This window comes from Haliotis cracherodii, unplaced genomic scaffold, assembly GCF_022045235.1.
Source record: "Haliotis cracherodii isolate W230 unplaced genomic scaffold, xgHalCrac1.p SCAF_10, whole genome shotgun sequence".
Lineage (NCBI taxonomy): Eukaryota > Metazoa > Mollusca > Gastropoda > Lepetellida > Haliotidae > Haliotis > Haliotis cracherodii.
In genome coordinates, this window is record NW_027266265.1 from 8,831,603 (window position 1) to 8,975,781 (window position 144,179).

At 40.8% G+C, this 144,179-nt stretch overlaps 5 protein-coding genes across 8 annotated transcripts in view; 3 read left to right on the forward strand and 2 right to left on the reverse strand.

Annotated features, from left to right (window-relative positions):
- Positions 1 to 1,751: 1,751 nt before the first annotated feature.
- On the reverse strand, positions 1,752 to 41,197 carry LOC139447455 (ubinuclein-2-like). Its single transcript, XM_071228820.1, has 2 exons — positions 41,034 to 41,197; positions 1,752 to 3,021 (listed from the first exon to the last, which is right to left on the reverse strand). The coding sequence occupies exons 1-2, from the start codon at positions 41,195 to 41,197 to the stop codon at positions 1,752 to 1,754; spliced, it is 1,434 nt and encodes a 477-aa protein (XP_071084921.1).
- LOC139454042 (atrial natriuretic peptide receptor 2-like) lies at positions 6,838 to 52,446 on the forward strand. Of its 2 annotated transcripts, none has more exons than XM_071235528.1 (4): positions 6,838 to 6,895; positions 44,401 to 45,207; positions 46,421 to 49,010; positions 50,303 to 52,446. In XM_071235528.1, the coding sequence occupies exons 2-4, from the start codon at positions 44,885 to 44,887 to the stop codon at positions 50,618 to 50,620; spliced, it is 3,231 nt and encodes a 1,076-aa protein (XP_071091629.1). In that variant the 5' UTR covers positions 6,838 to 6,895; positions 44,401 to 44,884; the 3' UTR covers positions 50,621 to 52,446. The 2 variants fall into 2 exon arrangements, with proteins under 2 accessions (XP_071091629.1, XP_071091630.1); XM_071235529.1 differs by lacking the exon at positions 6,838 to 6,895 and adding an exon at positions 15,832 to 15,879.
- A 15,917-nt stretch (positions 52,447 to 68,363) lies between these two features.
- LOC139446160 (centrosomal protein of 290 kDa-like) lies at positions 68,364 to 86,375 on the forward strand. 3 transcript variants are annotated; one of them, XM_071227463.1, is made up of 7 exons: positions 68,364 to 68,516; positions 71,064 to 71,203; positions 74,153 to 74,254; positions 80,427 to 80,517; positions 83,963 to 84,071; positions 84,583 to 84,671; positions 85,648 to 86,375. In XM_071227463.1, exons 1-7 carry the CDS (start codon positions 68,469 to 68,471, stop codon positions 85,801 to 85,803), a joined length of 735 nt encoding a protein of 244 aa, XP_071083564.1. In that variant the 5' UTR covers positions 68,364 to 68,468; the 3' UTR covers positions 85,804 to 86,375. The 3 variants fall into 3 exon arrangements, with proteins under 3 accessions (XP_071083564.1, XP_071083571.1, XP_071083579.1); XM_071227470.1 differs by lacking the exon at positions 68,364 to 68,516 and adding an exon at positions 68,925 to 69,150; XM_071227478.1 differs by lacking the exon at positions 68,364 to 68,516 and having other exon boundaries at positions 71,067 to 71,219.
- Positions 86,376 to 94,524: 8,149 nt separating this feature from the next.
- The window catches only part of LOC139446180 (adenylate cyclase type 2-like), a 102,423-nt gene continuing 52,768 nt past the window's right edge, over positions 94,525 to 144,179 (reverse strand). Inside the window, exons 3-26 of the mRNA XM_071227490.1 lie at positions 141,720 to 141,976; positions 126,536 to 126,685; positions 123,805 to 124,152; positions 123,015 to 123,164; positions 122,446 to 122,582; positions 118,604 to 118,715; positions 116,706 to 116,833; positions 116,010 to 116,168; positions 114,483 to 114,621; positions 111,862 to 112,011; positions 110,561 to 110,616; positions 110,104 to 110,187; positions 109,456 to 109,623; positions 106,593 to 106,677; positions 104,462 to 104,590; positions 103,106 to 103,198; positions 102,748 to 102,923; positions 101,600 to 101,687; positions 100,020 to 100,172; positions 98,908 to 99,054; positions 98,237 to 98,338; positions 96,244 to 96,358; positions 95,536 to 95,660; positions 94,525 to 94,750 (exon numbers count right to left, since the gene is read on the reverse strand). Of these exons, the coding sequence (XP_071083591.1) occupies positions 94,616 to 94,750; positions 95,536 to 95,660; positions 96,244 to 96,358; positions 98,237 to 98,338; positions 98,908 to 99,054; positions 100,020 to 100,172; positions 101,600 to 101,687; positions 102,748 to 102,923; positions 103,106 to 103,198; positions 104,462 to 104,590; positions 106,593 to 106,677; positions 109,456 to 109,623; positions 110,104 to 110,187; positions 110,561 to 110,616; positions 111,862 to 112,011; positions 114,483 to 114,621; positions 116,010 to 116,168; positions 116,706 to 116,833; positions 118,604 to 118,715; positions 122,446 to 122,582; positions 123,015 to 123,164; positions 123,805 to 124,152; positions 126,536 to 126,685; positions 141,720 to 141,866 (3,276 nt within the window). The 5' untranslated portion in view covers positions 141,867 to 141,976 and the 3' untranslated portion in view covers positions 94,525 to 94,615. The remainder of the gene's footprint in view (positions 94,751 to 95,535; positions 95,661 to 96,243; positions 96,359 to 98,236; positions 98,339 to 98,907; positions 99,055 to 100,019; positions 100,173 to 101,599; positions 101,688 to 102,747; positions 102,924 to 103,105; positions 103,199 to 104,461; positions 104,591 to 106,592; positions 106,678 to 109,455; positions 109,624 to 110,103; positions 110,188 to 110,560; positions 110,617 to 111,861; positions 112,012 to 114,482; positions 114,622 to 116,009; positions 116,169 to 116,705; positions 116,834 to 118,603; positions 118,716 to 122,445; positions 122,583 to 123,014; positions 123,165 to 123,804; positions 124,153 to 126,535; positions 126,686 to 141,719; positions 141,977 to 144,179) is intronic.
- Positions 143,729 to 144,179, forward strand: part of LOC139447535 (dynein heavy chain-like) — an 852-nt gene continuing 401 nt past the window's right edge. The window contains exon 1 of the mRNA XM_071228942.1: positions 143,729 to 144,179. This exon is cut by the window's right edge and continues 401 nt beyond it. Within this exon, the coding sequence (XP_071085043.1) occupies positions 143,729 to 144,179 (451 nt within the window).

Consider the following 144,179-nt stretch of genomic DNA (forward strand, 5'->3'; position numbering starts at 1 on the left):
GCTCAATCTCCGACAGATAGATCAATTACATGCTCAATCTCCGACTGATAGATCTATTACCTGGTTATTCTCCGACAGATAGATCTATTACCTACTCAATCTCCGACAAATAGATCTATTACCTGCTCAATCTCCGACAGATAGATCTATTACCTGCTCAATCTCCGACAGATAGATCTATTACATGCTCAATCTCCGACAGATAGATCTATTACATGCTCAATCTCCGACAGATAGATCTATTACCTGCTCAATCTCCGACAGATAGATCTATTACCTGCTCAATCTCCGACAGATAGATCTATTACATGCTCAATCTCCGACAGATATATCTATTACCTGCTTAATCTCCGACAGATGGATCTATTACCTGCTCAATCTCCGACAGTTAGATCTATTACCTGCTCAATCTCCGACAGATAGATCTATTACCTGCTCAATCTCCGACAGATAGATCCATTACCTGCTTATTCTCCGAAAGATATATCTATCCCCTAATCTTTATCCGACAGACAGATCTCTCACCTAGTCGATCTCTCACAGATAGATCTCTTATAGGGTCGTTTTCCGACACATAAATCTCAAACAGGTCGTTCTCCGACAGATAGACCTAACACTGGGTCGTTCTTCGACAGATACACCTAAATACTGGGTCGCTCTCGGGCAGATAAATATCTTAAAGGGTCGTTCTCCGACAGATATATCTCTTACCTCCTTATTCTCCGATTGATACGGTCAAATATCGCATTCACAAGGTTTCCAATCTTTAACCTACGTATTTCGAAAACGTTGTAATGGTATTTGGCGTTTACTCTGCGCCTATAACCTTCCATTTAAAGAGACAAGGGTGAAGTAATAAAAAAACCCAGCGAATGTTGTCATGCACTTTCTACCAATGTCGGCGAAACAGTCATGTAGCACAGCAACGACCACACTGATGTCCAAGACGTCGTGTCAAATTCCGGCAAATATTGACCCATGGATCCTTGGAAGCAGAAAATGGTGAACGATGTGAACGATGGTGAACCCAAAACCACACCTTCCCAACAAACGTTCACATAATGGTAATCAATTCCCGATAGATAAAATACATGTATAAATATATATTGTCCGTATAAAATCGATACGCTGCGTAATAAGATATAAATCATAGAATATCTCTTACTGATGTCCGAACGACGAGCCAGTGAGAAACGGGAGTGTGTTTAGATAGACGAGATGGAAAACATATAAGCATACTGTTTTCGTAGGGATATCTATTACCTGAAAGGAGTCCCTTGCTGTTTGGATGTGCGAGCGCGACAGCTGAAGCTTGTAATCTATTGCTTGTTAATTGCATCGTGATCACGTGAATTGCAATAGAGTGCTATCAACAGGCCAGCATGAGTGATGTTACCGATTACAGATTATATCATCTGTCATTATATGCTGCTCTTGGTTCTGTTGTACGTCTTCGAGCTCGACGAGGGTGTCCTGTCCCTTAAGGTCTTTGATATTACGTTTCTGATTATACAACTAACCCCCTTATTTAGACCCATAAGTGAACAAAAATGGTGATGGTAGTGATAATATGGATTATCGCTTTGTTTGTCTATATTCCGGTCGACAATTCCATTTTCACCAAGCTCATTTAAAGATAATAATTGATATTCTGCATAAGGGAGTAATTCACATTTGTTTAATTAGAAATATGCGTGTTTCATGAATGCAATGCGGTTTGTTTAACTGTTAAAATATTAAAAAGAACACGACTAATTTTGTTTGAACTTAGGGCTGTTAAATGAATCCATTGTCATGGCTGTGGTTGCGTCTTCGATGGTGAGAGAGTGGAGTTTGAAGCGGGCGAGAGTTGGGTCCTCGATGGTGGGAGAGAGGAGTTTGGAGCGGGAGCGAGTTGGGTTCTCGATGGTGGGAGAGTGAAGTTTGGAGCGGGGGAGAGTTGAGTTCTCGATGTTGGGAGAGTGGAGTTTGGAGCGGGGGAGAGTTGAGTCCTCGATGTTGGGAGAGTGGAGTTTGGAGCGGGCGAGAGTTGGGTCCTCGATGGTGTGAGAGTTGAGTTTGGAGCGGGAGAGAGTTTGGTTCTCGATGGTGGGAGAGTGGAGTTTGGAGCAGGAGAGAGTTGGGTTCTCGATGGTGGGAGAGTGGAGTTTGGAGCGGGCGAGAGGTGGGTTCTCGATGGTGGGAGAGTTGAGTTTGGAGCAGGAGAGAGTTGGGTCCTCGATAGTGGGAGAGTGGAGTTTGTAGCGGGCGAGAGTTGGGTCCTCGATGGTGTGAGAGTGGAGTTTGGAGCAGGAGAGAGTTGGGTCCTCGATGGTGTGAGAGTGGAGTTTGGAGCAGGAGAGAGTTGGGTCTTCGATGGTGTGAGAGTGGAGTTTGTAGCGGGCGAGAGTTGGGTTCTCGATGGTGGGAGAGTGGAGTTTGTAGCGGGCGAGAGTTGGGTCCTCGATGGTGGGAGAGTGGAGTTTGGAGCAGGAGAGAGTTGGGTCCTCGATGGTGGGAGAGTGGAGTTTGTAGCGGGCGAGAGTTGGGTTCTCGATGGTGGGAGAGTGTAGTTTGGAGCAGGAGAGAGTTGGGTCTTCGATGGTGTGAGAGTGGAGTTTGGAGCAGGAGAGAGTTGGGTTCTCGATGGTGTGAGAGTGGAGTTTGGAGCAGGAGAGAGTTGGATTCTCGGTGGTGGGAGAGCGGAGTTTGGAGCAGGAGAGAGTTGGGTCCTCGATGGTGTGAGAGTGGAGTTTGGAGCAGGAGAGAGTTGGGTCCTCGGTGGTGGGAGAGTGGAGTTTGGAGCACGAGAGAGTTGGGTCCTCGATGTTGTGAGAGTGGAGTTTGGCGCGGAGGAGAGTTGGGTTCTCGATGGTGTGAGAGTGGAGTTTGGAGCAGGAGAGAGTGTGGTTCTCGATGGTGGGAGAGTGGAGTTTGGAGCGGGCGACAGTCTGTTCTCGATGATGGGAGAGTGGAGTTTGGAGCGGGGGAGTGTAGGGTCCTCGATGGTGGGAGAGTGGAGTTTGAAGCGTTTGGTATTTCCTGGATATTCTCACAATTTTCACGTCGTTTGTCTGTACCTTTTCTCTCGAAACCAATTGTCATATCTCTCCAACTTTTGAAAGATATTGTTCGGCCATTGCGTTCGTCTGCGTTGCTGAGCTACATCTAGGGGGAACTTACTAAACACTTCCCTCTCAAAAATAACGTAGTTCAAGTTGCGAGCCCACGTTCGAAACTCCCGAAATGACGTCATGTTAGAACAATGTTTTATCGTTATATACACTACGCTTCTTTCTTCATTGTTCTTTGCGATTTATCGCGTAGGTATCTTATATGGCGATAAACCATTTGGGAAAGTTTCTGATCACACCGTAGTTGTAGCGATATTACGCCAGAATTAAGTAACTAGTTTTGAGATATGTACATGTAGGTGGAGAGGTTCCTTGCCCAATTCCCCATAAACCATATAATTTGGAGTCAATGCTCTTAATCCTGTGGCAATTTTATGAAATTTTACAGATGCACGGTCAATAATTTGTAGATTTTTGTATCCCCGTATTTCTGATCCATTTTCCAAGTCATGTAGCACCATAGAATCAAAAGCCGAGATTAGGCAATCAAGAGGTAAATTAATATTATTGTTTCTTGGCATCAGAGACAATCTATATAATTGCGTGTATCAACGTTCGATTTAAGTGGTGCTAGGGATCGTTATGACAGGGTAGAAGGATCGTTAGGTTGGTGTTACGTACATCTCGGAGCTGCAGACATGAAGATGAACACATTGGTCAGGAAATGACTTGTCAATCGTGAAAATCGATGGTGTGATATCCAATTCAAGCATACATGGCCCACAACTCCCACTTAGACTGACGTTTGCAATTCTTCTTGGCCCAATTGCATGTTCAAGTATGCAGAGGTCTCTGACCTTAATTTAATTAATGTCATTTGATGTGCAGTTTTCTCCGTTCAATGTTCGTTAAAGTTGTCATAGCGACTGATTTATGACTACCATTGTCTGCAGTACATTTGACTCCAAAGGCAAATTACCCTGTAGCCATGTCTCCATAACTTAATTGTCATTACGTTTTAGGCTCTAATCCCCGTTGTTAATCCTCACCAACATTTCATTGTATATTGACTGACAGCCAAACTGGGCTACTTTATCACTTCCCGTTAATTACTTTTATTTATAGTAGGACATTTATTGTCTTGATTGTTCATCCCCTGAGTTGTGTCGGTACGTCACCCCCGGAAGTCCCATGTCCAGAGCAACGTCATTGTATTTCCATTGTTGTTCAGTACTATATATGTGCTACCATTACACAGTTACTAGGGTGTTAGTCAGGCTTGGTATTCCGAGTGCTGGCATAGGGACGACCTCGAGCAGGATGTGCCGTTCGTAGGAAACGCCCTGAGGTGAGCTGGAGCTCCGCTCACCTATAGTACGCCTGAGCTGGAAGGTCCGCTCATTGCTGTGTTTGTGTTGTCAGAACAGGTATTCCGCTCATTGTGCAATTGTTGTTTATTGTTTACATGTTGTGCATAAAGTGTTCCGCGACAGTGATGTCGAATTTGTTCTTATTCCCCCAAGAGCTAATTCCCCGTCAACATGCGCGTTGACAAAGTCACTGCGTCGTTAAGCTTAATTTGACGTGTCAGGTCAACAACACGAGTCCTGCAAATGAAAAGCGAAACATAATGCAGGTCTTTACCACTTTAATAAAACCCACGAACACGGGTAGGGTGCTTAAAGCAAGAACCATTACCAGGGCTGATCTGGGATTCGAACCCACGATCATCGATATTTGGCACTCCGAAGGGACGCAACTCTCTATAGCATGTTTGAGAGCAATAGACGACAGGCCTAACTAGTGTCTCCCTGTATGGAAGGAAGGATAAAGTATTGTTGCGTTAATGTTTTCATAAACCGAAATAGGCCATCCCCACGAACGAATTACGGTTTCCTGAATGGACTCATAATAGAATGGACGGTGCTTGATTTGAATGCTTTTTGAATGTGCTTGAATGATGTCACCGACTTCCTACTGTCGTCATCAGTTGTTTTAATGACTTTTTAAGAATATTAGCTGACTCTATCCCGTGTCGTTAATATTATATATAAGGAATACAAATTGCACCGTGCCTAATATTGAAATTGCAAGTCTCATGAGTATACATGGATAGATCGTGACACGTTAGTGCAAATATCGTATTCCAATCATTGAAAGGGCATGTAAATATGACTTATTTACACTTTAGTCTTGTTTATCGTTTTCAAAAGCTGAAACGAATATACAGTGGAAGCGGTGCCATAAAAACCGAGGCTTCATACATATAGTCTTGTTGAAGGAAATGGCCTCCTAAATTATACGCTTGATCTCACAAACCCGACCCTCCGTTTGCACCCCAGCAAGCGAGCCTTCTACCCTTGGACATTCTCCTATCCACAATTAAACAATGATCGTTTGTGCACTGTACTTTCCTTGGTATGACTTGGGTTAAAGGAGTAAAATATATTCCTCTTTCTGTTAATAAGGAAAATGTGACAAAGGACATTTAATTCACAAATTAATTCACTATTTGGTGACAAAACGATCTGCGAAACATGCTTTTTCCGAGGAAGAGGTAAATTAAATGTTTACGAAAACCTAATGATTGAAATACCAGTAACGAGAAATTTCGAATCAAAATTATGCTTCCAAAGTGGCACCATCAGGCTTGGATACAAGTCAACCCCAATGGAAGCATGCATCACACATGATTGCAAAGCGAGGGTTTAGTTGATATCTTTTATGTGTTCTTATGATTTAATATATCACTGCTGATAATGTAGAAACACCGATGTGAAAATTGTTTTCATACTAAACGAGAGAATATCATATTTTTTCCGATAATGAGATCATGTGTTGACTGAAGATGCGTCATTAAGACATAACAGCCATTGGCTTGACTCTAGTAATAGGTTCCCAAGTACTTAATGTACCTTGATGTCGTGATACATTAAACCTTGTTAAGTTATTTATGTGGCTATTAAAGCCCAAGAAACACAATGAAACTCTCTTCATTTATATATTATAAATCTTAATTTCCTCATGAGGTTTCTGAACAGCTGGCCGAAGGCTCTTCGTTAAAAAGATAGTGATTGAGTGATTGAGTGAGTGAGTGTGGCTTTGCGCCGCTTTTAGCAATATTCCAGCAATATCGCGGCGGGGGACACCAGAAATGGGCTTCACACATTGTACCCATGTCGGGAATCGAACCCGGGTCTTCGGCGTGACGAGCGAACGCTTTAACCACTAGGCTATCCGACCGCCCCTCGTTCAAAAGATAGAACACGGACAGGTCGGTTCGGAGTCAGTATTCTGTGTCTGAGTCGGGTATTCATGTTAAACTGCGACATGGTATCTCAGGGGGCTTGCACTATAAAACCGGCATTTTGTCCGACAAGTACAAGCAGACATACACATACACACACGCGCGCGCACGCACACACACACACACACACACACACACACACACACACGCCCACATTAACTTGATTCTTTGACTGAAGCAAATTTGCAATAACACGTGATGAGATAGAAAGCACATTATTAATACATGGTTTGTAGAACTAACAAATCGAGACATTACAAACGACCGTTCTAGTGCACAGGGAATTAATAAAGCACTGTGAATGAGTTGTAATATGCGGGTCACGTTCATAAGAGACACGCTAAAGAATATTCTATATCACTACATACCTGATTGGTGATTGGACAGAAAAGTACAAACACTTCAGGTCGGGATATCGATCTCCAACAGCCGTTGACAGTTAGCAGGTTACTGTTAGATAGAACTGAACAGTTATCATAACGGGAAGCCCACGCCAACACTGGATAATACGTGCAGCGCTTAACCGACGGCACTGGTAAGTTCGCCAGCTTTTCACGTTACCGTTAATCTGTTCTCTCGTCATACGGTAACATTGACGGAGGCAAGCATTAGACTGATCATTGGACTCAATCTGATCAGACTTTTATGTGTGTTCAGAATTCAATTTATATTGATGTGAACATTTTGGAAAACAATCCGGGGATTATTTCACATCGTTTTCTTTGTTTTGTAGATATACAGATGACATTGTTATTTTGGTGGGAGGTGGACTGGGTATTTCAAACAACAGCTCCATCCGCTATATCTTACAACTTGTCAGGTTCAATAGAACATGCTCTTTCGGCGAAGATTTTATAGAGAGGCATACGACTCTTTCTCGAAAGTGTTTTTATCAGGGTTACAACATTAGAGACCTCGTTGAGCTTTCAAAGATTACTTTGGTAAACATTTAAAATTTGACGCAGCAGTGACCAAAAATATACCTGATTTGATTTTGGACCATATGGTCCCGTGTGTTTTTTTCAGGTGAACAACGACTTTGAATTGACAAGTGAAAATATATACGGAATGTCCTTTAGTAGAAATTTCTTATGATTATGGAAACTTAGTGTTTTGTCGCTTTTATTTACAAGGTTTTGGGTGTTAATGATTATCATGAAGCTTTTGCGAATGACGGACAAGCCTTACTCCATACAACTGTTCCCAAAGTCACGGGATTGTCTGGTCCAGACTCGATTATTTACAGACCGCTGTCATATAGCTAGAATACTGCTGTGTACGGCGTTAAACAACAAACAAGTGAACAAAGGTTTGATATAAAACACGGTTTGCATGTTGTTACATAAATTATTACAATCTCTCGAACCTTGCACAGTAAACCACGGTTTTAACGAACCCGAAGGGACCACTAATTTTAGTTCGGAATAAGCATAATTATATACGACATTTATGCAACAAACGGTCGGGACTGAAAAATGAGTTCGTTATAACCGTAGTTTACTGTATTTTGAGTCGACTACATAGCATAGTATGTGTCAAGACACACGAATGCAATGAGAGGTCATCATAATATCAACCACTGGTTTGTCTCATTTGGTGACTGCCGCGTTCCCTGAAGTACAACTGTACTAACGCCAGTATATTTGGTGTTCTGAAATAACTCTCAAATGAAGTGAAATCTCTGTCTTATCTTTTTTTAGTTTGACATATGTATTCGCATTCGTTTGATCCTGTTCATTGAGGTAAGGAGAAGTGTCCTCGCGTGATAATGTAATTCATAGGTCTTACAACGGCTCATCTTCGGCGCGGTCGGCATTGTTGGACGCCTGACCGATTCTGAACAAAAGGTCTACAACTTTACATTGGTGTTGATTAATATTTTACCAATGACGTCACTGCGTCGCCATTGACCTGACAGAGGAAAACAATACAATCACTTTTACAACCTTTAACTCGGATTAATCATCCCTGATCTCCTGGACTTACGTTAATCAACCGTGTTGAAATACATCCCCATATGGCTGAATCTACAAAATGGAAATCGAACCCGGGTCTTTAGCGTGACGACGGAACGCTTTAACCACTAGGCTACCCCACCGCCCCTCCCGTGGGTAGAAGATTAGAAGTCTATTTTTATTTTAGTGTCACGCGTTAAACAGCATAAGAATTACAAAATAATTTGGATGGGTATGTACAATGGATGGGGGATGTGACCAATGAGACACTGAAGTATTTCAGTAAGCGGATAACATACAGATAAAAAGGAAAGAGGCGAAGGCCTCGCTCCACAAACCGATCTTACAACTAAGACTCCTACGTAGAGTTACGGCAGTCGTTGCGCTAAGATCCCTTTGTCAACGCGCTTGCTTACGTACTGCGGTAAATAATGAAAACTCCCATCATCGCTCGGCTTATTCAACGGCATTGCGTGTAGAGATGATAGTTCACTGAGAAGAGCTTATGCACACGTGATGACCCTAGCAACCATGTTGCTAGACCAACTTCACATGGCCGACGGATCTTGCAACAAAATAACACAAATTACGTCATAGGGTATTTTGGTATTTTGACTTGATTGTTAACTTTGTGGTGGAGATGCCTGGTCGTAGCACGACAGTCCTATTAAAGTCTATGAGTGACGATAACCTTAGTGCTGCGATAGATTTGTGGAACGGACTCCTGAAGTCTAAAGGTAGGGCATTGAATGGTATTAAATTAATACGTGTAAACTTTTGCCGTGTTTGAAGTATGATTCCGTTAAACTCCATAGCATCATGCTGTAGATCGCGTAGATGTCTGCGACTCACAAACGACACTGAATTTTGTTAAAAAATATAAGCGGAAAGTAATGAATGAAATTCTTTGTTTGTTTATTTATTTATTGTTTAGTGCCGCACTCAGCAAAATTACAGCTATATGACGGCAGTCTGTAAATCATCGAGTCTGGACAAAAACAAAACAGTGATTGACATCATGAGCATCGATCAACGCAAATCCACGCTTTCGCTCGACAGATACCAGAACTAATCAATCGTTTCATAAAATTGGTATTACACGGAGCTAGTTTAGTATTCTTTATTTTTCTTACACACCTGTGGGTGAGAAAACCTTTTAAGAGAACTGGTATCAAACATATGCGTGAGATCGAATTCCAGGCCAGTGATTGGCTACTCTATGGTGATGACCGGAGGTCAGATGATGACGGACTACTTTTCTGATTGCAAGTCATTGATAAGTTGCTCGTGCTTCAGTCGAATGTTCACCTACGTCTGTGTTGAACCACAGGACCGTGTAATTATTATTGATAATAATAAACAAACTCGTCCTCTTCTGCGAGTTTGTTCGTTATTATTATCCAGTTACGCTATCTGTTGTTATGTCAATTTTAACGTTTTTTTCATAATTTAGTATGAACCCCTTGAATGCCACAACGACACATATGTCCCTCCTCTTCAACCCTCACTTCGAAATCGAATAAAATTCAACATACATCACACAAACTAATACACATCACAGTTCTAAATTCCCCCTTCTGTCTATCATTTACTGTAATTTTAGGCAAAGCAATATTAATTAAAATGACTTCTGAAAACTAGGTACATCGTAAATCTCACCAAATCACAATTCACGGCGTTATTTACTGAATGTTTTGAAACCTAAATATCGGATATTTACTTGAATAATTAAAGTATAAAAAAATGCATTTTAGTGATCACGGGTATCAAATCACTATTGATAATTCTGAAACGTCGCTGATAAGCCCAGAGCCCTTTTGGAATGTTTTGGCAAATACGCATTCACGAACGCCAAAGTGTACGTTCCGCCATATTGGATTATATTTACAATGATGTGGTGTATTCAACAGAAACCGTAAAAGTTTCCGTCCTGTGTGACGCCATGACTGACGCTAAATCACGCACAACGACGACGGTAGTTATCTGCATTTCTGACTAATTCTCTTTGTTGCATTGAAAAGCATGGTAAACAAATAACAGTACACAGATTGTCAGAAGTTTCCGATTACTTATGTATATACGATCCCTCAAGTAACGAAAATCCTCCGCTGGAAATCCCGCGTACTGTTGTCAGTGAACACGCCATTTTGTAAAAGTCGGTCACCGGTAGTGATGTCATACGGAAGTAAACATTGTTGTACATATTTGGTAATTTCTTTAAAGTGTAAACTTTTAACTCGGCATTCAGCGTGTTCTTTCTTTTCATCTAGTTTGCATTATCATCATCGCCTTGATAATCCTCAGATATGGCGGAAACCTTTTTGTGTAGGGTCACATTATTTATAAGTAGTAAGCAGTACATAGGATGACGTCACTTATGACAGTGGTGTTATGTATTAATGCGCTACTGCGATCATCAGAATAGACAAAATGCATTGATTCGATGCTAAAAAGGTGCGATTTTAGGGTGTGTAAGAAACAGATTACTACACTCGTGCCTGTCAGATACCATTGATCTTACAACTCGTTGCTACAAAGCGTATCTAACTCGCTTTCGCTCGTTAGATACTTTTTGAAACAACTCTTAAGATCAATGGTATCTGACAGAGACTCGTGTAGTAATCTCTATATCTCACACGGAGCAAATGCACCGATATCACACGTTTGTCCAAGTAATTCTTTCTGGATCGGACAACCAGTGGTTGATGGCATGAGCACACTATCGTAACGGTCTTTTCAGGACATTTGATGTCCAGTATCCCTGTTTCCAAAAGGATCTTCATTCGTTAGAACAATTAGTTTTCCATTTATACAAACTATGTTAATATTATAAACGTTTAATTGTTTGAGAAAAAAACAATATTTATGTTGACCCATTTTTGCAATGTGTTTCGTACCAGCGTGTTTCACATTAACAAGAGAATATGTTACTGAAATTCATTATTCTTGAGTGATGCGTTTAAAAATAAAGCGCAGCTGTTACCGAGGATATTGCTGACAATTTTTAGTAGTTATAAAAACTAACTTTACATATCGCTTCCGTTCTTTTTCCAAGTGTAGTTTGATGCAGTGTTAATCGGCATAACCTACATATACGCATGATAAAAGGAAAATCTGATTTAATACAAATAATAATAATAATAATAATAATAATAATAATGATAATAATAATACTCCGTAAATTTCACAAACAAAATTTAAAAGGGAAATGTAGATTATGCAATGAATTTAATGAGACTGTCCAACACATTGTCAATGGATGTCCACCTCTGTCACAAACTTTATCCTTTTTACCGTCTTCGCCATGTTTGTGTTTTTTTGCTCATTCACGATACGACCAAGAATATGTAGAGGGCGTCATGGGTATAATTAAAAAGAATCCTTGGAATAGGCTCGTATACATGTACAGCCTCAGACGTACTGAGGCAAACAAATTTGACCTCCATTTTATGAATCCAATGAAATAATTTATATCATCGAATTCTCTGCCCTTTTGACACTAATGTGATTGAAAAGATTCAGGAAAAACATGGCAAATATGCAGACCTCACTTACGAAATGCCAAGCTTGCATCCCAAGTACAAAGTTGTTAAGACTACCCATCGTTCTCGGTGTCTTAGGTTTGGTAATCTAATCTGTTGGCTGACATTGGGAGAAGTCCCATTCGCTGTCTGGGGTCGGACCCTGGGCCGATGTTGAACTTAACCACATAGCCTGGGTTAAAACAGTACTGTATTTTGATATCCTAGTTTAGTTTCTGGTGGTGACTGCAGCCTATCTTCAAAATACACTGCCGGGCAAAGTTTCTTGTTTTTTTAATTTTTACCCACCATCAAACATGGGGGTATACTTTCTTTTGCCCGGCACTTTACATGGCTGTGCAGGAACGTCCCGGAAGTGTTTTCCGGGAGACTAGGCCATGAATAATGACAGTACAGGTACCAGCTGTTACTGCATACATATTCACGCTTCTAGTTATGTGGCAGCACACCTGCGTAATGAAAAAACTGCATAAAAGGGAACCTCAGTATTCCGGTCCAGTCTCTGTGTGTTCTGACAATCTTCAGAGAAATTAGGTAAGGTGTGTGTGTGTGTGTGTGTGTGTGTGTGTGTGTGTGTGTGTGTGTTTGTGTGCCTGCTTGTACTAGTCGGGACTGATGCAGATTTATAGTGCTAGCCCACTGAGATACCATGCCAGGTTTAACATGAATACACCACGCAGACACAGTATACTGACTCCGAGACTTGCCCTTGTTTTAGCCCCTTAAAGCCGAGCCCCAGGCATATTTAAAGGGGCATTCACACGTTACAACTTGTTGTACCGTGTAAATGCCCCTTTAGCCTCTTTAGTATGACGAAACAAGGGGATCGAACTACAGACAAATAAGAATTCAATATCTTGAGGGTGGGGTTGTTCAAAACGGAACTTTGTCGGTAACTGTTTCAACAGTAGCTGTAGTTCCAACCAGTCCATGTAAACATCACCATTCATTTCCTTATCACCAGTTTTCGTTTTTGCCTCGAAAACCAGCTCACATCCATCAAAAAGCCCCAGAGCACGGTTTCATGATTACCTTCACCTGATGGTACGTACCATGGTGCAGTTCTGCCCGTCTGGCGGTAGCCACATGTTGTCAGTGGAATGATTCTTATTCACCCCGGTTTCATCGAGGTAAATTACCAGGAAGCCTTGACTGCGATAGTTACGAATGGTATGGAGATAATGTGACCTCATAGACAGGATGAAATATTTTCCCTTGAAACCCACTCGGTCATCGCAACGTGCAGTGCATCGAAATCCTATCTCGTAAAGGGCAATAATTAATGTAGTCCGGGAAACATTAATTATGTCTTTAATAGTGCTAGCCCCCTTGAGATACCATGCCGCAGTTTAACATGAATACCCCACTCAGACACATCGAAATCCTATCTCGTGAAGGGCAATAATTAATGTAGTCCGGGAAACATTAATTATGTCTTTAATAGTGCTAGCCCCCTTGGGATACCATGCCGCAGTTTAACATGAATACCCCACTCAGACACAGCATACTGACAGAACCGACCAGTTCTTGTTTGGCCGCCTTTAATCCAGCGCCAGGCAGGCGCGACGTGCATGTACGTGTGTGTGGCTGCTTGTACTAGTCCGGGCTGATGCCGATTTATAGTGCTAGCCCACTGAGATACCATGCCGCAGTTTAACATGAATACCCCACTCAGACACAGTATACTGACTCCGAGCCGACCAGTCCTTGTTTTAGCCCCTTAATGCCGAGCGCCAGACAGGGTAACAACAAGTACCATCTTTTTACGTCTTGTCGGGAAAGGACAAATTCAAGAAGAGCTGGGTTGTCACTGATAACGAATGTCTTGTACCAACATATTATTCATTTAAACCTTCACAACAAAGCCACTATCGATTGTAACTATATCAATAATGCAGTAGATATGTACAGGTGGGCTTTATCAATACGGCATTATTGTGATATATATGAACAATTTTATATGAACAGTAAATTTGACAACATGAAACACGAACATCCTGGACGCGATATATCCTCAAAATACCTAATGAGTATACAATATTACACCGGCACTCGGCTGTTACTATCTTGTGCATATGGAACTATGCATTATCGTTGCTTAAGGGAGGTTAGCGACATATGGCGCCATACACAGTGTATCATATGGTTGACTTGACAACAATTCATTATCATAAAATGTAATTAACCCTTTAACTGACGACATGAAAACACACTTCAGTTAGTTACGGAAGGGTGAGCGTTGGCAGGAACATTTCAGCTTTGTCACGGCGTTCTGTAAAAATCAAGGTCCACGCCATTGGGGCATGGTGACACTCAATCAATCACAGGGTTTGACAACCCTGCTTAGTGGATTTTAAGCGACATATGGCAATGACAACCTGTTCTGTCCCGTATTCTTCCCCTTTATTCAAGTGTTATATTGTAATGTAGTACCTATACAGTATGGGGGCGGTCGGGTAGCTTAGTGGTTAAAGCGTTCGCTCGTCACGCCGAAGACCCGGATTCGATTCCCGACATGGGTACAATGTTTGAAGCCCATTTCTGGTGTCCCCCGCCGTGTTATTTGCTGGAATATTGCTTAAAGCGGCGTAAAACCATACTCACTCACTACATAGTATGTCCCTGATAATTTGTTTCGTTTGTTTTGTTGTTTAAGGCCGCGCTCAGCAATAGTCCAGCTATATGACGGCGGTCTGTAAATAATCGAGTCCGGACCGGATAATCCGGTGATAAACATCATAAGTCTCGATCCACGCAATGATACGATGACATGCATCTATCAAGTCAGCGAGCCTGACCACCCGATCCAGTTAGTCGCCTCTTACGACATGCATGGCATGCTGAAGACCTATTCCCTACCCTGTTCTTCACGGGGCCTAATATCTTGTAGACATATAATATACACAAAGAAAAAAGTTAAGCACACCCTAATATATTTCATTATTGTTTGGTCCCAATATTTGTAACAGTTACGGGAAAAGTTATGTTTTCTCGAGATGATGTAATTAGTCATGAGTGACGAAAGCTCACGTGCAATGCATGGTATGCCCGTGCAGCATGCTGCCCTCGAGTATCTCTAAAAGCAGTATATCCAAACGTTAAAATTGCTTACTTAAGCTTGGTTTTAAACAGTTATTCCATGACATTGTGTGACCATGGCACGAAGGCGATTATCAAACGTCATAAGATGGCAAATAATCGACATGCATAACGCAGGATAACTGGTCGGAATTTGGGGAATCGTCACACTGTCGTAAGCCGTTTAGACGAGAAACATGCTCAGGCCAATGATGTATAGGACCGTCCCAGATCCGGCAGACCTCCTGTGACGACACATCGCGAAGACAGGGACCTTCTTGGTCTCATTCGCCGAGAACTCTTTTTAACAAGTACTCGTCTGAAACAGCTGTGGCAAAATAGCCGTCGAAATAATATGAATGGATGACTGAAATTAAATCAGTGATGACACCAGGTGTTCGCGAATAGGGTAAGCATGTCCTGCACTGTTGGTAGCATGCGCCTCACAAAATTAGCTTGAAAAGGTAAGGGGTTTTATGTTGCCTTGGCAACCAATCCTGGTCGCAAGAAGCAACTCATTGGAGTGGGCAGTCAGGCTCGCTGACTTGGTTGATGCATGTCATCGTATCCCTGTTGCGTGGATCGATGGTCATCATGTCAATCAATGGATTGTCTGGTCCAGACTCGATGATTAACAGACCACCGTCATATTGATGAAACATTGCTAAGTGCGGCGTAAAACAACAAACAAACAAAACAAACAACGTCACCCCTGGGGCCAATGTACCTGGATTGTTTTGAAGGTGGCCTCATCCTAGTGGTATTATTCTATGCAGCAGACAGTCAGTCAACAGATGTTTGCAGAATAATCAATAAATTCTTCCAACCTATGCTGACGTTCCTCCACGCATGACGCCATATGTGCAATTTTATAACCAAACTTAGGACGGCGTCTGGAACGAATTATATACGAATGATGTTTCATGGATACCTGTTCGCACATCGTGAGTAGAATTAGTTACTGCGCTAGATATTCCTTAAGAGCAATAGGCGACACGACAACGAATTACCTGCTCGCTGCAGTTGTATCTTTGATGTGGGAAAGGTGTTTCAGAATTGACGCATACCTGTTCATATTGTTTGTGTCTAGTTAGTCTTTGAAACCTTCTCACTGTGAAGATTATATATGCTATGAAAGGCGTATTGTCCCTCATTTGCGCTTAAGTATTCTCAAACGTGTCTCTTCCCCTTTAACAGGAAAGGTGAATGGGGATAGAAGTGGGTAGGGCGTGGCCTGGCGTGTGTAATTCTTTTGGTGATGCAACGTTGCTATCAGGATAAGATTGCTTGCTGGAGACCCAATCCACCGGCTAATTCACAGTGATTCGAGATTCATGAAGGAATTATGTTTGAAGGAGATATTTGGATTTGAGATTTCCGCATTATTTTTTTTTAATGGTTAGGGCTCAATTATTATTACCAACGTAAACAGGTTCTTCATCTTTTTATTGAATAAATATATAGAAGTGTATTCTTAGGGTACTTTAACTTGTTCTGCAAGGAATGGACTTATTTGTTTCTACAACGCGAGCTCATATGTAATATATTTTAATAAAACAGGTGCTTGGTTATTGTTTTAGAAAATATCCCGGCCCGGCCCACTGAAAATCACATGGATGCTCCCTTAAATCTTAAAATGTTCCCCCATCTTGCATGGGTTCGATTTCAACATGGTTATGCCACTATTTGCTAAGGATAAAGGAGTAGCTGGAATATTGGTACAAGCGTCGTAAAATTATACTCACTCACTCACGAACAATGCGTGTTGTCTACCCCTCAAATATGCTCTCAGCAAAAGAGGCCGTAAGTATATCCTGTCAAATATGATATGTATTTATGACCATGCATTTTTAGATAATTATGCAATGTGAATTTATAATATGTAAATGATAATTATTCATATATAATTCTTATTGTTGGTGTTTATTATCTCTTTGTAAGTAGCAGGGTTTAAGTTATTCTATAATGGTATCTTTTATTAAGTTTCATTAATTTGGTAAAGGATAAACATTTTGATAAATTTGTCGAAATAGTATTGATATGCGTTAAGTAACAAACAAACATTATTTGTATTGCGACGGTAAAAAATACATGAACCACAGGGCTTTCTCGTTTTCATGTCATTTCACAGGTACTAAACTATAGAATACGGTTGACAATTATAAGGAGATTTAACCAACACTACCATCGGTCCCGAATGCGATACCTTCCAAACAATATACCTCAAATCATCTTCCCGAGTCAAGGGAGTTAACTGACTATAAAAGTTCAGTTTCAACCCTTGCCTCGGGAAGATGACCTTAAATATGTATTAATATATTGAATAACATCTTTATTGTGTCTTGTCTTATACTTATATTATTATCATGCAATGCCTAAGCATTTATGGTTTTAAACCTCCAAACACAATTCTATGTGAAAGCCTACATCTCATGTTTGTTTGTAGTTTAAAGCCGCACTGACCAATAATCTAGTTATATGACGGCGGTCTATAAATAATCGAGTCTGGACCAGACAATCCAGTGATGAGCACCATGAGCATTGATCCACGTAACAGTCATACGATGACATGCATCAGCCAAGTCAGCGAGCCTGACCGCCCACTCCAATGAGTTGCTTCTTGCGACCAGGATTGGTTGCCAAGCAGGTGCAGGACGTCAGGCAACAAAAAAACCCTTACTTTTTCAAGCTAATTGTGTGATGCGCATGCTATCAATGGTGCTTACCCTATTCGCGAACACCTGGTGTCATCACTGATTTAATTTCAGTCATCCATTCATATAATTTCGACGACTATTTTGCCTTTTACGCCTTATGAACCTTTTTCTGCGGATAATCGAAACTGGTTATTCTCTGGTGTTGATTCTCTATATCCAGCATGCAGGAGATATAGGACCCGTGAAGATCAGGGGTAGAATAGGTCTTCAGCAACCCATGCTTGTCTCCCCCGTGGAGATCCGGGGTAGAATAGGTGTTCAGCAACCCATGCTTGTCTCCCCCGTGAAGATCCAGGGTAGAATAGGTCCTCAGCAACCCATGCTTGTCGTACCCTTGAAGATCCGGGGTAGAATAGGTCATCAGCAACCCATGCTTGTCGTACCCGTGAAGTTCAGGGGTAGGATAGGTCTTCAGCAACCTTTGCTTGTCGTACCCGTGAAGATCCGGGGTAGAATAGGTCATCAGCAACCTATGCTTGTCGTACCCGTGAAGATTAGGGTTAGAATAGGTCTTCAGCTGATGAAGGATTTTCCATCTTTGTCTAAGGGGGCCAGAAGCCTCCCGTTTGCACTGTGTCTTACTTACTTACTTACTTTGGAGATTTAACGTGCGCTTTCCGACTGATGCGTATTTCGCACACGGGCCCGGCCAGGCCATTTAATGTGTTTCCGAAAGGGGCGAAAGTGGTCTGTGCAACCCAAGAGCGGGGTTTAGGGGTTGCTTATATAGAATTTGGGAATTTTGAGATTTGGAATAGATGCCGATGGGGTTGGGGAGGAGAACTAAGGAAGCTGGGTATGGTGGATGTTTGTTTGTTTATGTGATTTTGATTTGGTAGGTTATTTTGTTTTTAGATGGGTTTTATTAGTTCCGTTTTTATTAAGAATACGCCTAAGGCCTTTAAGTTTTCTAGTATATTTTGTGGGTTTAGTATTGCTTCTAGAGTGAGAGCCTTGTTTAGATTGAGGGTGGTTTGTAATGCGGTTCGATGTGTTAGGTAGTGTGTGCAGGGGATGAGTGCGTGTTCTGGGTTTCTGGTTGTTTGCAGCGTGGGCAGTTACCTGCAGTGTGTTTTTTTATTTTTTTTAGGTGGTTATTTAGGTTGGTGTGTCCGGTTTGGAGTTTAGTGATTACTGATTTGTTTTGATGGATGGAGAATTTTTGGTTTGGTTAGTGGTTTGCTGAGCACTTTTTTGATTTGGCTATTTGAGTTTAGATATAGGTTGTGCCATTTTTGTGATTTTTTGCTTGTTTACACTTTTAATTTCTGATTTTGAGATGGGTAAGTTTAAGCTTATTTCTGGGATTTTGAGGGATATTTTAGCTGCTTTATCGGCGTTTTCATTACCGTATATTCCTACGTGGGCGGGTATCCACAAGAAGGTTATTTGTTTGCCTGCCTTAGTTAGGTCGTTGGAGCTTTTAAGTATTTGATTTAATAATTTAGGTCGGTTTTTGGTATTTTTGTTTTGGAGGGCTTGCAGTCCACTTAGGGAGTCGGTAAGTATTAGGATTTTTTTGTGGTTTTTGGATTCTTGATTATGGAGGGCTGAGGCCATGCCCATTAGTTCTGCCGTGAATATTGATTGGTTGTTTGGGAGTCGGAAGGATTGTGTGGTTTTAGTTGGTTGTGTGGTATAGACTCCGAAACCTGTGTGTTTGGAGGTCTGATTTGAGGATCTGTCCGTGTAAATGTGACACCAATTTGGCCAATTTTCGTGTTTGTATGCTAGTGTGGTAGTTTTGGCTATGTTTGGGTCGGTTTGTTTATTTATTTGGCTTGCTAGTATTGTGTCTATTTTGGGTATTTTAAGTTTAGGGGTGAAAATATTTGATTGTTTGCAGTTTTGATTTTGATTTTTAATTTGGTGTTCATTTAGGTAGTTTGTAATTCTTTGGGATATTGGGGTAAGTAATTGGTGTTTACGAGCTAGAGCTTGGTTTTTGGGGCTGATGTTTCGGTTGATTAAGTTTTGGATGAGAGGGTTTGATTGGGATTTTGAGGGAAATTTAAGCTTAGCTGTTCCCTGCGTAGACTTAGTGGCATTTCTCCTGTTAAGGCCTGAAGTGAAGTGTAGGAGGTGCCATGTTGGGTGCGTGTAATAAGTTTGAGAGCCTGATATTGTATTGAGTCAAGTTTTTTAGTTAGAGAGTTGTTTAGGGTGTTTTATATGGCGCAGCCGTAGTCTAGTTTTGATTTAATTAGTGATATGTAGAGAGAGAGGAGGGTATCTTCGGAGGCTCCCCAGTTAGAGCCAGTTAGGCATCTTAGGGTGTTTAGGTCTTTACTGCATTTAGTTGTTAGGTTTTGGATGTGAGCATCCCAGGTGAGATGTTCATCGAAAATAAGTCCTAAGAATTTGGTTTGTTTTTGAAATTTGATTGTTTGATTGTTTAGCTAGAGGATTGGGGAGGCGGGTTTCATGTTTTTATGTTTGAATACTATTCCTGTTGTTTTTTCTGAGTTAAGGGAGAAGCCCCATTTGTCAGCCCATTGTTGTATTTTATTAAGAGATTTTTGGAGTAAAGTTTGGACCATTTTCATGCTTTTAGTGCGGATCCAGATGGCTCCATCATCCGCGAATTTTGATGTGTTTACTTTAGGGGATAGGCCCTCGAATAGATCGTTTATCATTATATTGAAGAGGGTGGGGCTGAGGATACTGCCCTGGGGAGTGCCATTTTCTAGGGGACATTGGTCCGATAGAGTTTGGTCTATACCCACGGTTATTTTACGATTGTTTAGGAAGTCCTGGATGTAGTTTATTATCTGACCTTTGAGTCCTATTTTTTTAAGGTTTTGTATTAGCCCGTCGTGCCATACCATGTCGAAAGCTTTAGAGAAGTCTAAGAAGATGCCTGTGGTATATTGTTTATTTAGTTGTCCTGTCTTAATATCTTGCTCTGGTCGGGCGAGGTTATCTAGGGTTGAGCGGCCAGGAGTGAAACCGCTTTGATCTGGGTTTATGATGTTATTTTGGGTTAAGTAATGTTGTAATCTATTTTTAGCCATTGATTCCATTACTTTACATAAGTTTGAAGTTAGGGATATTGGTCTATATGAGTTAGCTTGATTAGCTGGTTTATTAGGTTTAGGGATTGGTATGACTAGGGCCTGTTTCCAGGGAAACCTGTCCGTTTAGGTAGATGAGATTGTATAGTTTGAGTAGTGCCTGGAGTAGTTTTAGGGGGAGTTTTTTAATTATTTGGTAAGAAGTTAGGTCTAATCCTGGGGCTGTGCCCTTTTTCCTGTTTTGGATTACGTAGAGGAGCTCCTCCATTGTGTAGGGTTGATTTATTTCTAGATTGTTATTGTTTGGTTCTTTTGTGGGTTTGTTTTCTGTTTTAAGTTTATCTTGGAATTTTTGACTGAAGTTGGTGTTACTGCTGAAGGCCGAAAAGTGGTTGGCGAGATTATTTGCTTTTTGGGCGGGGTTGGTTGAGTTGTCAATGTTAGGTTTTTTTTATGTCGTTTAAAGCCTCTGATGGCGTGGAATTTGCGCCAGACCATTCTGGCATCATACCCAGCTCCCTTAGTTCTCCTCCCCAACCCCATCGGCATCTATTCCAAATCTCAAAATTCCCAAATTCTATATAAGCAACCCCTAAAACCCCCTCTTGGGTTGCACAGACCACTTTCGCCCCTTTCGGAAACACATTAAATGGCCTGGCCGGGCCCGTGTGCGAAATACGCATCAGTCGGAAAGCGCACGTTAAATCTCCAAAGTAAGTAAGTAAGTAAGTAAGTAAGTAAGTAAGTAAGTAAGTAAGTAAGTAAGTAAGTAAGTAAGTAAGTAAGTAAGTAAGTAAGTAAGTAAGTAAGTAAGTAAGTAAGTAAGTAAGTAAGTAAGGCATTCATTCGCCTGATGAAGGAGCATACACTCCGAAACGTTGTGTTCCTCAACAAAGTATTCCAACACAAACAATCAACACTCATTGGCCTCGCTAATCTGTTGCCTTCCGGAAAGAAGACCCCAGCCACACTGTTTTTGTTGAACTTATAAGACAAAAAAACATCTATGGTGAAAATCAGTTGTATTAATTCCATTTAGAACTTGGCCGAGGGTGGTTAAATATGTGACATTGTGTACATTGTCCTCTGTCATAGTATCGATGAACATTAAGAAGCAGAGTGACTTAGTATATCTAATTAGATACAGTACGACTGACATGTGCTTCACGTAGAATACGCCATGTTCTTATTCAATTGTTATGTACCAAGGTTTGTTAAAAAGATGAAACACGCCGAGGGGCATGAGTTGTCCCTCGCATATATATCTACAGAAACTTGGTAAAATCAATGATGTTCAGTGGGCTATTGACTAGTTCATAACGACGCCAAGTGATGCTTAACGTTAAGCGACATGGATATGATTGGAACAGAAATTGATATCCTTGCTCGATGCATCTCGTTAATGACCCCCAAAATGAAAAACAACTTATTAGTAATTAATATTGCTGAGTGCGGCGTTAGGCAACAAACAGACAAACAAGCTATTACTAATTAACCTGTCTGAACCTTAGAAGTTCGTGTCTGTTCAATCCGTGCAAGAGTTCAATTCAATTATCTTTTTTCAATAACACAACAAAACATTAGGATCGGAGATGCCGCAAGTGTAATTAACTACAAAAACCACTTACACTTCCAATGTTATAGCGCCATTAAGAATAACAACAATAACACATTATAAATTACTTACAGGTAATGTCGACAGTTATTGCACATTACGTTACAAAACCGTTTCAAGAATCGTCAGAAATATCTGCTAAAAGCCGAATCCATTGAACTATTCCGATTACATCATGAGCATGTGTTTGTGTTTCACAATCAAATAGCATGTGTTTGCCAAAAAGGTGTGCGTATCCTGTCCCATCGGCGGCACTCGTCACAAATCCATTCAAAGGCAAGTCAATTGTTCACCTGAAAAACATAAATAGAGAATTGCAAGTACAGGCTTCATTTAGGTCACTGGTGCCTCAAATTTAGAAATGTCCCCCACATGTCCACCAGAACAATAACTCTTCGAAACTTATGATTTGCTCCTGGTATAGGTTGGGTGCAGCTTCAATAGATTCATTGGCGATAAGTCGTTCAGAAAATATGATGTATTTATACACGTAGGTAATGTATTTAACTAAAAAACACTTCAATTTGCAAGTTTAAAGCGCCATTAATGATAACAACAATGGCGCATTACAAATTATTTACAGAACGTTGGCAACAGTTGTTACATATTATGTCCTGTATATTGCGCTGTTTGTTTGTTTGTTTGTTTGTTGTTTAACGCCGTTTATTCCAGCTATATGACGGCGGTCTGTAAATAATCGAGTCTGGACCAAACAATCCAGTGATTGACATCATATGCATCGATCGACGCAATTGGGATACGATGACATGCATCAACCAAGTCAGCGAGCCTGACCTCCCGATCCCGTTAGTCGCCTCTCACGGCAAGCATGGGTTGCTGAAGACCTATTCTACCCCGGATCTTCACGGGTCCAGTAATGGGTTGAATAAGGGCGGTTGCCTGGTTTGGAACCTGCATCTCTACCTTGAAAATTGTGTTTGCCTCCATCCCCTCATGGCGAACTAACAGCAAACTCTTTGACGTTATAATACATAAACATTATTGTCAAATGGGTTCTATCCAATGGTTTGGGTAAGGTGCTAATTTTCTTTGGTTGGTTGGTTTCTTGTTTAACGCCGCAGCAATGTTCCAGCTATATGACGGCGATCTGTAAATAATCGAGTCTGGACCAGACAATCAAGTGATTAATATCATGAGCATCAATCCACGCAATTGGGATTGATGACATGGTCAGCGAGCCTGACCACCCGATCCCGTTAGTTTCCTAGGCTTCTTACGACAAGCATAGTCACCTTTCAGAGCAAGTATGGGTTCCTGAAGATCTGTTCTACCCCGGATCTTCACGGGTCTGCTAATTTGAATAAGGAATATTCGATAATCGTTATAACAAATATATATTTCTGTAAATCGCTTTTACTCAAAATAATACATAACAGTCACTGAAAGAGTGTATCAGAGAGCTAAGTATAGCTTGTAAAAACATTTACGTGGACATGCCTGAAGAAAATGAAACAACCCTTGGTAGACATAATTCCAAAAACGAATGAAACTAGAATATAGGCACCTTGGCTTGTATACTCCCAAGGAAGTTGAGAAGGATCGACTTTACGGATCCACTGTTCGGGGAAGAAATAAGCCGCATATGAGCAGATACCAGTGTCTGGATAAGTATGGTACTAGATGATAATAATAATAATAATAATAATGGTAATAATAATAATAATAATAATAATAATAATAATAATAATGATAATAATAATGATGATGCTGATGATGGTGGTAATAATAATGATGATGATGATGATGATGATGATGATGATGATGAAAACAAGGCATTCCACTGTTTTCGTAAACGAGCCAAGGATGTGGGACATAATCTCAATGTCAGTGTTGATTTTGTTGATGGTTCTGTACTGCTGGATGGTACAGAAATGAGTGTCAACCAAGCGAAGTGCCATATCAAGTCGGCCCAGACTCAGCTTTCCAAGGAGAGGCTATCTGAACGACCACTGCATCGTGTTAATGTGCAGTGTGTTGAGAGGGTCGGCAACCCTGTAGAGTCCTTCGTTTGGATGAGTTCGCCTGGCCTGAAAAGTGAAACAGAAGGCTTTCTGTTTTCTGCTCAGGACCAGTCACTTCCCACTCGTGAGATCTATGGTGAGTTGATCAGCGACCTGAAGGGATGCAGGGCGAGTTGATCAGCGACCTAGTGAGATGCAGGGCGAGTTGATCAGCGACCTAGTGAGATGCAGGGCGTTGCTTTTTTTAAGCAATGGGGGCACGGGTCTTATGTTATTGTTTTGTATAGAGCGGTATATCTATTATACCTGGATATACCGCTCGATACAAAACAATAGCATGAGACCCGTGTATATCTATTATACGTGCATATACAATGTCAAAATGATTGTATTCTATCATTAGCTCGTATAACTCGCATTGTAATCGCATGCATTCAACCTGGACAAATAAAATTGATTCTTGTTCCATAGCCGTTCCCTTGACTGTTCTAATTGTTTGTGAGATTAAATGCTATTTTTCTGCAGGAGATTATGGAAGCTCTGCTAGTGCTTCCTTTTCCTTCAGAAGCAATGCAATATGTTGTAACCATGGCAACTGTTGTGTCATCGCTAAGATGCAGACGTTTCTAATTAAGTCAGGAATGAAGCTGTGGTAAAACGATAGCCAAATGTCAAATTCTATTTTCTTAGAGGATATCTTTTCCAACTTAATCATGTCATTGTCACATCGTACATGGTTCTAGTGTTCGTTGTGTGATAGTCATGCGGACTCGGTGCTTGTCGTGTGATAGTCGACATGGACTCGGTGCTTGTGGTGTGATAGTTGACATGAACTCGGTGCTCGTGACGTGATAGTCGACATGGACTCGGTGCTTGTGGTGTGATAGTCGACATGGACTCGGTGCTTGTGGTGTGATAGTCGACATGGACTCGGTGCTTGTGGTGTGATAGTCGACATGGACTCGGTGCTTGTGGTGTGATAGTCGACATGGACTCGGCGCTCGTTGCGTGAAAATCGCTGTGGGCTAGGTGCTCGTGGTGTGATGTTCGACATGGACTCGGTTCTCGTGGTGTGATAGTCGAGACGAACTCGGAGCTCGTGGTGTGAAAGTCGACATGGGCTCCTAGCTCGTGGTGTGAAAGTCGACATGGACTCGGTGCTCGTGGCGTGATAGTCGACATGGACTCGGTTCTCGTGGTGTGATAGTCGAGAGGAACTCGGAGCTCGTGGTGTGAAAGTCGACATGGGCTCCTAGCTCGTGGTGTGAAAGTCGACATGGACTCGGTGCTCGTGGCGTGATAGTCGACATGGACTCGGTTCTCGTGGTGTGATAGTCGAGAGGAACTCGGAGCTCGTGGTGTGAAAGTCGACATGGGCTCCTAGCTCGTGGTGTGAAAGTCGACATGGACTCGGTGCTCGTGGTGTGATAGTCGACATGGACTCAGTTCTCGTGGTGTGATAGTCGAGAGGAACTCGGTGCTCGTGGTGTGATAGTTGACATTAACTCGGTGCTTGTGGTGTGATAGTCGACATGGACTCGGTGCTTGTGGTGTGATAGTCGACATGGACTCGGTGCTTGTGGTGTGATAGTTGACATGAACTCGGTGCTCGTGACGTGATAGTCGACATGGACTCGGTGCTTGTGGTGTGATAGTCGACATGGACTCGGTGCTTGTGGTGTGATAGTCGACATGGACTCGGTGCTTGTGGTGTGATAGTCGACATGGACTCGGCGCTCGTTGCGTGAAAGTCGACGTGGGCTCTGTGCTCGGAGTGTGATAGTCGACATGGACTCGGTGCTCGTGGCACGATAATCGACATGGACTCGGTGCTCGTGGTGTGAAAGTCGACATGGACTCGATGCTCGTGGTGTGATAGTCGACATAGATTCGGTGCTCATGGTGTGAAAGTCGACACGGACTCGGCGCTTGTTGCGTGAAAGTCGACGTGGGATCGGTGCACGTGGTGTGATTGTCCACATGGGCTCGGCGCCCGTAGGGTGATAGTCGACATGAGCTAGGTGCTCGTGGTATGATAGTCGACATGAGCTTCCGCTGTATATGACGTCAGTCTAATATGTTGAAATCTCAAGTTCTGCGTAAGGAGTGCTATTATTTAAGAATTGACCTTCATTGGAATATGAACCTCCATAGAGTGAGGGCCAAACTGTATGAACGTCGAAGCTTATATCATATCATATCATATCATATCATATGGGGCGGTCGGGTTGCCTAGTGGTTAAAGCGTAAGACCCGGGTTCGATTCCCGACATGGGTAAAATGTGTGAAGCCCATTTCTGGTGTCCCCTGCCGTGATATTGCTGGAATATTGCTAAAAGCGGCGTTAAACCATACTCACTCACTAATATATTCTATTCTATTCTATTCTATTAAAGTGAGTGAGTTACCTTTTACGACGGTTTTAGCAATATTTCAGCACAGGACGCAAGACATGGACTTCACATATTGTACCAATCTCAATAAAATCAGATCTTAGTTCTCGCTGCTGCTAAACAAAGATCTGAGGACACCCTCATACAGGTCACGTCATACCGACCTTTCGCGAACTTTGACCGACCAATGGAATGACTGACAGGAAGTCGACATTAGCCAATTAGAAGGCAGCTGTCTCGTGCTTTACGGCACTAATGTCAAATTTGCGACAACGCTTCGAAAGATATTTTGACAAATTCTCGATTAAAGATTTGAAAACTGAACAAAAGAACATTCTGAAATGGTAAAAAATGTATGGATTCAGTCGTTAAGCCCGTAACTATCGTTCGAAATAGCCCTGTGTTAAAGTTTTCGAGGTTGCATGATTAAGAATCACATTCCGACTGTCACTGACAGTCGGACGCTCTGATTGGTCGGATGAAAGGCCCTAATGGGATGTCTTTAGATCTTTGTTTAGCGGTTGCGAGAACTAAAATCTGAATTTAATGAGATTGCATATGTACACATGTAGGGAATCGAACCAGGGTCTTGAGCAAACACTTTAACCTCTAGACTTAACCATCGTCTCTATTATTATTTAAATACGTGACCATGTACTGTAGACAACGCACCACTTAGGGCCATGGGCGACCAATAGGGCATTTGACATGAAGGCTCACCTTTGTATTTTATTGACGTTTATTAACATTTCTGACTCTCTATCCTCAAACTGCACCTACCATAGGCTGATCTGTTTACAGGAAGAATTTCATTGTCAATATACAGCAATATCAACCAACAATAAACACCATATCAAATAAATAATCAATAAAAAATCTACTTTATTTTAAAAAAAAATAAACAGCAATAATAAAAAACAATAAATTTTATGTCATTAACGATAGACAGTTATGTCAATGAACAATAAATACAAAGCATGACAATAAAAAATAAACAGCAATAGCAATAAATAATGAAAATATGAATAAACAACATGCATTATACCATATCAATAAACAAATAACAGTAAAGCAAAAAAATAAACACTATAAAGGATATTCATAAAAAAAATAACAGCAATATCAATAAAAAATAAACAGAAATATCAATAAACAGTAAACAGCAATATCAATAAAGAATAAAGAGCTTATGAATAAACAATATTCATTACACCATATCAATGAACAATAAACAGCAGTATCAACTGAGCAATAAACAACATAAACAAACATAAAGCATTTCAATCAGTAAGTAACAGCAATAACAATAAATAATAAACGACAATATCAATAAACAGCAATATCACCAAACAATAAATAGAGGTCATCACGCGGTTGTGTTCTGAGATGGCAAATATCCTGTATTGGAACTAAACACTGTATTTAGTGAGCCTTTTCAATAGACATCATGTCACATTAACAAACACGGGACTCGTGAATATCCAGGTTAGAATAGGTCTTCAGCAACCCATGCTTGCAGTAAAAAGCGACGATGCTTGTCGTAACAGGCGACTAACGGGATCGGGTGGTCAGGCTCGCTGACTTGGTTGATGCATGTCATCGTATCAGTGCGTGGATCGATGCTCATGATGTCATCCACTGGATTATCTGGTCCAGACTCGTTTATTTACAGCTGGAATATTGCTGAGAGCTGCGTTAAACAACAAACAAACAAACAAACACAGCATATCAATTAATAATACATTGCATGCCAATAAACAGCTTTTCAATGAACAACATATAAATAAACACCATATAATAAACAATAAACATCACATCATATCAATGAACAAAAACCAGCTTGACACCTGTAGTATTTGCTAGCGGCAGAATGTTAAGATCACTGCTACCCTTTCTTCCTTTAAGAAGGAACCAAACATTTTTTTTGGACATCCTATCTGTCTTTTTTAATACCGGGAGACTAGCATTGATCAATGGCGGGGCTTATAAACATAGTTCACTCAGCACAGATAATCCGCAATTCCTGTAGGTTATTCAGTACGTTCATTTGGTCCCGACCCTCGACAACACCCACCTAACTCCACATTGTTAAGCACTGATAGGCTGTCCTAGCATTATCTTCTCCAGTGTCTTCACTATCCAGTAGCTGCATCATGACACAATGATTTGTTTTCTTTGATGGAGTTTCCACAATTGTCATCGCCGTACTGTTATTTCTATCAAATCTCGGTGAGAATTATTCACGGGAGTTGAACCATAATGAAAATCAATATGATTGGACGTTTCTAGAGTTTGACAACAAATCAGAATCGATCCGCATAATGTCAGTTCGTAATGTAAACAATAATGCAATGAATCCGTTATTGTACGCCCTATTTCTTTATTTCCCATTTTGAACCCAACTGCAAAATTGGTTAATGGACGATTGTTCAGATTTATTTCTAATTGATAATGTTGCTAAATATTCATAGAAACAGTATTCCTTTACGATATTCAGTGAACTGGTTGGTAAAGAATATTCAACGGCTTGTAGTCAATGAGAAAGGGCGTGTTTTCCGCTTTTAGCAATATCACTACTGGGGACACATGAAATGAAATTGTTGGCCATGTCGGGAATCGAATCCGAAACCTGGCGTGACGAACGAAAACTTTATCCAGTAAGCTATCCCACCACCTTTCAATTGCTTGTGGAATCTATGATTATGAAGTGATAGGTATATATGATTGAGGAAATCACACTGAAGCTCAACATGATGGCGCGGTACCAAACAAAACACTTGAAAATTGGATTCGACCAAAATATAACAAACGTTATCAAAGCGTTACTAAGCTGAGAACAGTCCGACCCAGGACTCCCCAAAACACTGCCAACTTAAGGTTCGAAATATAACTATGATACCCGTATCAAATTACATGTACATCACCTCCGAAAGGCCATTTCTTGTTTGTTTCGTTCTAGCCACCATCAAATCAAGTGAGTGAGTGAGTTTGGTTATACGCCGCTTTGAACAGTATTCCAGTTATATCAAGGCGTGTCAGCTTAATGTGGGAGGAAAGCCCGAAGTGATGCAGGTCTCAGTCGTTTACCACTTCGGTGAAACCCACGAATACGGGTATGGTGCTGACAAACCTAGAAACATAATCGGGGCGAACCGGAATTCGAACCCACAATCATAGGTTTCTGGCGTGCCGAAGGGATCCGTTGTGATGTCACTGAAATACGGTTCAAAGCCTTTTCACTCACTCACTTCACATTTCATAGTATGATTATCGAGAAATATGTTACATAACTTATATTTTCACTCTCAGTTATGTTCTAAATTCTGAAACAATCATAATCGTTCGTTAGTTTATGCATTTTCCTATACGTAATAATAGATTCTAAAATATTATCAGCAATTGATGTGCCTTGGGGTAGACGTGTGATGTGTGGACTCCTTGAAAGGGATGCTTGATGACGGGTATTGATGTTCCTCCATTAGTTTGATGATATTTATAGGCCCGCTGTTTCAGATATTATTGATACAGCAACAATGCATCAGAACTGACCCTTTCAACTGACAATACCGTAATCAGATCATTGCGGATGCTATTTAGTCAATGCAACGTTTACTTCTAAAGGGTATTTGTTCAGATTTATTATTAAAAAAGCATATTTTACCGACAGCGTCAACATAATGATCCACGTTACTTATCATCATTACTGAAGCATTATGAAGATATCCTTAGATGCGAGTTATGGTTAACAACAACAACAACAACAACAACAACAACAACAACAACAACAACAACAACAATAATAATAATAATAATAATAATAATAATCATCATCATCATCATCATAATAATCATAATAATCATAATGATCACAATAATCATAATGATCACAATAATCATAATAATCATAATAACCATAGGCCATTTATATTGCGGATATTTCCATACCACATGGGCATGCTCAAAGCGTTATTATTACCACGGTGACTGGAACAGTGTGCACTCAACAATCATTCTCAGCTCCCTGGGGAGTATACAACCCAAGCTTCCTGTTAGGCGCTAAAACGTTAACCATCCTCATCCTATGGGTGCCCATTCACTGCTGGGTGAACAGAAGTATTGTCGCTATTCACCCTGAGTATGTTCCTAGGCCTTTCAGTACTATGCCCGTGATCATGGGTTCAGCAAAGTTGTAATGTCTAAGAGCTGCATCACTTCGGGCCCCACTTCAACACGGCGTCATGTGACTGAAATACTGTTCAAGGCGGCTACCAAGCTAATTGACTCACTCTGATGTCCCAAAACAATCAATGATGGTTGCCAAGAACGCCCGCCTCATTAAATGGCTTCCCTTCAATCCTCGCGAAACAGGACCCTCCAGAGAATAGGGTTTGTCGCAGGGTATGTTTAATTCACAGATAAATTTACCAACCACCTCCCAGAGACGTGCTCCTCTGGTTGTTGGGTCACTGGATTTGTACTCCCATGGCCTCTGTAAAGAATTTCAAAATGTTTTAAGGTACACGTATGTAGGATATTTCCAAATTTGATTATGTCTCATATAAGTACCTATTTTGACTTGTACAAATGTATTTTTCAGGTAAAATATTGGCTTGCCTTTTTGTGAGGGCAGTGGGGTAGCCTAGTGGTTTAAACGTTCACTCGACAGCCAAAGACCCTTGTTCAGGTCCCCACGTGGGCACAGTGCGTGAGGCCGTTTTCTGTTTTTTCCCGCCATAGCTTGTCACGCTGAAGACCCGGGTAGGATCGCCAACATGGTATGATGTGTGAAGCCCCGCCGTGATATTCCTGGAATATTGCTAAAAGAAGCGTAAAACCATACACACCCACTCACAATTTGTGACGGGTGCCACCTTTTCGCGAACACCCAGTATCCTCACTATTTGATGGAAGTTTATAAACACAGCCGACCTTTCTAACGATTATGGAAATTCTTTTGTCTCTTATATATATGGTATACAGGGGAATCTGTTGAAACCGAACTATGTATAATCCGGATGTCTGTCAAAGCGGGCCACTTTTACTATCCGGAATATACTTTAATAAATAGAGGTCTTCATAGAGTTTGTTTCGGGATGGGAAATATCCTGTATAAGGATTGGTCATTGTATTTAGCGAGCCTTTGGACATTTTTTAATTCTCTCATATCTAACAAATGAGCTCAAACTTTACCTAAACATTGCAAGTTTTCCTTGAATGTGCGCATTAATATAGTACGTCACGTGACACTGTGAATGGTCAGTCGGATGGGTGAATAGTCAATATAGTTCCTACTAAAATCTATATTTAACTACACAGAGACAAATGACAATCAGTAGAGGTTCTTGTAATTATGAATATGGATTTTGCTCTCGTATTTCTTAAGCTCGAGGTCAGCTTTTGTAGTTGTCAATATCATGAGTGTCTTTTTAGTACGCTGTTATAATATTCACTCACTTCTTGTGCTATTACTCTTCTTCTGAAACTGTGTTAAGGTTACTTCGTTCTGTACCTACAGTTTAGCGGATATAGGGGGTGCTGCACACAAAGACTGTACACGGTAGTTAGGACAGTGTGCCTCGAGACATATAGATCCGCATCATTATCTTGTTTGGACACTATAATCCTAGATGTGCCCTAGTTTCTCGGTTTGCAAGGGTGATATTATTGACAAGTGGAAACGGCTAGGACTTGCATCACTTTGGACTTTCCTTCCACATGAAGCTGACTCGCCGTGATATAATTGAAATACTTTTGAAAGCGACACTAAATCCACCAACCAACAAGTGACACTGCACGAAAAGGGGTGATTCCTGTTTACGGGATACCACCGGACACTTACCCGGAATCTTTCCGGGTATCTGGATGCTAAAATGCTTGGTATCCGCATATATGTTAAGTGACGAATACCACGGATAGGGTATCCACTAACGGATATCCGATGCATTTTGAGTAAGTACCCTATGGTATCCGGCGGATGGAAAACCACCCCTTTTCGCGCTGTGTAGTAAACGTCTAAACCCTGCATGAATTCGGGCTTTCCTCCTCGCCTCAAGTGGACACGCCGTGACATAACTGAAACACTGACCAAAGAGGCGTTATACCTACATTCATTTACTCAGTATTTTGGGTTTAACGCCGCTTTTAACAGTATTCCTGTTATGTCAGGGCATGTCAGCCTAGTGTGGGAGAAAAGCCCGAAGAGATGCAGGTCTCAGACGTTTACCATTACAGTGAAACCCACGAGCACGGGTATGGTGCTGACAAACCTAGAAACATAATCAGGGGAACCGGGATTCGAACCCACAATCATAGGTTTCAACTCACTCACTCAACATTATTGTCGACATATTTATTCATATGTAAGAATTTACTTCAATATGTTTGTGTCTTTATGGAGGTTTAAACGGATGATAACTCTGCGTTCACAGTTAAAGTAAATTCGCGTACGAATATTGCACAAATTCTTCAATAGCTACCATAGGCTTCGATCATCAGTAGTTCTTGTATTTCAAGAAACTTGTCATGAATATTCTATAGATAATTGGAAAACTTATGAAGCAGATGAATTATTAATTTTGATCAGGGTCGCGACTCAAGTTCTGTTTGGTTTTGACGACACCAGCTGGTCAATACTGTCTAAATTGATATCTGGTGTTTGTAATCGTGTTGTCTCAGGCAACGGTCTCTTCTGTAAGAAAATCACTATGTTTGTCATGGTGCTCATTCCGCGCCTTCAGCAGTTTTGCTTTTAAGTCACAGACATCGATCTTCTATCCCTGTGAGAAGTAGGACACTCACGGCAGGGTTGGGTCGTAAATATTTGTCCCTCAGAACGGCTGTGATGAAAACATTGATGTTATAGAGATAGGGAGACGAGCCTTGTTTGTTCACTGCTGATTACGCATGTTATGTTATCACTGTCATAGTTACGCAACCAGAATATCACCAGATCTACGATATCAGTTGCACCACTGCGGCAAGGCTACGCGTTCTGTCACCAGGGCCTCGTTCAACAAAGCGACCATAGCGATAAGACGACCATAACTCCCATACAGATTTAAGCTGACCGTAGCGCTAAGATGGCTTTGTGGAATTGTGCCCTGTTCTACCCAGCCATTCGGCTGCACCACTGCGGTAAGGCTACGCGTTCTTTCACTAGGGCCATCGTTCAACAAAGCGATCATAGCGATAAGACGATCATAACTCCCATACAGATTTAAGCTGACCCGAGCGCTAAGATGGCTTTGTGGAACCGTGCCCTGTTCTATCCATCGATCTCAGTCGCACCACTGCCGCAAAGCTACATTAAAATAAAATATGGAATTTATTGATGCCAGCTTCTTTATTATATAGAACACAACGTTTCAGAGTACATAAATGTATATGCTTTCTCCTTCACCGGGTGGATGAATGCTAGGAGGCAGAGAGCATATATGTACATGTAAACACAATAAAAGTAATAAGATAACAAAGGTGGAAACTTAACAAATGCAAAAAAACAGTTAATTAGCGCTGATTGATAAAACTCAGTGGACAAACGGCAGGCGGGGGAGTATCAGAACTGATGGGTAATTAGCAATTGACAAATGGAAGTTAACGGGATCAGTTAGACTCGATCGGGAGATAATGCGACAAATACATGTAGACATTGACAATATGTCTGTCTGTCTGTCTGTCTGTCTGTCTGTTTGTCTGTCTGAGCCGTGAAGATCCAGTGTAGAATAGGTAGAATAGTGGAGGTCTTCAGCAACCCAAGCTTGTCGTAAAAGACGACTAACGGGATCGGGTGGTCAGGCTCGCTGACTTGGTTGATGCATGTCATCATATCCCAATTGCACGGATCGATGCTCATGATGTCAATCACTGGATTGGCTGGTCTAGACTTGATTATTTACAGACCGCCGTCATATAGCTGTAATATTGCTGAGTGCGGCGTTAAACAACAAATAAACAAACAAACTGTCTGTCTTACACTGATTTATTAAATCAATAAGGCCCTAGGCTCCATGAAACTCAACAAATGACCATCTGTCATTATTTTTAGAATACTTTTTAGGATCTTGGGTGTTCATTTTATTTAACATTGTCAATTAACGAATCTAGGCCAGACAAACCGATGATTGATAGTATGAGCAACATCCACAGGAGATGGATGACACCTAATCAAGCAGGTCATCTGGCTGACCATCCGGCCCTCTAATGGTTGGTTGGTTGGTTTGTTGTTTTACGCCGCACTCCAGCTATTATATCCAGCGATATTCCAGCTATATGACGGCAGTCTGTAAATAATGAAGTCTGGACCAGACAATCCAGTGATTAATATCATGAGCATCGATCCACGCTATTGGGATCGATGACATGCATCAACCAAGTCAGCGAGCCTGACCACCCGATCCCGTTAGTCGCCTTTTACGACAAGCATAGTCGCCTTTTACGGCAAGCATGGGTTGCTGAAGACCTATTCTAACCCAGATCTTCAAGGGTCTGACCCTCTAATGACAAGCATTGGGTAATGAGGATCAAGTCTAACCCGGAATCTACACGGAGTTGGTGAATACGTGTAGAATTGGTGTTATTGCTGAAACCTAGGGCTTGCATTCATCGTCGTGTACACATAGGTTCTAATTTCAGTTTCTACTCGTGTAATTTGAAATTGCTACATTGATTCAATTTTGAATATAAACGTATACGTGAATTTATTTATTTTTTATTTTTTTATTATTATTAAATATTTTTATTAAATATTTTTTTTATTTTGTTATTATTTATACTGACGCCAACCATCTCACGAACAGTTTGCTGGAACCGGGATGTGCCTCTTGACTCGTCAGCACAATCAACAACAACTACCATAAAAGTAACATGACATATTCCTCAGTGCCTGGTAAAGGGACTTGAAGATCCCCGCCATCTGGAGTTGTTTATGTTCACACTTATGGTTGTATTGACATAAACGAGTGGCCTGTAAGGATGTTGTGTACAGACAATTACAGTTGCAGAAGAGTCATAAACTGGACAATGGTACCTTTTTTGGGCCTTTCATCCTTCCATACTTAATTGGTTAATATATTGACTTTTTAAGATGAAACGTGATGTAAATAGCTTGGTGTGTTCACACAATGTGTGTCTGTCCTAAGAAGTGTTTTGTGACAACACAGTAAGATCTGTAAAGGACAAGATTGCTGAAGTCCTCTTTTTTCAGCTTCATGATAGGAGATTTGAAATCTACTCCGGGATAGGCCGTGGTTTTGTGGTTGAGCGTAAGCATGGAAAGCGGAAGGGCGGGTGTTCGTTCCCCGGCCGCGTCATACCAAAAGATGTTAAAAGATGGTATTCGTTGTTACCCTGGCTGACGCTCTGTAGTAAGGGCCTAAACAAGGACTGGTCGGCTCGAGTGAGTATACTGAGTCTGGATGGATATTCATGTTAAAGTGCAGCATGGTATGTCAGTGGGATGGCACTATAAAATCGGAATTAGTCCAGACTAGTACCAAGCGCGCACGAACACACACACGCACGCACGCACGCACGCACGCACGCACGCTCACACGCACGCACGCACGCACGCACGCACGCACACACACACACACAAAACTCGTGCAAGTCGCTATATGTGTGGATAATCTTGAACGACGTTAAACCCCTTTTCACCTCACCTCATCTTCATTCCGGGATAATGAAGGTCTTATCAGTTGATATTTACATTCTTCGACTTTGATTTATGACTTTGATAATTATGATAAAGACATTACACTAAGCTCATAAAATATGTCAGTAATAAAAGTCGCGTTGTGTACATTATACTTTGGTAAAATATCTGGATAATTTGAACTTTGAATGTTTGCGGCAACGAGCGTCATATGACTCTTGCTCAAACGTTGTTTGATCACGGTTATAAAATTGGTAAAGCTTTGTGGTAGATATATCACGGAAGACATTTTCAAGTTTAACGTGGCAGTGACAACAATGATGTCCGATGCAGTTCTCTAGAAGGACGTGTACCACATGTTCCCGTGTTTTTCATGTGACCAGTTGACTTGCCTTTGCATGTGTTTGTGACGGGTCCCAACGGTGGGGTAGGATACTCATCTTTATGCAAACACCTAGTATCATCACTATTTGATTGTGATTCATGGATCATATACACATGCTTATGATATAGTCGGAATCGCATAATGGACTCTGCTTTAGCATCGATTTCTTACGATTATGGAAATTGTTTTTTCGCTGTTATTTTAATTACATACGATGGAATCTATCAATACCCAACTCAGAAAAATCCGGATTTTTGTATATAGAGGACCACGTTTTTGGTCCCGTATATTTTATTATAAACAATAATAATTCTGTCAACGTTATTGTTTCCCATTTCTTGAGCTCCTTCTATAACCTCACTAATACGAATCTCTTTATAAACCGGACATAGCCTCCGTTACACAGAAGTCAGTTTAGTCAACATGCAAAAACAGAACTTCTAAATACAAGACAGACCCCCCAAACCAACATTAAAATAACAGGCACTGTATTCTGAATTTAAACGTTGGTCATCGTACTTTTGACATTTCCTTAAAACACCGATTTCATCCTCAATGCAATGGTTAAAACAAAAGGAACATGTGCGTTTTTTTAAGTGGTAAGTCTCCATACCCCCAGTTTCTAGTTTAATAGTACAACCCCACATCTAAACGTGACGTGTCGGTGGTAAGTTTTTCAGTAAGCCTGGTGACATGTGTTTCATGTCAAGTGCACGTACGTTTTTTGCATGTCATTAACACGACTTTGTCTGTCAGGAATGAGTTCTTTTTTTACTTAATCAATGTTCTGGTGTCATCGAAGTACGAATTCATCGTTCGGCTTTTTTTGTTTTGTTTTACACAAATACTTATCAACCTTCTGACAAGCGATCATAAATAAATATGCCTACATCTACGATCTCGCGTCATATTGAGTAAAAATTATGCACTTCTAAAATTGACATTTAACTTCAGTTTTATGCGGGGACCATGCAGACTTTTGTTTCAGAACGCATTATAACAGGATTTAAGGGATAAACATTCATCGATTACTGGGTGTTGTCCGTGCCGTTTCTTGAGTGACGAGATTATAAACAGCGACATCAATTATTATGTAGAAAATTATGCACGTTTAGGATTATTGTCTCAGAATATGGAAAGTATTTGAACGGCATTGAAGAGGGTTTGAGAATGTGAGTAACATGTGTGACTGGTCTGCTATTGTAGTGTTACAACCGTGCATAATGTTTATAGATCATGGAGGTTTGATAGCTTCGGTTTACAAACTAGCTGATTTATATATTTATATTATGGTCTTAACACACGCACATATACAAAGACAATCACACCACAAACACACACACACACGCACACATATATAACTGGCAGAAACACGCACACAGAGAAACACACAGACAAACACACACACACGCACGCACGCACGCACGCACGCACGCACGCACGTACGCACGCACGCATACACTCACGGAGAGTTATCCAGTCCTGTATGGTCTTCGTGTGAAATCGTAGAAGAAATCTTACTTAAGGCATCGATTCCGTTGTTAGTTAAAATAAATGAATTTCAAGTGTTCATGAAATTTGATTGTCTAACCAAGCAATTTATTTTGCGGTTATGAAAAACTAAAAACAATTAGGCCTCGCCCAATAACGGACCACTATTTCCTGATTGGCTGGGCGGGGCTCGGTGTGTATTATTGCGCTGTACGACGTCACTCATTTCATGCTGTTGTCTAAAAATAAATTTGTCTTGCGGAAAAAATAGGCAATAGGCAGTTACTATTTTTGACCTATCTATTGATAAGAATTGACCACAATGTGTTTTTTTGCGTTTTTAGGAGATTTCACGTATATCCGCCACACACTCTGTTGGTTACGTTTATATACTGCCGAGAAAAAAGAAAAAAAATATATTGGATTTGCCCAAAAGATTATAAACGTCATCAAAAAGCTACTAGCACCCTCAAATAACCATTTTTTGCTTATTTCATTTTAGCCCCCACATACATGGATGTATTCCTTTTTTGACCAGCAGTATATTTACACGGTTTTACAGTGGAAGGTCCGGGGTTCGATCCCCGGCCCCCTCATACCAAAAGACGTTAAAAGATGGTACTTGTTGTAACCCTGTCTGCGGCTCGGCATTAAAGGGCTAAAACAAGGACTGGTCGGCTCGGAGTCATGTTAAACTGCGGCATGGTATCTCAGTGTGCTAGCACTATAAATCGGCATCAGTCCGGACCAGTACAAGCAGCCACACACACACACGTGCATGCACGTCGCTTTTGTAAGTGCAATAATCTTGGACGCGACGTTAAACCCAATTTCACCTAACCTCTTTACCAGGGTTCTGCACTTAATAGCTAGTTCTTGTGATCGTGAGTGCGTGGCCTATCGGACATGATTGCCTTGTCAAAGGGCAATCTCATGTGCATTTGTACATTCTTGTGTACCAGGGTTGGTCGAAAAGTTCTCGGCCTGACTAACTTTCAACTATGGACCATAACAAATTGAACTATTCAATGTAGTACACTGTTTGAGTAGTTCATTGCAAGTGTATTTGGTCTGTTGAGGCCGATTGTACATTAGCAGTTAAACATGATAGTGGTCCAAATGGACACAGAAATTAAAAGAACGAGTACCAGAACAGAACAGAACAGAACTTTATTACGCCCAAGGCTACAAAAAGTAGCATGTTGAGGTTTAACAGGAGATGCGACGTATAATACTGATGGCAGCTTTAATAGTTATTTAAATGTAGCCATTACTATTTTACAATATTTTGATAATTTCTTCAAGAAGATATTATTTTTACAATGAAACATCTGTTGAAGTTTAAACATAGATGGATGTACAATAAGAGTCTTTGGTATGTATAATTGTCTTACTTCTTTAAAATATTCACATTTAAAAATATAATGATATTCATCCGCAATGTCTTGGCTTTTACAAACAGTACACTTTCTATCTAATAAAGGGGTGTGATTCCATCTTCCACATTCAATCGGTAAATAATGGCTGAAAAGTAGTAGTGGTATGTACACTCGTTTTGGTAAATTGCACAGATATGTTTCCAGTGAGATATTATCTTTAATGACTTTATAAAAATTTCCTTTACTTGAATTTGTGACATCAGAATTCCACCGTTGTATAAACTGATATTCCAAACAAGTTCTAATCACACATGTAAGCCAACCAACTGATGAAAATGACTGATTTATCCAAACATTGTTATTACCTGTCATAACAAGAATATGTTTAACAAACTGTAGCCAATTTTGGTGTTGATTATTTACAGTGTAGTTATGATACAATTTTTTATACACAATTAATAAAAGTTTGGTGGCTTTTCCAGATAGCAATCTTCCCCAAAAAGTGATGATTCTGGTCATGACAGTAATATACAGAGGTTTTCGGCCTGTACCGAAATCATTTTTATACTTCAGAGAAAATTACTCCCAAAGAAATTCGTGAACGCATGTCACAAGTGTATGGGGCAAGGTGCCCAAGCTATTCCACAGTTTAACGTTGGCCAGCTATGTTTAACAATGGGTGAACAAGCCTTGGTGATGACCTTAGGACTTGACATTCTTCAACTTCCACCAATGAAGATTCAATCAAGGAGATTGAAAGACTTATACTGTCAGATGGAAGATTTACTTAGCTGAACTTGAGAACGACTCGGGTCTAAGCCAAGGATCCACTGAAACTGTTATTCATGAACAATATACATGTGAATGCTCGTTTCTAAATTCTGATCTTAAGGAAATAATTGCCAGAGAAAATCCAGAGCTAATTTGGGAGGATTTCCTCAAGTTCAAAAAGAGATTAGTAATGGGTAATGAAACAAGGGTCTAACACTAGGATCCCGAGTCAAAACGTCATTCCGTGGAGTGGCACTTCTCCGGTACCAAAGAAATTCAAGTCTTTAAGATCAGTGAAGAAAGTTATTGCCACTGTATTCTGGAATGCAAAGAGTGTAATCCTTGTTGATAACTAAAGTCTAAAGACGGTTACCGGTGCCTTCTATGCTGATTTGCTTCATCGCCTTAGAGATTTTATCAAAGAAAGCGGCGAGGAATGCTCACTGCTTTAGTTCTACTACTGGCCTGTTCTCATTTCGCCTACACCCTTATCAAAACAAATTTACAGCTGACTGCACATAAGTCAAGTGCTGTGTTACCTCTAAAATAATGAACTGACCTAAAAGAAGGTTAAACAGACAAGACAATCTTGAAGCTTCATACATTGTTTAATAGCTGATATTTACATTATGCAGTAATAATAATGACTCATGATTACTGTAGCTTAAGTACATATCCAACGGCATCAAGAAATTGCATTACTTTTTTCTTCCACTAAGAAACTGTGTCTTTAGTCTTTCAATTCTTTCGTTCCTTTGTCTGTCAACACGAGCTCGGGATCTGCATGATCCCCCAAGATCAATTTGTTTCCTGGAGCGTCTGTCTGCCTTTTCAATCTTCTTGATCTCCTCCAAGAACTGATACATGTTAGGTTTGAGATCGGGGCATTCTCTTTTTCAGTCCACAGTGGAACCCTTCCAGATGGTTGTTGGATCGGGGACCGTTGTTGTCTCGCTGGTTCCAAATATGGCAGGGGAATCTAGCGTCGTCATCTACCCATGTGCTGGTGACATAGTCGTTAAAATCACCAATCTGTTGATCATCAGGTCCTTGCTCCATCACCTCAACCCATGCATTCTGTACCTTGTCAAGTGGGAGAAGTGGCAGGGCTGCGGCACGTCGAACATGGGACTGAATTGCTGGATTGTTCGTGTATTCTCGTACAAGACCTCTCTCAACTACCTGATGCCACAAAGCTTGTGAATAATGAAACAGAAACCCCCTCACATAACTATCAGGAAAAACCTCTGCAATGGCACTTATGACTGCTGACTCGTAATCAGTTTGAAACACCTCTGCAGAAAGTTCAGTACCAGTTCTTGTTCCTGCTGTGTCCTTCAACAACCTAAATAGTCTAACATATGTCTGTTTGGTCTTGTTAGGAAGCAACTGTCAACGCGCATGTTGACCGTGAATTAGCTCTTGGGGATATAAGAACAACATCGACATCACTGTCCCGGAACGCTTAAGGCACAACATGTAAACAATAAATAACAATTGCACAATGAGCGGAATACCTGCTCTGACAACACAAACACAGCGATGAGCGGACCGTCCAGCTCAGGCGTACAAGAGGTGAGCGGAGCTCCAGCTCACCTCAGGGCGTTTTCTACGAGCGGCACATCCTGCTCGAGGTCGTCCCTATGCCAGCACTCGGAATACCAAGCCTGACTAACACCCTAGTAACTGTGGTTTTGGTAGCACATATATAGTACTGAACAACAATGGACAGACAAAGAGACAATGACGTTGCTCTGGACATGGGACTTCCGGGGGTGACGTACCGACACAACTCAGGGGATGAACAATTAAGGCAATAAATGTCCTACTATAAATAACAGTAATTAACGGGAAGTGATAAAGTAGCCCAGTTTGGCTGTCAGTCAATATACAATGAAATGTTGGTGAGGATTAACAACGGTGATTAGAGCCTAAAACGTAATGACAATTAAGTTATGGAGACATGGCTACATGGTAATTTGCCCTTGGAGTCAAATGTACTGCAGACAATGGTAGTCATAAATCAGTCGCTATGACACAACAAAAAAGCAACAAGATACATTTTACCATTTACAAGACAATGAATAATATACACCTGGAGCCACAAGCTAGGGCAAACAAAAAAAGTACAATCCATAAACAAGCTGTCAGAGTCACTCATGATTTCTAACATCTCAGTGGTAGCAAACACTAGTAGTCTGTCGTCTTCCCCGTCATTGATGCACAGAAAGTCTCTTCCACCTTCTGTCTGTGTCCACGTTCCTTCCAAGTTGACTGCTGCTCTGGTTTCTAGAACTTGTGGAATATTCTTGGCTCTGTTTCTGTACAGGGAAGCTTGAACACTTGCAAAAGAAGGGGCAGTCGCAGCTACTTCTTCATCAAGTTGATCCAGTTCTGCGTTGTATATCTGCTGTACAGGAGAAATGTCGGTCTGGACACGCTGCTTGAGTCGACCAATGAGTCTGATGTGTTCTTCATTCTCTACAGGGTGGTGGCTGTGAGGAGTTATAGACACGACGTGTTCTGCAATAGTGCTGCATCTATCCATTGCAACCTGTGTGGACACACTTCCAGTGAACAGCAACTTGACGCTTGACATTCAGTCTGTATCTATAGCCTGCATAATGTACTTGCTGGCCACGTCTCTGTGATGTTACAAACTCCGCTCTCTGGAGATTTGCCATTTTGATGCTGACTAGTAAGCTGATAGGTCAGGTACATATATACCAATGCAATAATAACAACAATAACAGTTCAACAATTGAGCAGACATCTAATTTCCTTTAATTAAACCAAAACTAAGAAGTAACCAATTGGTAACAATTACAAACAATGTGAGAAGCGATGATAGGCTTCTTTACACCTAAATTATTAAATAAGATTTATTTACTAAACAAGATTTACGTTCAAAACAACTAAGGATTAACAGAATGACCAAGTCAAACAAGAGTTTGTTGTCATAGGTTGTAAAAACTTCACTTTGAACCTCTATGCCGCTTGGATTAGTTAACAGCCTGAGATGGACAATGCCAATTCATGTAATAGGGGTGAGACAATTAAGCATTTGAATTATTGTAGGCGAAATGAGGTGTAGGCGAAATGAGGGTAAGCCCTATTACTTCATGACAATGCCTCTTCTCACACACCTCGACTTGCAAAGGCTGCTGTGTGACAATGTAGGTTCGAAGAACTTCCTCAACCTTCATACTCCTCGCAAGACCTGGCATCAAGTGATTTCCACCTGTTTCCTAACCTGAAAAGAAAACCACCTTCGTGAAAAGCGCAATGACAACAACGATGGCCTCAAAGCTGCCGTGAATGGGTTTTTCAATGTGGCTTCAGAAACCTTCTTCCTGACTGGAATTTAAAAAAACCTTCACTATCGATATAAGAAGTGTATTGAAAAAAGGGAGAATATAATTAAAAACACTTTCACATCTGATGGTTTTGTTCGTTAGGCTTAGAACTTTTTGACCAGCCATCATAATTGACTTATTGAAACGGTGTTAGCATGTACCTTACCGAGGGCACGGGAGGCCAATAGTCTAAGGTGCTGCAATTTGATGTGCAGAGTTGCGCACCTTAGGTACGCCAGGCACCTATGATTGTGGGCTGGCGTAGACTTTTTGAGACCTATCCAAACCTGAATAAATTCTAAACAATATTTCAAAATTCTGTTTCAATCATCATGTTAATATTATGGCATGAACGTATCTACCAATGACTCCTCATCAAAAACAATCAAAAGCAGTTTGGAAATCTTCAACATTAATCTCGCTAGCTTATCTAACCCCAATGGTATGGATCACAACAGCAATCACTAGTATGTCTCAGGCCCCCGTCTTATACATATTGCTGTGACATTGCTAAATGCGTCGTTTGACACCAAGCAAATCAAATAACATTCTACCCAACGAGTTCTTATTCCGAGCAAAGGCGCAGGTTTAAAATCGAAATCGAGTCTATCAAGGCATGTTATATGACACGATAATGAGAACTTTCTACGTGTGGGTAACTTTTGCTTGGGGGTGATTGTCTTCGATTTCTGACAGTGTCAATTTCTTTGCAGTTTTCAGACGACAAACGCATGTCTAGACGGAAGTTGAGAGCTAGGACTGATCTTCAATTAAGTCGCCCCGAGGTAAAGAAACATCACGGAAACCATGAAAGCCTTCAAGAACGTTATGGTTGTATGGCTCTGAAATATAACAACACCAGGCGTGATTGAAGCTGTGTGTGCAATGACGCCATAACGAACAAATTGATATTTTATGCAATAGTTGGACGTCTCCATCATGTGGGATACTATCTGAGGCAATGCCAATGTCTTGAGAAACGTGCCTGTCACCATGGTGGCATGCTGAATTTTGATTCCTGTGAATGTCAAAGGGGAAATTCAGTATGTTAAGACTCTGACGGCAATGAAACTATGGAAACGAGATGAAAAAAAACATGAAAACATAAGTGGGATTGTTCTGTATTGTGTGTGCATATACGGTCGGTAAGAAAACAGCATCTGAATGTGACATCCGGTTCGAATCCAATTGACGACAATGAGCAGACGACTCAACGGCGCCATTTTGCATCTCTTCATTCTCACATTGTCCCCGTTCTGTGAAGGGGTGGTTCAACTTCGTGGGGCGGGCGCTAGTTTTCCTGAACAGGTGTACAAGAGCTGGACACAATCGTACAAAGTCTTCCGGCAGCAGCAATCCAGAGATATCAACGCCACCTACCTGTCGATCGGAAGTGGAAGCGGGCGTAAACGTATCATAAAAAACGATGGGACCCTAGAATTCGCCGGGTCGGACTCCATTATGTCGGAAACAGAAAAGAAACAGGCTCCCGATCTGGTGATGTTCCCGACGCTTGCAGGGTGAGTCTAAGAGTCAGTTTTGAACAGTATTTCAGATTAATCACAGCGTGTCGGCTTCATATGGGAAGCCCAACGTGATGCATGTCTCAGACGTTTACCAACGAACAGTTTACACTGGCCAAAGCTGCCTAATGTGTCAACTGCGGTAATGTCGTTGACTAACAGGTGCACATGCGACTCACTGTGCTGAATTGCATACCAGAAGCGTGCAAGAAATCTAAGATTGTGGGTTCGAATCCCCGATTTACCCTAATTATGTGTCTAGATTTGTCAGCACCATACCCGTGCTCTTGGGTCAATTTTATAAAAGTTGAAAAGGTTCGGTAGCCTAGTGGCTAAAGCGTTAGCTTGTCACGGCGAGGACCCGGGTTGGTATGATGTGTGATGATAGTCAAGAGGGGCGGTGGGGTAGCCTGGCGGGCAAAGCGTTCGCCCGCCACACCGAAGACCCGGGTTTGATTCCCCTGGAATATTGCTTAAAGCGGTGTAAAACCATATTCATTATCTCACTGACTTAGTTTGAGACAAAGCAAGTGCCGACATTCCGCTAAGATGGTGAACAGTATTCTGCCAGGAACGTAACATCAAAGACACCTTTATGAATACAACTCCGTCCGGATTCCGGGTGGAGCAGGTCCCCAGAACTCGATCTTGTCAAAGAGGCTATTCATAGGCTGACTATGATGTGCGAGCTGGCTGATTGGGCCATCGTACCCCAACTACGTGAATTGTTGTTCATGCCATCAACCAATTGTTAGGCCTAAGATAGATGACACAACTGGGATAAAATAATGGTTGTTGCACGAAAGGCCATTGGCCTTTATACACGGTAACAAAATTAGTATTTTTCAATGTATAACATAACATCAAGAGTTAGAGAGTATGGTTTTCGCACACTGTACCCATGTCGAGCATGACATAAAGAAAAAACGATACTGCTGACAATGAAATCTTTTGTTTGTTTGTATTTTGACGCCACACTAAACAATATTTCAGTTATATGACGGCGGTCTGTAAGTAATCGAGTCCAGTGATTGTCGCAAATGGGATACGATGACATGCATTAACTAAGTCAGCGAGCCAGACCACCCGATCCCGTTAGTTGCCTCTTACGACAAGCATTGGCTGCTGAAGACCTATTCTAATATAATGTATTCCGAAATGTCTTTTGTGATGACTAGTAGTAACAATGACTATCACCATCTCTTCTCAGGGGAACTGTAGTGGGCTACAATCTACCCGAGTGTACGTCAACTCTAAACCTCACTCGCGAACACGTGGTTGGCATCTTCAACGGGACATTCACTTCTTGGAATGACTCGAGTATTGCTGAAAAGAATCCTTTTTGTAATTTGCCCAGTGAAAAGATCCGAGTGGTGGTGAGGGCAGATAAATCTGGTACAACAAGTATGTTCACCGCAGCTTTAAGCCGATTCAGCAAGGAATGGAATCAGACCTTTGGGGTCTTTGACCTAGGATTCAATAAAAAGACAAACCAACCCGACAAATGGAACAACAGCGTCATCACGACCTTTGGGGAGAAAAGCGTTGGAGTATCCGGGCTGCTGCTGTCGATAAAGTACACCATAGGCTACGTCTCTGTCGCTGGAGCGAGTGAGCATGGCATTACGTATGCTACGTTACAGAATAGGAAAGGCCACTATGTGAGATCAACCACCACAGCAATACAGGGGGCCATGGATAGATGGTCACAGAATGCTGGGGATGAACTAACCGGAACACTTTCTGACCAGGACCACGAGGATGCCTATCCTATAGCAGGTTTCACGTATATGATTGTGTTTGCAACGGAAATGAGTGATTGTGATTCGGCCAAAGAGTTGGTGCGTTATGTAAACTGGTTTATGCACGATCAGAAAGCTAAGGATGTATGTACATCAGTGCACCTTGTGCCTTTGTCGCAAGTTCTCGTTGAAAAGAATGTGGCCAGAATCTTGAAGATAATGACATGCAAAGGACAGTCGGTGTGGGATATAGTTCAAGCAGACATAGCTGAGGAGAATCGTGTTGAACAAACCTGGATTGTACCTGTTGCTGTATCAGTGCCTCTTGTGCTCTTGCTGGTCTCAGTACTACTGGGCTACATAGCATTCCAGAGATGGAAACTGAACAAAATGATAGAAAATGATGAATGGGATATCCCAATTGAGGACATAATCTTCTATCTGGATGACAAGGTTCTGTCCGGAGGCAGGTCCAAATTGGGAACTATGAAGTCGATAAAGTCCTTACAAAACATTGAGGATATTCCTGAAGGATCCGAGCTTCTTGACCAAATCCTACAGTGGCCGGGAAAATGGAAAGGACATGTTATCGGCATCCGACTCTTGGAGATAAAAGAAATGGCAAACATCAATAGAGAGATGAAGAGACTTCTGTTGTGGATTAGAGATTCAATAGTCCATTCAAATGTTGTGAGGTTCTTTGGTCTCACCAACTTAGATGATGATAAATATGTCATTGGTGAATATTGTGGAAAAGGACCAATGACTGATATTCTCCAGGATGAAAAGTACAACCTAACGAACGACTTTAAGTTTTCCTTATCTTCGGACATCGCTAGTGGTATGAATTTCCTCCACAATCATGGCATAATACACGGCAGCCTCAACTCTTCATGCTGTCTCATTGACTCGAGGTGGACGGTTAAAGTTGGGGACTGGGAGTATTGTAAATTGTTTAAGCAGTTATACAAGAAAAAGAACCCTCTTCACTATATTCGCAAGGATCCACACTACCTTAGTAAATATGCTGCTGCGTTCCGAGACTTCTGGGTTGCTCCGGAGATTCTTAGAACCGACTTTGAGCTGTCTCCATCTACACAGACGGATGTGTACAGTTTCTCGATAATTATACAAGAGATTTTTACACGTGAGGATCCTTATTCAGAACATGCTGATGCTCTGAGTCCTGATGAAGTCCTGAAGGCGGTGGTTAACAATAATCTCCGCCCTCAACCCAATGATGACACACCTTTGAACGTGAGGCAGATAATGGAGATTGCTTGGTCGGATAATGCTGCCACTAGGCCAACATTTGAACAGATATTGAAGATGCTGAGACAGTCAAGATCCAGCCGAAAGTCCGTCCTCGATTCCATGATGGAAGCTATGGAGGAGTATACGGCCCATCTGGAGGAACGGGTTGAGGAGAGGACTTCAGAGCTTACTGTTGCCAAACGGAACATGGAAACAATGATGAATGATATCATCCCAAATCATTTAGTGAAGAGGATCACTAATGGGCAATCGGTTGAGACGAAAGTGTACTTGTCCTTAGGGATAATCATGGCAGATATTATTAACATTAAATATGTCACTGAGAATGCATCTGCTAAAGATATTGTTCAATACTTGAATGACATACATTCTGAAATTGAAACAGCTTTACAAAAGAAGGACACGTACCGTACGAACCTTCAGGGCGATTCATTTGCGGTTGTTGTCGGATTACAGGAAGCTAAGTCTACTACGGAGAAGTGTGTTGAGACTGTAGCGAACATTGCTCTGGACATTATCTCCCATGCTAATAAAGCAACCTGCCCTTCTTCCATATCTAAACCATTTGAGTTCCGCCTTGGGGCACATATTGGCAGTGTTGCTACTGGCATTGTCGGTCAAGCTGCGCCCAAGTTTGTCATCATGGGAGAACCCATTGACGTCACGAAGAGTCTTCTTTCACAGTCGACGTCCTCCAATGTTCGAATCTCCACAATCATGTACAAGCATATCTGTAAGAAAACGTACTTCTTTGTGGAGCCAGCGGAGCCAATTGAACACAAGGTAAGACGTGTGACATATTTTCAGAATGAATGAGTGAGATAGGTTTTCAGCCGCCTTCAGAAGTATTTTGGATATATCACAGCATGTTAGCTTAATGTGGGAGAAAAGTTCAAAGTACATAGCTCGACGCACAGTTGTGTTGCTAACATAACCAAGGATAATAATCAGTTTGAAAGGACCAGGCACAAAAAGGTACAAAAAACAGTGTCTGCATAATTTAAGAATTGAGCAAAACTAGAAATTGGTATAAAAGTTTTGAGATGTTTTCATACGAAAAATAACAAGACTGTTTATTTGAACAGTTGCACGTTCGGGAGTGATGACACAAAATGTAAGATAAGGATACAAAGTGTCAAAAGGCGTGAACTTAGAGGTTTTCATGAAGCGTTTTCTGATATTTGAATATGAACAAGTCTTTGACCCAAGGAGATGTACATAAAAACTGCATGCATAAATCAACCATATTTTAATTTCCATTTGAAGTTTAGCCATATTTATGTATTTTGTCATGCCAGTAATCCCAAACTTGCAAGTGTAAGGAAGAAACATGGCTAGGTCTATTTGTACATGTCTGATTCTTTTCATACCAATATTTAAAGTTTTCCTCATTTCCAGTGGGCTCAAAAGAATAATAATCATACATCGTCCTTTTGATTTGACCAGTTGATCCTAGTATGGTTATGGTACGAAACTCTTCGCAGCAGAGAGTTTTAGAAATAATGATACCACGATTTGTTCAATATGTTTGAATTAACTTTAACAATATAGAAATCCAATTATAGCAAATATTGTCGTTTTGATGACTGGTATTTTACATTTGTCACTCCAAAATAACTTTTATTCATGAAATAGTCAATGCCTACTGCAGAAACACTGAAATCAGAATTACCTTTGCATGATGTAAGAAAGGATAAGATATATGGATGAACAACTTCTTTATTAGAATTAGGAGCGCATTTCGGTGTAGGTTTTAACAGCGTTATCATGCTATCAAGCAAGTGCAAGTGAAACTTCTAAATGCCTCTCAAAGAAGTTCATGATGTGTCAGAATGTATTAGTGAAACTTTGCACATTCCAAGTAATTACATGGTAACATTTACTATTTTCTTGGTATGCGATTACTGACGCGAAATCAAAGTCTTGGGCCATTCTTAATATAACTCACACATATTTTTAAACGTGTTACATTGCGAGCATCATCTTCATCAGCATGATTAATCCTTTTCTTTAATTATTACCAAGACGATGAGTATGATGATGAAATGTGTCTATATTCCCATCTATTGTTACAGGGAATCAAGATGGACTCCTACTGGTTGAAGGGACGAGACTGCCTCGTAGACATTCCATCTGATATATCAGTGGATTCTGGTGTAGATACCGAGAAATCTCGGTGTGAGTCACGTGCCTCGAAATCATCGGACAAGTCACGTGGTTCTATTAAGTCAAATAACGGTTCGGCCAGTGCCATAGAAGATGACAAGGAGGCAAATCTACACATCATTCCTTCTGAAAGCATTTCATCTTGGGGGTTGAACCCACTGGTGACTGTGAAACCTCCTAAAGGTAAACAATCCAAAAACAAAATCTATCCTATAGAACAAGTATAGTACCTTGTTGTTTGAAGGAAGGTACTACATTGATTTGTCCAAAAGATTCTGATCTGGCATCTCGGAAGCAGCAAAGAGGGCATTCCAAGAAAATGGACAAGCAACATATGACAAATGGATTGTGTTCACCTAATCTTTATGTTATTGTAAGATAGTCACTGTATCACCCCCTCCCCCTACCATGTATCCCAGCCAGACTTCATCCAATCTGTTGCATCGTGGCCAGACTTCATCCAATCTGATTCATCCTGGCCAGACTTCATCCAATCTAATGCATCCTGGCCATACTTCATCCTGGTCGATTTATCCTGGTCTTCATCCAGTTTGATGTATCGTTGCCAGATTTAATCAACTCTGATGTATCATGGCCGGTCCTCATCCAGTTTGATGTATCGTGGCCAGGCTCAATCAACTCTAATGTATCATGGCCGGTCGTCATCCAGTTTGATGTATCGTGGCAAGACTTAATCAACTCAGATGTATCATGGCCAGACTCAATCAACTCTGATGTATCGTGGCCAGACTTAATCAACTCTAATGTATCATGGCCGGTCGTCATCCAGTTTGATATATCGTGGCCAGGCTTAACCAACTCTGATGTATCATGGCCGGTCCTCATCCAGTTTGATGTATCGTGGCCAGACTTAATCAACTCTGATGTATCATGGCCAGACTTAATCAACTCTGATGTATCATGGCCGGTCGTCATCCAGTTTGATATATCGTGGCCAGGCTTAATCAACTCTGATGTATCATGGCCGGTCCTCATCCAGTTTGATGTATCGTGGCCAGACTTAATCAACTCTCATGTATCGTGGCCAGACTTAATCAACTCTCATGTATCATAGCCGGTCGTCATCCAGTTTGATGTATCGTGGCCAGACTCAATCAACTCTGATGTATCATGGCCAGACTCAATCAACTCTGATGTACCATGGCCAGACTTAATCAACTCTGATGTACCATGGCCGGTCATCATCCAGTCTCATTTATCCCGGCGTTTTGGAATATTTGAAATAACACACTTATCGCTCACTAAGAATGTCCAAGTCTAGTCAATCACATTTTTGCGCCTCTTATATATAGCTTCCATGGAGCTTATGTGTCTTCGCATATGATCAGTATACCAATATCATACCAAGATATTTTTTTCAATTTTGATTCTTCTTATACATGTATGACTGAAATACTTGTTCGTGACCTTTGCGAGTTATGTGTTTTTTCATATACTACTCAAAATAATTTAAGAACCACCCGATTCTTTCATAATACTATAGTTAATCTGTGATCTCAGTTTAACTATAGTAATATGAAAGAATCGGGTGGTCCTTAACTTCTTTTGAGTAGTATATATACCTGCTGGCAACGCACTGTTCAGTTACTTCAAGAAACTGAAAGGGTCCCCCCTTGGCTTAGATAGTCATGATTGTGAGCGAGTGAGTGAGTTGGGTTTTTAAGCCCATTTTTACCAATATTCCAGCAATATCGCGGCAGTCAACAATAGACATTGGCTTAACAGAGTACGCCCATGGGGGTAATCGAACTTGGGCCTTCGGTGCGACGAGCGAACGCTTTGACCACTAGGCTCACCCAACGCCTCTTGAAAGTCATTGTTACATATTTGCTTTGTTAAACAAAACAATAAACAGATGCTCAAAATCGTGTCTTAAACTTTTGTCTTGATAAAACGTAAGCTCAATTTATCGGTAAACATGAGAAATCAGAGGGGTAGTATTAGATTCGATTGGTGCCTTATGTGACCACAGTAGTTACCATTTATGGTTTTATCTATGCTCAGATGTGGGACCGCCTCCGTGGTCTAGTGGTAGAGCGTCCGCCCGGAGAGCGGAGGGTCCGGGGTTCGATCCCCGACCGCATCATACCAAAAGACGTTAAAAGATGGTACTTGTTGTTACCCTGTCTGGCGCTCGGCATTAAGGGGCTAAAACAAGGACTGGTCGGCTCGGAGTCAGTATAATGTGTCTGAGTGGGGTATTCATGTTAAACTGCGGCATGGTATCTCAGTGAGCTAGCACTATAAGTCGGCATCAGTCCGGACTAGTACAAGCAGCCACACAAACACACACACGTACATGCACGTCGCTATATAAGTGCAATAATCTTGGACGCGACGTTAAACCCCATTTCACCTCACCTCACCTCAGATGTGGAAGGGTATTTAGCAGAATGTAAAGATATGTTTTGGTATCCTGTATGTCTTAGAACACATTATTGCTTAACCAACAGTGAGAACAAACAGAAGTCGTATCGTGTTTGTTTGTTTGTTTGTTGTTTTACGACGCACTCAGCAATATTCAAGCTATATGACGACAGTCTGTAAATAATCGAGTCTGGGCAAGACAATCCAGTTTTTGATATCGTAGCATCGATCTACGCAATTGGGATACGCTGACAAGCATCAACCAAGTCGGCCTGACCACCCGATCCCGTTGTCGCCTTCTAGCATTGGTTGCTGAAGACCAATTTTAACCCGGATCATCACGGGGTGGTCATTTCAAGTACAAGATAAACAACAGCGGTAAGGTCGATTACATATAATCACGCAGCCACGAGAATGTCATGATGTTCCGACATGTGTATACAGTAAACTACGGTTATAACGAACTCAAAGGGACTACTAATTTTAGTTCGTTATAACCGTAGTTCGTTATAATCAAATATATACAGCATAACTGCAGCAAATAGTCGGGACCAAAAAAGTAAGTTCGTTATTTCCGTCAGTTCGCTATAAGAGTGTTCGTTATAACCGTAGTTTACTGTATTTAAGTTTGTAGAAATAAATTGTTCGATAACATGACATTGAGCTTTGTACTTTACAGCCAGTCTCCTCCTGTAGGTAATGTGTTTCAAATATAATTACCTGAATGTTTTATACGGTCGTTGCGGCATTTATATATATTGCGATGACTCAAGACTCATTCACATGGGTACATTTTGTTCATAAATATTTTTTCCAATAATGCATGATTCCTTTTTCATTACAACTGATGAAACTTTTACAGTCAGTACCATGTATCTGTAACACGTCAACTTCGGAGATATTCGTCACCACTCGCCCCTTTCCGTAAAGCTATTCGGCTTGTCTCGGAATAACACGAGTTGGTCACGAATGCGTCGGAGAAGAAGAGTATGGTTTTACGCCGCTTTTAGCAATAAACCAGCAATATCACGGCGAGGGACACCGGAAAATGAGCTTCACACATTGTACCATATGGGGAATCGAACCCGGGTCTTCGGTGTGGCGGGCGAACGCTTTACCCGCCAGGCTACCCCACAGCCCCTCTTGACTATCAACCGAAACAGAGTCCTTTCAGCGTAAAAGGTAAAATGGCGGTAAAAAATACATGAATGGGTCAGTGGTCAAAACAAGGTGTACCCTTTTCGCGAACACCTTGTTTTGACCACTGACCGGATGGACCGGAACTTCATCACTCTAATTGTTTGTTTGTTTAACGTGCCCCCAGGTGGAATAGACAATGTTAAGGTGATTGTACATTAGCGTTTGTGAATACCATTAGACTGACCCTTGAAGATCCGGGGTGGAATAGGTCTTCAGCAACCCACGCTTGACGTAAAAGGCGACTAAGCTTGTCGTAAGAGGCGACTAACAGGATCGGGTGGTCAGGCTTGCTGACTTGGTTGATGCATGTAATCGTATTCCAAATGCGTGGATCGATGCTCATGATGTTAATCACTTGATTGGCTGGTCCAGACTCGATTATTTACAGACCGCCGTCATATAGCTGGAATATTGCTGAGTGCGGCGTTAAACAATAAACAAACAAACAATTTCGTGGGCGGTATACAAACACCAGCCTTTGGACTGGTTTTGTAAATTTATTAAAAGTTTGATGCAACTGATAGAGTAGATAGTGTACATATTTTTTTATATTGTTTGTAACATTCGTGGCCATTCGTGTCATTCCGGGACAAGCCGGCGTGTGCCTTGTTCGTTGCAAATTATCAACTGTAAGCGGCGAAGAGAAGGAAATAATTAATCGTTGTGCCACATTCGCGAAAGCTTCTTGGGTGTTTCGGAAAGAAGGGAGAAGTAATCGACGTCAGTTGAATCGTCACCACTCGCCCCTTTCCGTAACCATTCGTCTTTTCACGGCATTTCAATAGCCACAGAAAATAACACTACCATCTTCGAGCCCTTGTCTTTCATTGATCCTAGAGGTGAATGTGTTAAAATATGCGGTTTTAGACCAGTTTTTCTTTTTATATTTCATGCGCTCCACCTGGTTTAGTCATATGTATTTATTCTAAAATGGTTTGAGTGAGAGAACGTTGTTTTTCGCCGTTGAAGAAATATTACAATACCTATTTTACGAATGAATTGGTTTGAGTGAGAGAACGTTGTTTTTTTCCGTTGAAGAAATATTACAATACCTATTGTACGAATGAAATGTAGTCGGATGTGTGTGTGTGTGTGCGTGCGTGCGTGCGTGCATGCGTGCGTGCGTGCGTGTGTGTGTGTGTGTGTGCGCTTATGTACAAAAATTGAATTGTGACCATTTTTTCAGTATGTCAGGAACCTCACAGTGATAGAGGATGGGGGCTTGGGGTAGGGGGTGGGGGGAGGGGGGGGGGGAGGTTAGTGCAGTTCAATCCAATATGTAAGTTATATATTATATCGTCGTTTCTTTTATCAGTCTCCATAATATCTTTTTTATTTGTTTATTGTTTCACGCTGACGTCAGCAATATTCCAGGTATATTACGGCTATATAAACGAGTCGGGACCAGACAAACCAGTGATCAATATTATGAGCGTCCCTCGCCTCGTTATGTAATCTGATCTCTCATTGGTCACACCACTCATTGGTTTCTCTCTCGCTAGGACCAGGCCGTTGTCTGATTCGTTGGTTATAAGACCGCCTCCGTGGTCTAGTGGTAGAGCGTCCGCCCGGAGAGCGGAAGGTCCGGGGTTCGATTCCCGGTCGCGTCATACCAAAAGACGTTAAAAGATGGTACTTGTCGTTGCCCTGTCTGGCGCTCAGCATTAAGGGGCTAAAACAAGGACTGGTCGGCTCTGAGTCAGTATACTGTGTCTGAGTGGGATATTCATGTTAAACAGCGGCATGGTATCTCAGTGAGCTAGCACAGTAAGTCGGCATCAGTCCGGACTAGTTCAAGCAGCCACACAAACACACACACGTACATGCCCGTCGCTATATAAGTGCAATAATCTTGGACGCGACGTTAAACCCCATTTCACCTCACCTCACCTCGTTGGTTATAAATAGCGACTTCACCACAAAGCGACCGTATCTATTCACGGTTGATGGAGGAACATAGTTTACGCTACGCCTGTGAAGTATTAACGATGAAACACTCGCCTTATCATAATATGTTCGTAACAACACATTGTGTTACAATAACATTTAATACCTAATATGCATTAGCTCCCTGAGAAAATATCTTGTCATTCAAACAAGTCACGGCGGTGTGCTATCACGTAGTACTAAAAGGACGTGTGCACGTGCAAACGGGTGTTTTTCCTCGTCATAAACACGTCTTATGTAACCTTTCATTATATAAATTTCAGGTTTTACCAACATCTCGTAAATGCCCAACCCGTAGGGATAAACATATTGAGCACGTTAATACTTTGATAATCAATATTAAAACATTAAAACAATCAAACGTCTTGTTTCAAAGGTGTTTGAGTAGTTTAATATTGGAAATGCAATACATGGACTTTGTTTGGGATAAATTACTTACAGGATACTGTCAGAAGAATATCAGACCGTTTGTTATTTGTAATAATATTAGTACTGTCTGTGCTAAATTTCGATAGTATTTGCAGACAGTCTGTACACGCAGCAAGACTGACACCAAACATGTTGAAACCCATTGATTTCATTTGTCAACAACCATCGGGTGTTTTGCGTGAAGTCTTAGAGTCCTTGCTTGATACACTTTATTATTCCTGGATCTTGTTCCACATCGCGATGTTAGCTCCATTTTCATTGTAATGACAGTATCGGATGACTACAGTTGCAACCCTTAGATCAGGAACTCTTATATATCAACTGGTGACAATACGTTGATGCACGTGCGGTACAATCACACGCCATGACAAAGAAACCTTAACAGAAGTATAATGTTTACAGAAAATTAAACCCAAGCGAGTTTAAATAAAGAATTGGATGATCAAATGTGTTTCCTCCATTGACAAAGAGAAACTTGTCCATCGATGGACATTTGACCTTTGTTTCAGCTTGATCTGGTTCACATGACGTTAACGCTTGACCTACTGTCGCGGTTGTTTTCTAATATCATTAAAAGTTTCTTTATTAAGCTACATCACACCACTTTAAGACCAAGGGACCATCAAATATCGAATTGCAGTTACCCATTGTTTGTTTGATCGTTTTGTATATGAATATGTTCTTGTGAGTAATCACAAACAAAACGTCATCATATGTCAATAACGAGTTTACTTTGTTTACTACAGAAATGAAAAAATGCGTAAAGATCACGTTTATTTGTATGTGTTCTTTTAAGTAATTACAAACAATCTTTCATTATACATGTATATAAATAACCTGTTTACTTTACATATTTATCATTGTTTATTACAGAAATAACAACACTCGTAAAGAAATCACATTAACATAGTTTGGGAAATTACTTTGAACATAGAACAAAACTCGCCTTTCAATTGTTTTGATATGTGCCAAAATGAGTTGTTCTGTATTTATCGTTGGAGTTTTTCCTAATATTAAATTTATGTGCGTTATGACAATGGCTTTTGTTTTACATTCATACATGTAAGTTTGTTGTTGGTGTCTGTGGAAAGGGAAACAACATTTCATTCTCATTTAATTCACTACAACTATTTCATTTGGCATATGATTTTAACTGATAAAAACAAGGAACATTCAGGTGAATCATTTTTAGATGACGTGTTCACTATATTAAATTAGCAGTTACTACTTAGCAGTTCATCCGTGAAGATCCGGGGTAGAATAGATCTTCAGGAATCCATGCTTGCCGTAAGTAATCACAAACAATACGCCGCAACTCACCAATATTCCAGCTATACAAGGGCGGTCTGTAAATAATCGATCTGGACCAGACAATCCAGTGATTGACATCATTAGCATCAATCAACGCAGTTTGGATACGATGACATGCATCAACCAATCAGGGAGCCTGACGCCCCGATCCCGTTAGTCGCCTCTTACGACAAGCATAGTCGCCTTTAACGGCAAGCATGGGTTGCTGAAGACGTAGTCTACCCCGGATCTCCACGGGTGTCCTTCCGTTACTACGGACCGCATCCGTTGTCTAATGGTAGAGCGTCCGCCCGCAGAGCTGAAGGTCCGGGGTTCGATCCCAAGCCGCGTCATACCAAAAGACGTTAAAAGATGGTACTTGTTGTTACCCTGTCTGGCGCTCGGCATCAGTATGCTGTGTCTGAGTGGGGTATTCATGTTAAACTGCGGCATGGTATCTCAGTGTGCTAGCACAGTCCGGACTAGTACAAGCAGCCACACACACACACATACACGTACATGCACGTCGCTATATAAGTGTAATAGTCTTGGACGCGACGTTAAACCCCATTTCACCTCACCTCACCTCCGTTACTACGTCAGTCACATTATGTATAAAAATGAGGTAAGGACACTATTTCCTAGCGTTAATTCGTTGAAACGGTTAGAGTCCGAGGCGCTTGCATGCTGAATAGACCACAATTCATTAAATAACAAACCAATCAACCAACCAACATGCTAGATGAGACAACATCTGTAAGATCAATTATATATATTCACGAAGCCACGGGAATGTCATGATGTTACGACATATGTATATTTAAGTATGTATCAACAAACTGTTCGATTACATGACATTGAACTTCCAATTTCAAAACCAACCTCCTAGTTAAGGGGATGTGTTTCAAATATAATTACATGAATGCTTTATACGGTCGTTGGGGCACATGTGTTGCGATGACTCAAAGCTCATTAACATAGGTAAGCATTAACTTGAATTCTTTCATGTCTTCATGGCAAAAGACTACATTCCTGTTTTAGAGACAATGGTATCGTTGGAACTCGTGTAGCTCTTAGAATGAAAGTCCAACACTGTGCAGGTTTCGCGGAGCTCGTGTCGTTCATAGAATGCACGTGCACCACATTGCACGTTTCGTGTAGTTCATGGAATGAACGTGCACCACATTGCGAGTTTCGTGTAGCTCACGGAATGCACGTGCAACACATTACGGGTTTTGTGTAGTTCATGGAATGCACGTGAAACACATTGCGCGTTTAATGTAGCTCGTGGAATGCACGTGCAACACATTACGCGTTTCGTGCAGTTCATGGAATGCACGTGCAACACATTGGACATTGTGCTCGAGTGCTATTTGTGGTGAAACGTTTTTCGCCAGTTGGATGAATAATTTAGAATGAGAACGGGGTACTGTTGTACGAAGCGATCGTAGCGCTAAGCTGGTCGTGACTCATATGCCTTAACATGGACTTACGACAGTCGTAGCACTAAGGTTGTTTTGTACAACGGCACCTAGGTGTCTCAAAGTTGTTGTTTGGTAAGCTATGAGTTATACAAGAAAACTATAAAATTATGGCATATTCTTCAAAAAGGTATTCTGAGCCAATTTTACATGATATGGAGACACGTCGCTATATAAGTGCAATAATCTTGGACGCGACGTTAAACCCCATTTCACCTCACCACCATGATATGGAGATGACATCAAATATTGTGGGTATGTGAAAAATCACTATTCGCTAATGTTTTGAACAACAAAATTGTCCTCCATGATATCCATTAATTATACACCACTTACATTAGCTAGCGACAGGAAACAAACCACTCTAATTATACCCCGTTCACATGCACAACATTTACTAACGTAAGTAATTTTACATATGTGTAACTATACATACGTGTGTATACGTGAATTTACTATGCGTTCACGTGAAAATCATTTTTCGTGTGTAAATAAAGTATGTAGATTGTGTGAGGCACACATATTTGTCAGTCTGTTCACGACTTTCAACACGAAACAGGTTGTTTTCCAATCAAAGCTGAATGAGAAGAGAGTTACTTCCCCGAAAATATTAGCCCGAAGCAACATGTGTTTGATTTAATTTATACACAAAATCTTAACTCCTTGAAACCAAAAGAAAATACCGACCGCTCAACTCTGTATAAACGCAAAAAAGATGGCAACTGCTGACAATTTATTTGGTGTTGGCAAAAGAACAGATATTAATTAGATCATCCTCTTACGTTGACATCAACGTTCACATTGCAACATATACACACAGTGCAAATTTACATTTACATTTGCACCTGCTCCAGACACGATGCAAATTGCTCCTGGTGTAAATATACACACATGAGTAAACGCGTTCACATGACAAGTATACTCACGTATGTAATTCTACACATGTAGGCACATATGGATAGAGGCGAATGTGAACGGGGTATTAGAAGTCAGCAAGTGTTTTACAGTGTAACGGTAATACAAACGGCACCCCAGGTGATTGACCATTACATTATGTATGTGAAATCGACGCTGTTATTGTTCAGATTCTTAACTTACTTGTAGCATGAATATGCAAAAGTTACCCATTCTCTTTTTCCTCTTGTTCTTTTTTTCACGGATGTCATATAAATTTAATATTAAAGTAGTCAACGCCAGTTTTCCTTTTGAGCATTGTACAATGTTCTTCGGTTCCTTTATGTTCTGGTAGTTTAACATAACAAGAGTATGTTGAACCGTGTGTCTCTGGGGGATGTCAGTGGCGTCACAGCCACTCAGTCGCTGAACCTGGCACTTCCGTCAGTAGTGAGCTAATTAAATGTGTTTGATGTTTAACGCCCCACACAGAAATATTCCAGCTATATGACGACAGTCTGTAAATAATCGAGTCTGGACCAGACAATCCAGTGATTGACATCATGAGCATTGGTCCACGCAATTGAGATATGATGACATGCATCAACCAAGTCAGTGAGCCTGACCACCCGATCCCGTGGATGCATGTCATCGCATCCCAATTGCGTGGATCGATGCTCATGATGTCAATCAGTGGACTGTCTGGTCCAGACTCGATTATTTACGGACCGCCGTCATATAGCTGGAATATTGCTGAGTGCGGCGTTAAACAACAAACCAACAAATTTAATGAGATTAAGTTAAACCCACTTCCATCACTGAAGAGTCAGACTGTATGTCAAGCGAAATTTTGCTCCCAACAAGACAAAAGGGATAATGTGATTGACGAAGCACGCACCAGAAGCGTCTGCTCGTCACTGCACTCTCCGAACTTCCTATTGAGAATATCCCTTGGCCCAGCATCGTGAATACTTCATGATATGTACTCAACGTTACCCCATCAACCGTGACTACATACGACCGCCGTGCAGAGCACATGTAACCCAGATCTCATCTTTTGCGTTGCCAAAACCTGGCATGATATTTTAAGTAAGCGCCGACAGATAATATTCCGTCAGTTGTACACGGTCTCCAATCATTCCTTGACTTAAAAAAGACAAGCGTGACTACTACACTGCAAATTGGCCATTAGCTGCGGTTACCACATCCTTTCATCTGTTTATCGTTTTATTTATTTTTGTGTTTATTTTTTCTATTTGGCTCAAATGGAGGCTACATATCGTCTCGTGAGAAAAGTCTGTCTTACATCTCCGATTGGATACAAATCACAACCATCTTTTTTAAATCTACATACCTTTCTCCTTCTTCATAACTGGGTGGCCCAGTCGTCTAAGGCGCCGCGATTCGCTGTGCAGAGTTGCGTCCCTTGGGCACGCCAGAAACCTATGATTGTGGGTTCGAATCCCGGTCCGCCCCGATTATGTTTCTAGGTTTGTCAGAACCATACCCGTTCTCATGGGTTTCACCTTAAGTGGTAAACGTCTGAGACCTTCATCACTTCGGGCTTTCTTCCTCCCACATAAAGCTGGCACGCCGCGATATAACTGTAATACTGTTAATAGCGGCGTTAAACCCAACTGACTCCTCGTACTCTGTAAACAGAATTAATACAAGAGGTATCGACACATTCACTACGGGATGTACATGACCAATTCATCACAGAATCGTCTCCGTCAATACTCGTTAAGATCGGACTGATGTGCAGATCACGCCAAAACTACGAGATCTCGTTTACTTGTCCAGCGGAGGCCATATTATTGTTTCAATGTCAAAATAATAAGACACATCACACAGCTGTGACAGAACAAATCAATGAACCATAGAGGAAGAATAACATGATTCAGAAACACAAACAAAACACATATGCGGCTAAAAATAGTAAAAATAATTGTGATCAATATGAAGTTTTCCTTGTAATAATAATATATGTTTGTAATAATATTGTGTGTACTCATATTGCACTAGGCTCCATACACAAAGTGCTTGCTCAAAGAGCTAACATTACCACCCCGATTAATGGATCAATGTGCATTCGATTGTCTTTCTCAGCTCCCTGGGGAGTATACAACCCAAGCTGCCTAGCCAGGCGTTAGCAGGTCGACACGCAGTCACAATCCAGAATGTTGATTCCAAATCAGAAGCTGACCCGACTGATTTGTTTGTTTATTTGTTGTTTAACGCCGCACTCGGCAATATTCAGCTATATGACATCGGTCTCTAAGTAATCGAGTATGGACCAGACAATCCAGTGATTGACATCATGAGCATCGATCCACGCAATTGGGACACGATGACATGCATCAACCAAGTCAGCGAGCCTGACCACCCGATCCCGTTAGTCGCCTCTTACGACAAGCATAGTCGCCTTTTACGACAAGCTTGGGTGGCTAAAGACCTATTCTACCCCGGATCTTCACGAGTCTCGTATCGAGGTTAAAAATCCTATTTTACTGTTATTGAGTATTAACAAGCCGTCGTGATATACCAGGAATATTGCTGGCTACGGTGTTAAGCAACATTCAGTCAAAACCTCGTCGTTAAAAAATGGGGAGGTGTCAAGTATTGGAATCGACAGAATAATCACCTTGGGCAAGGTAGGTAGGAAGTTTCTGCGCATGATTTGCGATTTCACTTAGGAAACAGGGATAAAAGGCAAGCGATGATGACGAAGTGTCTTGCCTTGTGTAAAGGTATAATATAGGATAGTGCATTTATGACAGTGAGTGAGTGAGTATGGTTTTACGCCGCTTTTAGCAATATTCCAGCAATATCACGGCGGGGGACACCAGAAATGGGCTTCACACATTGTACCCATGTCGGGAATCGAACCCGGGTCTTCGGCGTGACGAGTTAACGCTTTAACCACTAGGCTACCCGACCGCCCCCATTTATGACAGTCGTGATTGATATAGAAATAGGTAAGCAACGACAAAAGGGTAGTAGGGCATGGCCGGAGGAGTACAAGCAATCACACACATACATACACGAACGCACGCACACACACACTCGCGCGGGCTATATAAATGCAATAATTTTGAACACGACGTCAAGCCCCATTTCACCTCACCCATATATATTACCAACCTACCTTTCACCATGACTTGGGATAAAGAGATTACACGCCGCTTCCATTAATGAGACTGCCTCCGTGGTCTAGCGGTTGAGCGTCCGCCCCGAGAGAGGAAGATGCTTGGTTTCAATCCCCGGCCGCATTATAACAAAAGACGTTAAAAGATGGAACTTGTTGTTACCCTGTCTGGCGCTCGTCATTAAAGGGCTAGTTAAAACAAGGACTGGTCGGCTCGGAGACAGTATACTGTGTCTGAGTGGGGCATTCGTGTTATCTCAGTGTGCTAGTACTATAAATCGGCATCAGACCGAACCAGTACAAGCAACCAAACACACACACACACACACACGTACGCACGCACACACGCACGAAGGCTCGCTCACACACACACACACACACACACACACGTGCATGCACGTCGCTATATAAGTGCAATAATCTTCAACGCGACATTAAACCCATTTCACCTCACCTCGAGTGGTATATAGAGCGTCCGCCCGGAGAGCGGAGGATCCGGCATTCGATTCCCGGCCGCGTCATACCAAAAGACGTTAAATGATGGTACTTGTTGCTTCCCTGCCTGGTCGACTCGGAGTCAGTATACTGCGTCTGAGTTGGGTATTCATGTGAAACTTCTACGTGGCGTATCAGTGTGCTAGCACTATAAAATCGGCATCAGTCCCGACTAGTACAAGCAACCACATACACGTGCATGCACGTCGCTATATAAATGCAATCATCTTGGACGCGACGTTAAAACCCATTTCACCTCACGTTCATAAATGATCTACACCTACCAATTGTAAGTAGAACTGAGCTAAGGAACATATTCCAGCATACCATGGCCAAGACAAAAAACCGTATCACCAATTCAAAATCCTCAAAAAAGTATATGCAAGGTGACTGGAAAAGAACAAAGCACACGATATCAATAATTACGCTAGCGTCCGTGATGGAAACAAAGACAGTGAAGAAAGGAACGGAAGATAAAGCCTCCATCAAACATTGTTTGGGAGCTGCAATCGCTGTCTCTGTCGATATTTTCTTGTACAAATAGATGATAAGCTCGCAATTAGGCAACCGCTCCCCCGATCAATGGTGGCGTGTATTTGTTTAACACAGGGAATGGGCGGTGGAATGCAAGATTAATATTTCATGGCACAGATTATTTTAGCATATTTCAGTCTGTGCACTCAAATGATGAATCTGGGTGGATAAAATGGCGGGGGTGGTCATGTTGATCATATCGGTAAAGGTATTATTGCTACTGTTGAGTGAGTAATATTTCATATTGTTTTTGCAATATTCCAGCAATATCACGACGGGAACACCAGAGATGACATTCACGTTGTTCCCATGTGGAGAGTCGAACTCGGGGCATCGGCTTGACGAGTGAATGCTTTAAACACTATATATACAGACTGGCTCAGTGCCATAGCTAATTAAAGGGGCAGTACGTCGACGGCTTGGTGTTTTTAAATCATGCGTGAAAGAATATCAGAGTTTGACGTCACGTATTCCCGATTCAATTCTCAAACAAGAACAATGGAGCTCCGCACAGCGAAACCGACAACGAAAGCGCTGCGTAGGGTAAACTGGCTTCAGTTGTGTGTTTTTTTTATTGGAGGCAAATTGAAGTGAAAGCTCGTGTGTTTTTTTTTCTTACGGATGAGTTACAAAATACTAATTGCCAGCTTGATTAGAGTAGAAGCTAGTGGACCCGTGAAGATCCGGGATAAAATAGATCTTCAGCAACCCATGCTTGCCTTAAAAGGCGACTATGCTTGTCGTAAGAGGCGACTAACGGATCGGATGGTCAGACTTATTGACTTGTTTGATGCATGTCATCGATCCCAATTGCGTGGATCGATGCTCATGAAGTCAATCACTGAACTGTCTGGTCCAGGTTCGATTATTTACAGACCGCCGTCATATAGCTGGAATATTGCAGAGAGCGGCGTTTAAACAACAAACAAAGAAGCTAGTGTTTATCAAAGTCTAGATTACAACATATGTGTGCCTCGGTCGTATGAATCCAAGGACTCTCCTATACCCAGAGTATCCCTGTCACATCGTCACATCTTTGTCCAGTCATGTGTGTTTCATTTTGGGCGAGTCTAGACATTTAGATAAACATAACATTCATGGAGAAAATTTCCTATAATGTGAAAAAGAGCAGAATATGCTGTAGCGGAATAAGCCGAGCAGAGACTATTGTTTACAAACAAAGCTTCCGAACGGTCGACCTCCTGTCCCTTCGATGTCCTCGTTTGAAACCTATTCGTGGCGTACGGATTGCTCAGTCGTCTTATGCGCGGCAATTATCAGTGCAGAGTTCCATCCCTTTGGCTTGTCAGAATTCTGTGATGGTGTGTTTCAAACCTTGAATCGCCCTGCTTATAATTTCTGGTTTGGCAGCTCCATACCCGTACTCGCTGGTTTCACCAAAGTCGATCACCTGTTTTGTGCCCTCCTCCCACGTCAAGCTGATACGCCGTGATAAGAATCAAAACCTGTTCGAATAGAAGCGGAGTTAAGTCCAACAATTCAATTTCAAACGGTCTGAGGAAAGTCGAACAGACTGCAACATGACAGATACAAACCAATGTACAACAGGGAGCGGGACCCTTGATGAAAGGGAGATAGCGCGTTACATTGCCCCCTCTGATGGCGTCACCATGCTACTGATTGATACGTCCCGTGAAGATTCCGGGGTAGAATAGGTCTTCAGCAACCCATGCTTGCCGTCAAAGGCGACTATGCTTGTCGTAAAAGGCGACTAACGGGATCGGGTGGTCAGGCTCGTTGACTTGCTTGATTCATGCCATCGATCCCAATTGCGTGGATCGATGCTCATGATATCAATCACTGGATTGTCAGGTCCAGACTCGATTCTTTACAGACCGCCGTCATATAGCTGGGATATTGCTGAGTGCGGCGTTAAACAACAAACCAAACCAACCATTCGATTCGTTATGCAGAGTTGCGTCCCCTGGGCACGCCAGAAACCTATGATTGTTGGTTCGAATCACGGTTCGCCTCGATTATGTTTCTAGGTTTGTCAGCACCGTACCCGTGCTCGTCTGAGACCTGCATCACTTCGGGCTTTCCTCCCACATTAAGCTGACACGCCGTGATATAACTGGAATACTGTTAAAGGCGGCGTGAAATCCAACTCACTCACTCACTGTTTATAGGGACCATAATAGGGCATTGGGTAGACACGTTTACTGCATACTAGTAGAGTGGCAACTATCTTTTCTTTCTGGCTGGTGAAAATAGAACCTAGGAAGTACGACTGGCGAGCTTAATTTTCTCTCTCCAGGGAGCTCGAATACTGTTATTCAGTTGTCAAATATGAAAGTTTTAAAATGGTCAGAAGATTTTCAATGGCAGATTTCTGATGCTATAAAAGTTTTCGTCGTTATTATAGTCCCTTGTCACTACTTCTGCAAGTGGCCGAATTCTGTTGGATATTGACTACTTAGGTTCTAGACCCGTGAAGATCCGGGGTAGAATAGGTCTTCAGCAACCCATGCTTGCCGTCAAAGGCGACTATGCTTGTCGTAAAAGGCGACTAACGGGATCGGGTGGTCAGGCTCGCTGACTTGGTTGATGCATGTCATCGGTTCCAATTGCGTGGATCGATGCTCATGATGTCAATCACTGGATTGTCTGATCCAGACTCGATTATTTACAGACCGCCGTCAGATAGTTGGAATATTGCGGAGTGCGGCGTTAAACAACAAACCAACCAACTTAAGTTCTAACTTTGTTGCACCTGGAAATAAAGTTTCTCTCTCTGCTGCCAGATTTCTCCTTGTATTTTTTAATGTGAAAAGCATCTGGCTACTGAAATCCAAAACTGCCTAGTAAAAATATTTAGCTAGCCCGGCTGGGTAGTACCGTTGTAAAGAAATATTTCACACACTGTATATTTTGGAAGGTTTTGAATAAAAAAAAACTTTCCTCGAATGCGCATCCTGTTATTTTCTGTCCTTTATTGCATATTTTATAAATATTTTGGGGGGGTTGATGTTATTATTTATTCATATTCACATTGATTATAATTTCTTACGACCTCTATATTCCGTGCAATTACATGGATGTAAAACACGCAGCAGCATTGCGGGGTAATTTGACGGTGGACCCTTTGTGTATACTACTCGAAAGAAGTACTGTCAAAAGAACAGTCTAATATACTGAAAATCAGTGTCTAACTGTGACGTAGCTAAGGCATTTTATAAGTTTTGGCAACTTTGGAGATATAAATTTCGACACAATTTTGCGAGGGCACGAGGCCTAGCCAAGCGGGATCAGTAGCCATATCTGTGCTTGTAGACCTCTGCGGCTTGAACCTTTCTCCACAAATTAATTTAGATTAGATTTGGCCGAAATATGTTTGAATTGTTACCTTGTTTCGTTTTGTCGCTGTGTGTACATCTGACTACGTCATGACAGGACAGACCGACTGCCAACAACGTCTGACCGTGGCCGTGACGTCCCATAGACTAGGGTTAGAGTAGCTTCCCTTTGACAAAGGGCAGTTACTCTAGCAGACAGACCGATCGATTGCCGCGAAAGGCAATTAAAGACAATTGTTGTCTTGCGTATATGTTGCTTCGCCACTGTATAAGAAACAGATTTCAGTTGGAACTATATTGGCTACTGTCACTGTCCGACTGACACATCACTTACCCTGTGACGTAATAAATATAAATGCGCGCATTCCAGGAAAACTCGCAATGTTTCGGTAATGTTTTTGAGAGAGGGAAAGCGATTTTGAAGCACAGAATTAAAGAATGACATTATATGATAAAGAGGTTATCACGCTTGTGTGTTTGGGGATGGTAAATATCCTGTATTAGGAATAAACACTATGTATTTAGCTCGCCAAGGCTCGCAAAATACAATGTTTCTTCCTAATGCAGGATATTTACCATCCCCAAACACACTCGCGTGATAACCTCTATATATTAAATATTAATTTAGATATATTGTGTTCTTTTGCAGTATGTTACAAAATCTATATGACTTAATTCAAGCGACTTATGTGAATATAATATCTACAAAATTGGTAATCTACAGTGGCAGTTGATCATTTGGGTAAAGGTCTATGCATGTCAATGCAATGAATGGTCCCTTCAGTGAGGAATATTTCGTTTCGTTCTCAAGTCCGAAATTTCATCACGTGACTTTCGGACAGGTCACGACACGATCAGTGACAAGGAAAACAATTAACAACCAATCCCCTCGTAATCATGTGACAGATGACATCCGTGTTGTCGCCGGGTCAACGGTTGATTTACTCGCGTGATGTACGCCTCGACGATGTCATATCCTGATATACATTCATGCACACAGGTAGCCAATCGTTTTATATGTATGTACTCTCGCTGTCGACAGCTGATCTGAACATGACCGCTCGTAACAGTCGAATGGTCGTAATAAAAGAGCGATATCCCGTTCGGTACTAAAAACTGACAGAGAAATGAAAGTGTCACCCGGTTTTTAGTTTAAACATTTTTTAACATTATATGCAAGCTTCATTTATGTTTATTTCAGACCAGAATTTTCGATGTCATATATGCAGTTTTTTCTCGGGGATTTTTCAAGGATTCACTAGCAACTGGGGGGGAGGGGGGGGGGGGGCTCTTTTTCGGGGAGTAGTGCACTTTACCGGGCGCACCTTTTCAGATCCAATTAGCGCTGTGGGGGCTCGAACGCGCTTCGCTGGCTCCCTGGCTCTGCTAATTAATGCGTTAATTAGCCAACGCTCTACCACTGGACCACAGGCGCAATCACATGTAATCAGTGCTCGTTTAACAGGTCATTAGAATCCCCATTGACATGCATGGTTAAGTCAGTAACCAATGAATTGCGCATGTGTGTGACGTCACTGCCCGCTCTCCCATTCATCTTTTCTTGAAACCACACCCGCAATTGTTTATGTCAACATGACCGACCAATGGGATTAACTGGATTAACGCTTGAAAAGGTAAGAATTTATGGCTAACCCTTGCCCAAAGCCAGCTGACCCTAATGACCAAAAAGGGGTTTTGGATCGTAAAGACGTGTAAGTTTCCCTTAGACCGAAAAACGGGTGTTGGATCGTAAAGTTTTGTAAGTTTCCCTAAGACCTAGAATGGGTGTTTGATTGTAAAGATGTGTAAGTTTCTCCTAAGACCGAGAACGGGTGTTTGATTGTAAAGATGTGTAAGTTTCCGTAAGACCGAGAAAGGGTGTTGGATCGTGAAGCGAGAGTCACCAGAGCGTGAGGCATGGTAACGGTGTAACGAGACAGCGGTGGCACTATAGCGCGGTAATTGAGCGGATGGTAGAGCTCGGGCTGTGCCCGGTAAACTGCATTGTTGCCCTTTTTCGAAAAGGGAAAGTTTGTGTTTAATTTCGTGTTTTCATAAATTCAGTCATTATTTTTGTTATGTCAAATTCTGTATATACACTGCATTCAGATCAAATTAGGGCTGGCACGGGTCAGGTAGGTATACTGAGTAGGACCCAGCAGGCCTAGATCTATCCAGAGTCACATGATATACTGTTTAGTGACAAAATTATCTAGAACTCCATCGTTATGATACAAGTCACTAATGTTCACATTTCTTTGCGACTATGAACGCATTTGTTCTGACTTATGCTTGAATAAGGATAAAACTTCAATCAACCTCAGTGTTTGCATGACCAGATCGTTTTATTCATGTATCTAAATATGTTTTGCCAAGGCTAGGTTCAACTATTCCCAACCAGACATTTTGTACCTATCTCTTGAGACCTACAGCATATACCCAAGTAGGGTCGGGTAATAGGGGGTTGGGTACCTGGGTAGTAAATTTGGACTCCTCCTGCTTCAGGGGCCTGTGTCCCAGCCCTAATTCAAATCAAGTCTTCCTCTTTATACTATAGGTCATATTATCAATTAAATGATAGTCACCCCCACATCCATGACATTACTCAGTCATTAGTTATAATTATAACAACTTGAATTGGGTTTCATTTTTCCAATTTAGTCATTTTTACTGACATTTCCTGCAGACTTGGTGTCGAATATCACCCTGTGAATAGTCTGTATATCATTGAATTTGATCTGCTGACAGTCTGTCTGTGCACCTGATCTGTTATCAATCTGTGTCATTGGACCTGAGGGATGGTGGGGTAGCCTAGTGGTTAAAGTGTTTGCTCGTCACGCCAAAGACCCAGGTTCAATTCCTCACATGGGTACAAAGACCCAGGTTTGATTCCTAATATTGGTACAATGTGTGGAGTCCATTTCTGGTGTCTTCCACCATCATATTGCTGGAATATTGCTAAAAACGGTGTAAAACCATACTCACTCACACATTGAACCTGATCTGTTCAGTCTGTTTCAATGAACCCCATCTGTTGTCAGTCTGTGTCAGTAAACCCCATCTGTTGTCATTCTGTGTCAGTAAACCCCATCTGTTGTCATTCTGTGTCAGTAAACCCCATCTGTTGTCATTCTGTGTCAGTAAACTCCATCTGTTGTCAATCTGTCAGTAAACCTCATCTGTTGTCAGTCTGTCTCAGTAAACCCCATCTGTTGTCAGTCTGTGTCAGTAAACTCCATCTGTTGTCATTCTGTGTCAGTAAACCCCATCTGTTGTCAGTCTGTGTCAGTAAACTCCATCTGTTGTCATTCTGTGTCAGTAAACCCCATCTGTTGTCATTCCGTGTCAGTAAACCCCATCTGTTGTCAATCAGTCAGTAAACCCCATCTGTTGTCAGTCTGTCTCAGTAAACCCCATCTGTTGTCAGTCTGTGTCAGTAAACTCTATCTGTTGTCATTCTGTGTCAGTAAACTCAATCTGTTGTCAGTCTGTGTCAGTAAACCCCATCTGTTGTCAGTCTGTGTCACTAAACCCCATCTGTTGTCAGTCTGCAGCTGAAAATGTTGAGCTGAAGCGTCGCCTCCATCGACTCCGGGAGCACCGAGATGAGCTGCAGAGGGAGCTGAATGTCCTCAAGGAGAGGAAGAAGGAAGAAGATCTACTCCGGAACTACGTCACAACTCGGGAGTAAGATTGTTGAAAAGTACATTTCCTTATACACATCCTTGAATGATCTTGCACCTGTGATCTTACAACATGCACATGAGTACCATAGACTAACTCTTAGTCTCCGAAACTATATAATTTTGATGGAAACAAAGAACTCCATTTAAACTGAAAGAAGTCCCAATGAATCAGAGATTCAGAACCTGTGGAAAATGTTTTGTTTTGATTGTTTGTTGTTGACACTGCACTAAGCAATATTCTAGCAATATGACCAGACAATCCAGTGATGGACATCATGAACATCGAGCTATGCAACTGGGATACGATGACATGCATCAACCAAGTCAGTCACTCTGACAACCCAATCCTGTTAGTCGCCTCTTACAGCAATGTAGACTTCCTTCATTTAGGGCTAAAGCATTACAGTAAGGGTTGGGCGGAAGGGAAAATAATGGGGATCAGGGTCTGTGAGACAGACTCATGCATACAGTTATGCCCCGCTTATACAGACTTCAGATATCTGGAAATCTCGGTTCCTGGACAATTTTCATTCAAAACGAAATAATTACTATATAAATTTACCTGTATATCCGAAATTCAGTTTCCGGAACCGGACGGTCATTTTCATACACAAAACTCTGAAATGCACGCAAAATTGTCTCACTTATCCGGACAATACACTTCCGCTGGTGGTAATCCTTTGATTTGTGAGAAGTCAATTAACCAAGTGACACTGAGTTATGTTTGAGACGAGCTTGTTTATTGTACATGTAATCCCCTTCGATAAATATGGCATCTGTGGAGGTCAGAGGTCAAAGTTGTGTAAGTATCACCTGTCAACCAGCGAAACATAAGCGACACGCAGTTACAGCACGCAGAGAAAGGGAAATTTGTCTTTTTAAAGAAAAACACCCGTCAGCAAGTTTAGAAACCATCAGTAAGCATTATGGCACTGAATTTGGAGATACCATAGGAAAATCGACAATTGGTGACAGTTCAAACTTCCATGACAGACTTTTTGAAACCTGTATGAATAAAGATTGAGTGGATGTATCTGTTTGCTCTGTCATCTGTCATGAGTTGCATAATTAAAGGGAAGTAACTCTGCCAGTAAGAAGCTGGTTTCAGATACAGAAATTAGTTTATACGGACGAATTGTGAAATGACGCAAGTGTACGCATAAACGAGGCATGACTGTACCATTTCCTTATGGATTGAGGATTCAGGATTTTAGCATCTACTTGGCCAGACCACAGTGCAGTCAGGGTTCGAAAGTCGACTGTGCCAATGGCACAGTTACAATCATAAACGCAGAGTTATAAAATAATAAGTTCCTTGTGCCTGAATCATGTGTGAATGGCACACTTAGAAGTCATATCTTTTCTTAAAAAAAAACGCTGAAATAATATATATTTTAAGAAACCAGTGCAGGGTGCACTGTAGGAATTTTCTGACATCAGCCCTTTATGTGAAAATTTCAAATATACCTGAGGTCCACCCACACTTGCCCATACAGCACAATGTTAAAATGCCCCATTGTATTACAAAATATGGGCCTTTGTTCAAACTTAGGGGCTAAAAGCACAAGGCCCCATCTTAGAATTGTCCCTGCCAGTGACAAATGTTTTCTAGCAAAAGTAACTTGTGCAGACATTTAAAATGAATACCGTATTTGACGTAATAAGCACCCCGCTCTATTAAGCACCAACGGCGATATTTGCTAATATATTGGCTCGTGAACCATCCCAATTAGCACCCTTTCCGATTGATCAATGTACACAATACTTATTTATTCGCGTATAATATACTCGTGTGTTATATGAACCCTTAATTATGGGCAATTAAATTCTTGAAAAATATATCTCTCGTATATAAACATTTCAGGCTGTCAGCATGAACCACGAAATTTATCTTTCAACTCTGTTTTTTTCCACCCAAATAATATTCTATTTCTATTTCTAATTTTGAGAGCGCCCTGGGCGCTTATTACGTCGAATACAATAACCATTGAGACATGGACTCTGTAACTGTTTAGATGTATGAGTAGCTTGATTATTCTGGAATTGTTGTATACTGCAGCAGAGATTTCTAGCTAACAATAGCGAAAAGGTTAACAGCGTTTATGGTTCCACAATTTGGCAGTGTCTGGCACCAGACTTAACCTCCCTTTCAAACAATTTGTAAATTTTCTTTAAGCAAATCCATAGATGTACACACTGTGTACTAAAAAAAAAACACCTCTTGTCTGATGGTAGATGACCAGATGGTGGAAACACAAATATGTACACACACCCGAAACACAAGTGTGGTGTCACCCTGGGCAACGTACTTAGTTCAAATGTGCTTCTGTCCACCGAGCTTGGAATGGGTACCTGTTATGGGAGGTGGATGTAAAAACCCTCCAGCGCCCATAGAAGCTTGGGTTGTATACTCCCCAGGGAGTTGAGAATGATAACTGGAAGGCAAACGGATCCTTGGTTGGGGAATAAATAAAACCACATTTGAACAGATACTGGTACCTGGATACATACCTTTCCTTCAGAAGACAACATATTTATTTATTTTTATTTTTTTCTAAATAGATTTTTTAAATAGACAACATTTTTAGGACACTTTTGAGTATTAGCCCACATGACTAGTTTATTAGGGGATGGTAGGGTAATCTAGTGACAAAAGTGTTTGCTGATCATACCGAAGACCCTTGTTTGATATGTACTATGTGTGAAGCCCATTTATGGTGTTTCTGGGCAGGGTATTACCAGAATATAGCCAACGGTGGCGTAAAACGATAAAACCACACTCACTGACACGCTAGTTTATTAAATATCCTGTTGTCCCAAGTTGTATGAATTTTATTGTCAAAGCACTAAAATCGTTTTGTGATATGGGGTCCTGAGAAAGTTTTGTTTAATGTAGCGTGCTGCTGATTAATCATGGAATGGTTAAGAATCGTCCTTTCTCTGTTGGCAGTGTGTATGTGCAGACGGACCCTCGCCCCTGGCACACCAATAGGCACAGTCAGAAGTCGGAGGAGAAGAAACAAGCAGACCCAGAGTCACAGAAGCTGAACAAGTAGGTGGATTTCATCACTCATTTATCCAGCATTCTGAAATAAGTGCCTCTGGCAGCAGTGTTTGAAGTTGCCAGCCTGCCATCAGAACCCATAAGACTTCAGAAGATGTAGGCCCTGACTATACTCTTCAGGCCCTCATTTAAAACCCCCAGCTTATTGTGATAAATATATTGACACGTAAATTTCCTGAAGGCGATAAGGACCCATCCCAATTTGAAACTATAGGCCTGACTCATACTGTGCTGCCATAGGCCTTCAGGTAGGTGCTTATTTCTCACACTGCGTGGCAGGCACACTGGTAGAAAAGTGTCATTCAGTTCTTAAATGCAAAGTTAATGGGCGATCTTTTTGTTCCAAAGGGCAATAACTCTCCTTTTGAAATGATATAAGCGACGGTCCAAACTGTCGCTTCCGGTCTGGTTCCCGGATCAATGCGCGCTGCGACAACTACTGACATGTAGAGACGGAGCCAAGCTAAAGAGTTGTCCTGTTGCACCTTCGTTCAAAAACGGTCGTTTACAACTGAATATTTTTAACTAGCTCATATTTCGTAGTGATTATCAGTTTATAATATCAACATTTGTTGAGTCTTCAACTACAAGACGAATTGTCACTCTGGAATATAGCGAGAAAAACGTCATGAAAAATGGTATATTGCCACGGTATTTTCGACGTTAGAAAACAGCGAGGCATTCTGTCAGTCGGGGCTTACATATTGCATCGATGAAATAATGCAAACTCATTTTATTTATCAGCCTTTGTGTTATTTCCCACAACAATTCAAGCATTCAAATCCCAACAAATACTATCATGGACTTCAATTTAATAAAATTAGTGATACGCCAACATTTGCAGCACACAGACATCTTTGACAGGCCTTTACCAATGATCTATATAGTAAGTTTACATCCGTGCCTTTACAAATAATTTAAGAAGAAATAACGTTCAATATAATAAAACAACTGATTTTAAATGTTACTTTTTATATCAAAATTAAAGTTGCATCTGAATATTTAAATTTATATTATTTTTTTAGAAATAGGCCAAATGAACATCTATCATGCATCTATTAAGCACTCAGTTACTCAGTTGCAATATACATACCGCTCATCATACTTTGAAATAAGAGATTTACCCATATTATTCTGCCCCTATAACATGTGTCCTACCATTAAGCGCTTTGAGTCATCACAGGTGTTAATTCATTCATCCATCATTTCTTACAGAATTTTCATATTCATGCTCTTAAAATAGTAGTAAATTACAGAGATTTGTCCCAACAAACAACAAATCATACCAGCTACCCCACAAAATGTGTATGATGCATAAATAGATCTAAATCATAGTGTTATCTTCTTGTTTTAGTAACATAATATTTAATTTAATGTTGACAAATTATTTCCCATACAAACCCACAAACTACCCTACTGTATCTAAGTATCCTGATTTTCATTCAACAGTACTTCAAGACACCTGTAGTATTAAGTATATTTTGTAGATATTATTATCATCTAGCAAATGTGAATTTAGAAAGTTTATCATCAAATCTTCTGATGGTTAAATAAACGCAAACTGAACCCCACAGTCATTCCGTGTAGATAAATGGATTTATTTGTGTTATTTGTTTTTGAATATAACAGATTATACTTACATATGTTACAGTCAGTGTCTATAATCAGGCCCAATATGTATTTTGACTAAAAATTTCAGCCAATATGCATATTGACTGATTCACTCAAGCAAGGTATATATTCTTTCTTAAATTTTCATTAATTTATTATTGCCTGAAAAATAGGACCGGATTTTAGACAGACTGGCTGAAATGAATTAGACTGTATAATTTAATCTCCTCAATTTAATTTGGATCTATTTTGATCTTATCAAGATCAAAGTAACTTATGTAAGAAATTAAAAATGTTTTCACAATTAATTGATTGATTCTCCAAACCTGAAAGAATACCAGAGTCCTTTTTTTATGTTACTTATCTTTATTGGCATAATATTCAGTTCAGAAACAGATGACTGCTAAAAAGTCATGCATGTGTAATCAAATACTAGTACACATGCACAAGTGTGCCAAGATATGAAATATAATAAGAGTCATTGTGCAATGCAGATATCTTTTAGTGTGAAGAAGAAAAAAGAATAACATTAATAATTTGTTTATGTTGGGATTTGAAACATCAGATTAGAACAAGGAAACATAAAAAGAAAGGCCTAATGAAGTTAAGAATCAGCTTTATCTGTGTCACAATCATATGATTATTGTCAATGCAAACTGGATGTAGACACTGCATTGTTAATACAATCAACATTATAGAGATTGACAATTAGTATGAATATATTGTTTTATTTTATAAAAATTGTAGTTGGTACAAATACTCTTGAATATGTATTTTAACTGAAATATATAGGGTCCTCTGTGTCTGAAATCTTTCTTTCTACTTTGTAAAATTCAAAAAAGGCCAAAATAATATATATCTTTCATTGATCATATTGAAATACGATCATGGTAGTATTTGGCAACAAACAGCCACCGTTCATACATAAAATCCTTTTCTACAACATGCACCAATTAACCCTTAAATATCAAAACAGATTTCAGTTATTTCCATTTCTTTTATTTTGAGGGGGCACGGGTGGCCCAGTCGTCTAAGGCGCCGCGATTCGCTGTGCAGATTTGCGTCCCTTGGGCACGCAAGAAACCTATGATTATGGGTTCGAATCCCGGTTCGCCCTGATTATGTTTCTAGGTTTGTCAGCACCATACCCGTGCTCGTGGGTTTCACCAAAGTGGTAAACGTCTGAGACCTGCATCACTTCGGGCTTTCCTCCCACTTAAAGCTGACACGCCGTGATATGACTGGAATACTGTTAAAAGCGGCGTTAAACCAGACTCACTCACTCACTCACTCACTCACTTTTATTTTGAACATTGTATCATGATATCTAGTTGATGATGTAATTTTACAGTGCCTGTTACTCTTACAATTTCTTGAGAACATTCCTCATTGCTCTCTGTTATATATCTGACAAATACTTACATGTGTTGCTGTCAATATTCACAACATTGAGGCAACGGGCAGCGTTGCATGAGACCTTCACATTTCACGTGCCGTATCGCCTCACCGCTGTACTTACTGAAATGCATGCATATGATGTAGCCTGCTCGGCGATGCTACAACATAGATATAGGAGGAACGTATACAAAATCTACTTAATTTTTAAAAGTGTGATATTCATACATCAAGGGCAACACTTTAGTACCGATTGCAAAACGTCAACAAAGCGACCTGGGATGAACGATCAGCTGATCTCACCGCATCGCTTCGAACGCCTATCTAGGGGTTAACTATACAATATAATCAGTCGTGGTCATCCCTGATGTATCATTAAATCAAAGAACATTTGTTTCTGGACATGGCAATAGATAAATCATTTTTTAGGCGAAAAGATATACTGTCCACACACAAGCGTGACCGTTGCCGACAGAGGTGAAGGTTGTACTAGTTAACTGTCTATAGGCGTCATAGTAACGTGTAGTGCTCGTATCGCGCATACCACATGCGCCATCAGTTTAAGGTTGGACCGTCCGGGTCAGCGCACCTAGCGGGTTAGTGAAGGGAAGATAAATTGAAAGAGATTGCCCATTTTACATTGTATTTGAGTGACCTCTACAAAATTAGTTATAGGCTTCAAAAAATAAAAGAATTGGTTCTAAGGCAATTACTTTTGAAAATATAGTGCAGGTTAGCTGTGTTTTTGTTTTTTTGTTCTATCTAGTATGTACCCAAATAAACTGTTGTGTACCATCAACCTGGGAAAGGGCCTCCCTACATAAACAAGTATACAAACTCTTATTGCCGCCATTACCATAATCTGAGATACTCAGTAAAGCAGTGTGCATGTAAAGGATGGTAACTGCATGCTATATTGGATCGCATTGTTTTCAAGTATACTTCAAGTATACTAACCCAAAAAAGAAACTGTGCATAGCAAACAATGAATACAGTAAATGTACAGTAGAAATTTATTCAAAGAAATTATATTGGATGAAACAAAATTCATTTGTCTACAAAGATTACAAAATAAAATGTCGATGGTGTACAGTATCGACTTCAGGATGCTAATGAGGTGCATGGGGTCAAAATCTGTCTGCTGTCTGCATGAATTACTGCTGTACATCGACACCTCATGGATGAAATTAATCGCGTGTGAAAGTGTTGAGGGATGTTATTCCATATTCTGACAAGTTCTGCTTGCAGATCATGAGGTGTTATAGAGGGGATGTGGAAGACATAGAAGTTGTCGATCCATTTTGTCCGAAACATGCTCAATTGGCAAAAGGTTTGGTGAAATTGCTGGCCATGGCAGAACATTGACTTCCTCTTGGAGAAATTGTTGCATAATACAGGCTGTGTGTGGACGTTCATTGTCTGGCTGAAAAAATATACCAGGGCCATGATGTTGAATAAAGGGAATAACAACCGGTGCCACAATTTCATCACGGTATCGCGCTGCAGTCAAATTACCGTCCACAATGATCAAAGGCGTCCTGTTCCAAGCAGTGATGCCTCCCCACACCATGACTGCCTCCACCATTTGTTTCCTCTCCACAACATATGCATATGCGTAGCGTTCATTGTTACTTCGATAAACCCGTTGACGGCCATCTGATGATGACAGGTTAATACGCATCTTCCCGAAGCAAGAGAGTTAACTGACTTTAAAAGTCCAGTTTCTACCCTTGCCGAACTAGGCTGGAATTCCTGGGCTTGATCGTAGCGCCACCAGTGTCTATTAGTGGCTTTCTATGCCTCTCCTATTGACCAATCAGATTCAACCTCTCGTATCACTTGCATTTGCTTCAAACAAAACCGTGGCGCCCAGTCAAGACGATCTGATTGATAATCAAGATCTATATTGTGATAAAACGAGTCTTACATCGCAAAGTGCATCAAATCATGTGAGCACCTTGATTAAAAGCAAAAAATAGAAAATATCTGTTGACAACGAGTTAGCGGTGCACATGTTTTGCAAATCCTGCAGTCGACTGAAATCTGCATGACACTCTACGAACCGGATTTCGATTTCGGTGCGCGATTTTGATTGGACTATGCATAGACTCGTTAGTCCAGCCAAAATGTAACTCCATAATACCAGCCTAGTTCGGCAAGGGTGGAAACTGGACTTTTATAGTAAGTTAGCTCACTTGCCTCGGGAAGATGGTTAAGACGTGACTCGTCAGTGAACATCACACGTCTCCACCAGTACTGAGGGTGCCTGACATATTGTCTGCACCATTGTAGATGTTCCCGGCAATGACATAATGGGACAAATAGCAGGTCTCCTTGCACATAGGCCATAACTTCTTAGGCGGTTGATGTCCCTTTGTGGATGAATCCGTCATTAGGAATGCTTGACACCGATTTCAGAGATGAACCAGTTAAATTCATCGATCTTGAGCAAGGGTGGTAACCCTCGGTCTCCCTGAACATTGATGGTCTCTGATGTCATTTTGTTGTGCATCATGACGAACTAATGCGGATATGGTGTCACAATGACAATTGAAATGTTGAGCAACCTCCCGTTGGGTGGTACCAGATTGTAGTATACCCAGGGCTATATGACATTCAGCTGTTGTTGGTCTTCCATATACAGTATTCGACGTAATAAGCGCACTGCTCTAATAAGCGTCCACGGCGATATTTACTAATATATTGGCTAGTGAACAATCCTAATTAGCACCCCTTCCGATTGATCAATGTACACAAGATTTATTTATTCGTGTATGATATGCACTCATGTGTTATATGCACCCTTTACTATGGGCAATTTAATTCTGGAAAAATATATCTGTCATATATAAACATTCCAGGCTGTCAGCATAAACCACGAAATTTAAGATCTTGCAACTCTAGTTTCTTTTCACCAAAATAATATTCTAATAAGTGCCCCCCATTCCTAATTTTGAGGGCACCCTGGGCATTTAAAATGTTGAATACGGTAGTAGGTCTATACAGGAAAAATGACCTTTTTTTTAAAATCTTAAAATTGTCGCCAAAGACACTCATTCTAGTGAAATATGCAGTATGTTTTATACTAGTCAGTTTGCATATCCTCACCCCTCATACTTTACATCACTGGATAAAGATGTGCCCTGTGTTGCAGGATGCTGACGATGCACTCTCAGCTGATGAAGAGATATGAGAAGGAGGTGAAACAGAACATGGTCCACATGGAGAGCATCGCGGACCTCAATGTGAGCTCAGTTGTGAAATTGAAGAAAGTAGCTATGTGACAAGGACACACACTGTTGTCTATACTAACTTAGTACTTGAGTGAGTGAGTGAGTTGGTTCTAACGCCGCTTTTAACAGTATTCCAGTTATGTCACGGCGTGTCAGCTTAATGTGGGAGGAAAGCCCGAAGTGATGCAGGTCTCAAACGTTTACCACTTAAGTGAAACCCACGAGCACGGGTATGGTGCTGACAAACCTAGAAACATAATCGGGGGGAATCGGAATTCAAACCCACAATCAAAGGTTTCTGGCGTGTCCAAGGGACGTAACTATGCACAGCGAATCGCGGCGCCTTAAACGACTCGGCCACCCATGCCCCCCACTTAGTACTTGAAACTTGGGATCCCTTTATACTCTAATTTTTAACGCACCTGACTGAGAGCAAAGTGCGCTTGTGTCATGACCTGTTTGTCTGTTGTGCCTCGTCCATCGTTCATCGTCCGTCGTAAACATGTTCTCTTCAGAAACATCTGAATCTTAATGAACCTTTCGCCACCAATGAATGTGTATGTTTCTCTGTATGATGACATCATGTTTTGTTCAAATTATTAGACATTCTTCTTAGTTTGATTCAGAAAATAATTTAATATCAAGACTGACAGGAACATTTTTGTTCACTGCAGCCACACTGAGATGGCCAATACTCAGACAAATTTGTTCAAAAGGTAATATTTTCTAATGTGAAGTTTACACAATGCAGGGTTTCCATTGGAAACTGACTGTGAAAATGACGTTCATAAGTGTATGAACAACACAATTTGATGTTCATATGTTTTTCACAAGATGGTATTCTTGAAATAATGTAAACTCTGGCAGATTACTTCCACATTCCTGGTGGAATGTCTGAATGAATACATACAGAAGAATTGTTTCTGATCATTTAGACCTTTAATCAGCATTATGGCAGACATAGAGTAAAGGCAGGGAGTTTTACTGCATGATCACATTCACAAATATCCTCGCTACAACCCATCCTGGTAAACAAAACGAAGAAATGCACATCCAAACTATCGTAGTATCAACTCAATCTGTATCTAGACTACAGTGACACTCTACAGCAATCTATGAATTTACCGGGGGAACGGGTGGCCCAGTCATCTAAGGTGCCACAATTCGCTGTGCAGAGGTGCATCCCTTGGACACGCCAGAAACTTATGATTGTGGGTTCAAATCCTGATTCGCCCCGATTATGTCTCTAGGTTTGTCAACACCATACCCGTGCTCGTGAGTTTCATCGAAGTGGTAAACGTCTGAGACCTGCATCACTTCGGTCTTTCCTCCCACATTAAGCCGACACGCTGTGATATAACTGGAATACTGTTAAAAACGGCGAAAAACCTAACTCACTGACTCACTATGAATTTACCTCAGTATCTATTTCACACATCTTCACAATCACCTTTCATCAGCCAGTGGATCAGTGATGGCTAACAATTGTAATCGCCACAGGTTCATGAACAAATTCAGATTTCTCTCAAGTCGTTTTGGACATTTTGGTGTCCAGTATTTGATGTAAATGTGTTGTGACACGCTGTCACTGTGACTGACAGAGGTTGTTTGTAAGACACCTTCTTCATCTGATGATGATATTTGTTTCATCTCTTTGTGGTAACCATTAGGGCTGCAACGAATACACTATGAGACGAATACAATTCTCATCACGATAGGGTAACGAATACGAATAGCATTTTACGAATACAATAACAAGTCAGCAGTTGATGTATTATTTGTTATATTCACTGAAAGAATAACATAAATGGTGACATGGTTTGTTAATTATTAATATATTATACATTTATATACTGCACTTATCCAGGAACTAGTACCTGCGACAATGACCAGTGACCACAATACTGTCAAATTAAATATTATGAGAGTGTTGTCTTTTGAAGACGTCTATACATATAATATGGATATTTCTTATGGATATTTTTAGGTACAGGGTATGTAAATGTACATGATTGCATATTCATAAATATTCGATTCTAGTGGCCACGAATAACGAATTCAATTCATGAATGGATACGGTTCGATTCACCAAATACGTGAGTGAATCGTAACAGCCCTAGTAACCATGCAACAATAGACATTCCTGTAGAGCCAGATGTGCATACATATGCTCATGTCACCTCTCCTTTTGAGGAACTGTTTTTATTCTTTGTTTCCTGTGGTTGTATGGCTATCAGTGTAAACATGAAGTCACACATACCGTATATGACCGCGTATAAGCCGAATTTTGACGACCAGAAAAAAGATTCTGTAGAAAGGGGTCGGCTTATACACGGGATACACTTTCATGATAGTATTTTTCAGATCGTGATCTGTCAGAAACATCGCCTTAATGACGGTCCGATAGATTACAACTTCCCGAAACATACAATAGTGGTTTAAAGGGGGTTATAAAAGTTGGTATATTTTTACTGACTGACATTCTCATCCTAAGTTTGAAACGAAGTTTGCTTACGATGCTGAATTCAAACTGCGAGTCTTCGCTTTAGCTGATATATTTTCTCACGGGTTCATAATTCTATATACACCGATTCACAAAATGGCGCTTCGTTGTTGATGGCAACATATAACGATCATTATGAGATTTAAAAAAAACAAGAGAAACAGCTTCCCACATTATGAAAGTGGATGACTGGTTTGTTAAATCTTTATTAGAAATAATAATGACTTTTTCAACATTATTACAACTTTTTCATCTTATATTTTTGAATATCAGCGAGTACCAGCACATGTCTGGCAGTCCGACTTCACAGTGCTTTTTGCCTTTCACTTCCTGGTTCGGCTTATCTGCGGGTCATATCATTTTCTTTCTTATTTCAATGGTCAAGTTAACACCTCGGCTTATCTACGGGGTCGGCTTATCCGCGGTCATATACGGTACTAAATGAAACTTTGTAATACAACCCTCAAGGTATAAAATAGTGACATAAAACATTTTAAGAATTGACTTGCACTCTGTGTGAGTCCATTGCAACGACGATAATACAATGTATGAACCTCACTCCTTGAAGGTTCATACTCCAATGAACTCACACAAAGTGAAAGTCAGTTTTTAAATGACAGCTTATCTTACAATGGTTAAGCATTAAACAGATTTGTTTTTGTAATATTTAAAAAGTTATCAAAATACATTTTGGTGCTGTAAGCTTCATTGGAATTGCCAGGCTGTGGTAGGTGAGTTTGATGACATCATGTTTTGTTCAAAGTGCCATTGTCCGAAACAGCTTACCGCTACGACTGTCGTAAGTCTATCTCAGGTGTGGGAGTTACGATCAGCTTAGCACTAAGATCGCTTTGTACAACGGCACCCAGATCTTTAGGATTTTTAGGTTCATTATTTTAGAAAGTCATTGAATTGTTTTGGTAAATAAGTCACTTGATAAACTCCTGTTTCCAGGTGAGGATGATGGAAATGGAGAATCGGATGAAGGAAGAGAAAGAAAAAGCCTTCAGACTTGAGGCCGAGCTTGTCGGGGTCAGGGGTCATACTGGGTCAAGGACGCCAGGTAATGAATATTTCCTGATTTCACACAGATGAGGAGAAATGGAACCTATATATTATACTTCTCAGTTCTGATTATAGAAGAGTAACATTTTCAACTATTCTGACATACATAAGGCTAAGAACTGAATAGGACCCTGTGTCCCTTGCTAGGGGTTGTCAGTGTGATACAGAATAGGACCCTGTGTCCCTTGCTAGGGGTGGTCAGTGTGGAACAGAATAGGACCCTGTGTCCCTTGCTAGGGGTGGTCAGTGTGGAGCACAATAGGACCCTGTGTCCCTTGCTAGGGGGTGGTCAGTGTGATACAGAATAGGACCCTGTGTCCCTTGCTAGGGGTGGTCAGTGTGGAACAGAATAGGACCCTGTGTCCCTTGCTAGGGGTGGTCAGTGTGGAACAGAATAGGACCATTGTAAGGGTGTGGTCACCAACATTGGAATGTCAAGTTCAAAAGTTCAAAGAGCAATGCACTGAAATATTTTGTCCATAAAATTACTTTTATCCATTTTCCTGCAGACTCTGAACTGCGAGACATTGTCAGAGAGAGGAACAAACTGAAGAGAGAGAACAAGAAACTTCGAGAAGAGCTGGATGGTCTGGACGAGGTGTGTCTGGATTCCTTTCTTGTCAGGGGAGATAACTGTGTTATAACAAATATCAATGGTAGATATCCCTAGAATATGTTGGTCAGGAGAGGTGACTAAATGTATAGGGTGGTCAGACTTGGTGACTTGTTCGATGAGAATTGTAGAATTGATTATTTACAGGTTGCAGTCATATTGATGGAATGTTGCTTAGTTAAGCAAACAAACAAACAAACAAGTAGGGAATCTGGGGCAATACTTGTGGTCGGCAACTTAAATGAGGATCATGTGGTAGAGTGTGTGACCTGTCTGAAAATGTATTGCCTGATGGCGTGAATCTTTGCTCATGATATCAGCCACTGATTTGCCTGGCCCAGAAGAAGTGAGGAAAAATTGGGTTTTATTCAAGTGTGTGTGTGTGGGTGTTCTGCTCAGTTTTAGTTTAATCTCCTTAATGCAGGGCATCAGGCAGGGTAACAACAAGTTTAATAAAGAAGAGAAATTATGGATGTCGACTTCTTTATTATGAGGAACGCAAAGTTTCAGAGTATATACTCCGTTCTTCACAGTTCTTCTTTAATCTCCCTAATGCTGGGGATAAGGCAGGTTAACAACAAGTTTCATAAGGAAGAGAATGTTTGGATGTCAACTTTCTTTCTCACGAGGACCATAACATTTCGAAGTATATATACTTAGTCCTTTGACCCGTGAAAATTCGAGGGTAGAATAGGTCTTCAGAAACCCATGCTTGTTGTAAAAGGCGACTAACGGGATCGAGTGGTCAGGCTTGCTGACTTGGTTGTGTGTGTGGTACAAAAATATGAATTATCCGGCTCCCCCTTTAAAAGAATAAAATTGTATGTTTTGCAGCAAGGACAGAACAATACTGTGTCCTACAGAGGGGTTCTCTGATCTGCAGGTATTGAATCGGAGTTATTGATCTGATTATAATGAGATTGTAAAACATATATCATGATTTCCTTATGTTATTTTACAGAGTTTCTTCGACGAGATCGAGGACATCAAGTTTGGGTTTCAGCAGTCAGCCCAACTCAACAAGGAGTATGAGAAGGCTCTCCAGAAACTGTGTCACAAGTTTGGTGTCCCCTACCCTCATCCAGAGCAAGCTGTACTCGTGTCAAAGAAGAAATGAACATTTAGGAATATGGCCTCATTCGAAAGTCAAGTGGGCTTTTGCCATGGCGAATTGTCCGTCATCAGGTTGTCCAAGCATCCGTCCATCCATCCATTTTTCTATGGAATCTCATCTGAATCGACACTGCCTGTGGATCTGAAAGTGTCCAAAACTTTTCCAATGATTCTGATCCGTTTGTAAACATGGCTGCCTTCACTGCTTCGTATGTAGGGGACACGGGTGGCCCAGTCGTCTAAGGCGTCGCGATTCCCTGTGCAGAGTTGCGAACCTTGGGCACGCCAGAATCCTATGATTGTGGGTTCGAATCCTGGTTCGCCCCGATTATGTTTCTAGGTTTGTCAGCACCATACCCTTGCTCGTGGGTTTCACCTTAAGTGGTAAACTTCTGAGACCTGCATCACTCGGGGCTTTCCTCCCACATTAAGCTGACACGCCGTGATATAACTGGAATACTGTTAAAAGCGGCGTTAAACCCAACTCACTCACTCACTCTTCGTATGTAAGGTGGGCTTCAAAGTCTTATGGCTCTATTTTTATGAATTTAGAGTCAATGTACATTTGTTATATCATTTTACCAATAAAATTTATATTGTAAAAAGACATTTTGTTTGTTATTTTATAAGATATTTTTCTATATTAATAGTGGTAATTGTGATGCTTCTCAACAGAATGAGACATTGTTGTGTACAGTGCAAACTCTTTTATCCGGATGCAAGTGTTCAAGGTGATGCATGCACGCACACACTAATGCACGCACCATAACATTTCAGTGTATATATTTATTGTCTGGTCCAGACTTGATTATTGACAGACCGCTGTCATATAGCTGGAATATTGCTGAGTGCGGCGTTAAGCAATGGAAGAGTGCACACCATGTCTGTGCATGTTTGTTTTGTTTGTTTGTTTGTTGTTTAATGCAGCACAAAGCAAAATTCCAGCTATGTGACTGTGGTCTGGACAAGACAGTCCTATGACTAACATCATGAGCATCAATGTACACAATCAACCAAGTCAGCGAACCTGACCACCCGATCCCATTAGTCCCTTTACGACAAGCATGGGTTGCTGCAGACCTACTCTAACCCGGATCTTCACCCTGTGAGTTATATACTGATCAACATTTGCTAAGGACCCAAATTGTCATCTTCAGTCAAAGTTGTGGTCCTAAGCAGATGTGGAGTAGTATACATGGTCTTGTTTCATTGCCTGACTTAACTCATCACTACATCGCATATCGGCAGTATTTATCATGACCCATGAAGATCCGGGTTAGAATAGGTCTTAAGCAACCCATGCTTGTTGTAAAAGGCGACTGTTTGTAAGAGGCAACAAGCGGGATCAGGTTGTCAGACTCGCTGACTTGGTTGATGCATGTCATCGTATCCAAAATGGATTGATTTTCATGATATCAATCACTGGATTGTCTGGTCCAGACTTGATTATTTACAGACAACTGTCATATAGCTGTAAAATTGCTGACTGGACGATAAACAACAAACAAACAAACAAACAAACAAACATCCATGAAGTGCCGATGATGGGCTTAGCTGTGAAAATGCTGCTGATACAGACCTGTGAAGATCCCGGGGTAGAATAGGTCTTCAGCAACCCATGCTTGCCGTAAAAGGCGACTATGCTTGTCGTATAAGGCGACTAACGGGATCGGGTGGTCAGGCTTCCTGACTTGGTTGATGCATGTCATCGTATCCCAATTGTGTGGATAGATGCTCATGATATCAATCACTGGATTGTTTGGTCCAGACTTGATTATTTACAGACTGCCATCATATAGCCGGAGAATTGCAGAGTACGGCATTAAACAACAAACAAACAAACAAACAAACATCCATGAAGTGCCGATGATGGGCTTAGCTGTGAAAATGCTGCTGATACAGAGGCAGCCTCCCTTTACTCACTCACTCTGCTTCTAGAAAATTCATAACCATGGTAACATAAGAAATGGTATTTTATTCAGTCTGTAAAAACTGTACATCATACACACATATTTCTCCGATACATTTCGCCGTTTTGTTCCCCTCACAATAACACTGATTGTGAAATGCAGTGTGCGTATTGCTAGGTGTTTCATGGTGTATAATTATGTGATGATACAAGGCAACGAATAACAACAGTTGAAGAAGGATATGAGACAGAACTTTCACAAATTCCAATGTTCTTTTTTTAAAAATAAGGCCAGTTTTTTAAGCTTTTAACTCCCCCAAAAATGTGACCACAAAATTAAAAGCAGTGTTGTGTTTTTTTATGTTGGTGACCAGTAATATGTAAACAGTAAAAGAAAATCATCTGTTTTGTTAATACCTGTTGAAAATGAATCATAAAAACTTCAAAACAATTCAGGACAGATCGGTGTCTATTATGGAAGGGAGGTAACTCACTTCGTCATATCCACACAACCATTGCCTGAATTCCACCATCTGAAATTGGAACTGTTATTTCTTTACCTTTTTCAGCCTACTGTGAATCTGTGAGCCAAACAACCAAATATGTTGGTGTTGGATCACTATTAGGCCAATACGTTTCACAATATATACCGTATTTGATGTAATAAGTGCCCAGGGCACTCTCAAAATTAGAAATTAGAATTAAATTCTGGAAAATATATCTGACGCGTAGAATATGCACAGACTTTTCTTTTGTATCAGCTTAAACCACGAAATTTACGATCTTTCAACTCAAGAGCTCTTATTAGAATATAATTTTGAGTTGAAAGATCGTAAATTTCGTGGTATAAGCTGATACAAAAGAAAAGTCTGTGTATATTCTACGTGTCAGATATATTTTCCAGAATTTAAATGGTCATACTTAAGGGTGCATATAACACACGAGTGCGTATTATACATGAATAAATAAGTCTTGTGTACACTGATCAATCGGAATGGGTGCCAATTGAGATTGTTCACTACCCAATATATTAGCAAATATCGCCATGGGCACTTAGAGGGGGTGCTTATTACGTCGAATACGGTAGCCTGAAATATTCCCAGATATTTGCCAATAATTAACAATCAGTTTAGATTTCCTTCCACATTAAGCTTACATGCCATGATATAACATAAATACTGTTCAAAGCAGCATTAAACCCAACTGTCACTGTCACACCTTGACAGACACCATCACACACATAGAAGACATGTATTACACAGCTATCACAGTATCCCTCCAGTCCAGAAACTGAGAGGTATATGATTAACACGGGCTGCACATTCATGGATCAGAAGCCTCTTGATTCTTGTGTTCCACATGTGACACAGGGCTTCAGTTTGGCACTAAGATTAACAAGGTCATGCGAAACTGTTAACAAGGTCATGTGAACCTATTAACAAGGTCGTGAGAACCTATTAACAAGGTCGTGTGAAACTGTTGACAAGGTCGTGTGAACCTGTTGACAAGGTCCTGTGAACCTATTTGTGATGCATCACCTCCAATGTTTCTCTTCCTGCAGTGCAACACACACTCCAGTTATAATTTTCTATATATAGTTACATTGTATCTTGAACAATGCCTTCTATCTTCATATATACCATCTTCTTCCAAAGCCTTTTGAAATAGATACATATGAATAAAGACCTCTGGCTTGTGAAGTTCCTCCTGGAGTAATCTGTAAGTGAGATATCTTGTCAAGTCAAGCCTATATATTCTAAGTAGTTGGTTATGCTTCTGATGAATTATCCCTTGAGTTTGTTGCACCAAGTTACCTGTATACATAAATGAAGTTACTCAGGTGGATTTCTGCTCACAAATTATGTTCAGAAGCCTGCTTGCATGGAGCCTATGTGTTCAAATGGACGAAAGTCACCATACACAGATTATGCAGTTGTGGACATTTTCTCTAGCTTGAGGATCAACCAATAAATATTTCACATGGATAAATGTGGTTAAGTGTGCCATGTTTGTCAACAAAAATATATTTGAGTAATTATGAGTCTTCTGTGCACAAAAGGGAAGTCCTTTGTAACACATAATATGTTTGATGACCTTAAACCTGCAGTCCTTCTATTCCATCTGGTACAGTTCACACACCATGACATGCTTGTCCTCTGTAGTCCTTCCATTCCATCTGGTACAGTTCACACACCATGACATGCTTGTCCCCTGTAGTCCTTCCATTCCATCTGGTACAGTTCACACACCATGATATGCTTGTCCTCTGTAGTCCTTCCATTCCATCTGGTACAGTTCACACACCATGATATGCTTATCCTCTGTAGTCCTTCCATTCCATCTGGTACAGTTCACACACCATGACATGCTTGTCCTCTGTAGACCTTCCATTCCATCTGGTACAGTTCACACACCATGATATGCTTGTCCCCTGTAGTCCTTCCATTCCATCTGGTACAGTTCACACACCATGACATGCTTGTCCCCTGTAGTCCTTCTATTCCATCTGGTACAGTTCACACACCATGATATGCTTGTCCTCTGTAGACCTTCCATTACATCTGGTACAGTTCACACACCATGACATGCTTGTCCTCTGTAGTCCTTCTATTCCATCTGGTACAGTTCACACACCATGACATGCTTGTCCTCTGTAGACCTTCCATTCCATCTGGTACAGTTCACACACCATGACATGCTTGTCCTCTGTAGTCCTTCTATTCCATCTGGTACAGTTCACACACCATGATATGCTTGTCCTCTGTAGACCTTCCATTACATCTGGTACAGTTCACACACCATGACATGCTTGTCCTCTGTAGACCTTCCATTCCATCTGTCACAGTTCACACACCATGACATGCTTGTCCTCTGTAGACCTTCCATTCCATCTGGTACAGTTCACACACCATGACATGCTTGTCCTCTGTAGACCTTCCATTACATCTGTCACAGTTCACACACCATGACATGCTTGTCCTCTGTAGACCTTCTATTCCATCTGGTACAGTTCACACACCATGATATGCTTGTCCTCTGTAGACCTTCTATTCCATCTGATACAGTTCACACACCATGATATGCCTGTCCTCTCTAGACTTTCCATTCCATCTGGTACAGTTCACACACCATGGCATGCTTGTCCTCTGTAGACCTTCCATTACATCTGGCACAGTTCACACACCATGATATGCTTGTCCTCTGTAGACCTTCCATTACATCTGGTACAGTTCACACACCATGATATGCTTGTCCCCTGTAGTCCTTCTATTCTATCTGGTACAGTTCACACACCATGACATGCTTGTCCTCTGTAGACCTTCCATTCCATCTGGTACAGTTCACACACCATGACATGCTTGTCCCCTGTAGACCTTCCATTACATCTGTCACAGTTCACACACCATGACATGCTTGTCCTCTGTAGACCTTCCATTACATCTGGTAAAGTTCACACACCATGACATGCTTCTCCTCTGTAGTCCTTCCATTCCATCTGGCACAGTTCACACACCATGACATGCTTGTCCTCTGTAGACCTTCCATTACATCTGGTACAGTTCACACACCATGACATGCTTGTCCCCTGTAGACCTTCCATTACATCTGTCACAGTTCACACACCATGACATGCTTGTCCTCTGTAGACCTTCCATTACATCTGGTACAGTTCACACACCATGACATGCTTGTCCTCTGTAGACCTTCCATTCCATCTGTCACAGTTCACACACCATGATATGCTTGTCCTCTGTAGACCTTCCATTCCATCTGGTACAGTTCACACACCATGACATGCTTGTCCTCTGTAGACCTTCTATTCCATCTGGTACAGTTCACACACCATGACATGCTTGTCCTCTGTAGACCTTCCATTCCATCTGGTACAGTTCACACACCATGACATGCTTGTCCTCTGTAGGCCTTCTATTCCATCTGGTACAGTTCACACACCATGACATGTTTGTCCTCTGTAGGCCTTCTATTCCATCTGGTACAGTTCACACACCATGACATGCTTGTCCTCTGTAGACCTTCCATTCCATCTGGTACAGTTCACACACCATGACATGCTTGTCCTCTGTAGACCTTCCATTACATCTGGTACAGTTCACACACCATGACATGCTTGTCCTCTGTAGACCTTCCATTACATCTGGTACAGTTCACACACCATGATATGCTTGTCCTCTGTAGACCTTCCATTCCATCTGGTACAGTTCACACACCATGACATGCTTGTCCTCTGTAGACCTTCCATTACATCTGTCACAGTTCACACACCATGACATGCTTGTCCTCTGTAGACCTTCTATTCCATCTGGTACAGTTCACACACCATGACATGCTTGTCCTCTGTAGACCTTCCATTCCATCTGGTACAGTTCACACACCATGACATGCTTGTCCCCTGTAGACCTTCCATTACATCTGTCACAGTTCACACACCATGACATGCTTGTCCTCTGTAGACCTTCCATTACATCTGGTAAAGTTCACACACCATGACATGCTTCTCCTCTGTAGTCCTTCCATTCCATCTGGCACAGTTCACACACCATGACATGCTTGTCCTCTGTAGTCCTTCCATTCCAAATTGATTGGTCATCCAGTGCAGTTGCAATAAGAAATGTTATGAAACTCAGACCAACAATGAAATCCTTGCATCTTGGGCTTGACAAAAGAAGGTGATTAAGTTTTTTCAAGGTGACAAGGACACCACAGACAATAAATCACATCATGGATGTGCGCTCAAGTAGTATCACCACATCTATAATACATGACCACAGCCAGAACACTGCTGATGAGAAGTACATATCCATATCAATATCCATCTTGCACAGAACCATGTTTGGTTCTGCTGATGCCAAGGTACTGTTGCATTACATCCTCATACATTGATTCAGTCCTTCAGTTCCAACATATCACACATCGGTTAGATCACGGTAAATTAAGTATTGGATTTCCATATTTAAAAAAACAACCTTTATTTCAAAGCCTTATTGGACCTAAATAGACCTCTATTACCACCTGACTCTTTCTGTGGCCTGCAATGTGTTTTTGTCGGAAAATTTGATGACATGGCCAATTTAAGAAAAAGGAAATGTCTTCCATCTCACTCACTTATAAATTCAGTCAAACACTGTTGTGTCAAATTTGATGTGGGGAACTTATAGTTATCTCAAAGTAAAAGCTTGCCCCTGTGAATTCCTTCTTTTTTCATCATTTTCGGTTGCGTCAAACCTCGGAAAACTCAAATTATTTACATGGCTCCCTTCAACTTCAACACAACGGTGTTTGACTGTAGAATGGATGACAATCTAATAACAGACTGTGGCCTTGGTTCTGGTAAGAAATCAAGAATGAACAAACATGACTGGTTGTTTTACTGTTACATGCAGATTGTATCTGAAACCGTGTGTCCTTCCATTTGTAACAATGGGAATCTTTGTGATCTTTCTGCAGATTTGTCTTGGAACTCAAGTCTATGAAGTCTATCCAAAAGTAACACAGGAATCCTTTAGAATTCACATTCTCATAGCAAGTCAAATGGCACTATCAAAACTCATCTTCAGGACATAATAAGGTAGTTATGGCAATGTATCCACTGATAGAATGGTGGAGCCTCATCTTCATTAAGATCTCTCAGCTTCTGTACCTCTCTTACATTCTCAGAGGGTGATTTATATTCACTGTATTTACTAGAAATCTCTTCCCTGATTTGAAGGTTTCATTACAATGGGCTGTATTTTCATCACATGCAATCCATGATCTCATCTGAGCTTCCTTGATTGCTTGTACAAGGATTGCCATTCCAGAAAGTTTTACACATGATCGTCAGTCAATGCTCCTATGAACATTCACAACAGTTCCTTAAGCTTCAGTATTGATCTGTCCTGAGAATTCATCTTAATGGCCCTGAAGCCAGCTTCATGGATTGCTTTGACACAAATGCTGTTTTGTGTTCTGCCAGCTCCAGCACCAGCAGGCCTGTCTGTAATACAAGGAGTGTTCTGTTGTCCTTTCAGATCAGGAGCTGCACAAGCATCACCAGTATGCATGTCTGTAATATAAGGAGTGGTCTGTTGTCCTTTCAGATCAGGAGCTGCACAAGCATCACCAGTATGCATGTCTGTAATACAAGGAGTGTTCTGTTGTCCTTTCAGATCAGGAGCTGCACAAGCATCACCAGTATGCATGTCTGTAATATAAGGAGTGGTCTGATGTCCTTTCAGATCAGGAGCTGCACAAGCATCACCAGTATGCATGTCTGTAGTATAAGGAGTGGTCTGTTGTCCTTTCAGATCAGGAGCTGCACAAACATCACCAGTATGCATGTCTGTAATATAAGGAGTGGTCTGTTGTCCTTTCAGATCAGGAGCTGCACAAACATCACCAGTATGCATGTCTGTAATATAAGGAGTGGTCTGTTGTCCTTTCAGATCAGGAGCTGCACAAACATCACCAGTATGCATGTCTGTAATACAAGGAGTGGTCTGTTGTCCGTTCAGATCAGGAGCTGCACAAGCATCACCAGCAGGCCTGTCTGTAATATAAGGAGTGGTCTGTTGTCCTTTCAGATCAGGATCTCCCCAAGCATCAACATCAGACCTGTCTGTAGCATAAGGAGCAGATTGTTGTCCTTATTATCAGGAACTCCCCAAGCATAAACATCAGGCCTGTCTGTAGTGTAAGGAGTGGTCTGTTGTCCTTATGATCAGGATCTCCACAAGCATCATCAACAGTCCTGTCTGTAGTGTAAGGAGTGGTCTGATGTCCTGATGATCAGGATCTCCACAAGCATCACCAACAGGCCTGTGTATTCGATAAGGAGTGGTCTGTTGTGTTGGAATGGAAGCGAGGATGAGAATATTGATAACAGTGTAGCAACAGTGGTGCTTTATTCCTATAAGTGTGTCACTACAGAATGAGGAAGTATAAAATAGGTTTTCATTGGCTCCTTGCCTTTCAAACTTGTTAATCCACGATATTCATGTTCGTATCCTTTCTCAATTAAAACTTGGGCTGTCTTTTCTGCCATCTGAAATGAATCAAGAAACAATCCTGAGAATAACTTTCATCCATGCAAATATGGAGCCAAACTTTAAGAAAGGTAATATTGACTGCTTTATAACACAGGTTTTAATAATAGTATTCTAAATAATATATGAACTGAAAACAAGGGTAAATGACTTCATTTCTGCAGAATAAAAAATACCTCTGCTTTTCATTTTAAAAATATTTTCACATCTAAATTTTAAGGAGTCGGCGTATTTGTTAGCCAAGTTCTAAAACAGGTCCATCCTGACATAGAACATATTGAATATTAGTCTAGGATAAAGTGACTTGTATTATTTTTCTAAATTCTCCAGAAAAAGTAAATACTGTATTCGACGTAATAAGCGCCCAGGGCGCTCTCAAAATTAGAAATAGGGGCTCTTATTAAAACATTATTTTGGTGAAAAAAACCAGAGTTGAAAGATAAATTATGTGTTCATGTACAATAGATATATTTTCCAGAATTAAATTAATTAAGGTTGCATATAACACACGAGTGCATATCATACGTGAAAATAAGTCTTGTGAACATTGATCAATCGGAAGGGGTGCTAATTGGGATTGTTCACTAGCCAATATATTCACAAATATCGCTATGGGCGCTTATTAGAGCGGGGAGCATATTACGTCGAATACGGAAACAAAAAAGACACAGAAACAGGCTTACATTTAAATAAATACAGTATGTTTTCTGGGATAGGTTGAACTGTAAGGCAAAGGTGCATCTTGGTCTGGTATGACCACCACTGTCAAAAGTTGTATACTTACATGTATTTTCCCCTGTTCGCTGCTACTGTCCATACGACTAGCTACATTGACAGTGTCACCCCAGATATCATACTGAGGCTTACGAGCACCGATGACTCCCGCTATGACAGGGCCATCATTTAAACCTGGGGGAGATACAAACAAACACTTTGTCTCTTCAGATTGCCACAAAAAATTATCTCTGCATTTATATGAATGATTTACTTCTTATAGTTTATCATGTGGAAGTAGAGATTGTAAGGCTATTTGTAGTGATTGTCAATCACAATAAATGACTGTAACAGTTGCAAAATGTTGAGTGTAGTCTGTCATAAAGACCCTGATAAAAATATGTCCAATACAGCCCATGCAAGTCTATAATAGTTGGCAAGTCTAGATTACTGCAGCTTCAAATTAAGAGAGCCTCTGGGCTATTTTTATTATATTGTATTATGAGAATTTTTTAATTCAACAACATTTTTTTCTGTAAAATATTTTAATGTCAGACACTAGATGTAGGTCTACGGTGCTGTAATGGTCAGATTTTGACAGGAAATGATTAGAGTTATCTGCCCCTGGATGTTGTAAACAAACATGGATAAAATGACATGGAAAAAGGCTCATAAATGTGTATGAATTCAACCTTGGAAACTGTTTTAGAGTTGCCATTGTGACAAGATGTTCACGATCCATTGTGGTTTATATAAAAATATATGTGATGAGACTCACCTATCCTGAGTTTGAACTGGTTAAAAGAATGCTGATTGAAGTTGTCTAGCTTTTCTATCATTGAAAGCGCGAAGTCTGTCATCTTCACAATGTTTGCTTCATTCTCCACTGAATCCTGAAACACACAAAAATAATTGAGTAAACAGAAAAAATATGAGTTATCTTATTGTCTTCTCAACTAACTCATTTGAAGATACAATAATTTTATAAACATTATTAAATACATTCTTCACTCTCATTAAACCGTTTCCATGGGGAATCAAAAGGTCACAAGCACTCTTCTGCTTTCAACAAAATTGGATCTAGTGATCAGGATTAACGGGGAGAGTTGCTTTTGTCGTGACGTGATCCGTCCCAAACACTTCATTTAAAGACCCGTGAAGATTCCGGGGTAGAATAGGTCTTCAGCAACCCATGCTTGCCGTAAAAGGTGACTATGCTTGTGGTAAAAGGTGACTAACGGGATCAGGTGGTCAGGCTCGCTGACTTGGTTGATATCTGTCATCGTATCCCAATTGCATGGATCGATGCTCATGATATTAATCACTGGATTGTCTGGGCCAGACTCGATTATTTACAGACCGCCGTCACATAGCTGGAATATTGCTGAGTGCGGCGTTAAACAACAAACCAACCAACCAACCAACCATTGGCTTAAAATGGCGGCTACTGCAATGTCATTCATTAGAAATAGAAGGTGCACCGAGTAAAGCAAGAACTGGAAAGAAATCAAGACCTGGTGTAAGCTGCCCAAATCGACCCCCCTTCAGAGTATACCAGTATAGATTCTGGGACCTCCCAGAATCCCTGGAACTCCCAGAGTATACCCTGGTGTTGATTCTGAGAAAGAGAAATCTACCCAGGTATACTTTGAAGGGGAGATATACTTTCAGACATTGATTCTAAAAATGGATTCATTTAAACATTCTGTGAATCCTTGATGTGTGTTTAAGTCATACTAAGGCTAGATGAGCTGCTGATGACGGGGGTTACCGCTTGAGGCGGCATGGTTTGAATTCCCGATGCATATTGGCATACACAACAGTGTGAAGCTGAGTGATGTCTTTTGGTAAGTAGAGCATTCTCTATTGTAACTTCGAATAGATGCTTCATTTTGATGAACCGACACCACTGACCGCACCACTCTTAACTCCATGACGGAGTTAGTTCCCAGTAGATCTGTGAGGGATCTATGTCCAAATCTTCTTTAATAAAATATGAGAGGAATTTGGTAGAGTTAAGACTCTTTGGGAAACCCGTAAGATAGTGGGCGGGGCGGGTGACATTTTACGGAAGTGCAGTGCATAGCAGCATGGGCGGATAAAGCTTTTTTGAAAAGGGGGGGGGGGGGGGGGGGGTGCACAATTAAGATCTATTTGTTGTCTTTGGTGGTAATTTATACAGAAAAAAAAAGATATTTTTCGAAATAAAAAGGGGGGGTGCGCACCCCCATACCCCCCCTCTGTATCCGCCCATGAGTGGGCAAACTGGCTAGGTAGAAAAGTAGTCAAAACGGCATGTTGGGTATTGTTAGGATTTTGAGGGTGGGGGTTAGGTTTATAATTTGAGTTTCCTTGATTTATTGAATAAACTATATATTTTGTTACTCTGACTTTGTTTATTTATTTTTCTAATCACTCCTCTACATCCCAAAAGAACTGGGAAATAGGTCGGCTGTAGGTTAAGAATGACGAACACAATGCAAAGCATGATACATTGTGACAGCCGTTCCTATTACACAAGGATCTGTCTGGCTTCAAAGCCTGCATCATTCATAGCCTGAATTGTATGATGATACCGTCCCCATTTGACATTATTTTTAGACATTGAAGAATTCCCCTAAAGTAGTTCTGTATGTCTCCGCTGGATTGACAATGTAATCACGTGACATACTGACGTTCATCGAGAAATGAACGACAGTCAGCTTGGTAGTGTTCATCTAGGCGAGGTCATCCGCTACTATCGATATTCCCTCGACATGATGGTGCCTCACCTCTTTATCTTCCATCCCAGGTTGAAGCCCTGTGGCTGCCATATATGTGCTGCCGATTGTCTTTATCTTCTCCACACAGTGAAACCTTGACTGGGTCAAGAGCTGCAAGGAGTTTAAGAATATTAAAAATGAAGAATTATATTTCTGGAAACATACAGTATATATCAGATTTTTCAATAATTTGTTTCCACCAAACCATTAACTGAAGGGTTGTTTGAAGCCAAAATAATGTTTTATAGTATGTGGTATATTAAAAACCGTTATCTCTCAAATTATTCTCATTTGGGTAAATAAAAAAACGTGTCTTTTTAATGACACGTCAAACAGTTACTTAACTTACCTTATTGACATTATTTCATACAGAATTGAATCAACACTCAGTGAGTAAAAAATCCCTGACTGTTCTCAGAATTTTAGCATGGATTCCTAACACAGACAGACAGACATAAGCCCAATAACTACATAAACAACTATTTTATTGTATCCAACTTAGAACAGGTATACTGATTTTACTTAAGCTATAAATCCTATTCGTGAAATATTGCTTTATTCTGATTGGTCGTTGCATAAAGAAAGATTGGTTGAACAGCCTTCAAAAGTATTTGCAAGTCACTGTTACTTAAGTCAATGTCACTCCCTCGTGTACACCTGATTTCAAAGTAAAGTCTTACAGTGTCAAAATCGGAGATAATTTCGTTGAGCACTCGTATACACTCGAGGCCATGTCTGTTGGCAGCATTTTGTTGGTAGAAGTCTTTGAAGTTGGGTATAGAAGCAAACATGACACTGACGTTGGGGTAGTACTTGTGATACAGGTCCTGGAATAGGAAGAGGAGAAACATCAGTTAATAAATATCATGGTCAGGGCCTACTTGCACAAAGCGAGTTTAGCGCTATGATGATCTTAACTCAAATGCTTTGATGAAGACTTAAGACAGTCAAAGCACTAAGACCACTTTGTGTAAGTGTCCTGAGCTGAGGCGCGTTTCACAAAGTGATTGTGGCGCTATGATCATCATAACTCCCATACTCTAACATAGACATAAGATGTCATAGCACTAAGATCACTTTGTTCAAGTAGGCTCAGTTTGTGCCTCTTTCACAAAGTGATTGTAACACTTTGACTGTCCTAACCTCCATACTATAACATAGACTAACGACAACTGCAGTGCTACAATTGCTAGCCTGTATCAGAAACAAGTAAAGGTCAAGGATTGAGTAAAAAATACTGAAATATTTAACAACAAATTTATTCCATATAACAATATTCAAATTCCCAATCTCATTAAAATCAGATGTTTGTTAATTCTCACTTCCGCTAAACAAAGATCTGAGGACATCTCATTACGGGTCATGTCAGGCCGACCTTGCGTGAACTTTGACCGACCAATGGAATGACCAATCAGAAGGCAGCTTTCTGGTGCTTTACGACAAAAATTTCAAATTCGCGACCACGCCTTGAAATATATTTTGATAAATTCTCGATTACAAATTTGATACCTGAACAAAAAAACATTCTGGAATGGCTAACAGATGGTCTACATTGTAAGGATTCAGCCGTTAAAACTGTTACTATCGTTCGAATACACCATGTTAAAGTTTCCGAGATTGCATGACTAGAAATCACATTCCGACTTTCACTTTCATAATCTGGTAAGCGACGCACTGATTGGTCGGATGAAAGGTTGTTCTGACGTGACCCCTATTGGAATGTCTTCAGATCTTTGTTTAACAGTAGCGAGAACTAAGGTCTGATTTTAATGAGATTGTTCAAATTCCTTACCTCATTTTTTCGAGATGACCTCAAAAAATAATCTGCCACATGAGCAGGTAAAATATTCTCAAGGATGATTTTGTTGATAGCTGCTGTGACCTTGACCTCATCAGGATCCTTTCTTGTCTTCCAGAGAAAGTCAACTCGCTGTGTGTACTCTGTCTGTAATATTTCTTGGAATGAGGGAGTGTGTTTGGTTTTATGACACGTATAACAATTTTCCAGTAATATCACAGCAGGGGACATCAAGAATAGTTGTTGCACAATTTACCCAGAAACAGAATAAAACTCAGGGTTTTCTCGTGTCATAGGAATATCTTAACCACTGGGGCACACGGGTGGCCCTGTCGTCTAATGCTGTGATATAACTGGAATACTTTTAAAAGCGGCGTTAGACCCAACTCACACACCACTTAACCACTGTGCTACCTTTCACAAGAATGTAATGGGGTAATTCAACAACGAAACACCCAGAAAGAAAATATTCTGTTTCTCATCGTATATACTACTCAAAACAAGTTAAAGAACACAAACATTTGGAAGGCTGTGTTGCAATACCAACTAGTATTAAAATCATATGAAAAAGTCCTATTCTTTAACTCCTTTGAGAAGTATATTTGGTTCCAGATTCTCTTTTTTTTTAACCGATTATACATGTGAAACATATCAATAGCCTACTCATCTTAAGTTTCTCATACTGACACCATTAGCAGGTTTAAATTTATCTTTGAACTTTTATCATTTAAAGATAAAATTAGGGGGGACGAGTCCAAATTTACTACCGGGGTACCCGACCCCCAATTACCCGTACCCGCTGTAGGTCACAAGAGTTGTGGACAAAATGTCTGATTGGGAATCGTTTTACAGCAGCCCTGACAAAAACTATTCAGATACATGTATCAAATGATCAGATCATGCGTTGACTGAAGCTTTATCTTTACGCAAACATATACAAGTCAAAAGGAATGTGTGCATCGTCAAGAAATAATGCGAACATTAGCGACTTGGAGTATATCATAAACCACTGAGCTAAAGCGAGTTTTATCACATGACTAACCACGGGTCCGGGTAGTCCTGTGGGTACCCGGGTTCTACTCAGTACCCACCCGACCCGAGTACCCGAGTACCTGAGTTATCCATCCCAGCCCTAGATGAAATATATATTTTTCCAAAGAAATTGTTTTCTATTAATTATCAATCTAAAAATATATAAAAGAAATATGCAAATTATCAGTGAGTGAGTGAGTGAGTTTGATTTAACGCCGCTTTAAACAGTATTCCAGTTATATCGCGGCCTGTCAGCTTAATGTGGGAGGAAAGCCCAAAGTGATGCAGGCCTCAGACATTTACCACTTCGGTGAAACCCACGAGCACGGGTATGGTGCTGACAAACCTAGAAACATAATCGGGGCGAACCGGGATTCGAACCCACAATTATAGGTTTCTGGCGTGCCCAGGGGACGCAACTCTGCACAGCAAATTGCGGCACCTTAGACGACTGGGCCACCCGTGTCCCCGCAAATTCTCAGAATGATTTTCCTAAAACTATTTTTTCAGAGGAACAAAACTGATCATATACAATGACCTACCTGTCTGTCCAGTACATGAAGAGCTATGAACATGATAGCCAGATGGACTGTTGCCATAAGCCGTAAATCTGCTTGCATTTCATTTGGTCTGAAATAAATGATTGCAAAAAAAATAAAAAATAACTTTTCATGACAATGAAGACCTAAAACGTTTTTCGATACATTATGTAAAATGTAAAAATTACAGCTATCCAGGTTCAATGGCACAGAGATTAGTGATGTCATTTGTGACGTCATGGTAACTGATGACATCACCATGTTCTGCAAAACATTGTGATGCAATTTCACAGCAACGTCCTAACGTCACCCAAGCAATATCTCCTGTTGAAAGTCAGATTTGGAAGAGAAATCCTGAACACACCTCTTAAAATATATGTTTTATCAAAAATATCAAGATATGTTTATAAAAACCATAAATAAATCATACACACTTTAATTGTCTGGGTTTTACTTTTGCACTGAAGGACGAAAGTAACTTTCAGTAGTATCTATATTGTTAAATCCTATGTCTAAACGAAATAAACAAGAAAATCAAATTTCTTTATTAACACATGCAGATTGCAAAGGGGATAACAGAAGTAGCTTTCTAGTCTGTCTTACAGACCCTGATACAAATATATATCAAATACAGCCCATGCAAGTCTATAATGTTTGGCAAGTCTAGATTACTGCAGATTTCTGAAAATGAAGAGAGTCACTGGGCTCCCTTTTATTATATTTTTTATTAAGATAACTGAACAACTGTTTTTTCTGTACGATATGTTCATTTCAGAGACTAGATGTTAGTCTAGTAGCTTTCCAGGAAGCATGGTTTCCGGATTAACAGGATCTTTTGTTTGTCTGTTTCTTGTTTAATGCCGCACTCAGCAATATTCCAGCCATATGACGGCGGTCTGTTAATAATCGAGTCTGGACCAGACAATACAGTGATCAACATCATGAGGATCGATCCATGCAATTGGGATACGATGACATGCATCAACCAAGTCAGCGGGCCTGACCACCCGATCCTGTTAGTCGCCTCTTAGGACAAGCATAGTCGCCTTTTATGGCAACCATGGGTTGCTGAAGACTTATTCTACCCCGGATCTTCACGAGTCATTAACAAGATCTGTGTACATAGATATCAGTATCACACATGCACTTACTGTGTATCTTTGTTGACCAAGTTGTTGAACTTGATGAAGATGTCTTGTCTGCCAAGATGAAGAATGAGGAAGTAGACAACTAGCGCCACCGACATCTCAGCTAGCTTGATGATGAAGCTGAGGTGGACGAAGACACTGCATGATGTCAGCCCCAGCATAAAACTCAGGATGTAGTACTAGAAGACAACAAAGTTACTCCAATCAACATAGATACTCTCCACTATTTCTACATTCAAAACAGTGGTATGATGCTATGAGCACAATGGGAAATGAACTTTCTGGAATAATTTTTCAAAAGGCATTGTTAAACCATTTCCATTCTCTCCCAATGCCTTCAACGATTAAAAGAAATCCTTACAAGTGGATAGTCACAGCTGCTTTCACCGAGTATTGGCACCATGGAGGAAGAGTTTGTCGACTCCGACATGTGAAGTTCTGTATTGCAGGAAATCTGAAGAATATACAGAACATTAGACTTAAATTAGTCCCAGAAATAAGGTTATCTCATTTAAAAAACATATATCTACAAAATAAACACACAAAAAATCCAAATGGGGCCTAGAACAATCCTTAATCCTAGAGCTGAAGCAATTTAGACTTGCCAAATCATTCTAGACTTGAGTTGGACTCCTTTTTTAATTTTTTCTCTTGCGTCCAGGAGACAGACTAACAGAACATACTTCAAAGCTAATGTGAGAAATTAGGAAAGCCAAAATTACAAATTGTAAATAATTAGTAATGTATCATATATTCATCTACATCTTCCCGAGGCAAGAGAGTTAACTGACTTTAAAAGTCCAGTTTCCACCCTTGCCGAACGAGGCTGGAATTACTGGGCTCTATAGTAGCGCCACCAGTGGCTATTTACAGTTATGGCCAATGGACCAATCAGATTCCACCTCTCGTATCGCTTGCGTTTGCTTCACACAAAATGGTGGCGCCGAGTCAGGACAATCTGATCGATAATCAAGATCTATATTGTGATAAAACGAGTCTTACATTGCGCAATGCATCAAATCACGTGAGCATCTTCATTAAAACATGAAAAGATTTGGAAAATATCTATTGACGCTAAGTTGACGGAACACATGCATTACAAATCCAGAAATTGACCTAAATCTGCATGGCAGTTTATGATGGATGTCAATTTTGTTAAACGATTTTGGTTGGACTATGCATAGACTCATTAGTCAAGGGTGGAAACTGGACTTTTACGTTCGTGACCAATTAGTGTTATTCCAGGACAAGCCGAATAGCAACATGTGCCCCTCTTGTGGCCATTTTTGCGACTGAGTTCGGTCTTAGTGCAAACGTGCATATCTAAAACAATTGTCAACTCGTTGCGTAATTGTTCACACATTTTCCCCATATATTATATACATTTCAGATGCAATTTAAAGCACATCGGGACGTGCGGAATTATACATTATGTTTGACACATTTAACTGTGTCTTTGGTATATATTTAGATGCAAGACATATGTAAAATCAAAAATTATTTCTGAGGGATTCTTTGACGAAGAACTTGAAATCATACGCGCATTCTGATTGGTTTGTCGTATTTCTCACATGACATTCATCCATAGGGGGATGAGTCTTCATGCAGGTTACGGAAAGGGGCGAGTGGTGACGAATGTGTACTTTTATAGTCAGTTAATTCCCTTGCCTCAGGAAGATGTCCAGACAGGTGATGGGGGAGATCTCGAGGTACTCACCAGACTGATGCTGGAGGCAAAGAGGATGAGGCTGGTACAGCAGACAGAAATGACCAAACGGAGACAGGTGCTATAGGTGATGCATCGGCTGAACTTGACCAACACACTGACCAACTTGTTGCCAAAAGACTGTTCAAACAGAAATAAAATCAATACTGATATTAGAGAATCCACATTTGCCGGTTTAGGATTTTCAAAGACAAGACAATGTCTGTCAGGAATGTTTTCAGAATCAACACATGACTCATCACAAGGGGTATTTTGGACAGAAACTGATGGTAACCATGGTAACAGTATGCTTACTATTGTCAATATTTTGTCATTTCACCTCTAAAAACTATCGATGGTCTAGCATGGGATCGATATCAAATGGAATTTTTTTAGCTGGAGAGTAATATATCAATCTCATTAAAATCAGATTGTTTACTCCAGTTTGATACCTCTTTGCATGGAGCTCTGAGGACCCGTCTGTAGTAGGTCAAGTCAGGTTTGTTTGTTTGTTTGTTTCTTGTTTAATGACACACTCAGCAATATTCCAGCTATATGATGGCGGTCTGTTAATAATCAAGTCTGGACCAGACAATACAGTGATTGACATCATGTGTCCAAGTGATTGGGATATGATGACATGCATCAACCATGTCAGTTAGCCTGACCACCCAATCCCGTTAGTCGCCTCTTACAACAAGCATCGTCCCCTTTTACGGCAAGCATGGGTTGCTGAAGACCTTTCTAATCAGCCAATGTAAATTCTTGGTATGAATGAGCAAAGCGTCCAGACAATTACACCTGATTTTTGTAACATGAAAATTAAAATAAACAGTCCACGTTTTATTTGAGAACCAGACAAGTGACATCAATCCTAATTTGATTGGCAGCTATTTTTTTTAAATTGTTGTGTCAATGGGTCAGGATTTATTTAAGAAATACATGATGAGTGGTCTTTGTTTATGGTACAATAAAACACTGCAGGGAGAATAAACCATGAGGGGCACAGCCTCAAGTGGTTTATTCTTCTTGCAGTGTTTTATTGTACCATAAACAAAGACCACGAGTCGTTTACTTCCTAAATAAACCTTGACCCATTATAAATCAACATTATGTGCAACATATTTACCCCTATTTAATTAATGATGACTCCCTGAATACAATCTGACTTCGGCAATGTCGGACAAGTCCATTTTTGAAAATGGGGTTAAGTCTGGTATTTCCTGGATATTCTCACAATTTTCACATCAATTATCAGTACCTTTTCTCCCAATACCAATACCACGCCTCCCATCTCGCCCACATTTGGATGCCATCATTCAGCCATAGCATTTATCTGCTTTGTCCAGCAGCATCTATGGGGAACAACTCACCAGACACTTCCCTCTCAAACATAACGTTGTCCCAATTACGACATCATCAAGATGCTAGCATATGTTCGAATGTCGAGAAATGACATCATGCACAGTAGTCCGTATCTAAAAATAGACACCCTCATGCATATTCATGACCATCTCCTCACGCATCATGATAGAACAAAGTTTTATCGTGAAATATAAACCTACTGGCTGTTTGTGTAACTCGATATGGAGTTTTTGAAATTGTGGTAACACCTCGCTGGAGGTATTACAACGATTGTAACACCTCGCAGGGGGGCTTACAATCATTGTAAACCCTTGATAGAACAAAAACTACGAACAGCCTACAAGACGCACGTGCAGATTTCGTGCCATTGCGAGACGCACATGCAGATTTCGCACCGTTGCGAGACCCACATGCTGAGGTAACTGGTTTCATTGAACCGAGTTCACGGCTGCAGGCGATATTTCATCTCCGATACAGGTTATACATTTAAGAGTTTTTATTACAGTTATTTAATTAAAAACGTTGTCTATGCGATGTCGGTTTATAAGTTGAACAAACCATGTCTCCTCGAGATTACCAGCGATTGTACACCCTGACATTCGGTGACATACTGACAATCGCTGGTAATCCCTCGTCGAAATGGTTTCTCCTATACATAAACCACACTACGCTCTTCATTGTTCTTTGCGATTTATTGCGTAGCTATCTTATACATAATAATAGAATAGAGATATAATACACTTGATAAATGAGGATAGGTGAAATTCTGAACACTCACAATGCAGACTTCGGCAAATTGTATCACAGATATAAGCCCAAAGGTCACGACCCCCAAGATTCCAACTACCAGTAGCGGAATATCTCTGAAAAATAGAGAGCAGAATTGTATAAATGGATATGTTTACTTTGGAATATATTGGGATCTGCAAGGATTCCAGATCAAAAACAAAAAAAACAGTGGTGTTTGGGGGAGCCGCCATCTTGTTTTCCAAAACAAGGTATTTTTTTTCTATGTGGAATCCTTATTCAAAGTTAACTTTCGACTAAAAAAAAAATACTGGAGGTAAGTGATTAAGAAACAGATTGGAGATGTGAAAATCCCACAGCCCACAACGAGAGACTTTCCTGTAGCTCATATAGGAAAACTGGCCGCTTGTACTAGTCTGGACTAATGCTGGTTTTATAGCGCTAGCCCTCTGAGACACCATGCCACAGTTTAACATGAATACCCCACGCAGACATAGTTTACTGACTATGTCCTTGTTTTAGCCACTTAATGCTGAGCGCCAGGCAGGGTAACAATAAGTACTATCTTTGAACGTCTTTTGGTACGGGTTCAAACGCAGTTCCTTCCACTCTACCCCGATGGACACTCTACCACTAGAGTTTGAGTGAGTACGGTTTTACGCCGCTTTTAGCAATATTCCAGCAATATCACGGCGGGGGACACCAGAAATGGGCTTCACACATTGTACCCATGTCGGGAATCTAACCCGGGTCTTCGGCGTGACGAGCTAATGCTTTAACCACTAGGCTACCCGACCGCCCTCTATCACTAGACCATGGAGGCAGTCTGATATAAAAGAACAGATGGGGATGTGGTATAGATTAAGGTTGGGATGTGGTAGTGGGGTTGTGGAAGGTGGGGATGTGGAAGGTGGGGGATGTGGTAGGTGGGGATGTGGCAGGTGGGGGAAGTGGTAGGTGGGGATGTGGTAGGTGGGGGAAGTGGTAGGAGGGGGATGTGGTAGGTGGGGATGTGGTAGTGGGGTTGTGGAAGGTGGGGATGTGGAAGGTGGGGATGTGGTAAGTGGGGATGTGATAGGTGGGGATGTGGTAGGTGGGGGAAGTGGTAGGTGGGGGAAGTGGTAGGTGGGGATGTGGTAGGTGGGGGGGAAGTGGTAGGTGGGGATTGTGGTAGGTGGGGATGTGGAAGGTGGGGGAAGTGGTAGGAGGGGATGTGGAAGGTGGGGGATGTGGTAGGTGGGGATGTGGAAGGTGGGGGAAGTGGTAGGAGGGGGATGTGGTAGGTGGGGATGTGGTAGGTGGGGGATGTGGTAGGTGGGGGAAGTGGTAGGAGGGGGATGTGGTAGGTGGGAATGTGATAGTTGGGGATGTGGTAGGTGGGGATGTGGTAGGTGGGGGAGTGGTAGGTGGGGATGTGGAAGGTGGGGGAGTGGTAGGTGGGGATGTGGAAGGTGGGGATGTGGTAGGTGGGGATGTGGTAGGTGGGGATGTGGTAGGTGGGGGAGTGGTAGGTGGGGATGTGGTAGGTGGGGGAGTGGTAGGTGGGGATGTGGAAGGTGGGGATGTGGTAGGTGGGGATGTGGTAGGTGGGGATGTGGTAGGTGGGGGGGAAGTGGTAGGTGGGGATGTGGTAGGTGGGGATGTGGAAGGTGGGGGAAGTGGTAGGAGGGGGATGTGGTAGGTGGGGATGTGGTAGGTGGGGGAAGTGGTAGGAGGGGATGTGGAAGGTGGGGATGTGGTAAGTGGGGATGTGGTAGGTGGGGGAAGTAGTAGGAGGGGGATGTGGTAGGTGGGGGAAGTGGTAAGTGGGAATGTGGTAGATGGGGATGTGGTAGGAGGGGGATGTGGTAGGAGGGGGATGTGGTAGGTGGGAATGTGATAGTTGGGGATGTGGTAGGTGGGGATGTGGTAGGTGGGGATGTGGTAGGTGGAGGAGTGGTAGGTGGGGATGTGGAAGGTGGGGGAGTGGTAGGTGGGGATGTGGAAGGTGGGGATGTGGTAGGTGGGGATGTGGTAGGTGGGGATGTGGTAGGTGGGGGAGTGGTAGGTGGGGATGTGGTAGGTGGGGGAGTGGTAGGTGGGGATGTGGAAGGTGGGGATGTGGTAGGTGGGGATGTGGTAGGTGGGGGATGTGGTAGGTGGGGATGTGGTAGGTGGGGATGTGGTAGATGGGGATGTGGTAGGTGGGGGATATGGTAGGTGGGGATGTGGTAGGTGGGGATGTGGTAGGTGGGGGAGTGGTAGGTGGGGATGTGGAAGGTGGGGGATGTGGTAGGTGGGGATGTGGCAGGTGGGGATGTGGTAGGTGGGGGATGTGGTAGGTGGGGATGTGGTAGGTGGGGGATGTGGAAGATGGGGATGTGGTAGATGGGGATGTGGAAGGTGGGGATGTGGTAGGTGGGGATGTGGTAGGTGGGGATGTGGTAGATGGGGATGTGGTAGGTGGGGATGTGGCAGGTGGGGATGTGGTAGGTGGGGATGTGGTAGATGGGGATGTGGTAGGAGGGGGATGTGGTAGGTAGGGATGTGATAGGTGGGGATGTGGTATTTGGGGATGTTGAAGGTGGGGATGTGGTAGTGGGGATGTGGTAGTGGGGATGTGGTAGGTGGGGATGTGATAGGTGGGGATGTGGTATTTGGGGATGTTGGTGGGGATGTGGTAGTGGGGATGTGGTAGTGGGGATGTGGTAGGTGGGGCTGAGTTAGTCGGGGATGTGGTAGTGGGGATGTGGTAGTGGGGATGTGGTAGGTGGGGATGTGGTAGTGGGGATGTGGTAGTGGGGATGTGGTAGGTGGGGATGTGGTAGTCGGGGATGTGGTAGGTGGGGCTGAGTTAGTCGGGGATGTGGTAGTCGGGGATGTGGTAGGTGGGGATGTGGAAGTCGGGGACGTACCTGGGCAGCATGATGGCTTGGATGATGATGACAGAGAGGAAGATTATGGCACAGCAGGCCACCTGGTACTTGAACATCAGGTCAGCTTGGTGCATGTAACTGTGTTCCTGTTGCCGCTGCTTGAACGTCAGGATCACCCTGTTCACGTCGGTGTTGTTCGGAAGACACCTAGTGGTCATACAAGGAATATTTTAATCACTCACCAACTCACCCAAACCCACATAGAATATTAAATGCCTGCATGAGCTCACTTCACTACAACATGACTGAAATAGGCTGATATCTTGTTGGCTGCAATTGGATGACACTTAACACAACATACATAGGTTAAATATTCTTATCGAATGAAAACAAATAGCAGACTACATAGACAAAATTAACATCAGCAGAAATTTTATCACACGCATCAAACATTCAAGGTATGGACATGTCTCCTTGTTTATTTATATTTGTGATTAAGGACGCGACACATGCACCTATAATCAGAAATGGTACAGATCTGTTCCATATCCTATGGCCAATTTCTGTTGGCTAAAAGTGCTAGGTTTGCTGCACAAACCATCCGTTGAACCAGTTAAACATTAACCACACACACACGCTCTGTTTCAGTCAGAATGGTTAACGTATGATGTACTACTGGGCACTGACCTTCCACCCCCGAGTTGGTCAAGGCGTTTACCCAGCTCCACCTTCACTTCCTGTTGTAGATACATGTCTCCTGACAACAGACTGCTGCAAACAGAACAAGATCAGAGTTATGTCCCTTGATGTGTTTTCAAGAGATGAAATGTACATTGGGACAAAAGAACTAAAAAGAAATTCTTTTGTTTTGTCTTGTATACAAGAGTTATCTCCCTTGATGTGTTTTCAAGATATGACATGTATCCCACAGATGAAAATTATTTGTCTCAGTACACAAGATTAAATTTTTAAAAATTATTTTTACATTTTAAGAAATGTAATCTTCAAAATGATTATGAAACACTCATTATAAATGAGAATATTTTTTATGGGTAGTTATTTCATTAATGATTAATAATAGTAACATTTATTGAATTATGGGAATTCAATGCCACATGATAACATTTTCTTGTCGAGGACACACCTTTGATCCAGTCCGCTTGAATTAATAATGAAATTTGTATCCACTAAGGCCAGACTCTGTTGGAAATAAGGCAAATATTTATTAATAAAACATATTCATCATTAGAATGAGTGAGATTGCTATAGCGCTGCTTTTAACAGGTATATGATGGTGTGTCTGCTTATCATAGGAGGAAAGCCCAAAGTGAAGCAGGTCTTTGATGTTTAGGGAATGGTCGTTTATTATTGGGGGTGTCTGGTCATGAATCCCACATCCCTCCCTATAATAAATGACCAGTCCCTAAATAATGTTCCAATTTATTAAAAAAACACAAAAAAACATTTGAAAAAAAAAAATAGAGCTGTGTCATTTTCCTCTTAATTTCACTGACCCCTCCCTCCCCATCTCCAGGGGGCACGGGTGGCCTAGTCGTCTAAGGCGCCGCGATTCGCTGTGCAGAGTTGCGTCCTTAGGGCACACCAGAAACCTATGATTGTGGGTTCGATCTCGGTTCACCCCGATTATGTTTCTAGGTTTTTCAGCACCATACCCGTGCTTGTGGGTTTCACCTTAAGTGGTAAACGTCTGAGACCTGCATCACTTGGGGCTTTCCTCCCACATTAAACTGACACGCCGTGATATAAATGTTTTATGAGATCACTGGTTCATTAAATCTAAAGTACCAGTGCGATAATCAAAAGAAACAGTAAAACCCATTGAGCTCAATCCTTGTTATTTTGAAAAGCGTTATCTCGATTGTACCGATATTTTGAACCTATTCTCTGGTCCCAACCGCCTTACCAATCTCTATCATGCCTCATTATCTTGAATATCCAGATATCTCTGGTTAGGTTTGAGATAATGGGGTTTGACTGTAATTTAAATTAAATAACAAATAAATTATTATCTCAAATATTGAACAATAGATAGTTATCTAATGCTTCTATATGAAATAAAATTTCTAGCTTTTTAATATTACAAAGGTGCAAAAAATAATAGTTTTAAACTTCTGCTGTTTGATCTTAATCGATACATTTCAATGTACTAAGCTTAACTGCAAGGCAAAAGATAGTATAGACTTGAAAATTTGATTTGTACACACACAAAATTACTAGGCTGAAAACAGTCGCCAAAACACTGCAAACTTCAGGTCCAAAACACAACTATGATACCCACATTAAATACATCACCATCACCATCACCATCACCATCAAATAACTATTTCTTGTTTGCTTCATATATAACCAACATAAAACATGGATCTATATTTTTTTCTCTCAGCTGCTTATACATTCATTGGAAGATGTAGGTGCAGTACTTACAGTGAGACTGAGGACTCGAGACACCATGGACGTAGACTGGAGGTTGGCGAAGGGTTTGTCTATACCCCAGGTCTCTAAGTACTTGGTGACTTTTAATGAAGCTCGCATCGTGTGTTCAAATCTTGTCCTCGCCAGCTTCTGTCTCCTTGGCTGGAAAATGAAAAATTCATGTTACATAACCATTCAAGATGCCAAATCTTATTATTGTTGAATTTGTTAATTCAGTAATGAATAATGTGTTTTCATGGAAAATTGTTTAACTAGCTTGTTATCTTCTCCATAATTTAAGGAGCATGAAAATAATTTTTAGAATAATTTTAGTTTTTTTCATACTGATGAACACACATTTATATCGATGAGGAAAACTTTGTTCAACAGGTTGATCTTGTCCTGAGATAGGTAAGGAATTAATCATGAAGTGACTTGCATACAGGATAATTAATTTATTTACAGTTAGATATGAGAATGTGATGGGAGGTCACTGTAAATCCTGACATTAATCGATATCAGATACACCTTGTGTTATATGCTAAAGATAGCACACCAAGACATCAATCAGACTAACTTCACAGCAATGAGGGGCGGTCTGGTAGCCTAGTGGTTAAAACCTTTGCTCATCATGCCGAAGACCCGGGTTCGATTCCCGATATGGGTACAATGTGTGAATCCCATTTGAGTCATCCGCCGTGATATTGCTGGAATATTGCTAAAAGTGGCGAAAAACCAAACTCACTCACTCACAGCAATGAAGGTGAAGTGAAATGGGGTTGAACGTCATGTAGCAATGTGCATGGACTTGTGTGTGTGGCTGCTTGTACTAGTCCGGACTTATGCTGGTTTTATGGTGCTATTGCACTGAGATACCATGCCACAGTTTAAAATAAATACCCCACTCAGACACAGTATACTGACTCCAAAATTGACCAGTCATTGTTTTAGCCCTTAATGCTAAGTGCCAGGCAGGGCAACAACAAGTACCATCTTTTAAAGTCTTTTTGTATGAAGCGAAGGGATCAAACCACCGACCTCCCACTCTCTGGATAGATGTTCATCCACTAGTTTGCAGCAGTGAAAAATGTGATTATTCAGACGTGATCTATTACCATACGTGAAACTTTATCTCTATTTGACTGAAGTGTATATGAGCAACTGCTTGAGTGACATGGTGCTGTGTGCTACAGTTCAATATAGAAAAGCAGTGATAAGAGTTAGTTGTCCGTCTTACGGTATCCTCCAAACTCTCTCTGTCCCATAATTCCTCATCTGCCTGTCAACGATAGTCACCATGGTTCAAAGACAACAAAACTTATGTTTCAGATGCCAAAACTGTTTCTAACACACAAGGTCTGCCTGTGTCATACAAAAATTATACCTGGAAGAGGTAACACAAATTAACTTATGACAAATATGAAAAATTAAAATATTGATAAACATTTATTCCCACAGAGACAAAATATATAGAATCCATTAGGTGATATCTTATCAAAAAAAGCTTGAGGATCTGCTGAAAAGTGGGAAAACAAGTCAATCTGAAAGGCAATCAGGCCAAACGAACATTTCACCACACAATTACTTTGTCTTACTGCATGATCATCAAGACATGTTTAAAACTGTATACAACCTGCCCAACACTGCTTACAATCTGCTTATAACTTGTTTAACACTGTGTTCAACCTGCTAATTTGCTTAACACTGTATACAACCTGCTTAACTCCGCTTACAACTGCTTATAACTTGTTTAACACTGTGTACAACATGCTAATAATTTGCTTAACACTGTATACAACCTGCTTAACACTGCTTACAATCTGCTTATAACTTGTTTAACACTGTATACAACCTGCTAATAATTTGCTTAACACTGTATAAAATCTGCTTAACACTGCTTACAACTTGTTTAACACTGCTTACATGGCAACATTTTCAGACAACTGTTTGATTAACAATTCTGAATTTGTCCAGGAGGTTTTTTCTTAATCTGGAAACTAAAAATAAAATATGAATAAAATCTGTCTAAATGGCACAGGGCACCACTTTCATAAGCTGAATATGATATTAGCTTGGTACATGATTCCTATGAATTACACACAAAAATGGAAGAACTAGAACAACTTAGTAAGGTTAAAAACTAGACCATCCTCAATAATACAGGTTATTTTTTCTCCATTCTATTAAGACCCAATACCCAGGACCCCTTTGCTTTGGATTACCATAGCTCCATTTTGGGCCTCATTCAAACAACTGAGTGCCAGTATGGTTGTTCTGCTGTTATATGGCAATATTCTAGCCATATCCTAGAGGGGGACTCCAGAAATGGGCTTCACACAATGTACCAATTTGGGGCATCAAACCTGGGTCTTTGGCAAGACGGCAGTGGGGTAGCCAAGTGGTTAAAGCATTCCCTCATCACGCCAAAGACCCAGGTTCTATTCCCCACATGGGTACAATGTGTAGGCCCATTTCTGGTGTCCCCCGCCGTGATATTGCTGGACCTGTTTCAAAACAGAATGGAGATACAGCACCCTGGATGATAAAGGATGATAAAGGATGATAAAGGATGATAAAGGATGAAAGGATATCCAATTAGCAAATAAAAGGTCATAAATGAATGTCTCACTCACCCTCCTCTCGAAAGGCACAACAAGGAAGGTCTTCATATTGTTATCGGCGATGAAGCGACTCCGAGTATCGGCGTTGCCAGGCTCCACCTCATACTGTCCCCCAAGACTGTCGAGGGTCTGCTGGGAGATGTGAACACGTCTGGGGGTAGGGGGAGAGAATGTCAACAGTCGAGACAAAAGCTGATGACATCTTATGTCCCTTTGGTAACATGGACATATTGAAGAAAATCTTACAGGAAGTTGAAAGTAATGAAAAATGTTTCATGTCAAATTTGGTAAAATTTGTCCAGAAAATCAATTGACAACAAACTGTTTTTATGGTCCTGGGACCCATTCCACAAAGGTTTTGTAGCGCTATGACAGTCATAAGTCTATGTATGGGAGTTACGATCGTCTTACCACTACGATCACTTTGTGGAACAGGGCCCTTGTCATTTGCTGTATATTTTATCAAATAAAATTGTTGGAGATAGCAGACACGCTTGTAATGAAATAACAGAAATAGCAAAATCACTCTGTGGTCCCTTGTGTACTCAGTCATTGTCAATATTTATGGTAACAACAAATTATTAATCTCTGCGTCTGCTCATCAATCTGCCTATCAAAACATCCACGGCCACACGCAGCTGTTCAAAGTGGCTACCGGTATAAATAATTGAAGGAATCCGATGAACTCAATTTACACCCTCACTTAACAAAAGTAAAACAGTGGCCGAATCTGCGAAACCAGGGTGTTTTAAAATGTTCGAGTCGATTACAAATTCAACTCCAAAATCGTCCGCAAATGGGTGATCCGGTTTGACAAGTCTATGGCAGGTGACACTTGTGTCCGTATGTCAATGAAACTGTGTTAATAATATATTTATGATATGTATTTACTTGTTAAGTATTTTATGTCATTTATGAGATTAATGAAAATAGGACATTGAAATGCTTATAATGAACTACGGTTATAACAATCTAAAATAAGTGGTCCCTTTGAGTTCATTATAACTGTAGATTACTGTACATTAATCAATGTTGGTTGTATGTTTTATTGGTCAAATGATGAGCCCAGCTACCAAAATTTTGCAAAATATGAAAAAAATATATGAAAAAGTGATGTGTATTGATTTACCGTATTCGACATAATAAGCACCCAGGGTGCTCTCAAAATAAGGAATAGGGAGCTTTTTTAAAAAATAAAATTTTGGTGAAAAACGACAGAGTTGAAAGATCATAAATTTCGTGGTTTATGCTGACAGCCTGAAATGATACAAAAATAAAGTCTGTGTGTATTATACACGACAAATATATTTTTCAAGAATTTAATTACCCATAATTAAGGGTGCATATAACACACGAGTGTGTACCATACACGAATAAATAAGTCTTGTGTACATTGATCAATAGGAAGGAATTGGAATTGTTCACTAGCCAACATATTAGCAAATATCGCCATGGGCGCTTATTAGAGCGGGGTGCTTATTATGTCAAATATGGTATGTGTTTTTTAAACATCAGTTGTTTGCATCTTTGTTTCCTCACCCAGGCACTCCGGACGACTCCATGTGGTTGGCGATGGTGACGTCATCAGACCACACGTCATACTGCCACTTCCTCCGCCCCAGAACTCCACACAGCACCGTGCCTGTGTGAACTCCAATACGCATGTCTACATTCACACCAGTCGCCTCCCTCACTTCCCTGTGTGGAAAATAACTGTCATTAGTACATTGTCCCATTCGTGCCCAACCCGTGTTATTCCAGGAAAAGCCGAATGGCCACTCGTGCCCCTCTCGTGGTCATTTTTGTGACTGGGTTCCGTCTCAGCGATAATGTGCAAAGCTAAAAGAATTGTCACCCCGTTGCGTAATGATTCACGTATATTTCCTCCATATATCATATATATTCAAGATGCTATTTAAAATACATCAGGGACACCAGAAATGGGCTTCACACATTGTACCCAATGTGGAGAATCAAACATGGGCTTTCAGGGTGATGAGTGAACGCTTCAACCACTAGGCTACCCCACCGCCCCACACATATCTGAATCTCATTATCAAAAAGTTATTTCATATAATGTATAATACAAAAATATTCTATACAAAAATAATGTATACAAAAATAACGTACAATACAAAAACAATGCTTAAAATGAAAATAATGTCAAATATAAAAATTATGTACAAGCTTTATGTGTCTTCCATGCACAGCTTCTGTTAGCAGTTTTCTACTGACCTGATAGCTTCAATCATGCGGAGCCCCATGCGGACACAGTTGGCAGCATTGTCCTTGTCTGCGGAGGGAATCCCAGACACGCAGTAGTAGCAGTCCCCCAGAATCTTGATCCGCATGCAGTTGCTCTTCTGAAATGAGTCGGTGAGTTTGGTTTAACACTTTGCACAATATTTCAGTTATATTACTTTGGTTGGTTCAGTTTGACGTGAGAGGAAAGCAGGTCAGTCATACAGGTCTTTAACCTGGTGAAATTTTACCCACAGGTATAGTGCTTATAAACCTGAAAACATAACCAGGTAAAAAATGACTTCGAAACCACAACCATAAGCCTCATGCACTCGGTAAGGATGCTTATAAGCACAGATGACTTTGGATGACTGGGCCATCCATACTGCTCCTTTGGAAAGGAAGTGCATCTCAGGACAGATCATCTTCCCGAGGCAAGAGCATCCACAAGTGTTCTATCAAAGTCTTGTTTCGACCCATGCCATGTCAAGCCCACTTTCCTGTGCTAAATATGATTGGACTATTACACATATCGATAGTCCAGTCAGAGAATGCTTCACAAAAGCAACATCCACGACTGATACACCAACATATCTCTTAAACACCCCAATAATTTCATTTAGTGCTTCTCACTTAGTGGGTTTACTGAAACCATAATGCACCTCTTTGATTACCTCTGTTACATCATTTCCTCTTCCAATCTCCCGCCACTTACGTTATAATTCTACTTCCTATGACGTCATCAAACTTTCTCTTGCATCATCACCATTGTCCGTTAGTTCTGTCAAATTTTTCTGTACCCAGTTTTTGTACAGCAGTTCTCAACTTTTGGCTCCCACCCACCCTACCCCTAGCTTGCCACATTCATATTCTCTCTAATCAGTCTTGTGTACATATATGGCACAGAGCAAACTATGTATATTGCTTATTTATTCAATAAATGGTATAGGTGGGCGTGGTTCTTGTTGGCTACAAATGTAAATACTTACTTAATCACCAAGTAATCATCAAAATTATCAGGTCCCTGCTCTTCAGCGGGAATCTGTTCAGTCCCTCTGCTTCTCAGCGGATGCGAACCTTTAGGCTTAACTTAATTCATGTCTGCTTTTCAGCAGAAATTTAGAATTTTGCTGCTGGCAACATAGTTGCCCATTGCTGCTGCTGCTGCTACTGCTTGCTGCTTGCTGGTGACTCAAGTTGCCAAATATAAGTCATTATAATAATAGCTTAGGGCAGCCCCTTTCTTATTTCTCTTGCCTTGTCAACTTTGACAAGGCAGGTTACTTTGCATGGGGTGTTTCAATAATTGCTATGTTTCTCTGTCAGGGATGAAATCACGAATGTTTTCGTTATCTGATCAACTTAATCATTTTTGTGAAGCTGTACAAGATAAGGACAATGATCTGATTGGATATCGCGTTTTCATTACAAGGGGCACAACTCGTGAGCTATGCGAGGTGGCACCAGGGTTGAGCCAATTAAAGTGGCCTTGATGTGGCGAGGGTAGAAACTAGGCTTTGATACAGGCTAGTGGACATGCTTGCCTCGGGATGATGAGGACAGATAAATTTAATTTCTTTGATGGACATTCCAACCTTTATTCACAAGTAAACAAAAATTTTATGCATATATACAGTAACAACCAATTTTTTAAATAGTTCTGTTTAAACTGCTGTTTCAGGTGACAAACTCTGCAACATATGGTGATGATTTTATTGTTAATTTTTTTAGCAAATACCCAGCATATCTGGGCCCACTTGCAAAAAGCTATCTTAGCGCTGAGATGATTGTAACTCCCAAACTTTAACATAGGCTAAGATAGTCTTAGCGCTAAGATCACTTTGTGCAAGTGGGCCCTCTGGAGTGTTAAGCAATGAAATTTAGAGCAATACCTTGGCGAGTTGATCAAATCTGCCAAACAGCTCATTCAGCATTTTAACAAGTTCAGCTGCTGTGCAGTCGGAGGCCAGTGGTGTGAAGTTGACAATATCTGCGTACAGGATGCTGCAAGTAGAAACAGCTGATTCATCCAAGGTTCAGGGAACACAAAGTGCATTGTCAGTACTTCATAGTTTGTATGCACTACCCTCCTCCATCACCGGTGAATACATATACATACGGCTTCTATACATTGTAGTTTTTGTTTGTTTGTTGTTTAACTCCACACTCAGCAATATTTCAAGATTCAAGATTCTTTATTCAGTATTTTGGGCCATGTGGCCAGAGAACATTTACAATTACAATAATTGCTGTGTCACATGATCTCAGGAAAATAAATACAAGTAGTCTTATTTCACATTAAATTCATGATTTAGGTATAAGGACAAAGCCTTTACAATGTTGATATTTTTGGAGTTGTGTAGATTACATAAACTGTGATTATCATGATGGACATTGGATAACCAAGGCAAATAGTGGTTTCTGACAGAAGAATATTTTGAACATATAAACAAAACATGAAATTCATCCTCTAATTGCCTCCCTTTATGGTGGGTACATAGATATAGACTCAAGTCTTCATTTGTATGTTTTGACTTTCGTAGCATGTTAATCTTAAAACCGTGTAGCGATATTCTGAATTTACAATATGCTCTCCTGAGCGATTTATTCGTGAGATTATTGATGTAAAATTCTGGCTGTAAAGGTGATTTCAAATTTGCATAATGTGACAGATATTTTGATGAAGAAATAGAGTTATGCCACTCTTGAGAATACATATCACTCAGCCTTTGTTTTAATTTTAGTAAAAATAGATTTTCATCGCTAATATGTTGAGAGATCCATACAAATGAAAAGCCTTTTTAAAATAGGACGTATGTACTTTTTCTATACATTCATAATATTTTGCCCCCCAGATTTCAGCAATATTCCATCTATATGACGGTGGTCTGTAAATAATCAAGTCGGGACCATACAATCTAGTGATTGACATCATGAGCATCGATCCATGCATCAACCAAGTCAGCGAGTCTGACCATCCGATCCCGTTAGTCGCCTCTTACGCCAAGCACAGTCACCTCTTACGGCAAGCATTGGTTGCTAAAGACCTATTCTACCCCAGATCTTCATGGGTCGCTTTAGCACATGAACAGGTGAGACAAATGTAATATTTTTATGTTACATTAAATAGGCAGATTTTTTTCAGTTATATAGCAATATTTCTTCAGCGTTTAACATGTTGCTATTTTTCTGTTTTCATATATACTGTAATTTGGCCATATGGCCATTAATACTGAATAAACAACTTTCTCTTTGTTAAAAACACTTCTTTTTCATACTCAATGTAAGTGTATCTGTCATTCAGACTGGTTTCTGCCTTAGTGCAAACGGGCATAGTTAAAAGAATTGTCAACTCGTTGCGTAATGATTTCACATATATTTCTCTAAAATATCATATATATTCCAAATGCTATTGAAAACACATTGGCACTTACAGTATAATACAGTATCATTGAACACATTTAACTGTATCTTGGGTATATTTTTAAATACACGACATATGCAAAATCAAAAATTATTCCTGGGGACTCTTTGACCGAAGTACTTGAAGTCATACTCGCATTCTGATTGGTTTGTCGTATTTTCGCCCATAACATTCATCAATAGGGGGATGAGTCTTCTTGCAGGTTACGAAAAGACGGGAGTGGTGACGAATGTGTATTCATTTTGACAAACAACATGACTTTTTGTCTTTCTACTTTATAACTCCTAACTGAATCTACAAAGGGATGGATCTATCTGAGAACTACGACAATATGTAAAGCCTAATTAAGAGTACATTGTAATCAACTGCTTCTCTGAATTAATGATGTATCTGAAGCTTCAGGAGAGATGCATAATATACCACATCCCTCAACCTCATCCCCCTGGGACTGAGCTATTGTTTCAGAGACCTAGTTAAAAGATACTGTGAGTGTGAGTGATGGTTAGTGCAGTAGGGTTGTAGTGTGATATATATACAACAGCTGATATATGTATCTGGTGCACATATGGAACTGAAGGTGATGATGTGTTGGTAGGCCAATCAAGGGGTAAAACAATAGGTTCTGTCAAGCATTTGGAGTAATTGTTATTGATTGACTGGTGAATTAATGCGTTTTCTGATTACAAAGGGTTCTTTTGGAGACATTTGGTGAAAAATAGATGAATAGGACTGAATTCATCACGATGAACTTTTTGTATAGCTCTTCTGAAATTAAAGTATTTAGAATGGAATTTCTTCAGAATAGATTTGTTAGTTTGTTGTTTAATGCCACACTCGGCAATATTCTAGCTATATGACGGCGGTCTGTAAATAATCGAGTCTGGACCACAGTCCAGTGATTGACATCATGAGCATTGATCTACGCATTTGGGATACGATGACATGCATCAAGCATGTCAGCAAGTCTGACCACCCGATCCCTTCAGTCGCCTCTTACGACAAGTATGGGTTGCTGAAGACCAATTCTAATCCAGATCTTCATGGGTTTCAATATAGAAGTATTAAGAATTGAATCTAATAAAGGTATTGAAAATAGAATGGGCTTTTCGACACTTTGAACTTGAGTATGATGCAAACAAACCAAACATATAAATTGGCAGAAATCAGGATTTTAAACTCAGGATCAGTGAAAGATAAGAAGATCCTGCTATAGCTAATGGAGACAACCTTGCACAGGCAATTGCAGCACCAGAGCCCCTCAATCTCAAGAATGTTGAGAATCGATATATCTAGAATATAAGATTTCTCACCTGCTATCTGTGTAGTGGGGAACTCACCTGACATCTGTGTAGTGCAGGACTCACCTGACATCTGTGTAGTGGGGACTCACCTGACATCTGTGTAGTGCAGGACTCACCTGACATCTGTGTAGTGCAGGACTCACCTGACATCTGTGTAGTGCAGGACTCACCTGCTATCTGTGTAGTGCAGGACTCACCTGACATCTGTGTAGTGGGGACTCACCTGACATCTATGTAGTGGGGAACTCACCTGACATCTGTGTAGTGGGGACTCACCTGACATCTGTGTAGTGGGGAACTCACCTGACATCTATGTAGCGGGGAACTCACCTGACATCTGTGTGGTGGGACTCACCGACATCTGTGTAGTGGGGACTCACCTGACATCTATGTAGTGGGGACTCACCTGACATCTGTGTAGTGCAGGACTCACCTGACATCTGTGTAGTGCAGGACTCACCTGACATCTGTGTAGCGGGGAACTCACCTGACATCTGTGTAGTGCAGGACTCACCTGACATCTGTGTAGTGCAGGACTCACCTGACATCTGTGTAGTAGGGGGAACTCACCTGACATCTGTGTAGTGGGGGGAACTCACCTGACATCTGTGTAGTGGGGGAACTCACCTGACATCTGTGTAATGGGGACTCACCTGACATCTATGTAGTGGGGACTCACCTGACATCTATGTAGTGGGGAACTCACCTGACATCTGTGTAGTGCAGGACTCACCTGACATCTGTGTAGTAGGGGGAACTCACCTGACATCTGTGTAGTGGGGGGAACTCACCTGACATCTGCGTAGTGGGGGAACTCACCTGACATCTGTGTAGTGGGGACTCACCTGACATCTATGTAGGGGGAACTCACCTGACATCTGTGTAGTGGGGACTCACCTGACATCTATGTAGTGGGGACTCACCTGACATCTGTGTAGTGGGGGGAACTCACCTGACATCTGTGTAGTAGGGGGAACTCACCTGACATCTGTGTAGTGGGGGAACTCACCTGACATCTGTGTAGTGTTGCACGTACAGGTCCTGGAAGGGGGAGGGTTTGGGTGCCTTGCTCATCATCTGCTTCTGGAGATCCTCCTTCATCTGGTTCATCAGGTTGCTGGGGATGCAGCTGATGAGAAGCTCCTCCTGGGGACCACAGACATAGGCATCTCAGTCAGGTAATACTGTCTGAACATGTCACACGTAAATCGTCCAGGTAAATACAGGATGAAACTATTCTTGGAACAAGACAATTAACCAATTCTTGATCAATCGGAATGGATTATCTGACAAAGAGATTGGCCCAGTGTGATGTTGTTCTAAAACTGACACTATCTGACAATGAGATTAGCCCTGTTTTGGAGAGTTCTAAAACTGACACTATCTGACAGTGAGATTGGCCCTGTGTTGGTTTTGCTCTAAAACTGACACCATCTGACAGTGAGATTGGCCCTGTGTTGGAGAGTTCTAAAACTGACACTATCCGACAATGAGATTGGCCCTGTGTTGGAGAGTTCTAAAACTGACACTCGCCGACAATGAGATTGGCCCCGTGTTGACGTCTCCACTCTTCCTCACCTGTTGTTTCTTCTCTCTCTCCAGTTTGATGCTCGACTCCACAGAGTTCCTGGCATCAAGGAATGCACGGCGGTGAGCCAGATCGGACAGCGACTTGTGGTACAGACCAACAATGTTGGCACACAGCAGCATCACAGCATTAGACACAAGCTGGGGATGGGATTGCAATGTATAAAACTATCAGTCTTATTTTGTCCTTTTAATGCACAGGACGTCTTAAATTTAATATGCAATATCTGATGACATAGAGAATCTCACCCGCGTGTCTTTTGATATCAAATATATCAACACGAGTTGATAAAAGTGGAAAAATTTCGAGGCTTGCCAAGGATTTTTGCCACTTTTATCAACTTGTGTTGATATATTTGATATCAAAAGACACGCGGGTGAGATTTTATTTATCATCCAACATCATCATTCCAACTTTTTCAATTAGTAGACAGTAATTAGCAGTGTCTTCAGTGTAAAAAGTACTGCTGACAGCTTCAGTAGCAGAACCATTAGTGATGTCATTTGATTGTGTCGTCATGGTAGCCAGTGACGTCACAGGATTGTGATGTAATTTCTCTTCAGCGATATCTGCAGTGTAGATATCGCTTGATCTCATCCAAGCGATACCTCCTGTGGGAGCCAGTTTTGGATGATAAAAGATGTTCACGCATAGCATAGGTCAAACATCAAAGGCAATATTTTAAACATAGTCCCTATGACAACCTATAGGATTCATAGAGGTCAAAGGTAAAAGGTGATATCCCAAATATGGTTGCCCCAGTTGCATTAACATACCAACCTGTTGTGGCAGATGCTGAATTAATCTGTCAGATAGGACCCCGGAGAGCACAAGCTCCAGGACCAAAGACAGAGATCCAACCGCCAAGGACCATTTCTTGGACAAAGGCAGCACCATGTAGCCCACCAAGGTGATATAAAACATGACGGGCATGTCATCTGCGGGGGTGCGGCGGACGCTGAAGCTGTAGTAGAGGGACATGAGTGAGAGGATGGAGAGCCACACGGCAGCTGACAGGAGGGAGGTGTGTTGCTGGTAGATCTTCTTCAGGCTTGTAAACACAATGAGGAACACCTTCAACAGGACACCACAGCCTAGTATGGACACCTGGGCTGTCTGGGAGGAACTCTGAAACAGAAGGATTTGGGGTAAGGCCATGGTGGACCATGGTATACCATGGTACAGTCAAGTCTTGATAATCCGACACTCGTTAATCCGACAATCAGCTTTATCCGACGCTAATGATGTGAACCGATTAAATCAGTGCTATTTAGACCCGTTAATCCGACAGTCTCGCACTCTGACGCCGACACTCCTAATTTGCAACGAATTACCGAAATCACTCATTAATCAGTCTCATTAATCCGACAAAGTCATCAGAGGTTGCATGATTAGAAAACATATTCCGCCAACAATGTAACATAACAATATGAATATTTATTTTATATTTTTTATTTTTGTTTGAATCCTCAAATCTATCGTGTAGTTGTCCTATTTTCATTCACGAACGTTGATACTACTTAATTTCATTTATCCGACATACTCGTTAATCCGACATAATCATATGCAACCATCGATGTCGGATTAACGGGACTTGACTGTATTTCCATCGTCATTTCAGCTGGGTACTAATCAGAATCATTGATTCATTTTTTATACATATTACAGATTGTAAATAATTCACAAGTTATTCCTACACTATACATTGTTCAGGGGCCAATATTTGGCCCCATTCCGCAGCCAATGTCAAAACAAATTCCCAAAATGAAATTTAAAAATTCCAAAACTAATGTTATGGTTTGTAGATTTGTACTTCACTGAGAACACTACAAATAAAGTGAAAGAACCTTCTATGCTTTGTTTCACATTTTTGCGCTGACATGTTAAATTACTAAAATTTTAACAAAATAAAAAAAATAAACAAAAAAACATGTCTGTCCATCACCTGTGACTATGTTTGGCCACTTTGCGGTAGTAGTGACACATATCTTTTTTTGGTTTAAATAAGTAACAAAAGAATACTGTTTAGATCTCAAGGAAGTCAAATGAGCTCTACTCAGTGCATGAACATAGAGCAGACCCTACATTGTCTGCCATCAAAGCAGCATGCAGAGCAGATGCCACAAGGCTGTGGCTCATGTTGGACATATCTAAGGGAGAAACATTGCTGTTTGTGTGAGGTACACGTAATCGGAGCACTCATTGGTCTCAAGACTGGCTTCCCACTTGCTGGGATTGGTCGTTTCGGTGCTTAAGGTGAGGGTAAATGGGATTTAACGTCGCGTCCAAGATTATTGCACTTATATAGGTTGTGTGTGTGTGTGTGTGTGTGTGTGTGTGTGTGTGTGTGTGTGTGTGTGTGTGTGTGTGTGTTGCTGCTTGTACAATTCCAGACTGATGCCGATTTCATAGTGCTAGCTCACTGAGATACCATGCCACAGTTTAACATGAATACCCCACTCAGACACAGTATACTGACCCTGAACCAACCAGTCTTTGTTTTTGCCCCTTAATGCCGAATGCCAAGTAGGGTAACAACAAATACCATCTTTAAACATCTTTGGTATGACGCGGACGAGGATCAAACCCCGGGCCTTCCGCTCTCGGAGCGGACGCTCTACCACTCGACCATGGAAGCGGTCACTTTGGTGCTTAAAGTAATGACTATATTACACAACAGCTTTGTTGTCTTTAAAGATGTTTGTCAACAGAATATTGTGTAAATACTGTAAATCTATCATTAATGCAAAAGATGTGAGTGATATTTTTTTGGCATTACTTAAACTACACATTTATGTGTCAATATTGACTGTTGACCCTTCAGGTAAATGAACAGGTGATAACAAACTTGGTCAATACAAATGTGAAATTTGCAGTAAAACATCACTTGTCATGAGGCAGTCTACTTATATTGAGGAATACAGTTGATCACAGGTATAACGAAGACGGATATAGCGAACAATCGGATACAACGAACTGTTAAAAAATACCCGATTTATCTCCTATATAATATTATATAAAATTTACGAATATAACGAACTCTCTACAGCGATACAGCGAACTGATATCTGATCATCAACAAGCCCATCTATCACTAATTAGTGAAGTGTATAGCGAACTAAGAAATCTCACTCAGTGTCAAATGTCACTGACAATTAGCTGTACGCAATCAGCGGTGAATCAACACAATCGCGGCGAATCAACACAATCAGCGGTGACAGGTCAACCTTGTTAAACTTAAATGAATGCAAAAGGTTATCAATCCAATGTTATGAAGTGATCACTATTGATACAAGTCAGTGCTGCAATTATGTGTATTGTGTTTTGTTTAACACAAGATGGCGGATGTTTCCGAGCGAAAACGTATATAACGAACAACGGATATAACGAACTGATTTCTCTGGTCCCTTGTAGTTCGTTATATCCATGTTCTACTGTAATCACACAGAAAATGAGAACAAATTTGAAATTAGGACACAATTCTCAGTCGACACAGAGTTGTCTCCCCTACCTTGTGCACCTCTCCGTTTGCCAGATGGATGATGATCATCATGATGGACACCGCGATGTCCAGTCCGAGGTACATGACGATGAGGGACTGTTTGATCTGGATGCTGTAGTGATGGTACATCTCCTCCAGGTCCAGCTCTTTGAAAGAGATCTGCAAACAGAATCGAGATGTGGCTTGTTTGCATACTACAGACTGGCATTTCAATTGCCATATTTAAATAGCATACAAACAAAATAAAGACAACAATGGTAAGCATCGGAATAAATGGGGTTTAACATCGCGTCCAAGATTATTGCTCTTATATAGCGACGTGCATGTACGTGTGTGTGTTTGTGTGGCTGCTTGTACTAGTCCGGACTGATCCCGATAAATAGTGCTAGTCCACTGAGATACCATGCTGCAGTTTAACATGAATACCAAACTCAGACACAGTATACTGACTCCGAGCAGATCAGTCCTTGTTTTAGCCCCATAATGCCGAGCGCCAGACAGGGTAACAACAAGTACCATCTTTTAACGTCTTTTGGTATGACGCGGTCGGGGATCGAACCCCGGACCTTCCGCTCTCCGGGCGGACGCTCTACCACTAGACCACTGAGGCGGTCGATGATCAAAAGGAGATATGATACTCTCAATAATCGAGGATATTTTTTTATGGTCACTGTGCAACTTGAACTGCAGTGGGTGTGAGTTTTCCACCATAACACTGTGCAGCTGAGAATCAAGACTAAAGGTCAGATCATCACACAGAAAATGTTACCGGTATATATCAAACAAAAAGTAAATTAAATCCCATTTTACAAAAAAAACATTTTTTTAATGTAAGTAGTTCTGTGCAATGTTCTGTGAGTTGAATGCTTAGTTTTGTAACCTTGAATGATTCATAACACCATCAACTGAAGCTTGTTGCCTACAGTAAGAAATTGAGGGAAATAACTCAAAGCTGGAGCCCTATCCATATTGAGGAATCCATTTTGTCAGGACATCCAGAAGTGCAGATGCACAGTTTGGAAACGGAGGAATGCAGCTTTTTGGACAAGAATGGTGTACTTAATATGATATATGAATATGTGTATATATGTGTTATGTACGGCATCAAAATGGTGTGCTACTTTCATTGCACTATTTTTTGTTTACTTCCATTGATAACAGTCTGTTTCAGAGTCAGTGGATCATGAAACAAACACAACCAGGACCACACAACCTTCCATCACTCACCCACACCCACACCCCCACCCCCATCCCTCACCCAAACCCCCATCCTTCACCCACACCCCCATCCCTCTTCCCTATCCCTCACCCACACCCGCACCCCCTGATTTGAAATGGTTGGTCCCTAACAGCCAATCTTCAGACAATCTCATTAAAATCAGATCTTAGTTCTCGCTACCGCTAAACAAAGATCTGAGGACACCTCATTATGGGTCACGTCAGAACGACCTTTCGCGAATTTTGACCGACCAATGAAATGACTGACAAGAAATCGACATTAGCCAATCAGAAGGCAGCTTTCTCGAGCTTTACGACACTACTTTCAAACTGGCGACTATGCTTCAAAACATATTTTGACACATTCTCGATAAAACAAATTAAAACTGATAAGAAGAACATTCTGGAATGGCTTATAGATGGCCTAGATTGTATGAATGTAATCATAAAATCTGTAACTGTCGTTCAGAATACCCCGCGTTAAATATTACGTGGTTGCATGATTAGAAAACACATTCCGACTGTCACTTTCATGATCTGGTAAGCGACGCTCTGATTGGTCAGAAGAATAGTCGTTCTGACGTGACCCCTAATGGTATGTCCTGAGATCTTTGTTAAGCGGTAGCCAGTACAAAGATCTGATTTTAATGAGATTGATCTTTAGAGGACTATGACTTGCACACTGACACTTTATAACAAAGAACAAATGCACAGATTTCATTTTTCTGAAAAAAGATTTTAGATAAAAATCCACGTTCAGCATCTCAAACAACTCATCTGACACAAGAGACTGTTGTGAATAGATCTAAATCGCCATAACAACTAAAATTCAACATTCAAGGGAAGCCATCAGTGTCTTGCTTTATCTCTGTCTCACAAGTAAAATATCCGAGGTTTCATGAAGACATTTCAGGTATCGATCGGAGAGGGGGTGCCAAGCACCATGGCACTCAGAAATAGTCGGAAGAGATATGTTCTTGAAAACTTGACTCTGATTCTAAGTGGAATAATCTGATAAAAATACAGACTTATTTATAACAATGGATGACAGACGATGATATTGTCTACTTCAGAAAACCTGTTTTCCCTTGATGATAAGTTTGGTCCTGACCACAAGGAGAACTTGGAAGCTCCTTGTCATAATGTAACTTTACTGATAATAATATTTTTCAGGATATGACGTCAATTGGGAATTTAAAAAGTAGGCTAGCCTAGTTTCAGCGTAAGCTGTTACACAATTCAACAGAATCTCTTTACGTCAACATTCATTACGTTTACATTCTCTAGGCAAGACCATTTTTTTAGATGATACTAGAATACATTTAACCAAAGTGTAATGAATAATAATAAATATGATTTGTTGACAAAATGTTTTTTGAACATTTTTTCATTTCTACATTTGTTAAAATTATTTATGTCAAGAGTTGAAGTGTTTTTTAAAAGAAACTGGTTAAGCTATTAGTCCCTTAGTTAGACTAATACTTGTCTCTGAAAATATATAATTGTGATAGAACCACAAAATTCCATTTAAATTGAAAAGAAGCCCCAGTGAAATGGCCTGAACCTGAGGAAAATCTAGACTTGCTTCATTTAAGGCATTTGGGCAGAAGGGAATATGATATGGTTCAGAGACTGTGAGACAGGCTATCTCTAAGTCTGACACCATTCTTGTTAATTTTGCCTTCTGACCTTGGGCATACTGCCACATAACGGTAAAACAGGGAATGTAATTGGTTCGGGCTCCATTCCACAAAGAGATCTTAATGCTATGACTGTCATGTCTATGTTAAAGTATGGGAGTTATGATGTCTTAGAGCTAAAGTCGCTTTGAGGAATAGGGCCCTGCTCCCATGACAAATAGCTTTGTGAACTTTTTAAATTTCAGTTGTAAGTAAAAATCCCTGATGCCATGATCACTTTTCTACACAGAGTCTCATCTTTTTCTGATTGTTTTCAAGAGATAAAAACAACAAATACATCCAATCCTAAGTTAATCTACAAAGTAAGATGTTCATTACCGGTCAGATAACATTGTTGATCGTATAATGTGTCGGTTTCTAGGCAGGATGAAGCCAACAGATAAACATGGTAATTGTTTGGGTCATTTACAGATAGATATGCAAATATAAAAGCTCCTTTCAGTGTTTAGAAACAAACTTGGCCTCGCCCAATCAGTCACTAATCGAGTCACAAATGACCTTCAGGGTTTAGGATTTATTATTGTCAGTATTCATGTCAGTGAGAATGATATATAGAGTGATAAGTTTCCATATCTGTGCTTGTAGACATCTGCATCTTAGTGTGATTTCATGAATTTAAAGCAGTTTGATTTGGTTAAAATATGTTACCTTCTTTCATTTTATTACTCTGTTGGACATTTGACTGCATTTCATAACATTATGACAGGCCAGGTCTCTAAACGTATGAACATCTTATAGACTAGAGTAGCTTCCCTTTGACAAAGGGCATTTACTCTGCTGGGACTGCAAAAGGCTGAACATTGAAACATTATCGGTCGACAATTGTGTTTTTGCCTATATGGTTGTTAAGCCAATGTCTAAACACAATTTTCAGTAGGAAATATATTGACTTGGGTCTCTGCCAGACTAATCACTGACCTTCTAATGTAATAGACCCGTGAAGATCCGGGGTAGAATAGGTCTTCAGCAACCTATGCCTGCCATGAAAAGGCGACTATGCTTGTTGTAAGAGGTGACTAATGGGATCGGGTGGTCAGGCTCGCTGACTTGGTTGATTAATATCATCGATCCCAATTGTGTGGATCGATGCTCATGATGTCAATCACTGGATTGTCTGGTCCAGACTCGATTATTTACAGACCGCCGTCATATAGCTGGAATATTGCTGAGTGCGGCGTTAAACAACAAACAAACAAATCTGATGTAATTTTAGGAAAACATGCAATAGTTAGGTATCGTGTGTAAAAAATGGCAATACTCTTTTCGAGGACAGAACATACAAACGACATTATATGATAAAGAGGTTATCACACTGGTGATCTATGGTATAGGAAATGGCATGTGTTAGGAATAAAGACAATGTATTTAGCTTGCATGGGCCTGCTAAATGCAAGGTTTATTCCTAATACAGGATATTTACCATCCCAAAACACACTTGCGTGATAATCTCTTTTGATCTGAACAATCACATGTACATGACATTTCCACACTCAGTAACTTGTGTTCTAGCAGATCAATAACAATCTTTGACAATCAGTTAGGGGTTTGTTTTACATGATTAAGCTGTGGATTATTTACCTGTTTAGAGATGCAGCCAGGAAAGGGCTTAACACATCCATACATCATTGCTTAATGTTTACAAACACCTGTCTTTTACGGTCAGGGAAGAGCTATTCAACTTCGGGATGTACAGATTCTCCTAATGAGCATGCAAAAGACTTAGGCCCAAAACAAACAATCACAAACGTTGTCAGGTTTGTTTGGGGTTAATTTGCTGGGAAATTGATGTGCATATGACAGTGTAAGAATATATTGACTTGTTATCAAAACCTAAGCAAGTCTAAACAAGCTGGTAACTACAATAAACGTAAAGTGATGTATATCAATTTAGAATTTCTTCAATCTGAACCTTGTCAAATCTGATGAAAATGTTGTTTTTATGACATTGATAGATAATATTTGTTCTTCTATTTGAGAAAGTATTCCTTCATTCATCCTGTATGAGTGAGTGAGTGAGTGAGTTGGGTTTAACGCAGCTTTTAATAGTATTCCAGTTATATCACTGCGTGTCAGCTTAATGTGGGATGAAAGCCCAAAATGATGCAGGTCTCAGACGTTTACCACTTTGGTGAAACCCACAAGCATGGGAATGTTGCTGACAAACCTAGAAACATAATTGGGGCAAACCGGGATTCGAACCCACGATCATAGGTTTCCTACGTGCTTAAAGGATGCAACTCTGCACAGCAAATCGCGGCGCCTTAGACGACTGGGCCACCCATGCCCCCTGTGACAGATCCCATAGTTATAAATTTGAATACCAGGTGAACACTGATTGTGATTCTCAGTACAATGTGGTCATGGGATTCATCAGGAGCACACATCTATCGGGGCGGATTGAGGATTTTTAAAACTGGGGGTTCCACTTGGGACATTCATACCTTCAGATGGGGGTGGGGGAGGGGTCCACCCAAAACATCACAAACATGACATGTAAACCATTATTAAATTTACTTTACGTGAGTGAGTTGGATTTTACACCGCTTTTAACAGTATTCCAGTTATATCGCAGTGTGTCAGCTTAATGTATGGGGAAAGTCGGAAGTGATGCAGGTCTCAGACGTTTACCACTTTGGTGAAACCCACCAGCATAGGTATGGTTAACCGGGATTCGAACCCACAATCATATGTTTCTGGCGTGCCCAAGGGACGCAACTCTGCACAACGAATCGCGGCGCTTGGACGACTGGGCCACCGTGCCCCCAGTTTACTTTAAGAACCATATCAACATGTTATTATGGAAGGTAGTATTTTTTGGGGTGGGTGTTACATTAAAGAATTGGGGGTAGCCACCCCTAGAACCCCTTCTGGATCCGCCTCTGCCTATGATTCGCCACACTTCAGGCTTTCCTCTTTCATGATATGTATGACTCACGTAAGTCTTAACACTGCATCCATTACAACTCCTTCAAGTATCATCTTGTTTACAAGCTGACTGCTAGTAAATAGTTTGTTGTTGTTTAACACAGCATTCAGTAATATTCCAGCTACATGAAGGACGAGACAATCCAGTGATTGAGATCATGAGCATGGATATACGCAAAATGGATAACAGGCATCAACTAAGTCATTGAATCTGACCACCAAATCCTACTTGTCGCCTCTTGCAACTAAATCTTCATGGGGTCTGCTAGTAAATAGCACTGAGCAGGTTCAACGAGGCATATATATGACAGATGAGGTTTTCAAGTTGACTGCTCTTTACTTCCTGTGTATAGCAAGTGAGTAAGTATGGTTTGACGCCACTTTTAGCAATATTCCAGCCATCATGATGGGGGACACCAAAAATGGGCTTCACACATGGTACCCATGCGCTGGATCGAACCTGGATCTTCGGCTTGACGATCAAACGATTCAACCACAAGACTACCACACTCCACTTTTTTAAAGAGATACCATATTCAACGTATTCAGCGCCCCATCCTTGTAAGCGCCCACAGCGATATTTGCTAATATATTGGCTAGTGAACAATCCCAATTAGCACTCCTTTCAATTGATCAATGTACACAAGACGTCTTTATTCATGTATAATATGCACTCGTGTGTTACATGCACCCTTAATTATGGGCAATTAAATTCTGGAAAATATATCTGTCATGTATAATACGACTTTTCTTCTGTATCATTTCAGGCTGTCACTAAACCACGAAATTTACGATCTTTTAACTCTTTTTTTCTCACCAAAATTATATTCTAATAAAAGCCCCCTATTTCTAATTTTGAGAGCAACCTGGGCGCTTATTACATCGAATACGGTTTGTGTAATTGAAGGTGTTTGATTATTGTTCAGCTAAAGAAAATATGTATAAAGTCCCACTTATAATTTATGAGATAATCATATCGCTTATAAACTGAAATTAATATTGCACATCCTGTTCCAAGATTGATTTAAATCTACAGACAACCTAGCTCTACACTGAAAACACAATAGGTTTATTTCGTCATATTTTCACACACAGACAAAGATAAATATGTAATTTCACTTTAAGGGGCGGTTGGGTAGCCTAGTGGTTAAAGCGTTCGCTCGTCACGCCGAAGACCATGGTTTGAATTCCGACATGGGTACAATGTGTGAAGCCCATTTCTGGTGTCCCCCGCCATGATAATGCTGGAATATTGCTAAAAGCGGCGTAAAACCATACTCACTCACTCACCCATTTCACTTTTCATTTACCACACACAAGTTCTAACATACCTTCTCAAACTGTAAAAATGTAATCAAATATTTTTCTGCTGATGTAGCGTATTTAAGATATTATGGGACCCCAGTCGATTAAAGTATTGAATAAATTCCTCCTTCAATTATCTTGGAAATACAGCTTTTAGAATCCTATTCCTTCATTTGGAATTGACAGTCTGATTACATATGTCCAACCTTGGGTGTCTGAAGACTTCTGTCTGCCATCTGTCTCAGATCAATAACTATCATGTTAGGTCTCGACTGCTGAATGTGAGGATCAAAATTGGCCAAATTTAAACAAAGTATCTTCTAATATAGTTCTGAGAATGCCAATCCTGCTGCTTAAAGATGATGAAATCATAGTTATTGCCCTTAAAATGGACCCTACTTGTGAGGTATTCTTTTGTAAGTATGAAGGCCATCTGAATAATATATTCTAGATTCCATGTCAGATATAAATGGATGCATAAATTATTTTAGGAGCTCATTATAAAGACTCTTAATCCAAAGTTAATGAGTATCTTGCAGTCTCATAAAAATCAGATTTTGTTTCCCGATACGATCCTCGAGCATTAAACGACCTTCCACGAATGGACATAACAGAAGTTTAGCCATCATATTGCTGTCATATTTTAACACAGTCATTTCTGAGCTTCATGGAATCTCCACCTAAATAAGACACACTTGTGTCCTGCATGAGTTTTCTTTGTTAAAATCAAAATTTCAGAATTTAGTTGGAAAAGAAATGAAGCATGCATTGTTTTCGAATGCTAACAACTGAGTTGGCCAAGAACCCCATCTTCCCGAGGCAGGCGTGACCACTAACCTATGTCAAAGCCTAGTTTCTACCCTTGCCACATCAAGGCCACTTTCTTGGCCCGACCCTGGTGCCACCTGGCATAGATCATGAGTTGTGCCCCTTGTAATGAAAATACGATATCAAATCAGATCTTTGTTCTTATTTCGTATAGCTTCACAAAGATGGCGACAAACCTAGAAACAAAATCGGGGCGAACTGGGTTTCGAACCCACAATCATGGGTTTCTGACGTATCCAAGGGATGCAATTCTGAATGCAATGTCTGTACTAGTCAAGACTGATGCTGATTATATAGTGCCAGCCCACTGAGATACCATGCCACAGTTCAACATGAATACCCCACACAGACACAGTATTCTGACTCCAAGCCGACCACTACTTGTTTTAGCCCCTTAATACCAAGCGCCAGACAGCGTTACAACAAGTTCCATTTTTTAACGTCTTTTGGTATGACGCGGCCAGGGATCGCACCCTGGACCTTCTGCTCTCTGAGCAGACGCTATTCCACTAGACCACACAAAGATCTTAGGACATCCTATTATTATTATCACTACTATTATAATGCCACAATATTCATTGTGATTCAGCATATATGAGGTCGCAGTCAGAGTTAGAGAAGTGCCATGCTTCAAGTTCTCGGTCATCCTTTAATGTTGCAATACACTCTCTTATTTGATTTCTACTGTACGATTGTAAATATCAGTACCAGTACTTCAAATGCCTACTGACCTGATTGCTAAATGTGTTATGTCTTTTGTCTAATTGTTAGACTAGTTAGACGATTATTTCAGCAATTATATGATAGGATCCAAGTGGTCTGATCAATTTAAACCATCATCGTGTCAACATTCAAAGAAATCATAGCACCTAAAATGTTTAAACAATATTGTTTTGATCACCATATTTTAAAGCTATTCAAGAACTCCATGCTGTTAGAACATGTGGGAATCATCACTGCACAATACACACTAAAATACGTTGCCTGAGTCTTTCGATCCTGCACCTCGATCTATAGCAACTCAGGTCATGAAACGCTCGTCACCTATCCAGTTCATATAGGACCAATTTGAGCACATTTATTAATCAACAATATAACATTCGTTAGCCTTCAGCACAGTCTTCATGGGTTTAAACCCTGCTGATTACATACAGTCTTCGTCAAATTGTTCTATCATCAAAGTCAATGACAGAAAGAAATAAGTTCAATCATGGTCTAGTATGTTCAACTAACAATTTGACCTGTGAAGATCCGAGGGAGAATAACACATGCAGTAGTTTGCAGAATAGTCTGTCTTACAGACCCTGATACATTTATATCAACTACAGCCCATGCAAGTCTATAATGTTTGGCAAGTCTAGATGAAAATGAAGAGAATCACTGGGCTCCCTTTTATTAGATTTTTATTTTCTGTATGATATGTTCATTTCAGAGACTATATGTTAGTCTATTTGCAGAATTTCTTCCCTTTCTACAGCAGTTCCACTGAAGAATATTCCAGAAGCATCTTTTATGAATCAGAATTTCTGTTCAGATTGGCAAAATCAAAACATGGTGACTTGACAAACAAGTTTAACTTAATGATGTTTTTATATGATCTAATATTGTTCAATGGGTAAAGATCTGGGGTAGAATAGGTCTTCAGCAACCCATGCTTGCCGTAAAAGGCGACTATGCTTGTCGTAAGAGGCGACTAACGGGATCGGGTGGTCAAGATCGCTGACTTGGTTGATGCATGTCATCGATCCCAATTGCTTGAATCGATGCTCATAATATTAATCACTGGATTGTCTGGTCCAGACTCGATTATTTACAGACCGCCGTCATAAAGCTGGAATATTACTGAGTGCGGCATTAAACATCAAACGAACCAACTAACAATTCCATAAATGACAGTCAAAGACAAAGAAGCCACAGTATTGATTACCGTATTCGACGTAATAAGCGCCAAGGACGCTCTCAAAATTAGAAATAGGGGGCTCTTATTAGAATATTATTTTGGTGAAAAAAACAGAGTTGAAAGATAAATTTCGTGGTTTATGCTGACAGTCTGACATGTTTATGTACGACAGATAAATTTGTCCAGAATTTAATTCCCCATAATTAACGGTGCATATACCACACGAGTGCGTATTATACACGAATAAGTCTTGTGTACATGATCAATCGGAAGGGGTGCTAATTGGGATTGGTCACTAGCCAATATATTAGCAAATATCGCCGTGGGCGCTTATTAGAACGGGGCGCTGAATACGTTGAATACGGTAATTAGAATGTTTATGCCAATTAATCAAAGGCAGCAATGGGTGACCAAATCTGATCAGCACATCTATAGCCTTCTTTGTTCAATAAAACACAAACAATCACTGAGACTGTACCAAATGTAATCCCAAAATCTGACCGGGATTATATACTAAAAAATATCTGATAACTTGGCTTGATAAAGTATATGATTGATAAATATATCAACCAACGCTCCACACCAGACAGGAGACATCAAAGAAAAGTTTGCGACCGCTGCCTTAAGGTTTAATTTGTCTCCTACCGAGACAAACCCCGCACGTAACAACTGCAAAAGCCAATGATGAAATTCCCAAAATCCAATACAACTTGTGGTCTCTTGTAGGATATAAACATGTGATATTCCCAAGCCAAGATTAAACTCTATTTCCTCTCTCCCACTGAGAAGCAACACTTGTGTGATATTCGTGATTGATCTGGTGTGGCGAAGTTTTGACATTGTGAAACTGAACAGTGATCTGTCGAGAAGCTGAGTTAGCTAGATTACCGTATTCGACGTAATAAGCGCCCAGGGCGCTCTCAAAATTAGAAATAGGGGGCTCTTATTGGAATATTATTTTGGTGGAAAAAAACAGAGTTGAAAGATACATTTCGTGGTTTAGGCTGACGGCCTGAACTGTTTATATACGACAGATATATTTTTCCAGAATTTAATTGCCCATAATTGAGGGTGCATATAACACACGAGTGCGTATTATACACAAATAAATAAGTCTTGTGTACATTGATCAATTGGAAGGAATGCTAATTGGGATTGTTCACTTGCCAATATATTAGCAAATATCGCCGTGGGCGCTTATTAGAGCGTGGCGCTTATTACGTCGAATACGGTATGTAGGGTGTAAATATGCCAGACTTTACCATATTGGCGCTGTGTGGAATCACTTTATTTCCAGGCACCTTTTGGAATAATCAATAAAAGATTCGTTTTTATACTTATCAATGAAATTAACTTTGGAGGATATTGTTTATATTGATTCTTGTGTTATGATAAATAATAATGTGTTATAATAACAGACATTAATCCACATCTCTATGCTGCTCGAAAATGTTGTTGATTTATAACATAAGAAATAGTAATAAAAATAAAATTTTGTTCACTGGTTCTAAGGAAGGAAATTTACATAAAGGTACACAGCTTTGTTATTTATTTTGAGAAAGTATCCAATCCCAACTCATTTAGAAATTTAAGTTTTTATATAAATATGAATTGCTTTCATATACATTTTATTCAGAAGCAAGGATGTTTTTGGTTTTGGTAAGCTACTTTATTTATCAATGCAATTTAGATTTTTTTTCAAAGAGCTACATAGACTTTTCTGTTTTGTTGTTAAAAAAACACAATATTTTAACTCTTGTTACACAGTTCTTCAGGGAGGGGGGGAGGGAGGGGGTCAATATAGTTGTCTCAGCAGTCTCTCTAGGAATTTAATGACAGAGGTGGCATTTCATTCTTGTACATAAACATTGCCAATCTTTCTTCTCTTATGTGACAAATACATCCCCAAAGACTTTAGTGAAACACTGACACAAAATCAATCTGGGAATCTAAAACTTGTACCATTGTTGTCCTGTAATGATGCAATAAATTTTGAAACAAACAAAAATACAAATTAACGGTCTTTATCATCATTTTTCATATTAGGTGGGATATGGGTTTTAATATATTTACAGCAATTTTAACCATAAACCTAAACATGTCTAATTAAGTGCTGAACAAGCTTCTGATTTCCCTATTTGTTTAATATCAATAAAAGTCAGATCTTAGTGCTCCCTTCCGCTACACAAAGATCTTAGGACATCCTTTACAGGTCACGTCAGAACGATCTTTCATCCAACCAATCAATGCACCGCTTCAACTTTGGCAAACGTTTTCTAATAATGCAATCTTGAGGTATTCAGAACGATATTTACGGGCTGTCGGCCAAAGTCTACGAAAGGTTGTTCTGACGTGACCTGTAACGCGATGTCCTCAGAACTTTGTTTTGCAGTAGTGCGCACTAAGATCTGATTTAGTGAGATTGCAATTGTTGCATAGTCTTAGATATACTGAAATAGGGCTTGGACAAGTCCAAAGTTACTACCCGGATACCCACCCCACTATTACCTAACCCTACCCGGGTACCTGCTGTAGGTCTCAATAGATAGGTACAAATATTCGGTTAGGAATAGTTTGACCGTAGCCCTAGATGTATTTAGATATATAAAGTCAGAAGGAATTGGTGTATAGTCAGAAAGAAATTCTAACACTAGTCACTTCTAGTGTAACAGTTAAAGTTCTAGATATTTGTTACCATTAAACAATATATCACTTGACTAACCACGGGTCCGGGTAGTCCTGTGGGTAACCGGGACCTACTCAGAAACCACCCGACCCGAGTACCCGAGTTACCCGTCCCAGCCCTATACTGAAACATGTTCATTTGGAACAAAACATTGCAATATTCCTGTATGAACAAGAAACACATGCAGTAGTTTGCAGAAATTCTTCCCTTTCTACAGCAGTTCCACTGAAGAATATTCCAGAAGCATCTTTTATGAATCAGAATTTCTGTTCAGATTGGCAAAATCAAAACATGGTGACTTGACAAACAAGTTTAACTTACTGATGTTTTTATATGATCTAATATTGTTCAATGGCTAAAGATCCGGGGTAGAATAGGTCTTCAGCAACCCATGCCTGCTGTAAAAAGTGACTATGCTTGTCGTAAGAGGCGATTGGGATTGGGTGGTCCAGATCGCTGACTTGGTTGATGCGTGTCATCGTATCCAAATCGCATAGATTGATGCTCATGATGTCAATCACTGGATTGTCTGGTCCAGTCTTGAATATTTACAGATTGCTGTCACATAGCTGAGTGTGGCAACAAAAAACAAACAGCAAACAAACAAACAAACAAACAAACAAACAAACAATGATTGTCAAGTAGCCAATTCCCTCCACTGATTTAGCATCCTGAACTAGAAGTAAAAGAGACCAGTGACACCTCATCTGTTTGTTATTTAAATCTATGCATGAAGATTCAGAGTGATAAACAAATATCCACAAGACTGTATGACAAGATGGAAGACTTCAATTGTCCAAAAGTTAACTTTCCCTTTTTGTCAAGCAATATTCCAGCAACCCCTGCCTTTGGTGTCTACATTTCAAAACAGTTGAGGTACAATCAAGCTGGGTCTTTCTACAAAGATTTAGAAAAACAACTCTTGCTCGAAAGATGTTTGCTCAAGGTTACAACATTCAGGGCATCAGTCAAAATTTCAAAAAGTTTTATGGTAGACGTTTCCAAATCTGACGCATCAGTGACCAAAATGGCGTCTGATGTAATTCCCTTCTTTGACTTAATTGTGCCATATGTGCCCGTGTTTGTTCAGGCTGGTTGTTTGGTTGGTTTGTTGTTTAACGCTGCACTCAGCAATATTCCAGCTATATGACGGCGGTCTGTAAATAATCGAGTCTGGACCAGACAATCCAGTGATTGATATCATGAGCATCGATCCACGCAATTGGGATCGATGACATGCATCAAGCAAGTCAGCGAGCCTGACCACCCGATTCTGTTAGTCGCCTTTTACGACAAGCATAGTCACGTTTTACAGCAAGCATGGGTTGCTGAAGACCTATTCTACCCGGATCTTCACGGGTCTTTGTTCAGGTGAACACCTGTCTTGTTTGTGACAGGTGCCACCGGTGCAGCAGGATACGCTCACCTTCTTGCGACCACCTGGTATCATCACTATGTGATGTGATTCATAAACACATGCTAATAGGGCTGGGACGGGTAACTCGGGTAAACGGGTCGGGTGGGTACTGAGTAGATCCCAGGTACCCACAGGACTACCCGGACCCGTGGTTAGTCATGTGATATATTGTTTAATGACAAAAATTCACTATATAACTACATGGTTACACGACAATTTTAAGTCTCAAATGTATTTCTTCATGACTATGAACACGTTCCTTCTGACGTATGTATATTTGAACAAAGCTAAAACGTCAGTCAACTTCAGTGTATGCATGACCACATCGTTTTATATGTGTATCTAAATATATTCTGCCATGGCTACTGTCAAACCATTCCCAATTGGACATTTTGAACCTATCTCTTGACACAAACAGCAGGTACCCAGGTAGGGTCGGGTAATAGTGGTGTGGGTACTCAGGTAGTAAATTTGGACTCGTCCCATCCCTACGTGCTAAAGTTATGACGGAATTGTACAAAGAACTCAACATTTAGCAGAGAACTCTTATGGTCATACGACGGGTTTTGTCGCTTTTGTTTATGAATTGAAATAACCAGTCAGTATGAAGACTTAAGATGAAGACCTCAATGTATGACCTATATATCTGTAGTTTTGACTAGCTGTCATTTTGCAACACTTAAAAATTATAACTTCCTGCTCACGCTGTCAATCACTGGTTTGTCCTCCCCTTGTAAGTTAGCTGTCTTTTGATTCTGGATGAATGTTGTTTGCTTTCAACAATTTACAATTTACAACCATATGACGGACAACAACCATATGTACGAGTCAAACTAAGCGTTGATAGCATGAGCAGCGAGCAAATATTTTGTTTGACAACAGTATTCACAAAAGTCTTGGTGAAAAGATTAATATGGAGGAATATTCTTACCTTACTAGATCTAGCCACAATGGCACATGTGTTCTCAAGCAAATATCAAGACCTTGTGCTACAATAACTTTCACAATTTCTCCCAAATCTCTAAAGCTCTCACAAGAAGTCCACACGATCAACGACCTTGGAGAAAAACCCTAAGAACTACTTCCATTTTCAACCTTATTAAGTTAAGACATTTTCACATTGAAGATATTGAAAAATATGTTTCACATCCTCTACTTATTTGAATTTTATATTAATTGCACAAGAAAATGAAACAAGTAGAACTGAGTTTTACCTTCATCTCTTTGAGAGGGACGTCTTCAGATGAGGATTTTCTAGTAGTGCTCTCTTCCTCGATCCCCTTGACCAGCTGGGTCCGGCTGCCGGCAACTGATGTAAGGCTGAAAAAACTCTCACATGCCTTCGGGCTCGTGACTTCCATTGTGAGAACGCGGAGAGGCCGATTGGACACACTGTATCCCCAGAGGAAGGTCCTTGACCTTTGCCGTTCATTCAAAACAACCCCTTGGCATGGAAGTGGGTATTGGGGATCTGTGGTAAATAAAACGAATTGTTGGAATATTACAAATATGTTTTTCTCATCCTGACTCCATTTAATGTCGAGATGAAGAACGTGCTGTTTGTGTTATGCAATACAACTTTCAACATGGCTGTGCAAGAAAGTCAACAGTACGTGTTATGGGATTATTGATTGCTGAACTGGTAATCTTGTTTTGTGTATGCTATATTGTGTGAAATATATCACTAATATCAATACATAATTACACCTCCCTCTAAAGCCTACAAAGCAGGTCCTGGCTTGGCCTGATGAACTTATTTGATCATATATCAGACAAAAGTGGGCAAGAACTGGATAGGTCATTTTTAGAGTTTGGTGAAGATTCCTATACTATTTAATCTGAGGTAAGAGTTTGCTGTTTGTAGTTTTGATGTTCTCTACACCATCCAGGGCAGCAGTTTCAGCAAAGGACAGACCAGGTGATATTTGGGTGGATGTTTGTTTGAGACAGAATAGTTTTTGCTGTTTTTGCACGCAAGCACGCACCCACGCACGCTCGCAGAGGCACACACACGGAGGCACACTCACAGGCACAATCACACTCAAACTAAAACACACACACACACACAAACACACACACACACACACACACACACACACAGAGGCACACACACACAGAGGCACACACACACAGAGGCACACTCACAGGCACAATCACACTCAAACTAAAACTCACACACACACAAAAAGGCAGGTACACACACACACACACACTCAAACAAACAGGCACACTCAAACTCACTCAAACTAAAACACACACACAAACAGGCAGGCACACACACGCACACTCAAACAGGCACACTCACAAACTAACACTAACACTAAAACTCAAACACATTCTCACATACTCACACACACACACACTCACAAACAGGCAGGCACACAAACACACTCTCACACTCACACACACTAAAACTCATGCACTCACACTTACACACCAACAGGCACCCTCACACTCAAACTAAAACACACACTCACACACAAACAGGCACACTCACACTCACACACACACTCACACCCACCCACACACAGACCGGCAGGCACACACTCACTCACACATAATCTCAAACACACACTAACACAGACACACATGCAAACAAACAGGCACACACACACACACACACACACACACACACACACACACACACACACACACACACACACACACACACACACACACACACACACACACACACACACACACACACACACTACCCTATTCAACGTAATAAGCGCCCAGGGCGCTCTCAGAATTAGAATTCTCTTAATATAATATTTATAATTTTGTGGTTTATGCTGACAGCCCGAAATGATACAAATGAAAAGTCTGTGCATATTATACACGACAGATATATTTTCCAGAATTTAATTGCCCACAATTAAGGGGGCATATAACACACGAGTGCGAATACTGTTGTTCACTAGCCAATAATATATTAGCAAATATCGCCGTGGGCGCTTATTCGAGAGGGGCGCTTATTATGTCAAATACGGTAATATTGAAGATTTGTGCTGATTACCCCCCTGCACTGGTACCTAGATGTCCCCGAGGTGTCCATCTTGGCTGATGAGGGAGGCTGTCGCCCAGGGTACACAACTCTTCATGGTTATGCCAAAGGCTAAGATGAACATAAGATCAAAGGCTGTACTGACCTAGTACTCTGATAATTTGTGTCATGAAAACAAAACAATCTCACCACAGCAATAATGACAGTGATGAGTGAATGAGTGTTGTTTTACGACACAAAATATTCCAGCTGAATTGCTGTGGCCTGTCAGCAACTGAGTTAGGTCCAAGAACATCAGTGGTTAATACCATCAGCATCTCGACCATCAGCATCTACACCATCAGCATCTACACCATCAGCATCTCCTACACCATCAGCATCTACACCATCAGCATCTACACCATCAGCATCTACACCATCAGGATCTCCACCATAAGCATCTACACCATCAGCATCTACACCATCAGCATCTACACCATCAGCATCTCCACCATCAGCATCTACACCATCACCATCTCCTACACCATCAGCATCTACACCATCACCATCTCCTACACCATCAGCATCTCCATCATCACCATCTCCTACACCATCAGCATCTCCTACACCATCAGCATCTCCACCATCAGCATCTACACCATCAGCATCTCCACCATCAGCATCTCCA

What these genes read in the sequence shown, in the direction of transcription:
- LOC139446160 (XM_071227463.1), top strand. Translation starts at nt 68,469, where the DNA reads ATGTACGCCTCGACGATGTCATATCCTGATATACATTCATGCACACAG. An exon ending in ATATACATTCATGCACACAG is followed by an intron (nt 68,517 to 71,063) that starts GTAGCCAATCGT and finishes ATCTGTTGTCAG; the next exon opens with TCTGCAGCTGAAAATGTTGA. An exon ending in TACTGGGTCAAGGACGCCAG is followed by an intron (nt 84,072 to 84,582) that starts GTAATGAATATT and finishes ATTTTCCTGCAG; the next exon opens with ACTCTGAACTGCGAGACATT.
- LOC139447455 (XM_071228820.1), bottom strand. Translation starts at nt 41,197, where the DNA reads ATGTATCAGTTCTTGGAGGAGATCAAGAAGATTGAAAAGGCAGACAGA. An exon ending in TTTCTTAGTGGAAGAAAAAA is followed by an intron (nt 3,022 to 41,033) that starts GTAATGCAATTT and finishes GAGAATATCCAG; the next exon opens with GAAATACCAAACGCTTCAAA.
- LOC139454042 (XM_071235528.1), top strand. Translation starts at nt 44,885, where the DNA reads ATGAGCAGACGACTCAACGGCGCCATTTTGCATCTCTTCATTCTCACA. An exon ending in ATGTTCCCGACGCTTGCAGG is followed by an intron (nt 45,208 to 46,420) that starts GTGAGTCTAAGA and finishes ATCTCTTCTCAG; the next exon opens with GGGAACTGTAGTGGGCTACA. An exon ending in CGGAGCCAATTGAACACAAG is followed by an intron (nt 49,011 to 50,302) that starts GTAAGACGTGTG and finishes CTATTGTTACAG; the next exon opens with GGAATCAAGATGGACTCCTA.